Source organism: Genypterus blacodes, unplaced genomic scaffold (assembly GCF_046128005.1).
Source record: "Genypterus blacodes isolate CSIRO-AG114 ecotype Tasmania unplaced genomic scaffold, CSIRO-AGI_Gbla_v1 ptg000156l_1, whole genome shotgun sequence".
NCBI classification, from domain to species: Eukaryota; Metazoa; Chordata; class Actinopteri; order Ophidiiformes; family Ophidiidae; genus Genypterus; species Genypterus blacodes.
This window is the reverse complement of record NW_027466957.1, coordinates 2,435,001-2,535,929: the sequence shown is the minus strand read 5'-3', so window position 1 is coordinate 2,535,929 and position 100,929 is coordinate 2,435,001. Positions and strand designations below refer to the sequence as shown.

The window sequence follows — 100,929 nt, the reverse complement described above, 5'->3', positions numbered from 1 at the left end:
TAGATAGATAGATAGATAGATAGCTCATAGAAGACAAAAACACACAATAGATAAACACATGGGTGTGAGAGCGCGTGAGAGCAGATGCTGATGCTTGAGGAAGAGGCACACTACAACGTGTCCAGGAGCAGATCAAAACTTGTCACTGAATAGTCAACTGTGTGAACTGATTTGCCAAATAGCGTTTAAAACATCACTGCATTACCAGATCCGTTGGTACACGTGTATTTGTGTTATGTGTTATGTTAGCGTCTACCTAGAACAGAGATCTCAAGCAAACGGACCACCAACGCGGTCTTCATAGGGCACCATGAAGTATGTACTGCATGAGCCAGTTGAAAAGGTCCAGCCAACAATCTGGATGACATTACAGACAAAGCTACTAAAGTCAGCCGTATCCATTTCACCTTAACACTTAAACTGACTTCAAAGGAACATGTTTAAGTCAGACCGAAAGTGAAGACGTGAGATGTCATGAAATGTGCAGTGTTCTTAATAATGTGTTCACCTTTATAATATCTGCTGGGTGTAGTGAGGAGTCCTATGTCTTCATGACAATAGACACACACAACAGGCTATTTTCAGTGTGTTCTGTCCTTGACTGGAAATAGTCTTTTACCACTGGGGAGGGGCAGTGACAGGAGTTATGGTGATACATCTCTGTTCTAATGCTTATACTATGCAGGTCAGAGAGCACCTGCCCATGTGTAGCAGCTGTAATGGAGCTCAGAGGTCACATTTTTGGCTAGGATGATGGTAAAATTCATCTTTAGGAGTTCTTTAAACCTCAGGGCTGCTAATTTTAAATCAAATTAAGACAATTAGAAATGATTAGTTAATGCCTCCAAATCACACAGAGAAGGCTGTACATGGTACTTATCTGGAGGAAATCTGCATGCTTGTGATGTCATGATATGCTCTTTCTCATTGCAACTTATTTGAACCGCTAGTGATTACTTTTGTCACAGGGTCAAACCTATTCACGTCACATATTTCATTAAATGAATTATTAGGGGTCCAAGCACAAGTGCTGCGCCCCCAAGACACTGGACAACCATGAGGGGGTGCTATAATGAAGCTATCGAGACCCAAACGTGTGGGGTCTTTTTAGAAAAAATTGCACCTGACAGATGAGTCTGAAATGACACTTACATTAAATTAAACTCTATTGTGATTTAGTGTCCCATAAATGAAGCCAGGCACAAAAAATGGGATATGTTATGATATGAGCAAGTGCCGTGAGATAACCTTTGTTGTGATTTGGCGCTATATAAAAACAGTTCAATTGAATAGAAGTAAATTAAGGTTCTTGGATTAATCTGTAGTTCTGGTGACGATTCAATGTCATAAAGCCTTAAATATTGCCAAACAACTACTTGAAATCGGGTGATTTGGTATTGAGGAGTTTGTTATCTCGTGTTGGATACCTGTGTTATGATTTTAAAAATATTTTCATAGAGCCATAATGGTCAAATTGGCCAATTTTATTTAAAGAAACAAATTAAATTCCAAATTAATTGCAAACAAACACAAAGGGGCAAATGGTCCATCAGTGGAATCAGTGTGTGCGCAAGGTGATGCGTGAGTGTAAATGTGTGTAGAGAATGTGTGTGAAATGAAGAAAGCTGGACCAAAGTATACCCGGTCAGTAAAGAAACAAAAGAAAGGAACAGGGGAAAAGAGGTCTGGGCTGTAAAGGCTTCCTGGGATTTAAACACCCACACACAGAAAACTGCTGTAGGCCCAGCTTCTGGTGAAACCTAGAAAAACTACTTCTGGATTAAACTCAGCCACTCAAACACCAAATATAAACAAACTGCCTACATGGGAAAACATGATTCTACTGAAGTGATGTCAAGTAAGTTTTTAAGTATATCATTTCTAATTTGCTTCACAGCGTGGAAATTCAAGAACGAATTCACCTGTGAGTTTTGTGCGGGACAGGGACTTCATCTCTACAGGACAGGCTTCCACAGGAACCTGTGAGACGAGAGCACTGAAAACTCTGGGGAAGAAGTGTATTTGGTGAAATGCATTAGTATTAATGGATATTGTAGGAGAAATAAAGCAATACTTGCTGTGTTTGCACTTGGGGTACCACCTACCTTCATCAGCAGCAGCCAAGGCTGTTCTATGAAATGAATAAAAGGCTGAAGATGACATTTCAGACGAACACAACCTATAAATACAGGAGACAATCTGGGATCCAAACCAAACTAACAAAAAAATCGGCATTGGTCACTTCTTTCACCTATTAGAAAATGTTGCATTAAATGATTACTTAAGACATCTTGATGCTGTCATTAAGGTATATGAAGCTCCCTTTAAAAGCATTAAGGCATTAGCCCAGATCAATAGTCTACTAGGAAAGTCTAAACATAAAAGAAGAAGCCATTAGGCCCATCATGTTTTACATTTACAATATCAAACAACACATTATGTTTGTTTCCTTAGATGGCCAGACTCATGGCAGAAAATCATTTAAAGTCTTTCAATCATTCAACGTGCACATGCAACAAAACCTAATGGACAAATGTTGAAGGCCTAACTCATTTGGCTTTGCTTCTTTCTGCAAATAAAAAACAATTACATAATCTAAAATTTGTTTCAAAGTGACATTCAGGCCCATGTTTGCATTGAATAATGGCAACCATAATGCTATTTTAGAGCATTAATTAATAATAATTACTATCAAGTAAGCAAATAAAGACCATATATGACAGTATGCCTATGGGACATTGCCCTATGCATATAAAATGGATAATGCCACCAAGAGAATTTGAAGTGTAAGTTAAAGCATGAAGAGGCCAGAGGGGGGCGCAGAGTCCTGACGGCGTAACCCTGATTCAGTTCATTGCATGTGAACAAATGGTATGGACCAAAGTGACTTTTAGTTAATCATGTTAATGTTAGTATAACAAGATGGTGGTGTTGTGCTGGTAAGTAGTATAGTCAGACTGAAGAGTATTATTTATTATCTTACTAATTGCTGTTGAAACAAAAGGAGAGTGATTTGCCTTTGGTGTCATCAACATCATAACTTCCCTAACTGTGCTGTCTCTCTTGTGATGTATAGCTGCAGGTCGGAGCTGAGGCCTTTAGCTGAATGCGATGCCCCCTCTTGCCGGTACTGAATCTTTTAGCAGTATGGCGTACTGGCCCGTACAGGTCTTCTTTGTGTACATTCATTGAAAAACATGGTCAACATGGGCTGGAATAATGTTTTTATTGGACTACAACCAGGTTTGCATTCTAAACAATGGAACTATGGCAAGTGTGGGGTCATGTATCATAGGTTACAGATTTGGGTTGAGTTAAAAACTTCAGACCTGAGCTCTTGCTTGGAGTGAATCTTCTCCACATACAAAACTCCATAAAACAGAAAGCAGTGATTAAAAAATGCTCTTTCCTGTACTTAATTGAAAACAAATAGTACAAAATAATGCTTTGACTGCTCAACTTCATAGTTAAAAAAAAAAATTCGTTCCAAATTTGATGCCTGGAAATGTTCCAAAAATGTTGGGACAGGGGCATGTTTACGACTGTGTTACATTACAACACAACACTCAGGAACAAGCACACCCAATGAGCACCGTGTCCATTATTTCTAAAAACAATGTGAAAGGTTGACTGGTCAGACCTCAGTTCACATTTCCACTCTGCATCAGGCCATTTCAGATGCGCTCATGCCCAGAGAAGTCTGCAGTGTTTTGAGGGTGATGTTTATACAGTATATTCAGATTAAATTAAGGGTGCCCAGTCTTTGATTTCCATAGTTTATTATTGTGTACAATGACATCTCGGGTGAATTCCCTTTTGTGACACAACAGAGATATGCCCACATGCAGCTGTGGACTATATGCAAGTCAGCATGACATACATATTTACATATCATTTCAATTTTTATTTTTGAAAACCTTTTTCCTGTTTAACAAAAAATGTGGACTGATGTATCCCAGACCACACAATCTTACATTTCTTCAAATTTCTTCATGAATGACTCATCAATGTGTTCTGATCTTAATTTAAGTGTCAAACATAATATGCTCCAAGTAATAACAAAGCAAAAGCCCTCCATATTACACTGAAAAAAACAGTTAACATTCACAGTGTGCGTTGAAACAGAGTGAATTTCAAATTGAATGATGGTAAAACGGGAAGTCAGATGTGATTGAAACTTGACGTGTGCAGTACACATGTAAAGTCTGCTGGCTGACATCAATTACTCCTCTCAACAAACTTCTGTTCTTGTGAAAGATGACGTTGCAGAAAATCTGCAATGTAAGGTTTGGAGGGAAAAATGTAATTGTACACCAACACCAAACCGGTGAATCATGAGGAAGAATCAAGCTGATGTTTACGAGGCTGTTTTAAAGTACAGACATATGAAAAAAGATAGATGACATCCTGTGTTGAAAAAATAGTTGATTATTAAAATGTGGGAACAAAATAATTAAGTCGTGGTCGTGAATTACTTTAAGACGTGGCCACGCAATATTGTGTATATGTAGGTTACAAAAAGTGACTCCTGAACCAGCGCTGGTGCCTGGCTCCAAAAACACCTGTAATGAAAGGAGCCATGTCTGGGGTCAGTGCTGCTTTAAGAACCACATTCAATAATCTAACCATGCTTCCATGTTATTGACTTTATAGGTGGTACAATGTCAATACCCGTCCAAAATACATTGAAATGACTGCACGAATGCAGATGATGTCCTGAAGGTCTTACAAGTTGTGCCTCCAGTACATGCACACCTCACCTATTCTGTAGCATATGAAACGTGTTGAAAATTGGTTCACTACTCAAAGCTTCAGTGCATCGATGATACATATCGTCTGATGAAAATAATGTCTATGAAATCATCCTTTGTCTTTCTGTCCAAAATATTGTTGAAGATTACAAATACAGTTTGTCAACTTCTCAGGTACTACAGATTAATATGACTCTGTGATCATTTTGGCGTGACATAAATAAAAGGCTGACTTCTGAACCAGCACCTTTACCCCGACTCCACAACCTCCTGAACTGACAGGGTTGAGTTCACTGGGAAAAAAGACAGGGTTGAGTTCACTCGAGTAGTAGCACTGTCAGTAGAAGCTGTCATTTCTGGCACAAAACAGAAAGACGCAATCTTACATGTCTCAGCTCCATCAAAATAAGCGGTCAAGCTGTTTGTAAAGTTGCATTTGATTTTGAGCATATCATTTGGTTATAAACTACACCTTAACCATAAGCACATCAATGGCTGGTGGAAAAAGTAAGGACCAACTAGGATCTAGAACTCTGGAACCTCAGATCATAAGTCACTTAACGTGCTGAACTATCAAGGCTTTAATGATAACCTGATTCTAATGCTCTTGAATTAGGTCAAATATATATGTACTGGAGTCAGTGGAGTTGGGTCACAGCCTAAGAATGTGTAAATTCAGAACTCACTTATTCATTCAGACAACTTGGGTGTTACAAACGAAAATCTTCTTCTGGCTTCTTCTTGCTGCAGGCAAATAAACTTCTTTGCTTCTCTGCTTTGATGTGTGAGACATTTCTTCATTAAGGCACATGTATGGGGGGAGCATTTGGCCTATGCTTATGCTTAGGCCTATGCTTTGTAAGATAAGTCATAGTAATTCACTGATTATCAACACATTTTCTGTCATTTAAAAGATGGATAGCTATTGCTTTCACTAAACACTGGCATAATGTTGTAACCTGTGCCTCAGGCGTGTACAGTAAAAATATTCAGCTGAGAGCAGGGCTACAAAGGGCTTCTGGGAAAAAGAGAAATGTCTTAAAGCCTGGTGATCACATTCAGTCAGCATCGGGTAAAAATCCTGAGCACCATGGTGATGATAATATCCATCGTAAGAGGAGGAAGAGTACAGTTGGCCTGGTTTGGATAGCCGATCCCTCCTTTGGCGTTTTAAATCATCAGCAGGTAAAATTGAAGTTATTGATGTTTTCTTCACAGTTCAGTTTTCCCCGGACTCCACATCATGTAGTAACCAAAGCTGCAAATACGAAGGCAGGTCAAAAAGGTCAACATAAAGCAACAATAAAAAGGCATCTAAACAACAATCATCCACACTACAGTCCAACTGACAAGTACAGTTTCTAAAAGAAAATGTGGGGCTGATTGCTTTGTGTTGAAAAGTTATGGAACAATAAATCAACAAAGTGTGTTTGTGGCTTGTTGGTACACTGGTCAGCATGTTTGCAAATAGGTCTTCTATGGTCGTTTAGACATAGCTAGGGTGGTTGCTATGGTGTTCTGGGCACAACACTGTATCAAATGATGCATCACTATTGAAAGAACATACATATACCATGTTAAAGATGTTTTTGTGTGTCTGGCTAGATCTAAGGAACAATTGTACTCACAATGAAGTAATTTTAGTGGCATTTGAGAATCTATCAGTCAGATATACCATTTTTCAAAACAGTTCACTTAACAACAAAAGTTCAGACCTATATAGCTAGTCGTCAAGGTGTTAACTGTTTTATTTTTGGTATGCATCATGGCGCGCAGCAATGTGGAAAAGAAAATATGAGTTTGTGATTGGTGATTTTCATGGTATAACCGTGAAAATGTGGAAGGAAAATAATGTCAAATTACGTTGTTGCATCCTTCATAATCACATTTGCCTTTTTTCAAAAATGAAGACTTAGTTGAACAGTCAATTTCAGTATGAAATTTGTGTAAAATGTATTTGTTTCATGTGCTTTAAATGATATGTCACTTCTAATTTGCATGGAAAGTTTTCATCTGATCACTCACACATTCTAGTAGAGCTGAATTGCCTGCACACATCAGTGTCTGATCACAGAACACAGATCACCTAGAGAGCCCTAAAGCAGAGAATATGTTTCCTCTGATTTTACTGCCGTATTCATACACCACAGAAAGAAGTAAAGGCAGTAGAGATAAGTTAAATATGCAGTAGCTCACTGACATGTCCGTTTTCAACAACTTTCACCTTGCACGCCCATTACAACAATGTTTTGTTAACTTAAGATAAGTGCTGCAATTACACTAGAGAGGCTTTAAGAATGAGCTTCAATGATCATGGCACATACTGTATGTATGTATGTTAATCCACATTTAGGTTAAGTATTACTTTACACTATGCGTAAGCCCATGTTAATACATTTAAGCTGACATATTTTACCTTTACCCATACAATATCTCCTGGCCTGCACTAATGTTATAAAATATATAAAATAAAAGTTATAATTACTACAATTTTAATGAAAGATAAAAAGCAAGACAAGCTTACCTGGAATGAAAATTGGTCCCTTCTTCGCCGATAAGGGTATTAAACAGGAAAGGGGTGTGGTAAACTGGGTGTGTCATGCAGCACACGTGACTTGGTCCATCCGTACTTCCAACTGGAAGGCATCGGGTCGGTTCTGGGGATTCACTGCTAGCATGTCCTGCAGGAGTTTCTTCACTCCCTCAGACATTGAGCTCCTGGCTTTCTGAGGGATATGAAGAACCATCTTGGGGTTTTCCAATAGCGCCTCCCCAACAGGTACAATCTCTGTACCTTGCCGAATATAAGTGCCCAGAAGTTCACGCTTGGACTCTGCATCAATAAAAGTGATCCGCTCAACCATTGCCCAGATGATGATGCCCAGGGCAAAGATATCAGCCTTGGCTGTGTAGTGGCCCTCCCAAACCTCAGGTGCCATGTAGAAGTCAGAGCCACAAGCTGATGACAACCAGAATTTGTTTATGTTGACCATATTAGTCTTGTTGCTGCCACCTGTACTTCCTACAGGGTTTTCTTCCCCATTTTTCCCAGCAGAACTGAGACAGGCACAGACCTTACTAAGACCAAAGTCTGCCACTTTGAGAACAGGTGAACCAGATTTCTGTGAAATTAGTATGTTGTCTGGCTTGAGATCACGATGAACAATATTGTTCTTGTGCAGGAAAGCCACAGCGCTGGTCAGCTGGCGCATGAAAGTCCTGTTAGTGTGGGGATCAGGCCGGCGGGACAGGATGTACTGGTTGAGGTCTCCGCCTTCACAAAACTCCATAACAAACCAGAGGTAGCATGGTTCTTCTGGGTAACCCAAGATGCGCTCCCCTAAAGGATGCAGAGTGAAAAGGCAGAGACATCTCGTCATTTGAGTTTATAGCAAAAAACCCTCACACAATTTAAGGCCACAACAACAATTCAATCACACAAAGGAATTTCAGACAAGTATACAGAAGCACACACCTGCTTTCGCAAAAACTCATAATAACTATTAACATTTTTGTCTTTTGACAGTGCTGACATGACCAATAAAATGATGGGGTGATCCTTTAAAAAAAAATCGATTTATCACTTTATTTAGAAGCTTCATTATGAAACAGTATGAAGAACATTGAGAACAAAATAGTAAACACATGATGTTTGAGCTTCGGACTATTTATGAAGGGAATAAAAATAAAACATGACTTTGGTTTTCCAACTTGACTTAGATGAACTCTCGAAGATTAAAGTATTTTGAAGTATTGCTACCAAACTGATGACTTACAATCACTGTGGGTTGTTGTATTACTGAGATTCTTAGGATTTAGAAACCATATTTAATTGTCGAAAACACTGCTTTGCCCAAACCTCATACTTTGTAACAATAATGGGGGAAACAGATCAGTCACATAACGTAACGTTACTAGACAAGCTGATTGAATGGTGAGTGACATAACAGGCGTCTAAAAGAAGGCAAGGAAAAACAGCACATTCATTTCATTTTAATCCTGGATTTATTCTTGGAAGTTAGCATTGGACCTGGAATCACTTACACTATGAAATACAGAGGCAAAAGAGGTGAAATTGGTTAAATAAACATAATGACACAAACAAAATTGAATAAAACAATTAAGAATCTGTCATTTTAGTACATTATATCTCAAACGGGATCATTGCAGTGGTTCTTTAGCATGTGACATTCTATCCATAAGGGCTGTGGGTTAAACTGCTGCCAACTAGTACACTGTGTTCTCTAGCACATAGACACACGGTGTACTCTCCCTGATGGGGGCAGCATATAGGACATATACACTGAAGAAGAAGCACTGTTACATGGAACAACTTCATCCACTCACTTAAGCCTTTCCTACTTGAATAAAGCTATTATGTATGTACATATAACACACATGTTTAAAATGACCATAAACATATCATGCATACGTTTATTTCAAACGCGTGAAACACCCTTAAAGACCGAAATCAAAAGGAGAACTAACAACTAAGATGGACTAGAACGTCATTTGGATTGGTTACTCATCAAAATGAGAAAATAAAATAATAATCGCCTGATATTAAACCTACACAATAATCAACAATTGCATTGCCTTCATGGGAGCTGTTTTAATCTTTAGATGTATTATAAGTTATCATACGTGGTATATTGGTGGTATTAGTTGAGAGTGTGCGGAGTGTGTTAATGAAGTTGATAAATGTTGTGTTCATTGACTGACAGAAGCCGTCAGTTGTTGTCCTTTACCTTTGAGTGACGTCTCCACCAGCCGCAGGTACTGTCTGGAGCGCTTATTCCCGTGGCTCATCCTCTGGGCCAGGCCCTTCCTCTGCAGGACGCACTCCTCCAGCTGGACCACATTCTGGTGTCGATTCTCCAGACTATTCAAGGCCCAGAATTCGGCCAGGGCGAGCTCTACGTTTTCCGGAGCCTCACACTGCAGCCTCTTCACGGCCACCCTGGTCCCTGACATCCGGGCTCTGGCTTCGTACACCACACCGTAGCTTCCCCGTCCGACCTCCCGTACGAGGCTGTACCGGGGAGGCACAACCACAGACGACTCCAGGCGATCGTTTCGGAGGAAGCCGATGGAGAAGCATTCGTCGTCGTCGTCCTCCTCCTTCGTGGGCTCCATGCGGCTGTTGTCCTCCACCGTGAGCGAGCGAAGAACTTTGACCGCCTCCCGCTTCATCTTTCTGGCTATGTTACGCTTGCAGCCCCGCATAGCCCCGCTTACCTTTCTCCTCTTCTTCGCTTCGCAAACATCCATAATCTCCTTTTTGTTGAACGTGAGCATGGAGGCTTACGGTGTTTATCTTTCATAACTTCAATTCAAAAGAATTAAGTCCGACGCCTTTACGCCTCTGCAGTTGCTGTCTTGAAGCGTTAAACGTAATTCTGGATCGAATTGGTAGACTTCCCCATTAGTTGTGCGAAATTGCATGCAATTGAACAATCTGTCCAGCTGTAAGAACTAACTTGGCTTCGTAAACAAAATGTTCCAGCGTCCAGGTACAAAGAGAGAACAGGGGGCGTGGTTTGTTCCTCCACAGCACCAAAACACGCGGGTAGGCGGGGCCAACAACTCGGGCCAGGAGGAGAACTCCCGTCTGTTATTGTACAAATTACAACAAAGAAGAAGAACGGCGGTCACTTTGCGCAGTTACGCTGTGGATAATTCTTCTGTATGACAAAAACTATTTACTGGATTCAGAGTTAATTCATTGTTTCCACCTTCAGTGTCACAAGTTCCATTCTAACATGGAATAACACCAGCAAAGTGGGGGCTCGTGTACAGAGGCGTGGACAGGCTCAGAGGCACTGAGGCACAGAAGCTGTCACCCCAGGATCTCACCACGTTTGTGTTTTTTTTGTAATGTGTTGATTAATCGACCAATCGCAACCAATCGCAAAAAAAAATGTCTGTAGATTGATTGTTAAAAGAATAAAATAATAATCGCTAGGTGCAGCCCTACAAATCACTTGCTGCTCCTGTTTCCAGTTTCACTCTCCTTGGAGTGGACATGCAACAGATTGCATATTTTATGAAAGACAACATTTTTACAAGCTTTGTGCCCAATGGTCAAACAGCTGAAACATACCCCATTGTATTTCAAGGACATCTTTTCATCGTGCGTCTAACTTTCAAATAGATGTCTCCAGCTCCACTAAACAAGCAAGCCTTTATCACAGGTGAGCTCTCTTTTCTCACTTTTCCAGCTGCAATTTCTTGTCCACAGTCGCAAAGCTACTTCATAATTACTTGCCATAGAATAAGGATGGGATTTAACATGTTACACATCCTTTTCTTGCTGCTGCTGGAGAATCATGTAGGTCTCCAAACAGTGGGTCACTTGCAATTTATACCTGCCTTTTGATAAACTCAACAATGTCACCAACGTTAGCAAGTTGGGATGAAACCTCTCCTGCAAGCTATATGCCTACAGGGCTTTCATGTCCTCCAATTTTACCACCAACCACGTGAAAGCTTTTTTCCATGTTGGTAGAAGCATTGAAGAATGGATTGCTGAAATGTTCTTTCATAATGTTCAAATGTTCTCTAATAATAATAATATTAAAAACACAAGCAAAAACAATAGGGCTCCAAGAATAATAATACCTAATAATAACAATAAACTGTACAAAAGGGAGACTTGGGATTTTACAGGCACAGCTGATACACACACTACTAAGAGGACGCGTTGGAGAACAGTATGAGAACAATAGTAAAGGTAATGAAATATCAGGGAGGGGATGTTATGGGAGGCTTGGCAAGAAAAGTTGCAAACATCCAAAGTGCACTTCTAAGGGGCAGGAAGAAGGAGCAGGGGAGGCTGGGGTTAGGGGTAATGGGTAGGGTTGGGGTGAAGGGCGTGAAATATCTTGGGGAGCATGCTGTGGGAGGGTTGGGTAATTTTTCTCTAGAAATAGAAAGTCTGAAAGTCTCTCGGATAGAGAGAGGAGGAAAGCTCAGAGCATCATCTGAAGTCTAAGCTTATAGCAGCATAACTAGGGACTGGTCCAAGGTGTGGTCCAAATTTCAATACAGGCAGGCCTGGCCAGCCCTAACTATAAGATTTATCAAAAAGGAAAGATTTATGCCTACTCTTGAAGGTAGAGAGAGTGTCTGCCCCCCAGACCGAATCTGGGAGATGGTTTCACAAGAGGGGTGCCTGATAACTGAAGGTTCTAACTCCCGTTCTACTTTTGGAGATACTAGGAACCACAAGCCTGCATTCTAAAAGTGCAGCGTTCTAGGGGGGTAATAGGGTACTGTGAGCTCTTTAAGGTATGATAGAGCCTGACCATAAAGAGCTTTCTCTATTCTGTAATTTTACTGAAAGCCAGTGCAGTGAAGCTACAATGGAAGAAATATGATCCCTTTTCCCTAGTTTTGATCAAGACATGTGCAGCTGCATTCTGGACCAACTGGAGAGTCTTTAAAGACTTATTAGTGAATAACAATAATCCAGCCTAGAAGTAACAAATGCCTGGAAGTTTTTTCTGCATCATTCTGTGACAGAATGTGCCTGAATTTTGACTCCTAGATGGTGCTGGAGGCCAAGGCAACGTCATCCATGATGGCTATCTCATTAGATAATGTGCTGTATGTCGAAGGTGTTTAGGGACAAGCACAATGACCTCAGTTTTGTCAGAGTTAAGCAGGAGAAAATTACAGGACATTCAGGTCTGTATGTACGTACGTATGTATGTATGTATGTATGTATGTATGTATGTATGTATGTATGTATGTATGTATGTATGCTTTGAGTGTTTCTGAATAATTTTACCTAAAGGCTCAGATATACAGTGAATAGTATTGGTTCAAGCACTGAACCTTGGGGAATGCCGTGTCTAATCTTCATTTGTAATGTACAAACTGAAATTGATCTGACAAATGTGACTTAAACCAAATTCATATAGTTCCTCTAATGCCAACTAGATATTCTAGTCTCTGTAATAAAATGTTGTGGTCACTGGGGTCAAATGCAGCACTAAGATCTACAATCACATCACCACTCACACACGCAAAAACAGCTGCCAGGGAGACACTCAAAGGAAATGTATTCAATCCCCTGAGTTATACAATTACATCTTTCACTGTGGGATATTTACCAAGGTTCGGACCTGGGTGACTTTAAAGTTGGCCACAGCCCTGCCTGCATGTCTTTGGACTGCTGGAGGAAACCCTGGTTAATATGTGGAGGACATGCAAATTCCTAATGAAAAACCTTCAACTAACCAGGTCAAGCTGAAGCCCAGGACGACGACCTTCTTGCTGAGAGACAATGGTGTTATCCACTGCCTTTGAACAACTCCACCATTAGTGAAACCTATAATGATCTGGGTTTTTTTCCCATTTCTTTGATTGATTCAACCCACCTAGCTTTTTGTCAGTTTTTTAGTTGAATTTTTTGTTAGTTTGTTAGTTACTCTGTTTGTTGTAAGCAGCTAAACAAAATGTTGAGGAAATGGTGGGGCGAGGCTCAGGGCACATATTAACCCTTTTAATCTTCGATCCAGGCATTCTTAAAGTGATAATTCAGAATGTTACACATATTGTGGTATTTATATTTGCTCCTCCAAGTATGAGCCATCAACTCCTTCCCTGTCACAGGAATGCGCACCACTGTAAGTGGAACACTGTGTGAGAGTCAAATGGGGGCTTTTCACAGTTGTGTTATATGGGATACTGAAAAACTGTTCTAAAGGTAAATGAGGTGAAACAAATAATAGAAACGCCTATATACAGAAGCTGTAAAGAAGATCTAGCTTGAAAACCACACACTGCTGACCTCTTGTGGCTGAGTGAGAATAACATGCTATAAAAGAAGGGCGCATTTTACACATGGCTTCACAGATGGTAGGTATAGTGGGATTCTAAAAGAATATACATAGTGCTATAGTCAAGTGGTCTATTCAATAAATTGATAAACAAATGCTACAACTTAAACACTGGCCCTCTACTATGATGAGTTGAGACCAGTGACTCACTTGTTATTTGGTCACATTTGATTATTTGTTTACATTATAATACTGGCATTTGGCATACCTCATATCAGACATGTCAACACATATTGCATATCAAACACAAAACAACAGTTATTCAAGGTTTAAGTTGATAATTATGATGATCTTTTCAATCTCCTTCGTCTTCTACTGTGTGTGTGTGTGTGTGTGTGTGTGTGTGTGTGTGTGTGTCTGTGTGTGTCACACTCCTGTAAAGCTCATGTGTTGACGTGGTTTTGACCTTGTCACCCTCTCGCTCTGCTGTTTGCCCGCAGTATCTGTATTATAATTTGCCTGCTCTGCTTCTGGATAAATATCTTTCACAAGTTTCAAGGACACTCATTTTAGATTCTGACTCAGCTGCCACACAACCTCCTTTCCCTCTCTACATCTCCATGCCTGGCGTTACCACAGCAACCTGAAGGCCAATGCCACTGAAGAATACAGCATGGACAGAGAAACTGATATGCTCATCTACATGTCTATATAAACCTATACTAATTTACACAAGATAACATTCATCATACCTTCTGTTTTCATCCACACACATTTTTTTGAATAGGGGGATTTTTTTTTTAAAGACGCCATGATGCAGGGTATTCATTTAAGCTGTATTGTTCCAAGCCAGCTTAAGGTTATCTAACTTAACCCAGCCTACGATCAATAAATGTCGAAAACACATATCATGCGACCAGGGAAAAATAAATGACAATTTCGGCAAAATTGAAGTCGGTCTCGATCCAGAGGTGGAAGGAGTAGAAGCACAACAGCACTTTCTATTGAAGTTCACTTATTTCCTCTCTTGAATGGATCTGAACAATTTTTAGATTTTAGACTTTCTTAACATCATTGTAGGTTTTCTAAAAATGAACACAGAGTTATGAATTCAGTTGACTGATATTAACAGAATGTTCATATCAGTAGTCAGAGCAGGTATGATCCAATTAGAGAGAGAATGGGCTGGGGACTTCCTAACTCCTTTTACATTGTTACATAGCTTTCTTTGTCTTTCAAACACTGCATTACTGTTGTTGCCCAGCTTTCTCGTTTCTTTGACAAACGTCAAGTTTGAATCATTCGAGTAAGACTGCGGCTGCGTTATCACAATCAGATATGTATTGGGTTCCAAAACCACATGGAAGTAGTCCAAATCTGATATCAAAAGATCAGATTCCATGTTTTTTGCTGTTCACACAAAATAAATCATATATGATCAAATAATAAGATTTGGGCCACTTTATCACTGCAGTCTAACTAAAGATATACAGAGTCTAATAAAATTAAGTAATAATAATATCTTTCTTTCCATCCTTCAATTCTCAATTCTCATGGTTCATATTCTTTCACTGGAAGTTAAACCTTTGGTTAAACCTCCAGTGACAGACTCATGCTGCTAAGAATGACTCCAGCTCTGCAGCATATCTGTGATGACAGAGGATGTATTTGCAGATATTTTAGTTTCTTTGCCGTTCTCAAAAAATAGCAACAATACCAAAAATGTAATGTGTCAAGGAACATCTTACAATATGAAGAACGTATATACATATAATATCTGAAATGCAGGGCCATGGGAACTTGCGCTTTAATAATATGGATCCTTATTGTCCTGAGCCCTGCCAATCCTGTGACATCCTATTATGACAGTTTAAAACCAAACAGAAAATGGGACAGAAATGCTTAAAATTTTGTTGTATTTCTGTATTACACACAAACAAAAGGAGACAGAAAATGTTTCAGAATATACATTACATAAACCAGACAAATCATCCCTTCACATGGTGTTAGTTCAATAAAAGCATTTGTAAGTGTTTAAATGATGCTTGAGGGGGTGGGCTGATTCAACTAGGAGGCCCCTTCCTACAATGTCTGTGGCATGAATAAGATATTTGTGCATGATTTGTGAATGTAATGAATAGGCCTAAAATGCACTCAGAAAAGTCAAACCCAGGATCTGTTGCTGCAATATTGTTCTGCCAAACAACAAACACCTCAATTCCATTTTAAGAATGTATTTGATGAGACCATTGTCAAATGTGGTCAAACATTTAGATAGTCAGCAAGTGTACAGCAGCAGACGAGTCCTGCTGTTCGGCAACCAACAAGGATGTCTGTTTGATCTTCTGGCAATTCAGGCCACACAAAAAGAGTCCATGTTGCTGGAGAGGAAATGGCAAAATGCTTTTAGGTGCCTTGCAGGAAGTCTGAACAACATGCTGTGATAGAACCACACAAAGGAAACGTGGGAAGTCAAGCAGGTGAGCGCATGATGCATCATTTATTTGTGAGTGTCTCTGCAATGGAAAGCACTCTTATCTTCCTCAAACATTCAGCAGGACAAGTCAAGGGAGGTGAATGCCACGTAGGGGTTTCAACCAAGTGTCGTTTGGTTAGAAGAGATTAGATTATGAATTTTGTCTCCCCTCAGATGTAGGTTGACCATTTCACAAAGTTCTGCAGCCAAATTATAGTCATTCAATTTGTATCAGTATCATTAAATGTTTCAAAATTGCTTGTTCTTTCACCAAAACGACTATCCCAAAATGGGATAATGTTATATCAGAAATTATTTGGCTCTCCAAGTACCACCACTATGGCCGATGTTAAAATACAGTAGCGTAGGCCTACCCTATTCAGCTGCTATGCAAAATAAGATTAGATTAGATTCAACTGTATTGTTATTGATCAAAGTACAGGTACAAGCCAATGAAATGCAGTTAGCATCCAAAGAAAAATGTACTATAATATATACAGAATAAACTATAATGCAAGCAGGAAGCAAATTTATTCCTCATAAGAATATTATTTATTTTGACCTTTGTCAGTCACAGCCACATTGTACAAATTGGTACTAGAACTCTCTCATATCAACAACTCTCCTATATGGTGCAGTCCCTCTCACACCCACAGCATGTTCAAACACACACACAGACACACAGACACACACACACAGACACACACACAGAGCCGGCACCGACAAATGCACTGGCTATACTTATTTTAAGTCGCATTTAAGATATTTTTATTTGATTCGACGCACAGTTTGAGAACCACTGCACAGTTTGAGAACCACTGCACAGTTTGAGAACCACTGCTGAAGAGTGCTGTGGACTAACACTAAGGTTGGTTTCATATTTGGAGTGCTGACATTAGTGACATGATTGGGTCTGGAACAATGCAACTTGACAAACCTAAAAGTCGCTGGAAAGTTATTGGAAAATACTATTTCCTCCCTTGTCACAATGTCACATGACAACCAATATGGTAACAGATCTCTGTGATGATTCAAAAGTTGCTCCAGCCTTTATTGTTACCTTATTTTATTCTTCATGACTCTGCTTCTGGCATGGTAAATTATTTGTATTCAATCATGCTGACTTCTTGAGTTGCTGTGAGATGTCATTACAGTCCAAATTGGAGATATTATAGGTTTTGGCCAGTAGCGTGTTTTACAGGCGGGTTTTACAGGGTGAATCACACCATCAATTCACTGCACTTAACTACTTATCAAATCATCAGATTACTCTAGTCACGCTTGTTATTGTGACTAGAGTAATCTGATAAGAAGATTTCAGTTTGTCTCACATACTACTTATCAAACCCACCACAAATCACTGCCAGAGCCATACAATTCGGCATTTCTGCATTGTTCAATTTTGTGGGGTATTTACTGATGTATATGAATAGTACAATTAATTTGAACGTTGAAAGGGTCGCTAATGAGGATTAGGTGCTACATGCTTTCCAGGCCAGACTGGGAATGGGAGGAGAACAGCAGAGAGCCTGCAGGAGATGCTTGGTTGAGGACATATTGGGGGGTGGGGTCCCATTATGACTTCTACACATACAATACACAGAACTCATTATTTTTCCACTGTCTGGTGTTGCTATAGTGATAGCAATGACCAACTTTGCTTGTGGTTTACATTCAGCACTACTGCTGTCATGGTATTTTCTTTTTGTTCTGTTTTCAGACAATATAAGGAATAGCAGGAATAAGACTTTCAAAAATGTTTAAAAAGTGCTTGGTTTCAATTCTTGTGTATTGCTTATAAAATCAATTTTTTTTTAATTATCACTAAGATCGAGGGAAGACTTTGTCGCTCCTACCACAACCCACATCAAGGTCTTCTTTTGGACAACTGTTGGTCAGTGAGGACATTCCATCCCAGCACATTTCATTCAAGGTTGTCTAGAATAAAAGCACAATAGCTTTGATATATTTCCATTGATTCATAAGTATAGAAAGCCACTTTTCACCACAGTGCTGCAGTGCTTTGCTTAACTTGAATCTGTTTTGTCTTACAAAATCATATCCATCAACTTTCTAACTGTGGAACCTTTTATTTATTTTTCATTTTATTATTTAGTTTGAAAGGGACAGTGCACATTGATAACATTCCCTGTATATGTGTCAGAGACAACCTATAGTCCTTGGGCAGGCAACTGACAAAAGATAAATACATATATATATTCAGTTTATAGCCACTTACCCTCATAGGCTGGCAGGGGTGCTGGAGCCTATCCCAGCGGTCACTGGTCCAGAGGCAGGGTACACCACAGGGTCAGACAGGGCCCAGCCTATCGGACACGGACAGACAACACAGTCACACCTAGTTTCCGATTCACATAAGCTGCATGCCTTTAGAGGAAGCTGGAGAACCTGGAGGAAACCCACAAAAACACAGGGAGAAGATGCAAACTCCACAGGGAAAGGACCGGGAATCTAACCTAGGACCTTCATGCTGTGAGGCCAGAGGGCTAGCTGAGCCACCATGCCACCCCACATGTATACATACAAACATTAAAGAATAAAAGCATTGAAGCTACAGTCTATACTAAATATACAGAGAATATACATCATGTATCATCACTTAGCACAATGTAGCAGACAAAGACCCGGCAAAAAAACAGTAACAGAAACATGCAGCGACACAACCCTAGCTAAGGTTTCACATCAAATATACATGCAGAGAGACACACAGTTCTAGTAGCAACATATAGCAGGAAAGCCCGTAGCCACCTATGAGGTCACCAAGGTTCGGGCCTCTAAAATTATTTCAAAATTAAAAAATTATAAATATATCTATATAACTGTAATCAGGGATCCTTCAAGTGTCTGGCAGCTGTGTGTGTGTGTGTGTCTTTATGTGTGCGAGATGATTGAGCACACAAGCATGCGGCGCGCAGTCCATGCAACGCATTGCCTTCACCCTTGAAAAGCAAAGCAGGGAGAACCACTGCGAAGAGTGCAGTGCCCTGGAGGCAAACTGGCAACTCACCAGTCTCCAGTCCACTTACTTGGTCCATACGGGACTCGAACTGGCGACCCTTCGGTTCCCAATAGGTTAGAATTGATAACAGCTGTGTGTGTAGTGTATAGTTAATGGGTTATTGAGTTTATAGTTTGTACTGTACAGTTCTACTCTCTACATTTATGTTGTAAAAATTAAACAAAACAATTGGTCACAAAAAAGCAATGGGTTGTGTTTGTATGAATAATTGTGTTGTAATTTGTGCTGGTTTTCAGTGTCCTTCTAATGGCTTTATATTTACTGTTGTTCAATGGTTAAAATGATTTCTTTAGCCATATATGGCTCAGGTGAATGATAATGTAATTAGAGTTACACACACCTTAGTTAAAACAGATAGACAATCCCTGTGAATGTCAACGAAGTGAAAATGTAGAAAGCAGTCCTCCTCCCATCAAGACGGTTTATTTATGGTGGTGATGGCAGCCTTTCTTAACGGCTGCTATGGTTACCTTCACACCAGCATTCAGGTTGGCGGCGTCATTGTCACATATGCACTCACTTCAGGTTTGCCTCATAACAGATCTGTTTCATTGGTTGTGGTGTGAAACATCACTAAGGACTCAATGGGGTGAGTGTGTGTGTGTGTGTGTGTGTGTGTGTGTGTGTGTGTGTGTGTGTGTGTGTGTGTGTGTGTGTGTGTGTGTGTGTGTGTGTGAACAATGATGGTGACGCATGGAAAACCCTGCGGAGCTGATACTGTTTACAAATGAACCCTTTCATCAATGTGATTCTGTACACAATTAAGCACATTTGCTCTAGTACAACATTCAGGTATAACATCTTAAAGTTGTTTTACTTGAGTATTACCGTTTTGTACACATTATACTTTTTTTCCACCACCTTTAGGATTCAAGTATGTTACCTTTTTTTTGGACTGTATTTATCTGAATGGTTGAGCTATTTCTTATATTCATGATGAGATCTGTCTTTTGTGTTTCTTATTTGCTTCTTTCTTTCTCTTTTTCTACACAGCCTCTTTTCTCTTGTCATTCTTTGTCTTTTTCCCCTATTCTCCCTTCTTTTATTTGTTTTGTCTTCATTTTTGAATACAAAGTTGATGGAAGTTGATGATTGATGCTAAAATGCTATTAAGTATGACCGAGTATAACATGCATTATTATGTAGTGTGTGTGTATACATGGAGGGGGGCAGGAGGCTGCTGTTCTGTGGATGGAGTGTCTCTAGGTTATGGAATGTAAATGCAAGCAAGGCTGCACAAACAGAGAAAGAGGGGGTGTTTCTGAATCCTGGGGCTGCACACATCATTGAGTGTTGAGTGAGTGTTTGTGTGGGTGTGTTATGTTAGCTCAATATATTGTGCCGATATGGGGGCAATGTCTGTATAATAAGAAGCTGTTGACCACCTCATCAATCTAATAGGATTGTTGAAATAAATATGATGCTATTTATTTATGCATTATGGGTGGAACTGAGTATTGAATTCAATTCAATTCAACTTTAAATTCAACGCCAAATCACAACAGTTTATCTCGAAGCACTTTACATACAGAGCATTTGAAGAAGCCCAACATTCCTTTATTAGCAAGCACTTGGCAACAGCGGCAAGGACAAACTTTCATGGGAAGTAAACTCAGGCAGAACCAGGCTCTAGGTGGGCAGCCAGCTGACCAGTTGGGTTTAGAGAGAGAGAGAGAGAGATAGAGAGATAGAGAGATAGAGAGATAGACAGTCAAGTTCCCAAAGTGGGAACCACTGTCGTCTGTTTTATATATGAAACTATCTTCCCTCATTCAAAAAAAATTCTTTACAGTCTTCTTTTGTGCTTCTCTTGAAAGAGGTGTTACTATAGCATTTCTTCATTCACATGTGGGGGAAGCTATATCTAAATCAATACTATACAAACAATAAGCAGCAATGGAGACATGGGGACTGACTGGATAAATATTGAAGATGTTCAATATCTACAATGTGACAGTGTGACTTCAACATGGTTTGAATCAGTTTCAAAGACATAAGATCTCACTTCAAGATATAAAACATAAAAGACATAGGACAACAACTTTGCAAAGTATTACATATTAGTATTAGATATACTAATATACATAATACATATTATTACATTAGTACATATTCCATTCTGTAACATAAGCATGTTTTTTCCTGTATACATTTTCAGTGTCAAGCTCATACTAATAAATTCACATCATATTAATCTCGTAAAAAAACCAAAACAATGTTATTAGTTATTTTACTATTATACCAAAAACTATACCTTTCATATTTCACATTTTCTGTCTGTCCACATATCACTGTCACAATGTCCCTTCACATTCCCTGTAATTCAGGAAATTCCCTCTAGTTCCCATATCATCTGTACTTCACATGCATTCAGTCTGTTGTGATGTAAATGAGATGCCAGAGAGTGTGGTACTGTTTTCATGAGGAATTAAAATAGTGTTGGAATGTTCTTGCAGTGAAGCACGTCATCTGTCATACAGTTTTGGAATGTTTTCTTCAGAGTGTTTTCCTGTTTGGAAGAACACACACTGGATTGAGAGCCTGGGTGGAGCTTCTTTTTTCGTCCAACTGGAATGTTGGATGCACAGTTCTCATGTCTGTGAAGGTTTTTTGTGGACCCTGCTCGACATGACAGCCTAATTCTGCAAATTCGGCATTCTGCCTTTATTTTGTCACAATTGTTAAAATGCACCCAAATGCTGCTTTTTTCCCCCCAGCTGTCACTCATCTTTTCACGCCCTGCTCTGTACCTGCAGTAGACCGAGACCATCCTAGCACTCTGTTTTGTATTAAGTTGCAGAAAAACATGAAAACGGCTCTCGGACAGGAGCCGGCTCCCATCGTTCACCAAAGAGCTAAAAGAGAACTCGAGGGAATTCTTCAAGCCAGTGCGCTCACAAATGCCACAGGACGCCCGCCCATTAAAATACAACTTGTAGTCTCAGACACGACCAGACAGCTCCTCTCTTCATGGCACGTGGCGCGAACTGAGAGCCGCACAGCCGTGACGTCATTAACATGAGACTACATAAAATGACAGTACAGGTATTGACACACAAAATAAAATATATTCAAATAAAAACAAAAAATCCAAAACATGAACAATAACGAGGCATAGATCAAAGATTTGGTGAAATTTCAACCAAACATATTTACAATTTTAACCGGGTTACACATGCAGCTCCGGAGCCACAGGTTGCCGACCCCTGCTCTACCGGCATGTCTGTATGGTGCTAAGATAAACGCTAATTGGTGTGCTTGGGAAGGTTGCTAACTAGCTTTTTGTGGTGAAATAAGTTGTCCTTTTTATAAAGAATTTAATGGAAGTTGTTTGGAAGTTGGTGTGTTTCTTGCTGTAATGTGTGGACAAAGAGGTAAAGAAGGTAGAGACTCTAATTTAATTCAAGAGAACCCCAACAGGTACAAAAGTCAAAATGTTTTTTCATGGTCCTACACTAGTAATTTTACAGGAGCATGAGAAACACAAAACTGGAGACACGAATGAGGGAAACACTGAAGTACACAGAACACAAACTAACGTAAACAAAAGGACAAAAGGCTGACTTACAAAACAGAAGGAGAAACACAAAGACACATGGACAGGAAACAGGGAACACAGCCAGGGAAGAATCGGGAACAAGTGAGGACAATCACACAGGTGGAAAAACAGGCCTGTGAAGTAGATAAAATGGCATCCTTGCAACACTTAACAAAAGAAGGCCACAAGGTAGCATTAGTAAACTGCAGTTGGTCCAGGAGAAAGTCACCTTCCTGGAATATGAAAATTCCTGTACTGGTGAAACCCTGAGCTCAAAGAGAGTGGAAGCCATCCTAAAATTTCCAAACCTTGCACTAAAAGACAATTGATTGTCATTCTTAGGGATGTCAATTGTCTACCAGCTACTGTAGAACTGATCAATGTTCCCTTCATTCTATCTGGCCTCTCTTATACCTTTGTGTTGTGGATGACACTCATTTGCATAGTGTGACCATAGAGGGATGATGGTGAGGAGGTGCATGTAGGCGTTGTTGGGGAGGCTCCAGGCTTATTTGCGCAGTGAGTCTCACTCCCATTGGTCCGCTGAGAGAAGCAGCTGTGATGTGTTGTGTACGCTGCCTTAAAAAGAAAGACGACGAGCGGAGAGACTTGAGTATTGGAGGGCGGACAGCGACTTCCCACTTGATGGTAGATGCGCAACTGGAAACTCACACCGCTGAAAGTATCTGTCCCACTGCTGAGGTACAGACTGAACACACTGTAGAATTTAAAAAAGAATGTGTTTTACTGCTTTTATGTCGGACTTCAACTTAGAGTACATGCGATACACTCTGCTAAGAAATGAACCACTAAAGTTGTGAAAGACGACTGTGTGTGTTTCCTGTGAGCCATTACGCACAGCGCGCAGAGATTTGGAAAGGAAGCTTGAATACATCGAGAGTAACTCGTCGCTTTTTACGCAATTTAAAAAATGGAAACCATTCAAATGTGACCTGAAATGTAAAGGGCTAGACCACACGAGATAGTTAACGAATGTATCGTAATTCTATGTATGAGTTAATCCTGAGATGTGTGTGTTTGATTGTAACAGGGAGCTGAAGAATGGAGTGGTATGTCCTGGTGCTGATGCTGATCCTGCCGCCCTCCATCAACACGCAGTGCTCTTCACGGTGTCAGACATGCGCGCAGCAGCAGCTCCTGAGCGCGGACGCCGCCTTCAGCAGCCCGGTAAGACACCCAACAACCCCCGGACCCGCGGAGTTGCTGAGAGGAGTTAGCGTCTGGGATGTGTTGGTTTGTGGGGTGTGTTGGTTTGTGGGATGTGATCATACAAATCCTTGTCTTCAGGATGAACTAACATCTTAAATATGAATATGGATAATTAAAACCCAAAATGAAGCGAAAACAATGTCACTTGTGAAAAGTAGGCCCATTTGTTATTTAATTTATACCTCTTCAGCTGCGTGGTCTTCATCACTTTATTCTTAAATTCTAGCAAAGATCCCGGGTAGGCTACCAAATCTTAAAATTAGTATTGAAGATAATATTGATTAAGTAATAAACGGGCATCTGGAACGGCAATCATTTAGCCATAAACATGTCATCTTGGATTTGGGTTGACTTTAGATCTATAATCCATTCTAACAGCCTTGGTGCCGCCGCAGGGGCGCAGTGTGTCCGCGGTGCCGGAGGAGGAGGTGGGGGTGAAGGAGCAGCAGCAGCTCCCCGTGAGCTAGAGACTAGAGTTCTCTAGAGTGTGTTGTTCCGTTAAAGTTGTGTGAGGCTTCCATGGGACTGGCTGAGTGTCTGTGTGTGTGTCCTGCAGTGGTGCCAGGCAGAGTGTGAGGAGCAGCTGCCCGGCTGCGTCCAGACCCTGCGGCTCCCGGGCTTCAGCCTGGACGAGGCAGCAGCTGAGGAGGAGAACCAGCATGCAGACCTGGTCAAACGCTACGGCGGCTTCATCAAGAGGATCGATAAAAACAAAAACAAAATATTCACAACTCCGTGGCGTGACAATTACGTGTTGAAGTCCGGGGTGCTGTGGAGGAACTATGAGGACTTGCTGAAGAAGCTGGATGAGAGAGACGCTGCAGAGGACCCCCATATGCCGCACGATGCAGAGGACCCCCGCATGCCGCACGATGCAGAGGACCCCTACATGCCGCACGATGCTGTGAAACGCTACGGCGGCTTCTTGCGCAAATTCGGTCCGAAGACAAAGCGGGGCAGCAGTTTGACACCTGAGCGCCAGCAGCCAGAGGAGCTCCAGAAGCGCTACGGAGGCTTCATGAGGAGGATCCGACCGAAGCTCAACAACCTGAAGTGGGACAAGCGCTACGGAGGCTTCCTGCGCCGCCACTTCAGGGTGTCCCTGCGCTCCGAGGAGGAACCCTACAGCGCAACAGAGGACTCTGTCTTATAGAGGACAACTGATCAAAACCGAAGGATGAACTGGAATTCTCCATATTTATCCAGATGTATCATATGCCTGTCACCACTCTGTGTTACTGCCACCAGCCAGTCATACAATAAATACTGCTTGTTTAATAAAACCACAGTCATCACAATCATCTTCCTTGTTTCTTCAAGAAGTTCTGGTCTCTAATGACAACATGACGTCAGGTCTTCATATAAAAGCGCAACTCTAAAGCAATAATAATGAAGTGAACATAGGCACTTGTAAATTGTAATACACAATGGAGACTCGCTGTGTTACACGGCTGCAGGGGAATGCAGCTTCAGTGTAAAGCATTAAGCAGAGGCCTTGAGAAATTCATTGAAGACTTAAATCAGATTATAGATGTTTTCCAAGTTAATTGTTAATTAATAGATTTATATAATATAAGAAAACATCCCCTGAATTTTGTTCTTTGTTCGAAGCCAACGTTTACATTTAAGAGTTATCATGACTTAACATCCCAGTATGATAACGGAGCAAATAATATAATATGGAAAAGAAATTCAACACTTTAAGGGAGACCTGGAGAAGAAAATTACAAAAACATTAAATCTGCAAGATTCATTATTTTAAAGAAAAAGTCGAACTTGATCAGCTGAAGAACCAGTTAAAGTTAGTTTTGTACTGCCATCTTGTGACTAATTATGAGAACTCCAAGTCCTCCTCATAAGCCTCCTGGCGACATGGACAAATGTTCACAAATCAATTCAGCATGTACTGATGCTTCCAGTATCATGGCTGAGAGCAGGAGGATTGTGCAGTCAGAGGCTGGCTGAGGACACAGTGACACAGCTGTGTTTGTTCAGTCTTAATGATTCACTGACTCAGTGTAGAAGGAGAAATGTTGTCAATCTAAGTTATTTTATATATAAACATTGAAAGGAGATTGAAAAGGGGAAGTGTGCAGGGAGTGCAGCAGTGCAAAGAGCAGCTTTCAAGGAAAAGAACATCATGGCCACTGTGACTCATGGAGGCTCAGTGAAGTGCTGCATTTTGCTCCCACAGGTGGCTCATCTGTATCCATCGCCTCCTGTCCTGTGTCTTCCTCTGTTGCGCTAACCACCTGCATGTCCTCCCTCACCACATTTTCTTCCCCTCACATGTCCAAACCAACTCAATCACCATCCTTGGCTGTCCCCCAAAGATACTCATTCCTAATCTTCTTCATCCTTGTCTCTCCCAATGAAAATTCAAGATGCCACCGCCTCCAAAACCACCACCTACAACATAGTCATCAAATAGAAGTAGAGTTGACCAAACTACCAATGGACAAGGGGAACATCAGTTGGTCTAAGCAAAGGCTATGCTGTGAAATACTAGACTAAGGGACAGATTTATAAAGGGTTTTGTGGGGCCTTGATAGACGGTAACAGGACAAGGAGTTTCATATTTACTCATGTGAAGCAATGAGGGTTTGCAGTGGTAAAATTAAAGAATAGCTGCAAATGTAAAAATTGCGTGTTTGGGTTAATGTATTGAGAGACTTCTGACATGAAGTTGCAAAACATGGGAGGAGAGGATGGAAATGTCTGCATATGGCTCGCTACAGTCCATTTATCATGGCTGGACATCAAGCTTTTTGCGTCCATGATTTACCGTGAAAAGCAGGTGTCAGCTTCTTTGCAGGCCTAAATTGTGGGCATAGCAGCTGTTGTGTATTCTTAGGAGTGTTTCTGAATTGAACATAGATCGATCTGCCTCTGCTTCTTCTTCCTTTTCTCGTCTTGCAATATCAGCATTTCTATTCATTTTAGTTTTACATCTTATATTAAGCCTTTTGAACAGTCTTGGGAAGGTTGATCAGAAAAAAAGTCATCCCTTGACTTGGAAATGTCTTTGGTATCAGTCAACATGGCAGTGAAACAGAAGAGACACCAGGCTAGCAGACGCAAGAAGAGTCTGAAATAGTGGAAGTGCATTCCAATGAACCTTTTGCAGCTGTGCTCATTTACACATCAGTTTAGAAGAAACTAACTGAAAACATGGGTTCTGGGTGGTCATGTTTGGTAAATGCCCCTCAAGGTTCCAATACCTTAATTTATTAAAGTAAGTAACTTACACCATAACAATACAGGTGCCTCTCCAATAAATTAGAATATTGTCGTCTTCCCCATGTTGTGTAGCCTACTGAACCAGACTGAGAGACAATTTAGAGGATCAGGAAACCCCAGCAGGTGATTTGAGTTAATTAGCTGATTGAGTGGGACAATGTGAGTCTACAATACTGCACTTTTTTGCAATATTAACATTTTTTGAGATACTTGGGGTTTCATTGACCTGTAATGTCCTGTAAGCCACAATCCTCCAAATTAAAACAAAGGCTTAAAGTATTTCACTTTGAGTGTAATGGAACTATAAAATTTGACTTTCACTTTTTGAATTGAATTACTCAAATACATTTACTTTTCCACAATATTTTAATTCATTGAGCTGCACCTGTATATTACTCATATTAATCATAAAATACCTCTACACTCAGTTCCTCTATCATGCTAGATAAAACCTGAAACCTCCCTTGTGCCTTTACTGAAGCTCACAGACAACTCCTTTCAGAAAACCCTCTGTGGTTCATGCCTCTAAAGAATATGTTTAAGTCATAAATAAAAGGTATTCTGTTGATTTTGTGATGTCAGAAACTGAATCCTTCTGTAATTGCAACATAGTTCAGAGAAAAAATAGTTTTTTATGGGAGAGATACAAAAGCTTTGAGCCATGTCTGTGTATTTAAGTCTAAGCTTGGTGATATGAGAAAAAAAACCCACAGTAAATACAAACATGGTCTGGTAGGCAAATCTGCATGAAGCCGTCCAGATGATGTTCATCACACCAGACGCAATACCAAAGAAACTTCCCATCAAATTATTTATATTTAATTCAGACAAACATGTCCACTCCAAACAGGTCATAAAAATATTGACAAATGTTAATATATTGGCCATGAATACATCCAGTATGAAGCATATGGGTCAGAAGGTCATTTTAATGGAACAAACATGCATAAGAAAATGCATTCAGAAGTGACTTTTCTCAAAAGCTCAGCATTAATGACCAACATTGAGAAGTCTACAGAAGCAATCTTTTAATGATGGAATCAAATAACAGACAACGATAAGATTAACTGAAGAGACATTCAGGCTGCATTCAGTTCGGAAAAAGTAAAATGATGCATTTTAGATACAAATCTCACTCAAATTAGACATTACTGAAATAAATACTGGAATTCGGACATTTGGTGATGGTCCGCTGTTTTCAGTTTGAAACATTTCCACCGACAATAACCAGGTTTTACACGAGAAGCTTACCTGTTAACTAATTTTCATTTTGATTTTATGTCCCCATGTTTTGGCTCCAGATTAGTGTATGGAAAATGTAAATTATTGTATTATTATTCTTCAGTTTCACCCATTGAATATTAGAAGTTAATCTTGATAAATTGCTAACAAAAATTCACAAAAAACTAAATATTCAGCCAATTATGTTGTGACACACGAAACACAAAACTATAAAGTAACAATAAAAAATACACTATGAAATTCCTAAATGTCCTCAGTCATCAATCACATAGTGTCTTTCATTTAAGACACTAGTATCATCACACATTACAGCAGTTCAGCTGACTGCTCCCCGTCTTCCACTGCAGTCAGACCCTCAATGTCACCATCTTCCTGGCTCCCGTCTTGTGATTCAGCTTCAGCGTTTGCAGGGGTAGCCAGCACACGGATAGTGTTGACCGTCTGTGGAACCATTGAGCTTTGCATTGTAGCCAAGCCATGGAGCGCGGCAGGCAGCGTCACCAGCTGGTACTGTGGGCTGACCACCTTCATGAAAGCTGTGGAAGTAGCAGCTCCAGCCACACCCTCCTGACCTATTGCCGAGAGCACAGTCAGGTTAGAGGAATCGGCTGTTAGCTCTGACCCGGCCACCGGAGAGGTGAGGAGGGTAAACCCGCCCAGGCTGGTGCTGCCTGGGGCTCCCGCTACAGACAGCACCTTGCCAAGTGGCAGGCCAGAGAGCTGAGTGATTGGCAGCGTGATCTGGGCAGGTGCTGCATTCACTGAAGCTGGGCTGGAGACGGCACGGGTTACGCGAGGGCGCTTTGGCATAGGTGGGGCAGGAAGCGGGGCGAGGGTCATCAGGACGTTGTTGAGGTGCTGAGATTTGCTCTTCAGCTCCTTAGCTCTTTTCCTGTGCTCATCACACTGCTGCTCCAGAGCTGCAACACAAAACAAATGATCAATATAAGCACACAGCAGCAACAAGCAGGAATATTAGTTATTCATCCATTAATATTATGATCACTTTTAAATTTAGATTTTAAACACTGCTTCTCCAATGAGGAGATGTCGTTCACTGACGAGCTCTGAGCAAATTGAAACAGTCAAATTTTGAGAAACATCATGTTCAAAATGGAAAGCACTGAAGTTTTAACACCACAATTAACATTTCAACATTGTTGATACCCTGTTTTGTGCAAAGCTGGAAGGAAACGATGACCGGTGTGCGTCTCTGAGAATACACAACTGACTGAGAATAAGATCAGCTGACTGAACGAGACTAAAAAATGCCCTAATGTACCATAACATTTCAGCCCTCAAACAAACGGTGACTGCATGTAATGTACTGACCGGCAAGGCTACGGGTGTACTGCTCTCTATAACTGTCCATCTGGCTCTTATGACTTGCTAGAACCTTCTTCACCAGGTCCAACATCCCAAAGTTCTGTACAATGTTATTCAGCAAAACAGCATCTGAAACAAGAAAACATTGTGTGATAAATGTGGTTCCGTACGTTCAGCCTTTTGAAAGCTTCATTAAGTGTAGCTATATCCTCACTCAAGCAGTGACTTATAATAGATAACATTTCAGAAGTTCGCGGAGATGGTTGTATTGTAGGTATGTACAAAAAGGATTTATTCTACTGGCTACTATTCATGAAATCATTGATTGTAACAGTCAAATCAGGGCTGGTAGATGTAGAACTTGTCACGGGTGAAGACTCAAAGTTCAACAAAAACTGGGGCAAAGGAGGAGGAGTCTTTATTGGGGGGGACAGAAAAACAGGTGTATCACAAGTTCATTACTACTTATCAACAAATATTATTATTATATTAACCCAGAAAGGCAATAAATACATGTAGAAGTCTGCAACATGAATGATGTAGACTTAGAGTCAAACAGGAAATAAATTGTTATTGTTATTGTTTTCTATCGTCCCTCCCTCTTTAAATTCTGATGCATTGAAGACTGAATCTTCACTCTGAGCAGCATTGTACAGAGATAAAGAGACCATATCATTCTGACCTTTGACTTGTAGAGGAGTTTCAGACACTCTTTCTTGCAATCCCTTCAGCACCTCTTCCAGTTCCCTTTGGAAGTCCTCCAACACCTCCTCGAGCAGCCCCGTCTCCTTCACCAAATGCCAGAATGCTACCGAGTCCTCTGGAGACACACACACACACACACACACACACACAAAAGCATTTGAAAAAACACCAATCAAGCGTATCTATTTCATTTAACGTATTCAAATTTCTAACTACCTCCAATGGCTGTCACCCACTCTGAAGTGTCATCTGTCACCTCAGGGAATGAGACTGCGGCACCGTTCACTACAAGACAAACACATTTATTATTTTATCATCGAAGAAACAATGCCATACTGCGTAAAGGCAGTGGGAGTCACTAAGTAAGTGGAGCACAGAGGCTGATGCTGTCACTATTGTTGACATTTTTACAGTTTTATGATTCACCCCCATTGTCAATAACATTTGATTTTCATATCTCATCATTTTCCAAAAACGTTTCCAGACAGATTTTCGATGACTTTACAACTCAAATGACTACAGAAAACAGGGGAGTAATTATTCAAGACGAAAGAAAAGTTTCAATGCCGAACTACTTACAGACTCCACTGTAACGGTAAATAAGAACAAAACCCAACCAACATTAAATGGCTCCTCCTCTAACGGAACTTGATTGAAGTGTCGTATTGTATGTGTAACTTACAATCAGCTGTTGACGGGGTGATGGAAAGGAGTTCGGCTGACTGATCGCTGCTGTTGGACATTTTGGTTCCCACCAGGTCTATCTTAGTGCTGCGGCAGGTGTTGGAGCAGAGCTTGGCGTGCTGGAAGAAGTCCAGCTCACCAGAGTCCATGATTTTTCTGTGAAATTAAAAAGGGGATAGGAGAGTGTTTAAGTCACAACAGCTGTATTACAAAACCACGAGGCGTAAAAATGATATCCTGTGGCGTATCTGGAATGCGCACACTGTTCATTAAGGACAGATGTTGGATTGCATTTGTTTACGGAAGTCTAGACTTATTGAATTTCAGAATAAATCGTCAACGCCACTTTCAATTTCTCTGAATATCAGCAGCTTTGCTCTTCTGGTGACTTCCTGTGCCGTGGCCCTGCTGCAGGTATTACTTCAGAGCTCATAGTAGCCTATTACCAACGCTTGGCTCAGTTAGCAGGCTCCTCTGTTGTGGAACCATCATACATACTGTATATCATTCTGTTGGGTAGATTATGTTTAGGTTATATGCATCTCTTTATTTTCAAATATGGCGATGCAGTTACATTTCCCAGCTGATTTTCTCAAAGCCTTCTTTTCTGTCTCCATTTCTTCTTTTCTCACTCCATTGCCTTCCTCTCTTGCTTTGTGCCACATTTTCCAGCCTAAGGAATATTTTGGCAGGAAACTTGATTCATATCTATCCTCCACTACTGTAACTGAAAACTAAACTTGTCATGCCAGTGTTAACCATAAACTGAGGAATCTTGAAAACATGCTATAGAAAATATACAAATTATTGTTATTGAGCAGTGTAGTAATAATCTACAAATGATTGATAAATGCATCGCTGTGTTTGCAACTGATATGGTCCCACCTGAGCATGGTGCCATTGAGGCGGATGGCTCTCTTCCAGTCCTTAAGAGTGGATTTCCCCGCTATGCAGACAAATTCCTTTGGGCTGATCAGCTGTTCATTCAACTGAACAAAAGACAGAAAGAACATCATTTACATTTGGATATCGACCATATAGTCAGATCGTCTTTACGTGTGCTTTTTCTGAAGCTGCATACCTGGACACATTTCACATTGATGCCAGGACAGACAAACTTCTTCCAGACCAGTGTTGCTTTGGTGTCTCCACAGGTGATTGGGTAGAAGACATCAGCTTCAACATCCACCTCCTCTGTTAACTTCACTGCTCAGACAGACATACACAGAAGGCATTTTGTTTTTGTGTCGTATTACATTCTTATTTTTTTAAACATGTGTTATTCTCATGTAATACCAAGACAGAAGAACAAAACTGAATTTAAAATGCTGTCTATAGTGTTTGTCATATCATTTGAATATTGGATCATGAAGCCTGTAGGATAGATCATATTTTGCCATGTCATGTATGTGTGTGTGTGTATGGGTTGGAAAAAATAATACACGCAATCTTTGAATCGACGGCTCTCTACAAAAAAAAATTTCAGCTTCACAATAGTCAACATTTATAGCGAGGCTGTTCTATTGGATTGAACAGGCGTATCTAATCAAGTGTGCACCAAGCAGTTGTCAAGGGAACTGCATATTGCACAAAATGACATTTTATGGTGTTGATCATGAAGACGTGTAAGGTCATCATGTGTCAGATACAAGTTTCTAACAAGAATGTGAATCGCCCGTTCTCTGTATCCTCCGATTCTGTTCAACACATAAAAAAAAATCTGATCTGACTACAAAATTGGAGTTAAGCATCAAGGCCTGGAATGTGAATGTAGCTCTAGATACCTGGCACTCACATCCTGCAGTGCTATAAGAAGTGTAGTAGTTTCCATCACATACCAATGATTGCTTCTTCCTTTGACAGAGAACACGTTATGTCGGCCTCGGGTTCCGTTTCCCCCGGTGCCTCTGTGTGGACTTCTTCCCTGGAAAACCACATGGACACACAACTGTGGAGATTTAGAAAACCCGAAAGCGGCATTTACACCCAAGAGATGACTGAATTTCTGTCTTCAGTTTGTTTGTTGTGGCCTGTTGTGTAGTTGCGGGTACTGGCTGCCTGTGAATCTCCCCGCAGCCTGACCGTGGCATTTCCATTGAGCCAAGTACTGGAGGGCGATGTGCAATCTATCGGAAGGAGTGCTATGACTGAGGAATTACACGGTTATCTCCAAGCAATATCGTCGATAAGGGAAAACATAGCAAGGATATTTCCAAACTATACCGGCATTGATTAAGTCAGGGATTGACGATGCTTTGGCCTCGTTCCATTCTGAACTACAGGCCACCATGCTACCATTCAAGCTGCTAATGAAGCCAGCCTAGCCACATTCAAAGAAACTGTGGAGTCGCCGCGCCCTTGCCCCATCATTGCCGAGTTCATTCACTACAACGAGTCTGTCAAGAGAGCTTTGTCACTTCGAAATTGGTGTGGTATGAGGATCTCTGTGTGTGCCAAACATACGGCGAAAGTTGCCCGGGCTTGGGCTACTTTAGGTACCACCAGGAACCAGCTGCCCAAGTGTCAACACCGTGTCCAATGGGTGATGTTATTGCACAACAAGCACCTGAAATACAATATTCTCTTATCATTTGTTTTAGTTCAATCCCATCTATATTAGGACACATTAAGGTCCTACTACCACTTGCACCCTTCTTAAATATTATTCACTCCACTCACTCTGAGATTGTAATTTCCCTGGATGCTGGCAAAGCCTTAAAGACAGGGTAGAATGGGAATATTAATTTGCAGTATTGACACAATTTGGCTTCGGAAACAAATTCATTAGCTGTGTGAGATTATTATACTTATCACAACAGGCCAATGGAATACACAAGTAACCACAATTGACATAGCCCTGTGCGTTATTTGTGCAATCCTCCCTTAAATGCATAAGCACGAAGGAAAGAAGTGCACCTTGCGAAGACTCACTGAGTTGCCATGCAAACTGCACTTCCGGGCCCGTGTGCTTGTTTTGGACATAACATGCATGTTATTTCGAGTAAAATGCGTCAAATCTGTGCAAAATTCATAGGCCCTGGGTCTTGAAGTGGTTGTCAAAATTACTTGAAGATAGCATTTGATTGTTATTGTGACTGAGATGAGGATCTACAACATCGTAATTGTAACCCAATATGTACTAACCCTAAATATGACTATGAATAAATCCAATTAATTATCTTAATCAATATCCAGCCTCAACAGCACAATGTCCATTTTGTATACTCCTGATTGGCACTCGGCTTTGTGCATGGTGTGTGTTCTTTACCACGAACCCTGGCTGTGGGGTCAGATCTGACGTCACCAGCTCCGCTTTGTCCTCCACCACAGAGCCCAGGTCCTCCGTCTCTGGGATGGTCACAATCACCACCTCATCCATTTCTTGCAAACTGACCTCTGACGTCGCCATGGAGGCTAGATTAAGGTTTACAGTACACGTTAAGTTATATACAACAGTACGAGTAGGTATATTCATTGTGGTAGAAGAAATTATAGTGCTGTTCGACGGCGATTTCAGAGCCACGCGCCATGTGGAAACATCATACAAACAAAGTTATTATTGGATTCCTTTTCAGGATGAATCGAGCCGAAGCACCATTAACAGGCAACCTGAGCACAGAGACAGAAGACTACGCGTTTCCATGCAAGATGAACCAAACACAACATAAGATCATCTTCGATTAGATGTGTAAATGTAATTGGTACGCCTTTGTTTCAGTTTCAGAACATTCTGAACATAGTGTAGCGGGCATGATTAGGCAACAAACTAGACACAAGAAAACAGCTGTAAATGAAGTGGAATGAAACTTACCTTATCTTTCCGAGAGCCAGGTACGGAATACGTATCCCACAGCAAGTCTTCGGCTGCGATGTTGCGAGTTCTGTACACTCGTAGAGCGCAATCACGCGTACGAAACTGATATTTCGCATCCGCAGAAAATCGGCTGAGAATAACGGAACATTATATCAAGTCAGGTTAGCTGGTTGATTAGGGTTCTGATGAGAAATTGGTTGAATATATTGCGAGTTAGTCAAAAGGCAATGGCTGTTAGCGAGCCTGCTAGCTAGCGCGAAGCTCTGAAAATGTAATGCAGCTGGCAGCAACCTGTCCAGAGGTAGTTAAGGTCAGGTTAAGGTCAGGTTAAGGTCGGGGTCAGGCAGCGTAGGACTTCTGCCCTGAATACCAACTACATCTTGCATTAACTAGCGTAGTGCAATGTGAAGACAACTTCGCGTTCTTGTTCGTGCTCGTTTGTCTAAGGCGGTTGACATCCAACTGTAATGTGTATTACCGCCACCTACTGGACTGGAGTGTGGGTAGAGTGACCAGTATTCTGTTCTGCTAAACTTTTCACATCTCCGTGTAGTATCTATTAAGTATAGGAATGTATTATAGGAATGTTGTTTCCCCTATTTCAACTTAATTGTGGATGTTAAACAGATGTGTCTCTTTGTTTTCCCTCCCTTTTCTGATTCAGTGCACCTTTCGCAATTGGCAGCTTGTCAGTTGCTTAGTAGTAAAAAGACACTAATAATCGTTTTCTACACGTAAATAAAAACCTCACATCAGAATCGGAATAGCTTAATTCGCCAATTTGGTTTACACTTTGCTCTGGTCCTTTTCTGATTCTGATTCTGAAATAACCACATACATCTGCCTTCTATTATTGTTATTACTAGCTAAAATGGGAGTAATAAGATCTCTTTTCCTAGTTCTGAGTCTTTAAGGACTTACTAGGGCAGCCTGATAATAATAAATTGCAATAATCCAGCCTGGAGGTAACAAATGCCGGAAGTTTCTCTTTCTGATTTTTCAGAAATTATCAAACATGACTCGGTGACGATGGCGCCACAGTTGCCAAAGTGACACTGCCGAGCTGCCCTTGAGCAAGGCACCGAGCCCCAAACTGCTCCACTGGCGCTGGCTGCCGGCTACCTGCAGTGCGGTGTATGTGTCCGTAACAGGGGGGCACAATTTCAGATGTGTGTGAGGATTGTAATTTTGTTTGTGTGCATGTAATGTAATAAATGCATGTCTGAAATCACCTTTTTCATGTGTCTGGAAAAATGTGATTTCTCAATCCTGAGCTCAATAAAGGGGCGTTCTTCTTCTTCTTTTTCTTTTATATGTATATAATTTAGCAGTACTGTAATTGCCTGTTCCACCCTTTCAGTCCAGTTGGTGGCGGTAATGCAGTTTGTTGCTGGTTTGCCAACCGCTAGTAAATTAAGAAGAAGCAGAGGAAGAAGCAGGAGAAGACTAGAGCGGTGACCAATGGCTAGTAAAGCTGCGGCAATGGCTGCTGTCTGGTCAGAGAATATCCTGCAGCTCCTAAAACGAATGAATAATTTTTATTCAACAGGTAGAGTTGAAGCATGCTAAGATAACGATGTGGCATCCACCTGGCCGTTCGCTCATTATATTCTATTCCAGCAGGTTCCAGCAGTGCTAAATATTTAAGGTTTGAGATTGCTGGAGAACAAGTTGGTTGGATCCCCACCAAAGTTGCCTCCATGTTGTCAAGTTATCCAGAGTGGTTTAGTCCACCGCACCAAGGCGCTGTGTCGCTAAACCCCAGCCTGGACTCGTATGAGAGGAGGACCGAAGCTGTGGACGCTTTCCTTCAGACTCTGAGGAGAGAGTCCTCTCTGAGCTGTCTCAGAGGATGGAGAGATGAGGTCAGCGTCCTCTCACACACTCGCATTAAGCCTTTATACTCAGCTATCATGTTATACTGACGTCATTCTGACATTCAGCAGGAAGCACACACTATCAGTGACACTGAGTAAAGCAAAAATGAATTATTTTTTCAGAAATACAGTGTAATGCCAAAGTTCTCGGACGCTCCTTTGATGTGCATGGAGAGAGCAGCTACAAGTAAGTCAGTCAGTCAGCTGGAGTAACTGACCTGAGCTCTGACATCATACTTCACCTGTTCCCAGGAGCATTCATACTATTGTTACATTGTATCTTCTTATTAATTACTTAGTTGTGGTTGTGTGGTTTTTGTGTTCTATAACTACAGATATTTTTTCAAAACGATACCACACTTCTTTTGATTGGCCCTCCATGTCTTTGGTCTGATGTAAAAATGTAATCTTAACATGAATGATGGTGAACAGGTCTTTTTGGAGTAAAGCGCTATGGAGTCCATATCAATGGCTACACTGTAAATGAGAGTGGGGAGGTCAGCATGTGGCTGGCACGGCGCTCGCCAACAAAGCAGACCTACCCTGGACTACTGGACAACCTGGTGAGTAGACTCAAGCCCAAATTGTACTTTGATAAGTAACCGATGAACAGAGACAACTAGACCCACCGACCTGAAGCTATGTCTAACCTGTAATATGTATTTGATCCAGATTACTGATTCGATGGTTGATGACATTCCAGAGTTAGAGAATGGAGGCAGGAAGAGCTAACGTGAGTCTGCTGTTTTTGATGTCTTCAAGGCAGCCGGCGGTCTGGCGGCAGGTGTTGGAATCAAAGAGACGGTGGTCAAAGAATGCCAGGAGGAAGCATGTATCCCAGCAGCCCTTGCTGAAATGGCTCGCCCTGTAGGCACAGTAAGGTGAGTTTAACGCCACCGGTCTCCTGATTGTTGCCTGGCATTGCAGCACACACTGACCCAATAATGATTTAGTTTGTTGATTATGATAAAACCGAAGCTGTAGTAAGAATGTTTTCTCTGGTTGCCTACTGGTCACGTTCGGCTCTGTCCGACAGAATTCTCTCTCTGGGGCCAGGTCAGACACGGACATAGGATAGGCAGTAAACATTGGACTTAGGTTGATATATTTTAAATTCATCACAGCACTTCATCAAGAATAATTGTTGCAATACATTTCTAGCTACACCTATGAGGATGAAGAGGGGGTGTTCCCAGAAATTCAGTTCGTCTTTGATTTGAAACTTCCTCCCCAATTCAAGCCCAGTGTAGGAGATGGAGAGGTGCAAGAATTCTACTTTTTGCCACTAGATAAGGTGAGTATTTCTGTTGTATTTTGGGTCAGTATTGTAAAGACAAATTGAAGAATAATGTTCAAGTGGTCAACTGTTTTGTCTTGACCATCTTAGGTAAAAGAATTGGTGGCTACCGATGACTTCAAACCTAATTGTGCAATGGTGGTCTTGGACTTCCTCATCAGACACTCATTTATTGACCCAGACAATGGTTTGTGACAACATATTCCAATGTTATGTACAATTCTGAAGTCTCTTGATTGCGTTTAAGTTTTTCTTGTGTCTTTCATTTCAGAACCGTTATATCAGGAATTTGTGGCAGGACTCCATCAAACGGTATAGAATGAGCAAGGGGACCCACATCTGATGCCATGATACCACAGAACAGCAATTAACCGGCCATTCGGAATCATTCCCTACGTCTACATACAAGAAATCAATCAATGGCATCGATGCCTTCTTCATCCAGGAACTGCCTACACACTCTGTCCACATGAAGCATTGTTCTGCACCAGGAGGAACCCAGGGCCCACTGCACCAGTGTAAGGTCCGACAATCACTCAGAGGATCGGTCCCTAAGAGCATTCAGGCCACCGTTGGCTATGGCGTGGAGGTCTGTGTGACACTTCAAAGATATTCCTCCCTAGACCATAACTGAGCCAACATCAAACCCACTGAGCTACTGCCTTCCCAAGCATAAAATTGTACTGCTGTTCTTACTTTTGCTGGCTTCGCAAATGGACAAGGCACAAGCCAGGCAAAACGGCTCACACACACGAGACCACAAGCACATAGTGAAAATGTAATTCCCTATTCTTTGAAATACTGTATGTGTTGCTGTTTATTCAGTACTCTGCATTCTTAATGTAACATTTACGAAACTAAATCACAGGTGGTGATAGGTGTGATTGAAGTACTTATTCATGGGATTGAAACTTCCTCTCATAGCGGTATTGCAAGATGACAGGCAGGTGAGGGGACAGAAGACATTGAAAATGCTCTTATCAGTCTTGTTCTATTCCAACATTTATCTTAATTTAATCCAGTTGCTAACCAGCCAAAGGGCCACATATGGTAACATAAAGTATATTATCTGACAGAACATGTTATTTAGATTTAAGTGGGCCATATATAAAATCAGTGTCTTGGAGATATTTCTGTCCTTTGTGTTATTCACTTAGAGTGCCTCTTGTTTCTATGACATTTTGTGATTTCAGTGAAGGGACTATTTCCCAAGTTAAACTGCTCGAATAAGTTCAGTCTTGATACTGAACATAATTGTTAATCATGGCTGTGTTATCTCCTTAACACAGCAATAACGATGAAATAAGACATTTGACAGAGTGAACAATTACGCCTGCCATTTAACAGAACATTGATTTGAGTCACTTATGTAGCAAAAACTCCCAACTTGAGTCTCAGTAACTCAAGCCAATTGCAAAGAATCGACTTTGTCACGCCACTGTTTCATCACAAACACACACCCGATAGTTCACATCAGAAATCATTTGATGATATTATTGGATTTGTTTTTGCATTCATAGCCATGCTGGTTGACATTAGGCTGCTGACCTGCTAGCAGCAAAGTCACCTCAGCATCATCTCTCATGAAATAATTGCATTCACACATTTGAGTAGGTTGTATTTGTTTCTCATACCAAGTTCTACAGTAAATATAGCTGGTAAAGCCTTTGCATTGAATCAAGTTCATCAAATGCCACTTCCATTTTGGAATATTTACCATGCTATATGAATGAACACCTACAGTATAGTTGTTAGGGTGTATTGTAAGACATTTATTAGAACAAATGGAAGAATGAAGAGAAAGACTACACAGATTAAAAGCAAACAAGAAAATGTGACAAGTTTCCATTATATGATGTATATTAACAATTTGGTGGTTAATTATCCATACAAAGCAAAAGTATGAATTGGGTTGCAACAACAATAATGGGACCGACAGCAGTAAAATGTGCAGCAGCACACATTATAAAGTCATGTAGAGGGACTGCAGCAGGATCATCAGAGGCGGAAGCGGTCCGAGAAGTTGGGAGACTGCGGGACTGTGAGAGGAACTTCACTCCTCTTTACGGCCACTGCTTTGTAGCGTCTGACTGGTTGAGCTTTATGGACCTACATGGAGAGGAAAAAAAGAAACGGGTATGAAACATTGAAATATAACAGATTTGCCAAGAAGTGACATGTCCGACGAGCATTAAGCATAGAGTCAAGAAGGGCTCGGGCCATAAATCTGGAGGATTGTGTGTGTGTGTTTGCCCTAGAAACAGTATTAAACTATCAGAAAGTGTTTTGTAGTTCGGCGTTTCTGTCTGCACCTGCCAGTTGGCAATTAAAATAAGCTTTAAAAAAAAAAAAAAAAAAAGGTATACTGTATAAAATATAGGTTGTAGTTTCCAAAAATATGCAGCAACAGTGAAATAAAGCTGTATTGAACATAATTGCAGGCCAGTGTGGTGTTTTTAAACTTGAGTAGGCTTGTTTCCAGTAAATGTTTAGTTCAGTACTATTAATGTACAGTACTCCTTCACATTAAGTTTTATATTTGTCTTTTTAAAGGAAAAAGGACAACTAGTCCATTTGAAAATCAATGAATCGACAACACAAACAGATACAAAACACTTAAAAACAGGATTGTTGTGGAACTCAAAACTAAAAGTGGGTGGAAAACCAGCAGCTAGGGGCGTTTCTTCTTCAATCATTCCAGCTTTATGCTTCATTAAACTAAGATCAAGTAATCTCACTTCAATTTATGACAACTTGAAATTAATTCTTAATTTAATGCTTTGTATAACTGAAAGGAGAAAGGAAAGGAGACAAGACAGGAGAGTTGACAGAGAGGAGATATTTTGAGTGACCTGTTCCTGGCGCAGTTTGGCGACCTTCTCCTTGTCACGGAGCTCCTCCTGCCGGCGTTGCTCCTCCTCCATACAGGCTCTGATTGCCTCCTTCTCATTGGCCTGTCGTTCGTACTCCTGCCGCTCTCGGGCCCGTCGCTCAGTCGACAGCTCGAAGGTCTCTGCAACTGTGGAGGAATTAATGCCTTCTGGCAAGTGCCATGAGGTACGAAGGCAGAGGACAAACCAGTGAGAGGACACAAATGGCTGGAGGATGTTTCGGTCTGTGCGATTAGGCAGAAGCATCCTTCAGTAAGGTTGACTACTGCCTACCTACTGTGTCTCAGTCAAATTGGGTTAAATGTGGAGAACATTAATCACCATTGAAAATAGAATGGCAATGATTGTAGACGAACATGACTCCATTTATTTGGGGGTGTTAAGCTCCTAGTTCGTGCGAGACCAGAGGCTCATGGCATTTAACAACCCAACACCAGATCTACCTGTGGAGCAGGGACCCAGATGATTGATATGTCAATAGTGATCAACCCGCTTTGATTACTTTTTAAAAACGTTTGTAAAATTTCACATTTCCTGGAAGAAAACACATTTTAAAATTCCATGACATATCCAGGAGTTACCGAATGTGGTATACAATGAAGAAGTTGTCAACGCATGAGGAAGAGCCCATCACGTGGACACAGAAATGTGAAAGGAATGTGCAGAGCTGCGATGATGTCTTACCCAGGGCAATACGGTTCTCCTTCTTAGGCTGGAAAGGTTCTTTGTGGGTAACAGTGTTAGGCCGGGCTTTAAATATGGCTGCTTCCACCTGTTGCTTCTGCTCTTCTTTGACCTAAAACAAAGTGTGAGCTCATTAGTAAAGGGTGGTAGTGCAGATAAGAATAAAGAGTCATCTATCCCATCATACCATTTGCTCCCAGCGGGAGTTCTTAACAGCTCCTCGTTCATCAAGAAGAAGTTTGAAAGGTTCCGGCTTTGTGGGCTCCAGTTTCTGCTTCTCGGGAAGAACCACCACATCAAAGTCAGGCAGTGGCTGGGCCTTGAAACTTGGTGCCTAGAAAGGGCCAAAGGGTCAAAGGATCAACACCAACATTGTTTACAGGATGATAATTGATATGAAGGCCTCATTTAAAAACGGGGTATGGAAGAGTGGTTCCACCTCTTCATTTCGCATCTCCTCCAGTCTCTTCTCTTTCAATGCCTTCCTCTCACGTTCCCTCTCTTCAAACGAGAAAGGACACACATCTACGTGGTGGTTCTCTGGCAGCCGAGGGTTGAAGGGAAGACCAAAGTGTGGCACTGGGGCGGCCTTGATTGGTGATGGCGGTTTAACCTTTAAGCATGCAGTCATAGAAAAGGCTTCATCATTGAGAAATCAAAATGAATTAAAAAATCTGCCCTGTGGCTGATGGGAGAGAGGTGGCAAAGTGAGGGGCAAACATTTCTTACTTCCTCAACCTTAGTGTCCAGTCGAACTCTGTTTTTGAGGACAAATGCTGGGGACTCTGGCACAGTTGGATGCTGAACCTTTTTTTCTGGCAAACCCTACAAAACGAGAGGAAATCGACTTGAAGCTGCAGCTATGGAAACCTACCCACCGTACAAATGTCTCGTGGTCTGGGAATCCAAGGGAAAAAGAAATCTGATTCTATGACTTACAATTCAAAAGTTGTAATGTTCAAAATGTTAATCATCACAGGCGTTATGACAGCGCCGCCATCAGGCTAAGCATTGCTTGCAGTGGGATTCAAACTTACCACTACTCCCTCTAGGATCTTAGTGGGCAGTGGCTGGGACTTGAAGGTGTACAGATTCTCTTCAGCCTCCTGAGGTTTACTTGAGGCCTGCCTCTCCTGCAGCCTCTTCTCAATCTGCAGATCAAAGCCTTCAGGTATGGTGGGCTCCTTCACCGCTGGCTTCTTCAGGCTCTCTGTTCTATCCAGGATCTTCCTGTTCAGCTCCAAGGCCTTGAATTTAAACCTGTTCCACAAAGCACATTGCTACAGCTGATCGCAACAGAAAGTTTCAAAAAGCTATTCATGTACTGACACTAAGACCAGACATGTTTGGTATATTCATACACATATATTCATACACACACACACATCTCAACCTGTTAACCCTCCTTCCTTGGTTTCCTTGCTGCACTGGAGCTGAAATTGTGAGACATTTCATTGCACCCTTACTTGTGGAGCTGGTCCACTTCTTCAGCTTCCAGCTCAGCACTGCTCTTGAGAGTGGAGGGTCTGCACCGCTGACGAGTCATCAGACAGGGGGTGTGAGGCTGGGTGAGTTTCAGATGGTTACCCTTCCCTGGTGACGGGCCTGAAAAAAATTGTAGGGTAGGTAGGGGGTGACAGCTTTCAATATTTGTCATATAGATCAACAGTGAATATAATTTGCAGTTTTGGAGCAAAGCCCTTCACTTCAATGAGCCTCATAATTTTTTAGCTCACCACCAGGCGTGAGACACTAGGACAGGGGTGGCGAACACACAGCTCGGGGGTCTTTGTCGGCTGACGTGCGGAAGCGCAAACTGACCTGCGCCCCCCCCCCACCACATCAGACCGACTGAACGCGGAGCAAACTGATTCTGAAACACCAGCAGCTAAGCTAGCATAGCAAGCCGGGTAAATGTCCTGAATTACAGAAGTACATCGTAAAAACAAAGAGTTGATGGAAAAATGCCAAAGCGTCAAGGAGGGGAGAATGCTGAAACCATTTGATGCCCCCATGTTCAAACTTACATACCTCTCTCTTGACTCCTGCGACTGCGCAGGTGGTAGCGATCAGGGGTTCTTCTCTGGAACTGCACTATCTGCTCAGCCATGGGCACATACACAGATGGCTCCATAATCTTCCTTTTGTTCCCTCTAGACAGGTTGAAAGGCTTTGGCACCGTGGTTCCACTGACAGCCTTTGCCTTTAAAACAAAACGTGAACATCGTGAACATCAGCTCTGTACCAGATCCATTCAATGACATGCAGGCTCATTTTGTCACAGCCACTAGCACCACTGAGGTGCATTTCCCGACTTTGTTGGCGGGCCACCTTGATCCACTTTGAAAGGTCAGTGGGAGGAGGGAAATAGTCGATTTTGGTTCAACTCAGTGGTTCCCAAAGTGGGGGGGCCGCAGAGCAACTGCAGTCTGGGTCTGCGTCGCGGGATCAGAAAAGGAGCGATATGAATAAGTCCCACCTCAGGTAAATGAATGAGGTGATACTTCTTCGTCTTGCTGCAGGAGAATGAGCGCTCATTTCTTTAGAATAGAGCAAGAGCTAAAGCCCTTTTCTGTCTCAAGACCATCACTGCTCCCATGGCTGCATCTTGTCGAGTACTTACTGGGGATGATGATGGTTTGCGGAGCTGGTTAATAAAGTCCACTTCCTTGTGGTCAGTGTTTGATGCAGTGGCTGTATTGACCCGAGTGTCTGTTCTGAAGTTGAATTCTTTAGGCACGGTTGTTGACAGGGCCATTTTCTTTGGTGGTGGATCTGAGGGGAAAAAACACCACAAAATGTCAGCAAGTTCAGGCTCAACATACAGAAAATCATAGAACTCCACTAACGGTTACAGCCATTCTGAATGACATCAGTTAAAAAAAATTGAAAAAAAGTCCGTCTCTCTGACTTCCCCATAAAGTCTAATAAAATTAATTGAATTTGCAAGGAAACTTTGTTGGCCCTTTGTTAGCACATCCACCTGTCCCAGGCGTGGGCAGATTTTTGTCTCACACTGGCCACAATGATTTTTAAATTTGATGGAGCGGGCTAGTGTGAACTTAAATAAAGTTTTTTTAGATTACCAGAATCAATGTGTACCGCAAAGAGAACACCCGCTGCAAGGGCAGTACAATGTGCATACACAGCATGACAACCTGAAATACAGCATGTCAGTTTACACCCACTAATGATTGCAACCCTTCTTAATATAGGCACTTACTGCCAGCCAAAGCAGCTTTGTAGCTGGCCTCGTTCTTTTTTCGGTGCAACGCCACTTCCTTCTGCAGATTCCTGATGCGTTCTAGCTCCATTTCCTCAGAGCTGTTTGGTCTGTGAAGACAACATTCAAAATACATATCACGTTTTGACAAAATCTCTGAGTAGCTTCAAGAGGAAACCGGGAGATTTGTCAAGTCATAGAATTTCAAGGACTACATTCTTTCACTGACACAACATTGCAAAAAATCTGGCACATTCTGTCACAGAATGATGAATAGAAATTTAAAATCCTCCTGCCCACTTTTAAAGCCCTGAATGGTCAGGCTCCAGCTTAGTATCTCCAAAAGTAGAACGAAAGGAAGAGCCTTCAGTCTCCTCTCTTGTGGAACCATCTCCCAGACACTCTCTCTACTTTTCCGTGTGTGCTTAAAACTTTACTTTGATAAAGCTTATAGTTCGGGCCTTCCAGGCTTGCCTTGGACCAGCCTGAACTGAACTAAACTCGAACTGCTCTACGACATATATATATATACACAGTATATACTGTAGCTCCTGTGCGACTTCAGGAACACTCTGTCTGAACGAGCGATCCAGCCTCAGTTTAAAATAAGAGTGTCTTCAATGCCAAATGAATGATCAACTAACTAATCCTTGGTTCCCCATACTTAAACAGATAATCAAAACTATTGACTCAACTAAATCAGGATCAAATAATTAGATCTAATCTTAATTATAATCCTTTAATTCAGGAGATATAAAACAATACGGGACGGCTGATCGGTCTGACGGGGATGATATAAAACAGTACGGTAATAATCTGTAGATCGTTAGGTGCAGCCCTACTCTTGACCCTTTATTTCACACAGTCCTGAGCCATATTTTCTGTTGAGACAGGGCTGGAAGAGGCGAAAGACCATTTAAAACTCTTGCTCTGAAAGGATTTAACAAATTCTGCTTGCACCGATGCCAAACTCACTGTGTACTTGTATTAGCTGTGGCTTCTCGGGTTTTCAGTCCAACCTTTGAATTCAGCTTCACAGCCCTGCAAGGGTTGCTACTGGATTTCCGGGCAGGTAGATGTGCAGAGGTACTGAAAGAAAAAGAGATGAGTCAAGCCTTTTCTGTATCATTACCTACCAAAACATTAGTATCACCACATTACAGGTCAGCGTCTGGGGTCTATGGAACATGCCACACATTTCACCACATTCTTGCATCCATCGCTGTAATGATGTGATTACACACCGTTCTAGTGAACCTGTTTGAGTGAGTATAGTGATTCAGAAATGGCAATTTACAATGATCCTAAACAAGTACTGTCCATTTATACGAAATGATGCACAAGTAAAAGGAAAGGAAAGGTTGCATATTGTTAAAAACTAAAATCTGGAGAGGAAGTGGAACGCCCTCTCTGGTGTAAACACTGAACACCCTGGTGTCTGCCACTGCTATACTAGTTTGATAAATGAAATGAAACTTCTAGTATTGTATCATTGCCATTAAGGTAAGGGCAACTACTTGAAGGTCATAACTGGTCTGATCGCCAAGAGCCTAACTAAAGCATCAGAGGTACTCATCATACTCTATGAGCCTCAACCATAACTGTGGAAAATGACAAAAGAGCCATGATATTTACCTTCTGCTTTTCTTGACTGGTGGTGCAACTGGAACACCAGTTTGCTCCTTACGCTTGGAAACCCTAAAAACAATAATGAAGACGGATTAAGAAGAACCAACACCAAGGTCTGCCATCAGGTCTGCTCCCTTTGCCATCACAGCCAGTACCTGCGTGGCTGTGCAGGGCGTTTGCCAGAAGTCATCTTCCCTGGACGGGCATCGGTCTGATTGGGAGCTGCAGTACCCCAGGATGTGACGATGTTTGGTGGCAGTGATGAGGATGTACTGGGAGCTAAAATATCAATATAGTATACAAGAGTTGTAATGTTTACCAACTAAAACCATGAAAACCATTATGTGACTTACAACCTTATGATAAGCGTTCAGCTGTCAGTAGCAAGAAAGATAAAGACTGCATGGGGTAATGCATACATGTTTATATAAACCAATTATAATGTTTACATGTTAGCAAAGGAGACTGTAGACTACGCTGCAGCCTCTAGTGAAATTAAAACCCTGTGCACCTCAGCTTTGCCAAAAACATGACAACGTGACGTGCTGGGTCCTTCAGAGAACAGAGCTGAACGCATTATCACAAGTCAATGCACATCTTCAGTGAACTAACCGGAGTCCTCCTCTGTGTCCATATGAGGCCTGGCAGCCTGGCTCAGAGGGGTGACCAGGTGAGCCTGTTGTTCTGGGCACACAAAACAGCAACTATCAAGATTCACACAGATTTTGACCCAGGAATTTCCATTATTTAACTGTTAACTTCCATAAGGCAAAGTTTTCCAGGACTGGAGAAAAAAAGAGGTCTTGGGATCTCGGACTATTAGGAGATTGTATGACCATGACTGTATGAACCCTGTATCAATATATTGTTATCTGACAAGAGGTGGCAATACTGACCAAAGCATGTACAGTTAACGTGGGTGAAAATGGAACAAACCCGACAATCTCACCGACAACTATTTAAGGGATGTAAGGCAAACTCACCGAACCAGCCGTCTTCAATATCAGCATGTTCTAAATCTCTCAGGTCGGTTACGTAGGACGGAGCGTCGTATTCGTATCGGTCAGACGTCTCCCCCACATCAGTGTGATCCATGCTAGCGGGCTGATGAGCCACAAGTCGCCTAAACAACAAACTAGGACAAACGCATCTAGAAATATAAGTGTGCAAGCTTATAACGTCAAATTAAGGTGAGGTGCTGTACTCAAGTATGGATTTAAGCATTACATCTATACGTTTGACAAAAGGCTGACTGAGGAACAGGCGAAAACAAAAATGTGCCGTAGTGTACAGCCGTGTTCACTACGTACGTGTAAGACATGTACAGCCGTGTAAGACGTGTACAGCCTTGTTAGCATAGACTACTTCGCTTGGATAACAAACAAACAAACAAATACTACGTGCCGCCATTAGCATGCGTTAGCTCCAGCAGACAAACGAGTCTAATTAGCCCTTAGAAACACGGAATGAATGTTGCCCCGTGTCCGAGATTATCTGGGTCCAAAGCACATCATCTTCAGAGCTAATTAAATCACAATTTGTGCCATAAATATAACAACAGACTTACCAACACAATAGTTTGCATCAACGATAAAGATGAACCAACAGTTTCCGCGCAGACACCCTACTTTCTAACCTCCCTTAAAATTCCCTCCTTTTTGAACCAGCCAATGGCTGCGTGCCGTCCTTCAGGAAGTCATCATTGATTGGCTCACAATATTCACAACAACAACAACTTCCTGTCACGTACCTAGGAGGCAGGAGACGTTTCCTGTTTTCAAATATATTTTTATTGAAGAAAGTATTTCACATGACAATGAGCATATAGTTATGGGACATTTTGGAGATCGTTTAAGAGAGATAGAAAGATAGATACAGTAGTTTGTCAGTAGGTAACTTACTGACCTGTTTGGTGTAACCATGTTGTAAAGCACGTTATAATTCAGAAAATCATGCACAGATATAACCCAACTTTGATCTTTCGACAACACAAATGTGTCTATTTGGTCCCGCTATAATCCTATATTCTTCTCAAATGTATGTGAAATCTACCATGTGCTCTCCAGTGCACTGATGAACTATTTTCTATTATTTGTATAAACAGATAAATGAGTTTGTACAATGAATTGTTTATAGAAATTGAGTGAATGAGATCCAATAGTCAATTATTGGAATTCTATAAACATTGAGAATAGTCCAGTTAGCAGATGTAGGTTAACGGAGATCCTATCATTAATTTAGACATTAGTAGGTCAAGTAATTGTTTATATAATGCTGCTGCGATTCGAAATGTATGCTGCCTTTCAACTATTGTCAAAATTACAAATTTATCATGGCCAGGAGTTGGAAATTAGAAGTAATCGTTGGATTTTCAAATTCCCGGCGATAAATTAATTTATCGTGAGTGTCTAACGCTTCCGCTTTAAAAGCTTGAAATAGCGATATTTCATCTTATTTTAAAACTTCTGCAGTCTGCTGCACATCGGGGAAGCCTTGAAAGACTCTGCTGCGACAGTCATGTCACAATAATACAGCAAATCTTCAATGCGGATGGACATTCATAAAAGCATTCGGGGTCTGGCATTTTATTCAAACAGAATGTAATAAATAACAGACATTGGAGTTTGAAGTGTATGAGGAAACGTGAATTCAAAAACAATTGTTTTGTAATACTGACAAATCGGCATCTTCTCACTTTGTTTTAAAAATAAAGTTCCATATTATAAAACATTAAAAGATGTAAACGTTAGCTAAAGGCACAACAGCTTCAATGAATATGAATCCAGACCAAAACTACACTCAAGACATCAGATGAGTTGAAATGAAAGGAACATTTTGCAATAGCAGCTGTTAAAACTTGCAAAGCAGGTACACAGCAGTTCCTGGATTTTTAGTGATCCTGCGTCAGTGATATGGCTGCGATTATCAGGTATATAGGCTTTGGCAGAAGAAGAATGTGGCAGTGCTAACAAACTTTATAACCTCATGGACCCATGCTGCATCTAAATACATCAAATTTGTACTTTTAAACAAATCCTCCTTGTTCAGACAGAGTAGATGATTACAACAATAAATTAGGAGCAAAAGGAAAAAAGTCATGATATTTTGAGATAGGTTATAATTCTGATATTATTCCCAAACTTTGAAATTGGGACTTCTGTACCCACACCTGGAACATTGGCCGTGATGGCCCACACTAATAAATCTTTATAAATGAATGAAAATCATCCACAGAGCAAGGAGGAAGCAAGAACCACCGAAGAAATCGCCTACTGAGAACCAATCACAATGCAGCAGCTTCATCAAAATGAGAACAAGTTGATGCTTGTAAGTCTGCAAGTTGAAAGATGTCATTATCATAATTTACACAGATAGAGATTACATTTTCATGCCATGTGTAAAAGGTTCCTTACAGAAACATGGTATTCCATTATGCAACTGTGCTTTCTATGTTTGTTGTGTTTGTATACATTACAAGCAAAGAAACTAATTCTGCTAACAGAGCCTAAAGACAATGTTGAAGACAGGAAAAATAACAGAACAGTAAAAATGCTGAAAAGAGATATGTAAGGAGCTGTTGTGATGTTTTTGTGGGTTTTGGTCCATTTCAGTCGTATGTGACACAGCATTGTGGCTCCTCAGGGGTCTACAAATGACACTGAAATGTATCTGACACCAGAAGTGGTGGGGAGGCCTTCGTGGTAATGGGTGAGGCGGCCAGGATGCATGAGGGCCCAGCCTTTACGAGGAGCTTCAATGGAACAGTCATAACGGATAAACCTGCATCCACCACCCTGCGGTCACAACACATACACATTATCAGCCCACAAAGCCACGACATGCTGTTCACACATCCATTACCAAAATGCAAGTATAGGCATTAATGTATGAGAAGTCACAATATAAGAAAATCGGAGTGTATTCCCATTTATCCCCATGGGGAAAGTTGTCATGTGCATTTGACTGATTCTAACTTATAGATATACAAGTACAGGCTCTAAAACCCTCTCTACTTCACCTAATACATTTAGTTAGATACAAATATATTCACTGTGACATTTGACCCTGCAACATTGGAATTATTCATGGTTTGCTATTCCATCGTAACTTCCGGGGGCATTCTCACATCCATTGGCTTTTGTGATGTTGTGGCATAAATAACGCCTTTCTTTGTGCTGTCAAATGGATAGCACAGAGATCCAAAATGGCCAATTCAAAGGCCTACAAAATTGGTATGTGAATGCCAAATATTTCTATTGCTCCATCAACCGTGATATGTCTGAGCATGAACTGTTCAAGATGAAATATATGGGTAAGAGCTCAGGATCTGGTGTCCTCTGGAAAATTATACAAACTCCCAAACACACTCACCTGATAATCAAGACCCAATTGATTGAGTGCGATGTTTATAGTGAATGTGGAGGCATCATGGTGTGGCCTTAAAGATGGCTGCTCATCTGGCGTATACTTCACTACAAAGGCCAAGTCGAAGAGAGCCTGTAAACACACACAGAATGAAGTCATGCAAGCGTTTCATAAATAAACTGTGTGCCATGTACACTGTTGAAGCTCCTGCTCAGGAAAGAAAAGCTTTCCAGTCCAGCATTCACTCCCCAGAGAGGGTTAACCGAAGGTCATAAAATGGTTACTGAAGAATGAAACTACTCAAATTATAATTGATTTTAGCACCTGTGATCTTGTGATCGTGCAGTTTCTTACACCTATACTTGTCCTGGATCATTATTTTATGAGGCAAATTGGATTCATGTTTAACTCATGTGAGCAATAATAAACAGAACTTTACATGCAAGTGTTGGACCCCTTTCTGTGAGAAATGGTCAGCATATTTCCTCAATGTATGAAACAATGTTGGTTGTGCTGAACTCATCTCAAACATCAGAAGAATAAAAGTGTAACTTTAGTGAAAATTAAATCAGCCAGTCAGACAGACTGAGCAACAGACTCTTCTGTGGCAGAAAGAAGTGGAAAGAAGAAATACAGACAGTATAGCAGATTTACAAGTGAATTGAGATGTACGTTTTGTTTAATATCTTTTTCAATTTTGCTGTGATTATTGTTGCATTCATGCTTTATGCTCCAGTGTTTTCTGCTCTGGGAAAGACCTCTTTTTCTTCACATCCATGTTTGTTAAAAGTACCAAAGTTCCATTGCGCATATGTTTGCGTTTGTGCTCTCGGCTACTAAACATGACCTCTGACCTCTTACCTTTGTAAAGTAGCCAGGATACATTTTCTCAGTGACTGTTGCGATATAGTCCAGTAAGAATTTATGCCACTCTTTCTCAAAGCCGATTTGATTCATGTGGATATCGACGGTGGGTACGTTCTCATAACCTCCTTGGATTCTTTTGTCCTGAGGAAAATGGTTTCAAATAGATCATCAGAATAGAAAGTGACCAGTTAGTAACTTGTGTTTGGAAAGATGCCACATTAATAAGAACAGCTGACCTGACTGTTAACCATTCCACAAGACATCAGGAACATTAAACAATAACATTTTCCCTGGCTGAATGAGGTTTCGCTTTGGATCAGCATCCTTTGCATGATTCAGTCACATGCAATTTCTTATTTTCTTGATAAGTAAATGTTAAATAAGGTTTCAATGAAATGACTACATACCACATTACGACCACCCGACCACTTTCCAAACTTTTCCATTTCTTGAACTATGTGGTCACATGCGACGTCAGAGAAAATCGGGAACCAGTACACATCAGGACATGGCTGGAGACAAAGACAACACAGCATATTCCATCACGCTACATAAAGCATCTACATTCACAGTTTGGGTCAAATAATTAGTAATAGTTTTTGTTTGTAGTCTGTTATATTTTGTCTATGTTAATTTATTCATTCTTTTTATTATTAATTATATATGTTTCTGCTCCATTTTGTGTGCTGGTGACGAACAGACACACACTCATTTATTTTATTTGACTGATTTGCCATATGAAACATAGACAAGTAAATGGTGCATTGTCACATTTAGCGAAATGAGATGTTCAGATCTACCTGATGACACATTACATTTAAATCTTTTCATCTAGTAGTCAGTTCAGTCCACACATTTCTACACAGATGTGGAAATGTATGTAGATCCAAAATCATTTCTAGATTTTGACAAGTTGTTTTATACATAATGTATTGTTATGATTGTTTATTGTTGAAATTGGACTTGTTTTACTTAAGACAATTCAGGTTGTTCACAGTGTGTTTTGTAAAAAAGATAGTTGAATAAAATTAAACATCTGCAATACGAACTTGTACCTCTTTGCACTAAAACAAAGGGAAGACTTGGAGTTGTCCACTTACATCCATTTATAGGACTTTTTTGTGACAACAATAACCCATGAGGAATTTAAAAGGAATACTTTACACGCACTGAATAAAACTTGCACATACCTCTCGGAGCTGATAGGATAAATGTGCGCATATATTTTACACCAGTGTTCCATCTTCAACGCCAGTATGATGTATTAACAATTGAGAAACACCCACACTCATACATACACACAAACACATTACCACTCACTGTTTCTATGAGCTTGTCTTTCATCAAGTGAGTGTAGTTCTCATGGATGTAGCGCTCTTCCCAGTCCTGACAAACACACAACATACATATTCAGTGTAACTAGAGAGTATGAGTAAAAATATTATGCAGCTGTGAGATTTCCAACTCTGTCCTGGGAATATTTACCGGAATGTTTTTGGAAAGTGTTGCAGGCATCAAATTTAAAAAGAATGTATATTTACAAAAAAAAAGTTGTCAATCATTAAACACTCTCTACTGTCTTTTTTGGAAATGGGGTTTGTACCACAGGGTTCTGGAAGATCTGCCACAGGTCATTATGAAGATGGGTGGTCTGGTAGTTTTCGGTTGACAGGATACGACCAAAACTGTGTGTATTCATAGCGTACATGAAGACACCCTGAAACGACAGATCAAATACTATAGTTTTCCTTTTACAAGTACAAAAACACTTACATTTACACTTAGTTACCTGTGCTGTGTGAGTGGTACTCACCTTGCTGCGTACGTTGTGGCAGAAAGCCATGTCAGTGTCTAAGATGTGTGAGTTGAACAGCTCGTAATCTGTCAATTCAGACCGAAGAACACTCGCTTTCACCAAATACACACTGGAGATGTAGGGGATATTCCACAAACCCCTAAAAAACAAAAAAAAGACCTGTAACATCCACTTAATCTAGTGATAATTAAATATCTATTAAGTGAGACAATATCTTACGGGGACTCAATTCAACAGATGCTGATAAACACATTTGAAAAAAGAAATACTCATAAAATGAATGCGACAGTCACCTTTTCTTTTTTTTCTTTTTTTTTTCCCAAAACCCAATGTCTTTGTAAGTCTTTTAAAGACAACTTACAATCTACGTCCTTGAACTATGTCCACGTAGTCCTCAGACCTGGCGTAGTAGCCATCAGCACTGAGGGCTCCCCAGAAGTTGCTCCATAGTCGGCCGATCCGGGTTATCATTGGTGCCACAATAGGACTGAGGGAGAAAAATGTAAAGCGTATAACGTACCTGCATGTGTTCAGAAAGAAAAGATTGGTCGTAACATTATACTTACAGATTTTGCTCAATGAGTATTTTTAGAGTGTCCTCATTCTTCAGAACCACTTCAATGTCCAAGCTGAAGAAATATTCACAATCGTGGTCTTTCCGACACATGTCCCTGGAAAGAAGACAGTAAAGAGAATTACTGACAAATACAGCATAGACATCATATCACTTAGGGATTGTAACTGGAAAAAACACATTATTGCTTTTGTATGTACAAAATATGTATAGTTAATGGAGAACTAGTAGAACAAGAAGTCACATAAACAATGCAATCGCGGCATATCAACGATTTAATTGTGATTCTACTGTACATTTATCTTTAAATTGTTTAAAGAAAATAGGTTGATGTTACACAAAGGTTCAGCGCCCCCCACCCCCCTTTTTTTGAACCTTTAATTGCTCTTCTTCTCTTTCTTCTCAACACAAAGACCCCATGGCCTGTGGCTCATATAAACCAAAGAAAAAAAGCAGTGCACTTACAGGCACAGGTTACGTGAACCAGCCGCATCCATTTTCTCCTCAGGCCCAATGTGCTTCACATCCTGATAAAGACTTCCGTGATCCTGCAGGAAAGAGCTGATATGACGCTCGTGATGAGTTTCCTGTATTGACAAGAAAAATAAACACAGTAACAAAGCTGGTTTAAACAAAAGGAACTAAACAATGCACAGAACATGTCTGGTTTTGGGGTTAGTGGTAAAAGTTGGTTGAGAAGCACAGATTTACAGTGTATATGTGCTTCAGAGGATGCTTGTATGCAGGTTATACTAGCTTATACTTTAATAATGTGATTTAAACACCTCCATAAGATTGAAATCAGAGCAGACCAAGATTATGACATTTTTAATCAAGTTACTTAGACATGTTATTGTTATTGTATTGGCAGCTTTAACTCAGTCCATAGGTGCCCTTGAGCAATGCACCAAACCCCCAAAACTGCTCCAGGGGCACCGTATCATGGCTAAACCACCTCAGCATAATTTTCCTCACGCAAGTAAAGGCGGTTTACTCTTAAGATTTGAATAAGTTTTCCGTTGCATAACCAAGTCAAGTCAATTTTTATGACAACAACCTCTGTAAAAGGTTCAATCCCGGGGATTCCCCACCAATCTGTCAGTGTGTGGTTATGTCTAAATGTACAAGGTTATACACCAAATGCAGTAATGAAGGACTAAAATGAGTGTCTACTAGGTTGTCATTATAAGAAATGTACTTGTAATGTAATAGGAAAGCAACACATTGCTGTATCATTACTTCTTTTCTTATTTCAATATCTTTAATTGTAGTGTAAAATACATTTGCTGTATCAATACACATACTCAGGAATGAGCTTCTGCAGGACTGCATCCTAATCTGTTTAATGAGGCAACAGTATCTTTAATCTTGTTGGTTTTTTTCAGAATGACTGCATTATAATAGCTCCCGATTTGAGCAAAGTCTTCGACTCATTTGCTAGAGCAGAAACATCTGACAGTTGTGTCTCAAAGCCTTGGTCTCTCTGCGAGTGCTTGAAGCAACTTTTCAACAGCTATTCCAGCTCACGTTTGGCTTCTATAATAAAGGGTTAGTTGAAGTAATGTGCTCTTACATGGTTGTAAATGAAGAGTTTGAGTCTGTTCTTGGGGTACTGGAGTCTCAGCAGGCGATCAAAGAAGACTGTGACAAATGGGGTGGGTTGCTGGATGAAAATTCCAATCACCACAGATGGATATTCACTTTCCTATTGGGAAAAGACAATGTGAGTCTAGTAGAAATGTTTTACTGCTGCTTGAGCACCATTCTCAGGTTTGCTTGTGCTATGAACTGGTGGAAGAGATACATGCAAAAGTTATTGGTCAGTGCTGTATGTTACAGTTAGGATTACATTAATATAGTTTGCAATTAAATCTTTATAACAGCTTAATTACAAAAAAGTAAAAAAGGCAGTGTGACTTTTAACAGACCTTGAGGGTTTTGAGTGGCTGCAGAGCTTCACTACACACTGTGCAGCCAGTTTCAAATGTCCATACGTTGGGGATGTAATTCCCTAGATAGTTGATCTGGAGCTGGAAAACATTAAGAAGCAAATTTACAAAGAATTTGTGGAGGTTTTAAGGCATAAATGAGTCACATGGCATTCCCCATGGCATTGTCTAAATTGACAAACAGAAAAACGACAGAAAAACACCACAACTCGTCTAGCTGAATTAAGCAAACTCTTATGGCATACATGGAAACAACTTGCATACCTTGGTTGGTCCATTACCATGGATGATAACAGGCAGGGTGTCATACAGAACGTTTCTGGCTCGTACCCGTCCATCCTCAAACTTGAGCACCACTTCATCTGGAAAGACATATGCACTTTATTAAGATATGCAAAACCTGATTTTACTTCTGGAATTTGCTCACCAGGGCTGATATCGGCCAGGAGAAGCCACATACACACAGGGTATATCATTTATATACTAAAGACATGTGTTTTCTTTCCTATCCTCTTAATAATCGCCCTCATTCTCTCACACATGCACACGACAAATGGGCTATCGGGACTATTTGAGGGAAACCCAGTAAAGGAAGAAAAGATATGTGGCGACCACTTCCACTCCTATCTCTATGCAACACTTAGAAGTAAGGACCGCCTCGCAGCTCACACAAAAATTCCTTCCTCAATTCAGTTCGTGTCTGAACTAGCAGTTCCACCAAAGAAACACTGCGGCTCCTGTGAATCAAATGAGGGCCATTTTAGAGTTGTATTTGGCTTTCAAAACGTCAAAACTGGAAAATACAGAATCACTATATGTTTCACATAAGAATAGAATTGGATCATTTTGACTACTAATGCATTAAAATGTCATCATTGTTGTCATATATCTATTGTTTTATTTTGTTAACAAGCAATTACATAATACATACATATTCGCTTGCTGAGCTTCTGAAGCTAAATTCCAAACACTTACCCAGGGCTCCATGAAGGTTCTGGAACAATCTGCACTTGCTGTCCAGTGTGATATTTATGGATGTCTAATGGGGGAAAGATATTGTTAGTGTATAGCCTACAGTCTGTTTAACCAATTCTAAAATACTACTACATAAAAATGTTTTTATAATTTAAATAATTAGGATGTCTCGTTAAATTCTACACTTTTTCCTTTAGTAAGGCAACTGCAATGACATTACATTACATTACATTACGGTCATTTAGCAGACGCTTTTATCCAAAGCGACTTCCAATAAGTGCGTTCAACATAGGTAGATAAAAGAACTTCAGGTCACAAGAAATCGTAAGTGCATTTCCTTCCAAAACCAACAGCTAAGAGCATAACTAGTGCTAGAGTAGAAGTGCAATAAGTTAGGTACCAAGATGAATGAGAAACAAGGACAAATTAGAAAACAAATAAGTGCATCAGAAGAGCTAGGACAGAATAGGTGATGTCAACATATCCTAGCAACACTCACTGCCTGGTTTCAGAGTTGAGAAGAGCTGATTTACAGGAAATAATTTTTTTCTAGTTTGTCTTGTCAAGATCATGATCATTATTAAAAATGTCCAGGACTTTTTCAAAACTTTGGGACAATTTCAAAATTATAATTATTAATATATATATATATATACTCCAGGGTTTTCATGATCATAGATACACTACCAACTGTTCTGTATCTAAATGGTATTATCTCTAACCTGGGTCACCATTCTGGCTCATTGGGACCCAGCAATAAATCAAGAAATAAACAAAGACAGAGACTATGTGTAAATGTATATATATATATTTAGAGCGAGAGACAGCTAGAGAGAGAGACAGTGAACGACAGAGAGAGAGAGAGATATATATAGAGAGAGAGAGAGAGAGAGAGAGAGAGAGAGAAAGAAAGAAAGAGAGAGAGAGATAGTGAGAGAGAGAGAAAGAAAGAAAATAGGAATAAAAGCCTCCTACTCTTTTATCTTGATCAATGTAAATCCTGGTGAAGAACAACTGATCGCTCTCGTTATCCTCTCCCTTCCAGTCAGCAACCATCTTCTTGATGTTGGGAAGGTAGCCCATGAAACCTGAGAAAAGAAAAAGAACTCAGAAAAGACCAGAAAGACTCAATATGAGGATAAGTCCCATGTTGCCCACAAAGTTTTCAGGCGGAGGAGAATTGCCCTGTTTTACAGCTCCCGGTGACGTTCTCACATATCACTGTCTTCCAATATGCAGGAAAAGTCTCTCTGTGTAAAAGAACTGAAGTATATTTTAATAGAATTTGAATTAAGTTTAACTGAACGGCTACCGAGTTCAAATGGTTGAGGACTTGCGCAATTACTTACTGTTTGCTGTAACAAAACATGAGTGTCAGGAAATGTTAAGATCAATGGCTTTCATTAACCATGTGTACAAACAAATTTGTGTAGACAGGATGACCACATACCCCCGGAGCCCAGGAACCTGTTGCCTTCCCTCACGTGGGGGTGTTTGTCCTCCAGGTGGCGGTCAGGCCAGATTAAGCTCTCAGACGAGAACAGCACCTTGTGTTTGGCCTGCTGGAACTTTTTTAGCAGCTCTTTGGGACCCGAGGCGAAAACCACATCGTAACTATGAAGAACAGGGAGACAAAATAAGACAACTGTTGTGAGGCAATTTTGTCGTTTAAATGGAATGAGAGTTGCCTTAATGAGACACCAGCATTCTTTGTGTGATGGGTTCATTTCCATGTGGTTGTGTTGTTTACATAGAATCTTCATTGACAAAACCATGGCATGCTTTCATACACCTCCATCTCTATACAGTCAGTGAGTCTAATTTCATGGAACACATCCTTGGAAGGTCTTGTTTTAAAACCACTTACGTCACAGTCACTTGAATAGAATGTTACAGTTGTCATGAGGAATCCTTGGAATGCAGCTGAGAAATACCTTCCTTTATTTACCGTTTTGCCAGAAGCTCTTATGATCAAATTCAACTCTTCCTGCATTAAAAAGGCAATTTGAAAAGTAAATGGAGCTTTTCTCTGTCCCGAGCGGATGAATCTGAAGACGCAGGGTCATCGGAGCAGGCGTCACCCTCAAGACAGCCACAGGATTCTCACACACACACAAACAGAGGCGGATGAGCATGTCGGATTGTTGTTCCTTTTTCTTTGTTTTGATCCATGTTCGGCATTAAATTAAGCCTAATGTAACATACCAGCTCAAAATCTGTGTTGCGGATTGTGACCAGTGCCTGTCTGTACCCAATGTCGCCTGCACACAGGCAGCGGGAAAGGGGTGGGTGATAATTGTCATTGTGTGATTTTCACACCTAAACATAATAATGTTACAACACTTTTGGATGTGTCGTTTCCTGAGAGGACACATTTGAATACAGTCTGCTCTTTGAGCCAGATCATGGAAGGTTCCCAGCATGTACATGGTGAAGGACGTCTACCTGTCAATAAAGAGGATAACTTTGTCGTCACCCTTCATCTCCTCCACAGCTGCTTTAAGGAGTCGTACTTTCTGGCCTCCTCCTGGAGCTGACATGTAGTCACCTCCTTTCCATCTCTGCCCCCGGCCCAGCACCTTAACATCAACACACACACACATTCACAAACAAACAATGAGCTCTAAGCTGTGATTCTCGCGTTATCCTGCTAATGACATTTGATCCACAACTGAAGGAGAGATAAATATTATGTTGCCTGGTGTTTCTGAACAGAACAGAATATTTAACTATTTTGTAAGTTCCCACTCTCATTCACTCACGTTTAATTAGTGTTATAACAGAAATAAAAGAGTGTTAATCCAATAAATAGGACTTACAATGTCCCACATACTTGTTGAAATACTTGGTTGTAGTGGTTGGTTGTAGAAAATACAGCATTTTACAAAATAATTTCCCACCCCGGCTAAACAAAGTAAATCTAGTTGAATCTAACTCTATGTGTAAATATGTGCTCTCTCCATGACATGTAGCTTCTACCTTGACAGTATAGTTGAAGTGCTTGGCTGACCTCAGGAAACGCCTGAAGCCGTCCGTCTCTTTGGTTGCAACGGTCACAACTAGGAGTTTTTCTGCAAAAAAAAGGAATTGATGGTGTTATATCGGTCATATTCAGTCTTATTCAGCCATCGCGCAAACTGCAAAGCTTCTTCCCTGAAATTGCCACCAACCCCTACTGACTGTTCAGCAGCTACAACTTCAGGTACAGCATCAACGACGAGACACCCGACAAAGTTCACCAGACCCTGGATTTTGCTTACGGGACCACTCACCGGGCCATCGACGAGGCGGTGGTCGTTTTTCCTCTTACGAAAGATACAGAGATCCCTCCTATGAGAGAGACCACTACTTCAGACGAGACAGCCCTACCTACAGATCTCCCTGACATAGTGTGAATATCATGACGAACAACAGAAGTTCTCCACACGCCACGGCTCATCTGAACGTCATCTGTGTGGTTACAGCCCTTCAGCTAGAGATTACCCTCAGCGTGGTAGCTCTCCTGAACATAAGGGGGAAAGACAGCGTTCTCCAACTCCTGGACGTGTACGTTTCCATTCTCCAGCGCACTCCAAGGATAACCAGGTAAACTTACCAGTGGACAATGGTACACAAAGAGGGGAGGAAACACACAAATGCTGATGCATTCCCCATTCAAGGCCTGATACGGCGATTACAGAGGACAACAGTCCTGCTTCATCAGATTTCCGTTTTGTTCCTGCCAGGAAGGATTAAATTGTGCGATGAGTTACTTTGCCAGGAAACTCATATTGCTCCAGGAAAATCTGTGTATCAGGTGCTTATTCCATCATCACTGATCACTGATTTTATGGACATTTTCCACAGTAACCCCTGTTCTAGTCACTACAGTGCTGATCGCACATTTAAGAAAGCTTTGAACTTGTGTTATTGGCCAGGTATGAGATCTGATATTGAAAGCTAGCGACTTGTGTCACACATGTGAAGCTTACAGGAAACCTGTCCCTCAACGCAGAGCCCCACTGCAGTCAATACAAGCAAAACAGACCCTTCCAGTTTGTTCCCACAGATATTATGGAACTGCCATCACTAGGACACAGATATGTTTTGGTGATTCAAGATCATTTTACGAAGTATGTTAATGCATTCCCTATGCCTGATCAGAAAGCTTCTACAGTTGCGCCGATTCTGTGTGAAAGGTATATTCCTGAACATGGCATACCTAAGGAATTGTTGTCAGATCAAGGGAGACAGTATGAGTCTGAAATCATCCAAACCATCTGTCAGAGACTGCATATTAAAAAGAAACGGACCTTGCCGTATCATCCCCGTGGTAATGGCATGGTTGAGAGATTTAACAGAACTTTCAAAGAGCAGTTGGCTAGAGTGATACATGCCTCAGGTGGTGAATGGGACCAGTACTTACCAACAGTAGCACTTTCTTTTAACGCAACACCCCATTCCAGCACAGGCTATTCACCATATTTCCTTGCCCATGGTAGAGAGCCTCGCTTACCTGCATCTCTCCACACCAGCAGTGTCCTACACACCACAAAACTATGGGTCAGAACTGGTGGAAAGACTTGACACTGCTTTTCGCATGGTTTGCTCCCATCGTGATGAGCAGCAGTTTAAGCGTGAGCATTACTACAACGCACATACAAGATTTAAACCCTATCAGTGTGGGGATCTTGTGTGGGTGGAGGACCCCACAACACAAAGACGAAAACGGGAACCCAACTGGAGTGGACCTTTTGAAGTTGTCTCTTCAGATGACAGTGGACTGCTTTACAGGATATTGGATTTGAGGAAGCCACAATCTGATTTTAAGACTATTCATTATGATCGTTTGAAGCCCTATCGGTCTTCTGGTGATACACGCTTGATATGCCTACCCCCTTCTTCAGGTGGACAATCCTCCACTCTTCACTACGGTGGATGGCCAAGGGATAATCTTCCCAGATATTCAGCATTATCAGGTTCTCTCCCCTTGTATCACATACTTCCTGACACAAGGCCAGACTCTGCCCGTTTGCCCTTCATTGCCCCTGCTGTAGACCCTCAGGTCGGGTCCCTAGAGTACACCCAACAGCAGTCACTCCTTTACAGGCTGATCGGATGCAGTACTCTGAGACACATTCTACTCTTTCTGGCCGGGTGGTTCGGCAGCCACAGCGATTAATGCTGTAAAAATGATTCCCAGCTTAACAAATATATTCTGCAACTATTAATGGTTTAGATGTATTTATGTTATGAGCGGTGTGTAATGTTTGAGAAAAGAGGAAAACGAATGAGAAAAAAAAAAAAAAGAAGTAGTTTGTCAACAATGTGATTTAGCCATAAACATGCATGGATTCAATTCAGATTCTGCCATTCTCTCGTGTACATTGCATTGTTTTAACTGAGTTTTTCCTTGAGGAAAGATTATGGCATACTTTGGGGCGGCAATGGCTCAATCTGCAGGGGGGCTTGGCCGCGAACCGAAGGGTCTGCTCCGTCTGAGCCTCAAAGTTGTTTCTGGAGGCGCTCTATGTGATTAGCAGCCATACTTGCATGACCCTCAAATGGTTTGAAAGCTCCGTGATATTCCAGTGCGGTGTAGAATGTCCTCACACTTAACCGAGAGACAAACTATGCCAGGTGATGAACGAGCGTCTGTGTGCAGAGAGAAAAGACCGGAGCTGGTCCGAGCTAACAGCGGGAGTACAGTCCACGTCAGCGGCACGAAGAAGGACAGAACACAAGATGTGCTCAACTCCATTCATCAATAAGTCGGTTACAGCATTACCTTAACATTACCAAGTGTCAATGAACTTAACCTGTCTATTACCGTAACACTACCTTAACTCGTCGAAGACCACTTCCAAGAAATGGGAAAACATTCGTGCATCGCTAAGCAGCACATTTCACTCACATTCTGACTCTTAACAGCTTAGATCAGCACTGGACACGTGTGTACAATGTGTTATCATAAACATACTGGCCGGGTAACAATACATCGGATTAACTACCGACACACCTTGAAAAGCTCTACTCAAGGCCACACTACAGTTTAAACCAAACTGGGATAAAGTCACCTCCTTATGAAACGCCATTAAGCTAAAAAACGATACTCACCCTCAGATATCCGCTCCTTCTCACTGACTGTAAGAAGGAAGAGCGGACAAAGGAAAAGCAAAGAAAATAACGAGGCCGAATGTCGCATTTTTGGAGTTGGAACTTGCAGCCCTTCTTCACAAACTGTTGATTCAACTCTCAGCTCTCTCTCTCTCTCTCTCTCTCTCTCGCTCTCTCTCTCTCCCCCTCTCTCGCTCTCTCTCTCTCCCTCTCTCTGTCTCTCTCTCTCTCTCTCTCTCTCTCTCTCTCTCAATACACATTAAACTCCATTGTGGTCCGCAGTAAAGTGAATAACCATGATACTTTAATAGTAATGGTTGGATAGCAACTACTGTAATCTGATATAAGTGGAATTATTTTCCGGGTGAAATATTACAAATGTGTTGTAAGTACGTCAGTTAGCCAGCAGCTGTGTGGACGTGAGCACATGCACGTACACACTGTGATGCTGTGATTTTTTTTTAAAGCACCTAGCAACAAATTTAGCTTCTTTCAAAATTTATTTGGAAACTTGTTGTTTATAAAAGAAAAGAGTAAATAATAATAATAATAATAAATACGTAACCTGTAAATGGAAACGCGCGTGGTGGGATGAAGCAATTGGACTTTGCTTTGACACTGTAACTATTTAAATCCCCAATAACCCTGATTATACAAGCCATTGGCCAGGGTTTCCATCCTTCCATCCCCTTATACATTTTATCAACGTGTGTATCTCACTCCATCGTCCCCAATCATATACCTCTTTCCTATCTCTGTCTCTTTCCCCCCCTCTTTCTGTATCAAAAAAATGATCTCCAAAATGTCCCATAACTATATGCTCACTGTCATGTCAAATGCTTTCTTCAATAAAAGATATATACAACAAAAACAAAAGCGGAAATGTTACCGATAATGATAATCTGCCCAATGCCTCAAGTGACTCCTAATATTCAATATATGATCACCAAGAACTGTAAACAAAGTGTTGACCAACTCAGCATTTGTATTCAAGAATTTGGATTTCCAAAGTAGCGGTAGTTTTAACTTTAGAATAAATAATAAAATGTAATTCAGTGAAAGTATTGGTGCCCGTAGTTGATCCTTGTCATGGCAAAAATCACATTTCTCCTCTGATAGAAGGCATCTGACTTGTTACTGAGTTGTAACTGTTTTGTGACCATTTGATAGCTGTATCTAGTTTGGGGGTCAAACTCATCAAGCATCTCAAATTAAAACAAATGGGGATTCAAGATCTCTAAGAATATGTATGTGGTGTTTGGATTCAACAGAATGAAATGTCTTCAGTTTTATGAAGGGACGTGCAAAAAGCATCATGAATTCAGCCTAATCATGTTCCAACTGGGTCATTATGTTTGGTTTTCCTGTAGAACACACAGCAAAGTAAGGCAACCGTTGTAGATAGAATGGTCAGACTTGAGGGTTTCTTCCTTTTGTTTTATTGTTTTCTTTTGGAAAGAACATTCCCCCGGCTCGTTCCTTAGGAGATGAAATTACAAGGGTTAACAGTCGGAGGCAGTGTGACCGCGTGAGGCGTGCAGCCTGTCGAGAATTCACTAGAAGAAGAAGATTAAAGTAGTTCGCACTTCTTGCGTCATTTCCGGAATGTCGCCATTGCTTTACGACGGTTGTGACAAACCAGAAGTGTCACCGAGAAGTGAAGTCAAAATATCCTAAACGCTACACCTGTAGACCGTCACATATCTCTGCGTGTAATGGAAGACATGACAGCTGCGACGATGCGGAAAACAAGACAACTCCGAGCTCCGCCGATAGCCACATAGCCAAGCTAGCTGAGCTTACCACCAAGCTAGGCCAGGTTGTTACATTTTTTCTGCGGAACATTTTGTTCTAATGTCAGCCTGTCAAACACCTATTTGACGCGCTCCTGTGCAGTCTTTTCATGCTGACTCATTGCTGGACCTCAACAATATAAATACACAATGTGGCTACAGCAGCGACTAAAGGGGCTACCAGGCTTGTTGTCGAGCAGTTGGGCGAGGAGACTCCTCATAGGTCTCCTGCTCGTCCTTATCTTCTACTGGTACCTGGGAGCGGAGCACAGATGGAGGCTGTTCAGCGGGTCGGCCATGCCAGCCGGTGCGACGGGACAGTGTCTGCAAGCGGAGATCCACATGTGGAAGTCTGTGGTAGACCGAGGAGAGGGACTCTACAGCACTCCGCAGGAACCATTAGGCACTCCTTTCGTATCGGGTAACGGCCACATCCTGGTTGACATAGATTCAAACAAACTGTGGGTTGCAGCATCATCGCAGCCCGGCTCAGCTCCAGTCCACCAAACAGAGTACTCGCCGAGGGTCGGCGTCCATGTCGAGGGGAATCTCGCCGAGGCTCAGGCGACTCTGCTGTGGTTCCGTAAGGGGGCCGTGCTGTCGGTCCGTTGTGTCTCACCCGCGGCCCTGCAGTCAGCCCGGGACTGTATCACCATTAGGGAGGAGTTCATAGCGCACCGCAGCCGACCGAACGTGTACCTTCAGCGGATCCACATTAACAATCCGTCGGAGAGGAGCGCCGGCCTGGACGTGTTGTCTAACAATCCCTCCTTCAGTCGAAAGTTTTCCATGAGCGTGGAGAAAGTGGAGGACAGGGAGTTGGTGCTCTATTCTGGCAGGGTGCTCGTGGAGAATAACCGCATCGTGCTGGTAGTGGTGGCCACCAAGAAACTGAACAGCAGGATCCAGGTCCTGGCAAAGTCAGAATACACCGACAACATCCTCTCAGTGGTGTGGACGTCAGAGCCCATCGAGCCCTCCAAGCTGGAGGAGACCTTCAGTGCTCTACAAGATGGAGCCAAGAAGGAGCTGGGGGAGCTGCTGAGGACAAGTGTGGATCAGCTGGTTAAAGATCACCAGCAGTCCTGGATGGACCTCTTCATTTCTGGTGAGCTGTGATTCTCACTCACTTAATTACTTTATAGCAACAGCGAATGTAACAAACGGAGTGCACCTGCAGGCATTTATATGATTCTGATTTGAAAAATAGAAAAAAGCAGTAATTCTGACTTTGTTCTCAAGAGTTCTGACTTTAAAATCTGTTTTTAGAGAGTCCCCTAAAGGACAGAACCAGGACTCCAAATACTGACCCCAGGATTATACATTGTTGTGAATTCTACAGGTTTTATGGGACCACATTTTTCTATAATGTTTTAAAACTCAATCAAAATACTGTAGAAGCAGCCTTGCTGTAGTTAAAGGCATTACTGCTTTAAACTGTGTTACTGGGTCACCAAGTCCAGAGGTGGTGACTGGTGGCAGCTTACACAAACTGTGTGATGGTTTCATAATAGGCTAGGCCTTTAAAAATGGTCTTTTCTTGATTATAGGTGTTGAAATGAGGAAGATTACTGACTCCCATACACCCTTGAGTCATACAGTGAACAGCACCCTTTACTACATCCTGTCCTCCTCAACGGCGCCCCTGCTGGACCGGAGGCTGAGTAGCGATGAGCGTGCTCGTCTAGAGTCCAGCCTCAATTATGCTGATCATTGCTTCAGCGGCCATGCCACCATGCATGCAGAAAACCTGTGGCCTGAGCGCCTCAGCAGCACAGCTCAGATACTCCAGCTTGTCACGCTTTGGACTTTGACTCTCCAAAAAAGGGGCTGCAAGGTGTTGGTGGCAGCCGGAGCTCATGGTGCCATGCAGGGCATGGTGCTCAGCTTCGGGGGTCTTCAGTTCACGGAGAATCACCTTCAGTTCCAGGCAGATCCTGACGTGTTGCATAACAGCTATTCACTGAGAGGAATCCACTACCACCAGGATGTCATTAACCTTGCGGTCCTGCTGGACATGGAGGGAAAGCCCTTTCTTCATGTTTCTGTGAAACCACAGGAGAAGCCAGTGAAGCTGTATGCCTGTGAGGCTGGTTGCCTGAATGAACCAGTAGAGCTGACATCAGAGGTCAAAGGGCACATCTTCCCAGTGATGGTGACACAGCCCATCACACCGCTGCTTTACATCTCCACAGACCTGCGGCACCTCCAGGACCTCCGCCACACCCTGCACCTCAAGACTATCTTAGCCCATGAGGAGCACATGGCAAACAGGTACCCAGGCCTGCCTTTCCTGTTCTGGTTCAGCGTGGCCTCACTCATTACTCTGTTCCACCTGTTCCTCTTCAAGCTCATATACAACGAGTATTGTGGCCCTGGAGCCAAGCCCCTCTTCAGGAGCAAGGTATAAACTGCACTCTCAACTGGAAACAAAAAAACTGCTGAATGATTTTCTCTGCTCTGGTTTTGACTTGTGTGTGTGGTAAGAAAAGCTCTCACCCCCCCTGCTCTCTGGATGTTCAGATTGGGTTGGTTTGTTTGCCATGCACACCTCATCTTTCCTATCAAACAATATGATTTAACAGTTTTTCTCTGTGTGAGGAGTTGGTATGAACCTTTTTCTATACTGTTTCACACTCTACACTCTACACTCTCACAGTAGCTCTGCAGCTCCGGTGTGTATGGGATCATCAATGTTTGGCATTTCTGATCATAATGAAAAAATACAGCACAAGATTTGCTAATTTCTGCTCAAAGAACTGAACTAGTCTGGTCAGTTTACTTAGAAGTTAAAGCCATTCAAAATAAAAATAACTTTTTTTTAAATGATGGCCTTTCATTCTTAAAGGACCATAACAGTGTTTTTGCCTAATTTGACCTCATTTACAGTAAATCCTGTGCTGTAAAATACAGGCTTGATTTTCAAAACTGCACTGTGTTTTTCCTGACATCAGGCAGCAGCATTGGTTCTCTTCATTATAGTGTCAAAAACATTTCAGAGAATACCTTTATAAAAATGTTTGCAGTTCAATCAGAAATGCCCTGAAGCTGTGCACACAGGTGGATTTTATAGGATTGAGTCATCGTCAACATACGTACGGTATGTCTTATTCTTTGCTTTACATGCCATACAATTTGTTGCTTTAATTGGAGTTTAACACCCGAGTATGAAGTTTAAACATGCATGTTGATTGTAATGAAGGGCAGAATGTGTCTGAAACATTTGCTCCTTGGATAACATGATCGGCTTACCTGACTCAAGCGGGTCTTCACTTTATTTTCAGGCTTTAGGAAATGAATGGAAATCAGCGGCTGTAGGAAAATTGGCAATTCAAACGGTAAACCTTGTCTAAAGTCAGATGAGCTTGCAAAACATTGGCATGGTCCTTTAACTCACAGCAAAATGATCCTTTAGTCATACCAGGCTAAACTTGACAGGAGGTGGTGCTAAACGTCCAGGAGATGCTTTCTGTTGTCATTCCAGACAGGCTCTGAGTTCAGCATGTGTCCACTGTGCCAGGAATTGTCCTGCTCTACCCTTTTTTTCCCTGCAGTTTTGATGATGTTTTATATTGAATCACATAATTAAATGAACAAGAATTCTATACACATTCACTGTCATCCTGTCACCTCTTGCTCTGCCTCAGTCACATAGGGATCTTTCTTTCCTCCTTGGTTTCTTTCTGGCTCTGGATGGTGTGGGTAGTCACAGTCAGTGTCACAGTCATTCTAATCCTCCCCTCTGACTTCACCAGGTGGCCACCAAAAGTGAAGATGTCTTGCGTGATCCCAGGGATGCTGCATGAACACTACGTCACTGCTGTATCCATCACACGCTCACGGTTTTGCTTGTGCTTTAGCAGAATGGAGGGATTTAATATATGTGTGCAGGCATCTGAGTGAAAACATGTTGCATTGGAAATGTATGTATGGGAATAAACACAATCTGTTGATTATTCTATGTAAGGAAAAAAGTTTGGTTAATCAAAAAACTGTGGCACCAAGTCTTGACCAGGTGATCCAAGGTGATGTAGCTGGTCAGGTGTGGGCAGAGCAGGGGGAGACGGGACATATGCACCAACAATCAAAACTTAAATGGAAAATCCTTTTCTCCCATTACTCATTTGCAAACAACCCCATTATAATCACGGTCAGGATTTCTTGTGTACAACATATATAGCAATGTAACATACATGTAAACATACTGAAACAGTATGTATTTTTTCCGTGACAGAATCAGATGAATTCCATGTGTGTTTGTGGTTTACTCCATGTTTGCCTTAATGGCAGTATGTTGCAATTGGTTGGAGTCACTTTTTAATCTTTTGAGCCATATGACCTGGATTTAACCTTTTTCTATTTCACCAGCAAAGCTTTGAGAATTGTGCATAGAAACTGCGATCGCTTGTATAAATGTAAAAGTACGTCATGAAAGGTTTGCACAGGAGTAACTGGTTTAGCACAAAGCACAAAGAGTGAGGCCGGAGCTTTGACCCTGTGCCTCTGTGGGGTCAGTCCGTCTATCTGACAGGCACAGGAAAGCATACATCGTGTACACTCAGCAATTCCTATCTATGTTTTCTTCCCAGTGTTCAGAGTTTTGATTGATCTGGACTTTGAGTTAACATTGTCAAGAACAGAAAGCCACTGGGACCACCTCTTGTTTGTAGTCCAGCCCTGACATTGTTTCCTCTGTATATTCTCTTGAGCACACTCGCTGCCATTTCTCTCAGACCCTTTTTTTCAGAAAATCATCTCTTTAAATAGTCAACTTGTAGAAATAACCAAAGTGTATGTTCTTCACAGCCTTGGCTCTGCTCTCCATAAATGAATGTCTTTTCATCTGCTACTTGTTGAACATTGATTTCAAGAGAACAACATTTTAAACTAGAACTAAAACTCCTTAGAGTGCAAACCCTCCACCAAGACAGAACTAACCAAGACAGAATTGGTTTTGTTCTAATAATATTTGATCGTATCTGAATCAACTTGCGCCTATTGACGGTCTATGAGTATGTTTTTGGGGATTAGTGTGTCCCTAGAAATTAACACAAATACAGGGGGGAAAACAAGCTCCATCTTTCAACTTTAATAAATACTTGAAGCCAAAATTCGGGAACTGCCTTTATATTCTGATAAGCATTGGAAGTGAATGATTTCATTGATCCTGCCAACAAATTAAATCCCGCGTCAATATCTCACCCATGTGGGATCAATTCGTGTGAAAAGCTCCGATGTAAATTGCAAAAAGGAGGAGTGAAAGTTTCAAACATCTGCCCTTTTAACAATTTGACCGCATATGAACCATCTGCTCTGTCTTAATGTGAGCTCATCTCAGTTATCAGTTTATGAGGAACGGCAGCTGTTTTCCTGTCTTGGATAGTTATGACTTCATTGACTGGCATAACAGGGATTCTATTGAGCTGTTCCGCTTTTCTTTCAGATAAAACATAAACAATGTTCTGTACGCTCATCTTGCTGCTGTACAGACGATTTATATCAATAACTGTCAGTCATTCTACAGTTGTGATCACCACGTGCTTTCTGATTCACATTTACAGACTTGTGGGTTTTGTCATAATCTGTTTGAGGCTTTTACGTTGACTTCTGTGTGTGCCTTAAGAAGTTAATTTATTGAACTCATAGCCACTCTGATTGGATTGTACTTGAATTGTTTATGATTACGTTAACGTGAAGCAGACAATAATTTTCAACCCAAAACCGGGGGGAATAAATCACTGAATTCTTGTGTAAAGGTTTGGTGTCTGTGTGTGCTTGTATGAAATATATATAGGTGTTCATATATCGTATAACTCTACTCCCACTAGGTTATCACTTTCTGATGTTGCCCCCATTAGGTTTCCTCTGTCCTGTACACTAAGCCTCTTCAAGACCCTCTCACTGACCAGTTTTACCAATCAGTTGCCTCCTCCAAGCCCACATCCTGCTTACTGGATCCTCTCCCTGCTAAAATCATAAAGGATCTATGCCCGGTGCTTGGGGCTTCTTTTCTTGAAATCATAAGATATGTCGCTCTCTAAGGGGGGGGGTGTGCCCGCTGCTTTTGAAACGGTTGTCATTAAACCCCTTCTAAAAAAGTCCACCTTAAACCCAGACACCCTAAATAACTACAGATCCATCTCAAATCTCCCTTTCCTCTCTAAAATTCTCGAGTGTCTTGTAGCAGATCGGTTTACTGACTACCTTGACTCAAATAACTTATTCAAGCCGCGCCAATCCGGCTTTAGGCCCCTACATAGCACAGAAACCGCTTTCTGTGCCACTTAACCAGCCTACGTCTCACTGTTGATTATGGTGCTATATTCTCCTGGATGTAAGTGCAGCCCTCGACACTGTAGATCATAGTATCGTACTCAATTTGTCTTGGCCTTTTATCCCCCAAATAGTTATAGTACATTCAATCAAAGAAGCAATCTGACATGCCAGGAAATGTGCTTGTGCACAGTCATGTGCTTCATGCAGACGTCCACACTTCCATTGTTCTTTAAATACTACTGAGGAGCGTGAAACAGCTTTTTTCCATTGAAAATAAGACATGGCAGATTTACACATAAACAAGCTCCCAGACAATCTTCAGATTTTGTACAGATCATAGAGGACTGCAGGTAATATTATACCCATTTGAATAAGGTATTCAGACTGTTTCAGTTGTATCTGTGTCAGAAATGCTCTGTCAAAAATAGCATTATTTGATTAATCATGGTCAGAAAATTCCATATTACATACGCATACACATAATAAGTTGACCACAGTCAAGAGCTGAAGAAGAAACAATAATATAATAAAAATAATTAAATATTGAGCCCTGAATGAAATCAATCATCATGACAGGCATGTTATTGTATGTAGATCCTCAAAGGTTGAAGGAGGCCTGATTGTTGATTGCCATCCTTCTACGAGATGTTGAAACTTTGTTCTTCCTTCTGGGTGACTGCTGGGTTTTCTTTCTATAAGATTCCCTCTTTGAACTATTTGGTGCCCCCAGGTACTCAGACACTCTCCTCTGATATACAGTTTGGAACTGCTGCACCTGCAACACAGAGAAATTGGTAAAAGTAGGACATTTATATCTAGGATAATCTGGGTGTTGCGCGACCAAAAGAAATTTGACTTTTACAATGTACTTGCACAGAATAAAAATACAACAAACAACAAGAGCAACAAAGCTGGACCTGGGGTCTGCACTACACAACAAGATTAAGGGGTTAGCTTTAGCTATGTTGAAGGCCAGGTCTGATTTTCTGATTGCACTCTGTGGCCACAGTAACTCATGCTCCACAGCAGAAACTCATGCTCAGGTCCGGAGCAGAATTTGTTGGAGCTTTGTTGGGCTGAAAAAAAAGCACTCTTCACCAATCATCTTGTTTTGGAAGCTCATATATTGTTTAAACTAGCTCCATGCCAACATGCCAGGGGGCACTGACCCCTTTCAAACTCTCTTGTAGTTCTAGCGTTGTTGTTGCACAATGCTGGCAAGATTAAAGGGCATAATTTACTCTTCATTTTTATGACATCCGTTCAGGACAACAGAGGTGTTCTCACCATATTTCGTGTTGCTGTGGTTGGGTAAGCTGTTGTGTGCTGTTGACCATGGTTCTTTGGTTTGGCACAGTACATCTCTAGATGTTGCAGGTCACAACCAGTTCCATGGCAACAGTGTTCCACTATCCCCTTGCCTCTGGGCCGACTTCCATAACCAGACCAGTTCCCTTTTCCTGAAAACCACACAACAAATTATTACCATTCTTTTAGAGCTGCAAAAACAGCAGAAAAACTGAAACATTAGCTAATAGATATGCAGTGGTGACATACTCCCAGATTATCACATAATAACAATACTGTTAACTTGTTTGAATGTCATCTTACTAATGTGGATCTAATATTCTCTGCTTTTTCAACTATGGGTCTGAGTCGTCAGTTCAGTCGGTTTTGCCATACCATCGGAATTTTCCTCACAAGCAAGCCGACGATATAAAACAATAAGAGGCGGCTGATCGGTCTGACGGGGGTCTGGACCCTCATTCTTCTGCAGCGAGACGAAGAATTATCGCCCTATTCTGTCCGATCCCGCGCCGCGCCCCCCTGCAGTAGCTCTGCAGCCCCACTTTGGGGACCACTGCATTAATATGTAACCAAATCCAGCACCGGCGCCGGCAAGCGCGATAGTGTGAGTGATGGAAGGTCAAGTGGCCGTTGGGGGGGCCACTGATTTTCCTGGCCTCCCCCTGGTGGCGCCACTGGTTCACAGACAACATGACAGTGGTTGTACTCATCAGTACCAACAATGAGTCAGCATACAGTTAAGCAGCTGGTGGTCTGCTGTCGTGAAAACAACCTGTCTCTTGGTGGGGATAAAATATTTTAACTTCAGTTGATGACAGAACAACACTATTATTTCTGTTTGAATCTGGAATAAGTGTTGAAGAATGACTGGATGAAACAATGGTGTAAATCATTGCAATGAGGTAATAGGATAAAAAAAATGTCATGCACCTATAGAACAAGGGTTTTCTACCAACATGGTTATCATTAAAATCATTAAAATATCACTCATCAATTGAGGTTATCATTAAAATCATTAAAATATCACTCATCAATTGAGATCGCATTGTTTGAATCTGTTTGCAGTGCTTTATCTGTTCTAATGAAAATCATGTTTTTGGTTATATCCCAATGTTGTAGAGTGTACAGTCTGTATTCTTTCTTACATGTTCCATTCAACATAACTTGATTTTTTAATATGTGACCTAAGACAATGTAGCATATACAAAGCATATAGTACACGGGTGGTACACAGCATTCGCTAGTATAAACTCATACATAATGTATAGAATACAATATAACATTATAAAAGAATAGAATAGAATAGAATAGAACAGTACAACGAAATTAAAAAGTGCTACATCTGATGCAGTGAAATAGTGCAAATCTAAAGAAAACAGGCACATAGCCATGGGAGCCAATGCAAAACATACAAATGCATGCAAAACATACAAATGCAAATACTAATTGGTTATATTCAAGATGGCAGCGAGCACGGACACAGCAGCTTTTGGCTCTCTGATATGGTTATGCGCATAGTGTACAAATGTACAATTTGTTTTAATGAATTTGTTTAAGAGGCTTAGAATGTGAAAACTCAGACACTCAGATAAGAAGTGTTCTAGCAGATACACAGAGACACAGTGTTCTGATGGGCACTAGAAATGCCAACACATTGATAACAGATCGAGACAGTGACCTTGATCATAACAGAAAATGCAGGTGAAAGGGCTTGGGGGTAATTTGTAGAAATAGTAGTAGAAATATTCCTGTAAATCATTGTCAAAAGCTGTCACAAGATAGATGTTATCAGTTTACAAAAGCCTTCCTATGCCTCTGTCCAGAATATCTGTGCAGAACGTATTGTCAAACTTCATTACTAGCTGCCAGACATGCATTCACTAGCCTGGCTAAGGTCTATAGACTGCCTAGGACTAAGATGAACTGTGTTGCTAGATGGTGCATTTATAATAGCATTTACACGTAGGTGTCTCAAGCATATCCATTGAACTCGACTCACCTCTTTCTCATGTAGCAGCACCTGAAATAATCAGATCCCTATGACTGTATTCTTTACCGGGTTCTGAATATCTAAATATTTCATGTGGACACAAACACAATGTTTATGCTGGGCATTGTCACCCAACATAATGGTATCGGAAAATGATAGACCACGTAAATGTACCTATTGCATATTTGTCTTGTTTCTCATGTTTACTTTTTGGTGGCCTTATCACAGGGGTGGGGAACCTCTGGTTTGATCCGGCCCGCGAGCTGTCCCGCAAGACAGACCGGCAGATCTCTCTCTCTCCAGATCCAACTCTCATCACTAACACATTGAACGCAATGACATATCTATGTTTTCATTTATCAGGCCTTGCTATCCAAACACATGATAATTAATGCCATTTGCTTTCTACAATATGCCTGTGCTTGATAGGTCATGATGACATGACATTGATATTTATTTGGATTCGGAAATGAGTAATGAGGGCATTATTGCTGCTGTTAGTTTATGACGGATCATTGCCAATGAGAGACTTACAGAAATTACAGAAGTTTTTAAATTAAATTAAAAAGATTTCTGAGGTTGAACAAATGATTCTCACATTTATATGGTAACATTGAATCAGTGACTGACTTTATAATTTTTGGTACTGCTTCATAGTTACAGATTGGTTTATACAAATTGAGGGAATGTTTTATTAATACCGTATGCACCAATTTTAACAAAACAAGGGAACTAATTGGTGTAAATGTTTTAAAGGCATACTCTTTTTCAAAATGTAGTGATTTTCTGAGAAATTATATAAAAATTTCATCATTGACATTGTTTTTTGTAAGTTTGCACATTTTTGGCAGTATTTGGCTTACCTAGTCCCGTAGTGTGTAGAATAGACCCCAAGAGAACCAAGGAAGCATGGAACCAAGGAACTACAACCATGGAATCAGTGGAAAAACCTCTTAAACCTCTCCATGTGAACTTAAATTGGAATTAAATATGTTCAGCTTCTCTTTTGCATCGCTGAAGAAAGAGAACAAAGTCTATTAAAAGGCTATGAGACCAGATGTCACCAAAAATGTTCTTAAGTCTTTAACTTGGTATGAATTTGAATAACTTAAAATTCTTCTCGGTTCTACTGCCTTACTGCACTGTTATGGCTCCATTTAAATAAATCAGTAGCGGTGTTATATTGTTGTTGTCAGGCTCAGAGTTCTCCGTCTTGACATGTTTTTTGACCTTGCTACCTTCATTGGGTAAGCCCTGAACTGACACTAGTACTCCAAATCCACAGGTGCCTTCAGTCCTAAGTTTTCAGGCTACTGCCGTCCTGTGACCACTGGCAGTTTTAACTTAACATCATCATCATTATATTTTGTAGTTCTAATAATTAAGTGGGCCATCTCAGATTCACTTTATTTCTATTATCTATTCATTGTTTGGTCTCTTTATCTCCACCAAAGTTTTATTTTCACCCATATTTTCTCTTTTGGAAAGGATATTGTTAAACTCTGACTTGGTGGTGTTGTGAGCTCTATAATGAGTGTCCTTCAAGTAGTCTATTACATATTTTAATAGGTAGACCAGTAAAAGATAAAGTGAGACTCACCCAGATAGATTCCACGGTCACCACACACAAATATGAGATCACTGAGGAGGTCGGTTCCACAGCGGAGCCTGGCTGCTTCTGAGGAGAGTGGCCAGCCAGCCAGGCATATACACACCTGGAAACACAACACCTGCCCACCATACAACACTGTCAATAACAAAACACACCCACATAACTGGTATGTGTCCAGTTTTTCATGTGTAGTACTACTGTGTTACTTTGTACTTTTGCTGAATATATATTTCAAAGAGAGTTTTCATTGTATTACTTTGATATAAACGCTGTAGTTACTTCAGATTCATGTTTTACATTCAACTTAGGGTAAGTTCATAAAATAACACTTGTATCATATTTATTACTTCTGTTCCCTCCGTCCTTCATCCTTGCTCCTGTCACTCATTCATTCGACATCTTAGTAGAAAGATAAACCTGCTATATTCTACAGAGATATTCATCTCTGTCAATCACAAACTGGCCGGCAGAAATTTAGCTTCAATTGAATTTGTTCATTGGGCAATTACTTTCCTCAGGTTGTCTTTGTCTAGAGGTTGTCTATTTAACTTGAAATCAAGCACGGCCCATATACGTATTCAGAGCACTGTAAATTGATGTTTAAAGGCGAATATATACTGTATAATAACTTTATGGCCAAGGGTATGTGGACAACCCTCTTATTTATCAGAATCAGAATCAGAATAGTTTATATTGCCAATTAAGTTTATACTTAAAAAGATTTTCTTCTGGTTATTGGTGCGATCAATATATAAAACATATAAAACATATAAAACATCACCTATGCAAAGAAATTAAGATAAATTAAAAAACACTAAATTAAATAAATTAACTGAATTGAATAAGATTAAACGTGCAAGTTGCTAGGAATTATGTGGTCACTGGCAGACCCGGGCCTTGTTGATGAGGCCCAATGCATAGGGGAAGAAACTGGATTTGTGGCGTGAGGTTTTGGTCCTGATGGACCTCAGCCTCCTGCCAGAGGGGAGGGTTGCAAACAGTTTGTGTCCAGGGTGGGAGGGGTCGGCCACAACCTTGCCTGCCCGCCTCAGGATTGTGGCCGTAACAGGTGTGTCAGGGAATAGGTTCATAAAATGAAGCACATGGCCCTGCAACCTCTACAGGCACACATTGGCAGTATCACAGGATGCCACTTCTGCCACTGATCAGTTTGTGAAATTTGGCATAAGGTGTTGCATATGGTGAAAGAGACATAAGACAGGCTGGAGAGACAGAAGAGTGGAGGCTGCTCTAGTTATCCAGTGTTATATGGCACATATTGTACTTTACTATAGAATTTTACTTCTTTAGGGTTGCTGTATGTAATAATGCAATTTAGGAAAATCTCTGTAACTGTATTTGGAAACGTCACTAAAGCTGCAACTTTTCTTTTATGAGTAATTGTTTAAGTACCAGACATGACATAGCTTGTATTGTTATTCTGTTTGTATTTGTACTTTATGTTCATGATTTTCTTTTTTAACTTCTATCTTTCATATGGCTCCAATCTTTGCTTGTCAACTTAGTACTTACTCACTGTACCTCTTATATTGTAATACCTGTAGTGTTATCTTATCTAAGCTTATTTTTTACATAGATGGAATTAAAATTATTCTGCTTCAATATACTTATGAGTGGAGGCATGCCAGATGAGGAAGCATAGGATATTTACTCTGATTGTAAACTAATAGAGCATTCTCATGCTCTAGTCTAGTAAATGCATTTACATTGAAATAAACCAGGTGTGTTGGCATTTGTACATTTATAGTTTCAATCTAGTTACTTTTACATGACATGGGATTTCTGCCTCCATCAGATAATACTTTTTCATTTACTTATTCATAATAACTATTTAACTATTTAATATTATTCATAAAATTGACTGATTGATGGGTTGACTAAAAACATTTTCTTCAATGTGATCAAATCTAAAATGAAAGCATTTTGGCAGTCAATGTACTAAAAACGTTCCTTGATTGATCTGCTCTGAAGAGTAACGTCTAAATGTTGAAAATAATGAAAATACCTAAGACTGTTTTTTTAATCCACACAATAACTATATTGGCAAAGTAGGATAGAAATGAAATCAGACATTATGGATTGGTATTCACAAATATGTTCCTTATTGACTGCTCCTTTCCAAATATTTCTAGCTCAATTACTCCTTTTAGGTCGCAATATTCTCTTGAGCAGCTCCACTGTCAGCTTTAAAATTCTTTACATGTGCATGGGTGGAACAATTGCCAATTTAAAGTCTCTAAATCTAGTAATTTTACTGGAATCATCAGTTAATGATTATTTATTTGTTATTTGTTCAATTAGCAAAGATGTGCTGGTTGCAGCTCTATCCTAAATATATGGCTCTGCTGACTTTTAAATAGTGTAAATGATGAAATAGTCAATAGCTGCAGCCCAAATTATTTTTTCAATTTATATTAAAAAAAGAAAGTCTTGCAAATGTTCAGTTACTCTTACATATCAATCCCCAACCCCTAGGATGAGAGTTAATCTAGATAATCCACTTAATTTGTGTTACTTTATCCCAGACAATTGGTCAATTTTTGTAAAATTGATATCACAATAGTCATGAGTTAATCTGGTGGTGATTGATTCATCAATAGCCATATCCTTTCAGCACTATGGTGAGGTACGTTTACTCACGGTTCTGATAAGATTTTTATGCCCTGCTTGCAGGTGCAGCTTGCCATGTCATTCTGGATAGTTATCCAAATACAGAAAGATCAGAATTTTGTCCCAGAGCAGCAAAGCAAACATTATAAAATACCGAAATTTAACTGATCCAGCACGCTTACCTTCGGAGTGTGTGGCTGAGACCAGCAGAGAGAGATCATCCTGTTTGTGTGTGAATGATTGCACAAGCTGTCTCTCTTATACTCAGGCAGAGGAGAGAGGAGGATGTGGCCAGCACATCTCCTCCCTCTGCTTCTCAGACAGGCAAAAACCATTGTATTAGTTATAATACTGGCTGTATCTATGACTGTAGTTTTTGTAAACATGGTTGACATTTGTGTTTGACAGCATAGTTTTAAAACAGGAAGCATAAAAATGTTATGTCACCTAATTCAGTGCTTCATTGTATCACTTCTGAGCAAAGTCACTCGCTTAGTTCTAGCAAAGTTCTAATATGAGTTGACAGTTTGCATTAAATAATGCTATGTGAAGTAAGTTTGCTTTTCTCATCCCATGAAATTAAGATAAATCATAAAGCAGATTTACAGCATCTAATAGTTCTCTGGGAGTTAATCTTTATATCCTCACATGTGTTTAACACCAAATGTTTGGCCAACAAGGAGAGAAATGGCCACATTTTTGACAGAAACAGAAGACTTAAGCAACACATACAGTTATGTTTTTTCAGGTATTTTATTTTCATTATTATTTTCATATTCATTGGTATAGTGATTTTGATTAAAAGAACAGAAGCCATAAGAGTTTAATGTGTTGAATGAAAGATTCCAAACTAACTATACAGCTCAAAAGATTAAGGAAACACTAAATCATCACAGTACAACACCAAGTCAGTTAAACTTCAGGGATATCAATCTGCCCTGGACTGTGATGACTGTGTATATTTAGTCAAATCAAAATCAAATCAAATATTTCTTATTTTGTTTTTGTACTTGAGGTATCCTGTTTTTTTTTACGAGCTGTCTTGTAATGTTGTATTGTGTTGGTGTCAAACAAGGTTCCCATTGTGGAAGTTGTCTATCAAACCCCTGGTGGAGAGTTCTGGTAGTGGCCCTAGAGCGCAACTCGGTGGCCAAACTGGGTAATGCCGGAAATACCGGAACTACCTGGAATTTACACACACAAACACTCCACCTTTGCATACTCTCTAGGTATAATTAGGTTATTATTTTTAGGTTATTATATTTAGCCCAACTTCATGTAGTGAAATAATTGACTTGAAAACAGTGTTTGAATTGTGGAAGCAGGTCCTTATTGTTCGTTTTACATAAGATTTATCATCTATGTAATTCCAAACAAGGCAAATATTTCGGTTAATATTTTTCTACTGTTCCTCTGTCACTGTACGTGTACGTGAGTGTGGGCGTAACACTGAGTCATACACAGAGCGCAAGCGAGAGATCACGTGAGTCAGGATCACGTGAGTCACATGACATTTGCAGCCTTCACTGTGTAAGGCGCCGCCGTGCTGTCAGGTAAGACGCCAACTGTTGAAGTTGTTACCATTTAAAATGTTGGTTGTAAAATTCTTTTAGCGTCTAAGTCGCTGAGTGAGAGCGTTGCTGATGACTCACAGCTGGATGATAAACTTAGATGTGGTCTTAATGTTTGGATGCATGCAGTGTAAAGGACTCCATTGCAACACATCGACCACTAGAATCACATTTTTGGGAGGTTGATAATAGCTCAGCTTGTTTTTTGGTCACAATCTGTTCTGTTTTATGTAAGTATGAGAGGTTAAAATGTCTGAAAACCACTAATGTAAGCATGTCATTCACCATTATTGAATTGTTATTATGTTGTGTTACTCTGTTAAAATCTCCTAAACCAAAGATGATAAGATAAAGTTGTACCAAGGAGGTTTTCATGGTTATTGTATTTGGTACAATTGCTTATCACTACTTACACAACCCTGCCTCAAAATCTAAGTCTTCCCATCAAAGCAATATCTTAGGGGTTTGTATTCATTTTCAACTAATAGCATGAGCAAAAGTCACATGTATATATTTCCTCAATGCCTTCTTGTATCACAAAGACATGACGTCCGTGGCAAAGTTGGAGGAGTATCGAGAGCGTATTCGCACTGAGTTGGATGGTGTGGTGGACTTCTGGCTGAGACACTCTAATGACACATCACATGGGTACAATGCTTACAATTTTATGCATGCTTTTAAGTGGAAATATTAATTTTTTTGTTCTAGCCAATGTGGACTATCAAACCACGTGTCTAATAATTAGCCACAATTTAACTTACTGTGTGTGCGTATGTGTGTACATGTATATGTGTCAAAATGAATCTCTGCTTCCTCCTTCAGAGGCTTTTTCAATTGCATTGGGAGAGATGGCAGCATTTATGATGAACTGAAGTATGTCTGGTTACAGGGCAGACAGGTAAGAACCTGCAGTCACCGTCAGTGTGGGGTCATACATCTCTAAAGCAAGTTGTTCACAGCCTGCAGGTGTTCATTTTATGCTTTGGTTGTTTTTTTCCAGGTGTGGATGTACTGTCGATTGTACCGAACCATGGATCGCTTCCACAGACCTGAAGTTCTAGAGGCAGCAAAAGCAGGTGAGTGTGATGTTTTATTTTGCCTGCTTAAAGTACGCCTGCTGTGACATCAAACATGCAGTTTTCACATCGCAAAATTCCACCATTCTCCCAATATTACTGCAGGACATTCATGCTTTTACATTCACTCATGTCTGAGGAAAGCTGTTGATTAGCACATGCTCTAGGTCAGCGGTCCCCAACCTTTTTTGTGCCACAGACCCTGCACCCCCCCTGTAATGCATGTGTTTGTGTGTGTAATATGTAAGAGGGGGTGCAAGAAAATTTCAATTGCATGCGATTTGTGCGTGAATTGCATGCAACATGACAAATAAAGTATCTTATCTACGTATCTAGTTTAATATCAGACAATATTTTCACGGACCGGCCTACAACAAAATAAAATGATACGACCGGCATACAAACTAGGGTATTTTATAAATATAATAATAAACGTGAATCCAATGTGTACTTGCAACTTTATTAGCAGCGTTCTCGTAACATTGGCCAACAACACAACATGAGTAACATCCTCTCTGCCCCCCAACGCTCTCTGGTCGCTATGGTAATGTTTAAACATGCCTTCAAAATAAGATACACCACAAAAATAAATAATATGCATGAAAAATAAAACTCACCATAATGCTGAATCAGTGGGAGCCCTGAGCCTGTTTCTCTGTAATGAGACGGTCCCATTTAGGGCTAATGGGAAACAATGACACTCGAAGTGTGTTGCTTATGTCAATTATTATATTGTCAAATATTAATTTTGTTTTGGTTGCTGTTGCTGTCACCTTCTCAATGAAACTTTTCCATTTTTTTTTTTACCCATTTTACTAGGTTTATTTTTAGCGGTAACGTATCATGTGACCAAGGCAAGCGTCTTGACATGGGTCAAGAGTGAGTCATAGACAGATGTAGCGGAGAGAATCCGATCAATTTTCAAAATAAACTCCCTACAGAGTTTTTTTCGTACCTTGTTGCCTCTTTCACTGCTCTCCAGTTTGCAGGCCTGATTATTATTACCTCCTGTTTTTTGTCATTTTTGGGCATGGACAGGGTTTCAGACAGTTGGTCCTATGTCAACACACGTTTATGGATATTGATCTCCATTAGTATCTGCTAAACTAATAAAGATAGAGATATTATTCAGATTACTATGGGTAGACAGGCCAAGTCTGTTTATGGACTGTATTTTATATTCTTATTTATATTTTATCATTTTCTATCTTTACACCATTTGTGTTTTAGGAGCAGCATTCCTGAAAAAATATGCTCGCAGCAGCAGCAGCAGCAGCAGCGGCAGCAGCCAATGGAAATGTGCCTTCTGCTTAACAAGGGATGGCAAAGCAGTCAAAATCCAGAGAACCATTTTCAGTGAATGTTTCTATATCATGGCCATGGACGAACTGAGCAGGGTCACTGGCGACAAGGACATGCAGGTACAAATATAAAAGAAAATCTGTGAGTTTTTTTACTGTATATAGGGAGGAAGGGATGAAAAATCTTGATGCAGTTCAGATGAAAGTTAAGTTGCTCCTTTTTCTCACTTTGAGTGATTCAACATCTGCTTGTAATGTAATGCAATGCAATGCACACTGTATTTAATCACCTACTATAGCAACCACACAGAAAACAATCATGTACCATATATTGTATAGTAACCATATATCATGACCCTGGAACATCAGAACAACTGTTAGGAATACGCCAGGAACTCTCCCAGAATTCCACCTACCAACCAACGACCTACAAATACTCCAGTAACCATCCTAGGGATGAAGCAGCAACCACAAGGCCCAATGTATTTTAAATGCACTTGTCTCATTATAGATTCAAAATCACTATTAAAGGGTCATACATCAGCGACGGCATGGAATGAATTATGAGTGTCAGGCTGTTGATGAATCTTTTCCATGGTAGCTATACATTGGTTATGTCTTCCTTCTAGGCAGAGTCTGAACTGATGATGGAGCAGTTGATCCATTGGGTTCGGGTGGACTCATCAGGCTTGGGGCGACCTCAGCTTCCTGGTGACATTCCCACCAACAGCTTGGCCGTTCCAATGATGATGTTGTGTCTAGTACAGCAGCTAACTGAGGGTCGGAACCAGGAAGTGGTGCAGAAGTACAGAGAGTTGGGAGCTTGGTGTGTCCAACAGATTCTACAACATGTCCAGGTATTGGAGCATGACTGATACTGAGTTATACATTGAAAACATTTTATATACAGTTGTGTTCAAAAGTTTATATACACTCGTAAAGAACATGTACATCATGGCAGTCTTGAGTTTCCAATAATTTCTACAACTCTTATTTTTCTGTGATAGAGTGATTGGAGCCCATACTTCATTGTCAAAAGAAAACATTCATGAACTTCGGTTCTTTTATGAATTTATTATGGGTCTTCTGAAAATGTGACAGAATCTGCCGCGTCAAAAGTATACATACAGCAATGCTAATATTTGGTTACATGTCCCATGGCCAGTTTCACCTCAATTAGGCGCTTTTGGTAGCCTTCCACAAGCTTCTGGCAAGCTTCTGGTTCAATCTTTGACCCCTCCTCTTGATAGAATTGGTGTAGTTTAGCTGCTTTTGCTGCTTTCACATGGACAAAGAAAGGCCTTCTAGGGGAAAATTCTGTGGTCAGATGAAACAAAAAATGAGCTGTTTGGGCCACAATGACCAGAAATGTGTTTGCAGGAGAGAAAGGTGATGCCTTTAACCCCAAGAACACCATGCCTACCATCAAGCATGGGAGTGGTAGTATTATGCTCTTGGCCTGTTTTGCTGCCAATGGAACCGGTGCTTTACACAAAGTAAATGGAATAATGAAGAAGGAGGATTACCTCTGAATTCTTCAGGAGAACCTAAAATCATCTGCCAGAAGGTTGGGTCTTGGGACTCAGCTCCAATCTCAGAAACACAAGAGTTGTAGAAACTATTGAGTCTCAAGACTGTCATGGCATACATGTTCTTTACGAGTATATGTAAACTTCTGACCACAACTTTATCTTGGTATACAGTGATACATCACGAAATGTGCTGTAGGCAAAGAACACCTCGGTCAGAGTTTCTACAGTTCGAAGCAGCTCTGATTAACTTTGTAATAGGGAAAAAGCACATGGACAAAGAAAATGTCTAAATTCAAACGGGCAGGATCTGTGCCTTCTTCTGCCAGCAAACAGAACTATCCAACAACAAAGTACTATCACAGCAGTTATACGTATGTATAAGCACTCCAAATGACCAATTACTTTTGTGGTTTAACACACTTCCACTTCTTCTACAAGTTTAGTTGACAATACCATCATAGTTGTCAAGGTTACACTTGAAGCAATCACTTTATTCATCTTTTAAAGTCAATTTTAATGTTTCATCAACTTTAATCAGTGTCTTTAACGTGTATGTGTTGAGTAATTAGCCAAATGTTGACTGTAGATACTGCGGGTGTATATATTATTAATAAGTAGCATTATGTAATATATCATGATTTTTCTCTTTCATTTCTTAGAGAGGTGGCACCGCTATTTTAGAAAATGTTTCATTGGATGGATCAGAACTGCTGGGATGCCTGGGCCGATTGCAGAATCCAGGTGACTCCACAAATACTACTTTGTGAACACAGCTGATATGTGAACACAGCTGGATTGTGTTTAAGCTCTCTGTTCTGAAGTTCTACGATAACATTCTTTTTAAGTCACCAGCCATACAAAACAACAAGTTTTTCCTCTTGTATTCTATGTGTCCTGTGACATGCTTTCTCAGGCCATGTCCTGGAAGCAGGCTGGTTCCTGCTTCAGTATGCTGCCAAGCAGGGTGATGAGGCCCTCCAGTGTACAGCCATCAACACGTTTATGGAGCTGCCTTATCAGTCTGGCTGGGATAAAGAGCATGGTGGGCTCTTTTACTTCATGGATGTGGATGGTCATTGCCCCACACAGGTACTAAAACAATTATCAAACACATTATGGCATAGTTACTGTTGATGACTGGATACACAGTGTATTCTTGTTTTCTGGAAGTTAATTTCCACCTACACCTTGAGTTAGAGAGAGCCCACCCAGAAACCCCACCCGACCCCACAGTCACTGACTTTTCTTGTGATGTATAATTTGAACAGTTGGAGTGGAGTATGAAGCTGTGGTGGCCTCACTGTGAGGCTCTCGTTGCATTCCTGATGGCCTACAGTCAAACTAAGAAGCCTGAGTTGCTGCAGAGATTCTCAGAAGTTTATGAATACACTTTCTCCCATGTGAGTCTACACTACAGTGTCACACCATGATGTTTCTACATTTCTCTTTATTTACTCCTAAGCAAGATGTCAATAGCATACAGTACTTGAACGCAAGCCTTGCAAGATGTCTTTTTGTATACTGGGTTCTTAAGTTTTAGACAGCCTTTCGATTTGCAGTGTGAATAGCTCACAGAAGGTTGATTCTCTTTCTGAAAATTTGACCGTTTGTGCAGTTTCCTGATGGTGAAAATGGCGAGTGGTTTGGCTATTTGACACAAGAAGGGAAAGTAGCCCTGGACTTGAAAGGAGGCCCTTTCAAAGGTAGGAACTGTCGACACTCTTGTCATGGCATGTCGGCATAGAACTTGATAGAACACCTGCTGATCAGGCTTTATTTCCCTGGTTCTAGCTTTCTTGTCATACCAGGTTTTCTGAATGTCCTGCCTGCTGTGGATTTTCATGTGCCAGCAGTGTAATGCCCTTTAGTCTCTCTAATTTTCACCAAATACAACACAACATTGTCGCTTAAAACCAAAACATCTGTCGGGGATGATATGGTGTTGTTTTATGCCCTACAATTCCCCGGAGACATGCTTGAGGAGGCTTGACATGAAGTCTTAGCCTGGTGAATTTCCTACTCTGGAAAACAAACAAAACAAACAATTTGCCATGTGTCTGGCTTTAATACTTCTCAGTGCAAAAACTTCTATATATTATGTTGCATTATCCACAAGAACATGAATGAAGCATATACCTCTCTCTAGTCACTAAAGAGAAGTGGCTTACAATGAACTTTCCTATCCTGTAAAAAAGAATCTCCACAATAGGCAGTTGCCTAATTCTAGCCTAATGTTTTTTCTCTATACATGCCAAGCCAAACAAAACCTTAACCAATCCCTACCGAATTTTCTTAAAACCAAGATAATCTGCCCTGGGCCTGACTGACCTAAGGCAGTGGTTCCCAAAGTGCGGGGCGTGCCCCCTTTTGCAGGGGGGCATCGTTAAAGGAGCGCTATGAATAAGTGCCGCCTCAGGTAAATGAATGAGGCGATACTTCTTTGTCTCGCTGCAGGAGAATGAGTGTTCAGATAACATGTATTTGTTTACTCTGTTATCAGGTTTGTCTATCTGTTTTTACCGCAACTCGTATTGCCTGTATTGTTTTATATCATAATTATCCTATTATATCGTATTGTTTACAATATTTGTGTATCTAAATCTTAAGTATATCTTTCTTAAGTCTTTTGGAGCCTGGAGTATCTTGAAGGTAATAAAGGATCATGTTTCTGTGATTCTGTCTTTGTAGGGTTTTTCCATGTGCCTCGCTGCCTGCATATGTGTGAGCTTATGCTGGATAATCTGCTGGCAAACAAGGACCAAATGTCTAACAAGCAGTAATTATGTGATTTCACTGGATATGTGGGTCTGATCAAGTCAAACCATCAAGTTCTAAATCAGGAATTGCACAAGTTTTCAATTTTGTATCCATGATATGTTGCTGGTTTTGTAAAAATGTGCCTTATACAGTACGTTATCCTGACCTGTCCAGCAAAACCAAAACAATGACAGTCAGCTTTTCATTTCAGTGTATCAATTGCTTTTTGTTGTACCAAAGTAGATTTTTGACAATAACTTTTTGACTTTACATCATAAAATGGTGGAATAATTTGGATGAAAGCACCTGCCAAATGAGTAAATGTAAATGTACTCACATTTGAAATATAGGCACGTAAGTTGGATTCACATGTTGATGGTATGCTGTAGACAGAAAAGTGATGTTCCATTGTTTTCAATAAAAGGGTAGCAGAAAAGTCTCCCAGCCTGGCAGTGAGAGTGTCACACTGTTTGGCCAGGTGGAACTTACTGTGAAAAGTTCAAATGTTCCAACTTTTTCCACTTACTGCGGCTGCAATGATGTAGATGTTATTCTTGGGTCAAAAATGGACTGCGAGAAACATATCCTTTTGATGCAAACGCACCTGCTGTACAAAGATGTAGCAATGACTTTTGTGTCAATAGACAACATCTAGTAGCAATTGTACTATCCAGATATACTGTATTTACGTTGTGAATATAATTCAACGTTCTTGCTATATTTACAATCAATAAATAAATACTTCTGCTTCTTTTCTGCCATCTCGTACCATGGCAATGGCTCAACTCTTATAGTATATTGGTGTATATTGTTTATACACGTGTTTTGATCCAAGGTTAAAAGAAGAAAAGAAAATTATTGGCACATACATTTACAACTGCTGAGATGATCATTGCCTCTATCAATTTTTCAATAAAATATGTTCTTGAAGTTACAAATGTTTTTAGTTTGTTTTGATGCAATATCATATCCTTCCTTTTTATTACATAATGTAATGGTTCAGTGAAAGCCTGGTATTGCCAATGTAGCTGGGAAATGTGACTGTGAACCAGTACATGAAAAGTACACATCAAAGTGTATTTTTTCACAAATGTGGGGATGGTGTTGGTCCAAAACTATTTGAAAATGCATACTTTTCAGCGATTAATCCCATGTTTTTGGATGGGGGCCCCGAGCGGCTTGCTACTTTGTGCTGTCCTGTCCCCCTCACTACAGAATGACAGGACAATTTCAGGGTGTCCTGTTTGCTTCAGCAGAGCTGGTTATCTGCCCACTGCGAGTCTTCAAAGGGTATGCACTTGATCGCAACCCTTTAAATGAGTGAGCTCAGAAACAACATTTCAGGTGTTATGTACAAAAGTAGATGGATTCAGATACAGAGTAAGATAGAGACAGTTTTTCATTTATCTGGTTCAAAGGCAATGTAAGTGGCTTATAGCTACCCGATTTTTACCCGGAAATTTTTGAAAGAAAGGATTTACAATTTTTTACAAGTCACTGGTAATGATGAATTGAGAAATGATAAAAAAAAAGAGCCCTCAACACACTGGAACGTCTGTTATGGTAAAAATACAAATAGTTGGAATAAAAATGATTTCTGTATTATGTACAGGAAGTATCGATTATTATTATTATTATTGCAGTGCCAGTAGAGTCAATATGGTAACCCTCGAGTATACAAAATGTTTTGAAATATCCAGAGCAATAACTCTTGACATGTCCACTTCAAAATACAGATGTCCACTCAGAATATGAATTTTGATTACTCGGAATAATATTTTACAGCTGGATTTATTCGTATAAAATTATCATCTATGTGCGCAGACATAACTATTATTTTCATGATTACATGTCTGCTTTTAGTTATTATCGGAGACATAACTTAATTAAGTTTATTGAAATCCTGAACTTCAAAAACAACGTATATGACATGTTAAGATAATGGCGTATAACGAAAGGCGAGTTTGTACATTTCTGGTAAATCAGATGCTGCCGTATATTGAAACGTTGAAAAACCGGACGTAAAACCCATTTTGCGCAGGCGTGATTCAAATCGGGTTTCCGGATCAAAATTGGGTCGCGACAGCTGCCAAATGTCGCCCTGAATCTGTTTACCCCGGAAGTGATCCTTATTGTGAACCGGAATAACTTTCATTTTAGCTAAAGGATAATGTTCATATTTCATCCATGGTGCGTGTTCGATGGCTAAAGCTACCAGTCGAACTGTTTAACGGGAGTGTCTAACAAGTGGCTTCGCGTCAGAAACGCTGCAATTGAAACCTTGAATGTTCTAGGTCACAGTGGAGCAGAGGCTTTGATCGCAGCATATTGTGGCCTGTTTGCTGGGCGTGCTGCACAGCCCCCTCCCTTCGAGCCTGCAAACGAAGCAGAACTTCTATGCCTACCAATCTGTGGCAGCATAAGATTTGCGAAAATCAAAGAGTAAACAGGTAATTTATTTTCAGCACCACTTGACGTGTATTTCTTCTGGAAAGTGTAAATGCAACAAGCCATGAACCGCGACGTAGAAGATACGGGCTTATTACCGCTTTGTATAGCACTTGTTATACCAGTGTAGCATCGGAGTGGAGTGGATTTCAGGTCAGTGTGTTGACCTGGATATTTTGTAATTTTAATCGTTGTTTCTTCGATGTTTTCTTTTAGCTTCCTGTTAACTTCAGTTAGCTAGCTAAGCTAATCTGAACGTGATAAACATATTGAGTAATCGGTTGTTCTAAGATAACGTTTTAACGAAATAATGTGTTTTATTAAGATTTGAATGAAAATGTGACTGGTGGTGATACACTTCTGAAAAAGTCTGTGGCAGAGAGATATGCAAACATGTTTATATGATGAATTGCATACATTTCAATGAAAAGGGGTTTGTGCTAGAAATGAACTACTGTGACTTCTAACCATATCAGAAATTACTCATTACTACCCACTTGCCTCCACTGAGCAGCCCCACAGAGATGACACTTAACCAAATAGGTTTGCTAAAATGACAACTTATCAATTTTAAACAAGAAAATATGCATTCTGTTTTTTGATTACCGGTTTTAATACCTTATCTATGTCAGGGTGCTTCAATCAGTAGCACAGCAAACATACAACCCATGGGGCTGTGTTACCGTGGAGAAGGCTCAATGCTTGTTCACATGGTGCACACTGCTCTCAAGTCTTTATCAGCAGATTGCAGGAATAATTGATGAGCTTACGATTCAAGTGAACTTCTGTGAAATATCGAAAGCTTGCAGTTTTATTTACACACAGGCTGAAAGACTGACTCCTATTTCTTTATTCAAAGTTAATTGTCACTTCTCAAGAAAACCTAGATAAAATATAAATCCACACCCTGCAAAACGCCGCCTGAAAGCACTGTGGAGCCCCTGGTCCAGTGGCGACTTTGCCTAGGTAAAGGATGGCCTCCTTTGTACAAGACCATAGGCCCCTGGAGTTGACACAACACTCAAACAACGCCCAACCTCACATTCAGAATCCCATTATTTATCACCCTCTTCCATGATGCACACACATCACAATTTTAGTCAACTGTACCCTCCACAGTGACACTTTACTCACACCAGTGTCAATTTCACATGAAAAGAAGAAGGCACACCATCACAACACAAGCGTTTATTTCAAACTAAAAACTAATGCTGTTTCCCATATTTACATTTTCTAGCTTGAATGGTAACATGTGCTTTGATCAGCTCTCTGTATAATGCCTGGGTCTGATCTAGAGGAAAGTGAAACAAATCAAAGTTATTAGAATGTTACATAAATATTGCATAACTTTGTTTTTACACCTGGATGAGTTTTTGTTACATATGTAATTAGTTCGGCTGGTCTGGAGTCTACTGATTTTAGTTTTATGTGTTATGTGTGATCCCTCCCCTCCAATTCCCTAATCCTTCTCTTCACCCATCCATAGTTGATCAGCTGGTGCTGAGGGAGGCCTGTGAAGTTGCAGGGATTCCTTCATCTGACCCTGAGATGACATCACAGCAGCCTCAGCTCCCCAGTGCTATTGTTCCTCCTCAGCTTGCCCAGAACTCTTCAGCTCAGCAGGCCCAGCCTCACATTCATGCTAACCAGTTGGACTCCAGTCAGAGCGGAGCAGCAGCTGGGCCTCTCGACCACAGAGCTCTGACAGACAGGCCGGGGTGCTCTAGTGTGGCGCTGTCCACTGGAGAGGTGGCCAATAGGAATGCCTCTGCCTGTCACCCTGACTCCTGCTTGTCCAGAAGAGATAGTGGCGCGGAGCCCTGGCCAGAGGAGGCAGAGGACAACTCTCATGGGCTCTATTCACTCCACCACATGTTTGACATAGTTGGAGCCCAACTGACACATCGGGATGTCCGGGTCCTGTCTTTCCTGTTTGTTGATGTAATAGATGAGTATGAGCGTGGCGGCATCAGGAGTGGCAGGGACTTCCTGCTGGCCCTAGAACGCCAAGGTCGTTGTGATGAGACAAACTTCCGACATGTCCTGCAGCTTCTGAGGATCATAACCCGCCATGACCTGCTGCCTTATGTCACACTTAAGAAAAGACAGACTGGTGAGTACCGCACAACCCGGGAAAGGTTGACTTATTGTTGTATTTTACTAATATGTCTGATGTTCTGATAGTGGACATAAACAAATTTGAAAATGCTGTTAAGACATGTCACAGATGTGTCTCTCCCCCCTCACTCTGTTTCTTGGTTTTTCTCTCTCTTTCCCTGAACATGTGAAGTACACTGAAATGATGACCGCAAATGTGGTTCATATGCACAACTCTTAAGTTATAATCATGATCACATGATAATCCAACTTTTTTTCTGTATGAAGTGAAGAAGTCAGCACAGAACAGCTCCAAACATACTAGTTGTATTACATTAGGCTGAGTGCTCATTTGGAGGCAGACTTTGGATCTTACGCGTGAGGTAGCAGCAGCAGCGAGAACCTGGACAGTTTCATCCAGAGTCTGATTTTTTTAACAGTGAAGTAGGTGTGTCTTATGGCATTTTTCCACTGCAAACTAACCCTAACCCTGAGCAGTGTAGAGCTGTACTGAAAAAGTCATTATAAGTGCTCTTTGCACATCTGAGGTGTTGTTTCCATTGGAAGGGAACTTCCTGTAAGAGGGCATGCTGGGTTCAAGGTTGTGACATATAAAGGGAAGTGGTCATGCTGATGCAGATAAAGCAAAATCAAATAATCACCTTAAACATTCCTAATGCATATTAATTTAAGGGGTAAAATTCACATCATATGACAGTGCCCATAGCTGTACTTAGTCAGGATGTTTCATATTATTACACATGTTGAGATGTTACATCTGAGTATGTGTTCAGCGCTGGCTGTGCTCTTTTTCAACAGATACGACATGTAAAATTCCATTTAAATACAGCCTGTTTGATAGTGTATGTTAAGTATGTCAAATGAAAGAATGGCTCATTTTAATTAAGAAAACTGAGAAAATCGGCAGGTGTGCACCCGTAGAACTTGGTCTTTCAACGAAATGGGGGCGAGTGCGTCAACATCTTCTGCAATTTAGTTCTAAGACTCCATTGTTGTTAACAGTTAGCAGGGTTTTCCCTATCGTTGTATGTCTTGGGCGCAGCGTCTATGCACATTTCCATGAGGCTCAAACCCAAACAGGGAAAATGAAACCAATAAAGAGCGCAGCCAGAAAAATATAGTTTGAGCGCTCCATTTAGAGTTGTCGGTGCCCACTGCAATAGCACACAGGCTGCAAGGATGAAGAATTGATGCAACAACTACAAGCATCCACCAAGGGAGAAGTCTTTGGCTTCAGATGGTTGTCTTTTATACTGTATACGATCGCACTACCAAGTTATGACCACATTCTCGTTTCTGCTCAAGTGGTAGATTTCTTTTTATGCGCTTGACCATAGTTTTGATGTCCCAATTTTAATGCCCTGAATTATTTTCTCTGGGCTCATAACAGTTATGATATTCATATCTAAGCCAGACACTGAAGAAGTCTTGGTAAGAATATCAACTGCGAAATACACGCCCCTTTTCAGAAGGTTGTCTATTGAATATCAAACAATTCTTTAGGTAGATTGGTCTGTTTGTGCCTGTGTTGTCATAGTTGGCTGATTGATGATCCAAGTCTCTCTCAATATTTGATGATTGATAGCATGGCCTGCAGGTGTAATGAATCAATATTGTGAATCCTACACATACACTTCTATAAAGGACTGCACAAGTATATAGTATGCGAGTATGTGTGATCATTAAGATTGTAAAATGTGCTGATTAATTTTGAAATGTCTGGATGCACTGTGCATCTAGACATTTTACAAGTTATTCTACTCCATATAAAATATGTAGACTTTAAAATTCTAAATATTCATATATTTAAATTAAAACTAAAATTGGGAAGTGCAATGCAAATTTCTGTTAAATGTTTTATTTTCAAATTACACAGTAAAATTATTTATTACCTGTGTTAAAAACATAACAGCTCAGAATTGTCCACGAGCCATATGCCGTCATTGAAAGAACCATAATTGGCTTGCGAGCCATAGGTTCCCGACCCCTGCCCTAGGCATTGCTTGGCCCTCAAATCCCATGCTTCCTCCTCAGCCATAACCAGAAGCTGCCTTTTTCTGACTCCTTTGCAAGCTTTCTCGTGGCTCTGTGTAGTTCTGCTCTTTTGACTCCCTTCTTGCGCAGCAGGTGCATGGTTGAGGAGTCAACAAAGCTCAGGCATCCCACCTCCACAGGGCATGTGACTGCCTTGTTGCCAGCTTTCCTGCATTCATTAAAGTTTTTTTGAAATTTACAGTCATTTAGCAGACGCTTTTATCCAAAGCGACTTCCAAAACACACAATAGAAATTTATCTTGCACCCCCTCATATCACACACACACAAACACATGTTACAGAGGGGGTGCAGGGCAGCCATTTACGGCACCCATGGAGCAGTTGGTGGTTTGGTGCCTTGCTCAGGGGCACCTCAGCAGTGCCCCGGAGGCAAACTGACAACTCACCAGCTACCAGTCCAGTTACTTGGTCCATATGGAACTCGAACCTCCGGTTCCCAAGCTGAATCAATGTGGACTGAGCTACTGCCGCCCGCCTTGCGCATTCAGTTACTAATTCTGAGTACTTGGCCTACTTGTTTTGCCTACTTTCCCTTCCTGCCAGAACCTCTTCAAGGCCAATCGAAAGTCTTTCTCTGTGGCCTCCCAGAACTCTTCCCACGCTTGGGTTTTTGAACTGCTATATGGTGCAAAAGCAAACACAACAGTCAGAGCTTTCCCCCCAGCGACACTTAATGGTAAGGAGGTGACCCTCATGTTCCCCGGGGTAAACTCCCAACACAGTGGCGCTCAGCAGGGGTCTTGTGAGTATACCCACACCTGCCCGCCGCCTCTAATCCTTGGCAACTCCGGAAAAGTTTGGTTCCGGAGCCCTTGTCATGCGTAGAGGTGAGCCTTACTATATCTAGCTGGTATCACTCCACCTCCCGCACTAGCTCTGGTTCCTTAACTGCTAGAGAGGTGATGCTGCACATCCCTACAGTTTGTCTGCGTCGCCAGGGGTCAGCATGCCTAGGTCCCTGCCTTTGCCTGCTGCCCAGCTGGCATCGCACCCAACCTCAATATCCATCCCTGCGAGTGGTGAGCCCACGGGTCGGCGACAGCCTGTTGTTTTTCAGGGCTGAGCCCAGCCGGGCCCCATGGTTTTAAGGCCTGCCTTAGGCAAAGACAAACTTTGTTTTCAATGCTTTATTCGCTGGTATGTACACCATCACTTCCTCTGGTGAACATGCTATATTTGCATTCAGTTTGCTTAGAATGTCTCTCCCTAATAAAGAAATTGGCAATGTAGGGCTTAAAATGAATGAGTGCTGAAGCTTCACATTTTGTACATCAAGTTGCAATCGTCGAGATAACGGTTTGCAGGACGCCTGTCATACCTACAGATTGAACAGTTTCTGTGCTCAAAGGACATTTTAACTTCTTTTGCTTAATATTAGGGCTGGGCAAGTTTACGCGTTATCGTAATTCATTAACGCCGACAATGTATCGCACATTAACACTACAAACCGCAGGCCGATTAGTATTGTGGAAGATGACGGTCCGAGCAACGTTCTTAGGATCGCAAAGAATGACAGCACGTATGAGCCTTCCTCAAGACGCACCATCACAAGAAGAACAGAGTTGTATGAAAAGGAGAGGACTACAAAAGCCAGAGCGTTAAAACGTGCACCAATTGTTGCTCTCACTGGAGTCTACTGGACATTGCTTTGTAACCATGATATGATGCAAGAAATATGATCGTTGCTGCGGCTAGACCTGTTTCCTTTTGAACACTTCCCCTGTGTTGTGCACAGTCTCCAACAGAACTTCTGTCACAGTATCTGCTGAACAGTGCGTTTGACAATGTCCTGGCCAAATGCAGAAATGTTGTGGGCCACTTTAAACCACACACACACACACTTGATTTGATAACATTAATGTTTATGTTAAGAATTATATTTTAATTATTTTAACTGCTACTGTGTGAAAGGAATACTGCTGTCAAAACAACTTATTTATTTACTTATTAGAAGTGTTTGCAACCAAATGTTATTGCACTTTTATTCATATTGCAGTACTTTTAAAATAGAAGTGTGCAATACACTACTTTTGAATTAATTACTGATTTATTTATTTTTATTATACAGTGCGAATATTTTAGGTCGCAATCACACATGATTTGCTGCAATTAATCGTTGCCCAGCCCTACTTAATACATATTAATAATAAACAGTTGCTCCTCTATCTACCAAAAATGTAATTATACTACCTGCTATGCGTAAAGTTATTTGTGGAATTTCTGATGGCTTATAGGAAACTTGAAATTGTGGGGCCAGTATGATCACTTTATCATACAGGTGCATCTTCGCTGTGATTGTGTAGCCTACTGAACCAGACTGAGAGTCAATTTAAAGGCTCAGGAAACCTTTCTAGGTGATTTTAGTGAATTTGCTGATTAGAGCAGTGTTTTTCAACCTGTGTGCCGTGAGAGATCAATTTCGCCGCGGGAAATTATCCAACTTCACTTAATTACTCCAAAAAAATATTATTTACCTCTGGCCCGCAAGCCGATCGTCCTCCCCCCCCCCCATCCCCTCCCTCAACAAAAGTTTTGTGTTCAATCAGTTTCTTTTACCAGCGTCAGCCAAAGTCATGTCAATTTTATTTGGCTAACTGAGGACCAGGACGAATTCTCTTCTAGTCCCTAACCACGACGAACGTGAGGAGAGTACAAAAGAGTAAACCCATGGAATTCTCCAGGGCCAGATGGCATTCCAGGCCGTGTCCTCAGAGCCTGCGCCGTTCAGCTAGGGGGGGTATTCACCTCTATCTTCAACCCCTCCCTGAACCTGTCTGTAGTTCCCACCAGCTTCAAACAGACCAACATTGTCCCTGTACCCAAAGAACCCGCCATTACCTGCCTGAATGACTACTGCCCTGTAGCACTGACATCCACCATCATAAAGTGCTTCGAACGGCTAATCAGAACCCACATCTGTTCAACCCTTCCTGACACCCTGGACCCCTTTCAATTCGCCTACCGGTGAAACAGATCCACCGACGACGCCATCGCCCAGACTGTGCACACTGCCCTCTCCCACCTGGATAAGGTGGACACATACGTGAGGATGCTGTTTGTAGACTACAGCTTAGCATTTAACACAATTGTGCCCGCCAAGCTAGTCCCCAAGCTCAGGATCCTGGGTCTTAACAACTCCCTTTGCAACTGGATCCCGGACTTTCTGACTGGCAGGCCCCAAGAATTGGTAACCTCACCTCCTCCGAACTGAAGCTCCAGTCATCATAAAATTTGCTGATGACACCACCATCCTGGGTCTCATCTCCAACAACAATGAGACAGCCTACAGAGAGGAGGTCATTGCCTTGGCAACCTGGTGCCAGGAAAACAACCTCTCTCTCAGTGACGGCAAGACAAAGTAGATGATTGTGGACTACAGGAAACGGAAGGCCCCCATTCACATCAATAGGGCTGAGGTGTAGAGAGTTTCCCATTTTAAGTTGCTCAGTGTACACATCAGCGACGATATCACCCACTTCCGGTTCTGGCGCTGTTCAAGCGGCAGCCTGCAGCCTGCAACAGTCAGAGTATTTTCCCTCAGGATAATAAACTTTCATCTTATCTTATCTTACCTGGTCTAGACATTCTGTCATGGCAGTGAAAACTGCCCAGAAACGCCTGTACTTCCTGATGAGGCTCAAGAAGTTTGGCATGTGTGCATGTCAGTGTACCGTCGAGAGCATCCTCTCCTTCTGCATTACTGCTTGTTATGGCAGCTGCTCTGCTGAGGACCGCAAGGCCCTCCAGAGGGTGGTAAAGGGTGGTAAAGACAGCGGAGCGCATCATTGGCTCCCCCCCTGCAAGGCATTTATCACATACAATACCTTAGCAAAGCACGGAAATCACCAAAGACCACAGCCACCCATCACATGGACTGTTTACCCTTCTGCCATCTGGTAGACGCCTACAGGGCAGTGAAAGGAACAGCTCCTCTGTAACTCCAGGCTATGGTCAAGCCCCGCCTGACCACTTCCCTCTGCTGTCTCCAGGCGGCTGGCTGCCCCATCGCTCAGCTGCCCCTGCGTCGATCAACACGGTCACAGCTTTTCACTGCTCTGGCACCTCAGTGGTGGAATGATCTCCCGTCTGATGTCAGGACAGCCGAGTTGCTGCCCATCTTTCGCCGCAGGCTGAAAACCCATCTCTTCAAGAGACACTACCCAGATCCGCACTTAGGACATCACCTATCTTGTCCTAGCTCGTGCTTTTCTGATGCACTCATTTGTCTTCTAAATCTGTCTAGGTACCTAACTTATTGCACTTCTACTCTAGCACTAGTTATGCTGTTAGCTGTTGGTGTTTGGAAGGAAATGCACTTATGACTTCTTGTGACCTGAAGTTCTTTTGCCTACCTATGTTGAATGCACTTATTGGAAGTCGCTTTGGATAAAAGCGTCTGCTAAAGGATCTGATCTACCCCCCCCCCCCTTCTCTCTCATTACATCATAACATGTTTTAGTCCTATGTCACAAATCCTGCCACCTGTTCTCTCAAGATTTGACCTATACAAGCAGCCAAGCTGACTTCTTCTTATTTTGACTACCTGTGTCATTTCTTTCTAAACAGTGGCACACACAGTTTGGACTGACATGATAGCAGTGCCTGCTCTTATCGTGTGTGCTTTCAGCTTCCTGTATGAGAACAGGTTTTAGTGTTTAGGAGTGAACGCTGTTGAGATAGTACAATGTCAGGTCATAGCTGATGAACTTAAAGATTGTATGAGATATTGGTGACCCGTTAAGATGGTTGTAACATGGTGTGTAAGATACAGTCAAGAGCAGAGTGACACTTTAAGATGAACATAAACTGAGTCATTGTCAGACTCATGAGGGTGCAAGGTTGCATTACAATGTTGTTCAGTTACATCATAAGACCCTCTCTGTGTAGAAAAAAACCCTAGAAAATCTAGCTACCCAAACCAAAACCACACATGTGCTGCTTCAGTGTAGTAGAATTGAGTTGTTTATAGACAACATTAGTAATGATGACAATAACTTATAACTAGCTATTTTGTGGTCCCAAGGTGGTGGAATCAGTTACCAACTCCATTCAATCCGCAGAGTCCCTCTCCCTCTGTTTAAAAAAAAAAAAAAAAGAAGAAGAAAAAAACGTTCAACTGTCTTCTGTTCTTCCTCTTGTTGATTTTCAGTGTGGCTCAAGCAATGATGTATTACCCAACACTAAAGGGCAATATTAGTATTGTTATTGTATAATATTTCCATTTGTTTTAATTGAATGGTACATCTTTTGGCCATATCTGTATTAATGGTATATTTGTGTGTTATATACACCCCCCTCCCCCTCAGTGTGCCCAGATCCTGTGGACAAGTACCTGGAAGAGACATCAGTACGCTACATATCCCCAAGAGGATCAGTACAGAGCAGGGACATGCCATCTCACAGAAGGACAGGTGTGTATGAATTCTCTGAAACTTCTCACATGCAAGCAAAGGTAACCCCTGTAAAGCAATGTGTGCTGTTTAGAAAAAAGAGCCCAATGACCATAAAAACAAATATCTCTCTTCAGGCCCTCAGCCAGTTATTTGCTGCTCCTCATCAGGATCCCACGTTGGTCCTGCACGAAAGTCAACTCCTCCCGCTCCAAACAGAAAACGGAAACGAAGTCATTCTTCAGCAGAATGTAGAGAAAAACAAACATGCGGTAAGGAGAATGAGAGCATAGGGGGGTTCTGTTCTCAAATTTACTTTAATAGCCTGCATAATGGTCGTAAAAGATGAAAAACGTTCCAGCTTTGGAATCCACTGATGATACTAGGCCTCTCTTGCTCTTGTTATTCTCTATGTTTACACACACACTGCTCTGATACAGGATTCTTTTGTTTTTGGAGATAGTTCAATTCCTGTTTAGTCCATTAATTACCTGTTGTTTGGTGTGATCTTATGCCAAGATGAAAAAATGAAATTTACATTCTGCCCAAGTGTAATTAACAAACAAATGTACTTTTAGCAGTCTTTTTTTTCTTCTCTTTTTGGAGTAGCCATAAGTAACTATTATCACTGAATTCCAATTAATGCTTGTGTCTTCCTCTTCATTTTTTTCCAGTGATTCATTATTAAAATAAAGAAAATGAGAGGCAGAAAATAAAAATAAAAAATTCATTTGGGTAGGTTTTTCATGTCCCCGTTTGACATCTGAAGAGCGGTAGTTCATGGTACCAAACATTATTTATAATAAATAGTAGCGTGTGTGTGGAGCTTAATAACTCAAATTGTGTTTTTCATCACATAATTGCAACAATCATAGCCTTTTTTGTTTTTTTAGACTTATTGATCATTTGTCCTTGTCAAACAACCATCAAGAGCTTCCTGAAATTATCAATAGAACTGACATTGTGTCAATCATTCACCAAATTTCATTTCTTGTGGAACCTTACATAAGTAATTTATATACAATATGGATAGATAGTATAGTTTTACCTTTGTACTGACTTGCAGGACACCGCATTTAGCATACTAGCTTGTGCTACAGCAAACAAACCTAAGGCTAACATTTAACTTAACACAAATGAATATGGCTCAGGGGCACAGTTCAGCCAAAAGATTGACGACAAACATTATTTGACATTGAGTTGTTGTGCATCCTGACACAAGTTTTCTTGTTTTGACTCATGATCAAAACAAATTGTGTTGTCTGGGGTAATGTATTCATTCAGCAGAAGAGCACTCCTTGTGGTATGTGTTCTTGTCATAGAGAAGGAGTGGATGTGTCAAATTTGAAGAATTGATTACACTGTACAAATATAGCACATGCATGTATATAAGTCAAATTCAAACTATCACTTTAAGTTCATTAAGCAATATCTAAATTAAACAACTTATGGAAAAGGCCTTATATAAAACGACGTGTTAAACTATGAAAGCAAGAGACCAAGCAAGAGAATAAATCTCTCAATCTCACACAATCACTACCACAGCAGGTCAGGACATGGAACAGTACAATGGACACTTCCCCTTTTATTTTCAATAGCCTCATCTTGCTCTTTACTTGTAAGCATACTTTGTGCTGATTGTAATCCCATTTAGATATATACCTGATGTTTGGGGGAAAAATGACTTATTGCCTTTTATACCAAGTCTGTCTTTGATCTGTTCCCCATTCTGCTCCCATTTGGCTATTAACAGAATATCAGCAAAGGGAAAACAACGGGAGGCTTCCTTACAAAGAGCACTAACTACCCTGTTGGGCCCCTCTGTTATTTGTTGTTCAGGCCAACATTGTACCATCAAGTGTTATTCAAAGTATGACCCTTTCAACTTGCGCTCTTTTCCTCCAGACATACGTCTCAGAGTGCGTGCCGAATACTGTCAGCATGAGTCTGCACTTCAGGGCAACGTTTTCTCCAACAAGCAAGAGGCAGTGGAGCG

At 41.0% G+C, this 100,929-nt stretch overlaps 10 protein-coding genes across 17 annotated transcripts in view; 5 read left to right on the top strand and 5 right to left on the bottom strand.

Annotated features, from left to right (window-relative positions):
• Nucleotides 1-3,828: 3,828 nt before the first annotated feature.
• stk35 (serine/threonine kinase 35) lies at nt 3,829-10,253 on the bottom strand. The gene is made up of 3 exons (XM_076166719.1): nt 9,500-10,253; nt 7,276-8,091; nt 3,829-6,009 (listed from the first exon to the last, which is right to left on the bottom strand). Exons 1-2 carry the CDS (start codon nt 10,047-10,049, stop codon nt 7,349-7,351), a joined length of 1,293 nt encoding a protein of 430 aa, XP_076022834.1. The 5' UTR covers nt 10,050-10,253; the 3' UTR covers nt 3,829-6,009; nt 7,276-7,348.
• Nucleotides 10,254-23,653: 13,400 nt separating this feature from the next.
• Nucleotides 23,654-24,974, top strand: pdyn (prodynorphin). Its single transcript, XM_076166211.1, has 2 exons — nt 23,654-23,862; nt 24,326-24,974. Exons 1-2 carry the CDS (start codon nt 23,654-23,656, stop codon nt 24,972-24,974), a joined length of 858 nt encoding a protein of 285 aa, XP_076022326.1.
• A 2,890-nt stretch (nt 24,975-27,864) lies between these two features.
• Nucleotides 27,865-35,283, bottom strand: gmeb2 (glucocorticoid modulatory element binding protein 2). Of its 4 annotated transcripts, XM_076167018.1 has the most exons (11): nt 35,124-35,283; nt 34,830-34,962; nt 34,294-34,432; nt 32,857-32,966; nt 32,100-32,224; nt 31,904-32,007; nt 31,017-31,174; nt 30,551-30,619; nt 30,312-30,449; nt 29,636-29,758; nt 27,865-29,223 (listed from the first exon to the last, which is right to left on the bottom strand). In XM_076167018.1, the coding sequence occupies exons 3-11, from the start codon at nt 34,425-34,427 to the stop codon at nt 28,610-28,612; spliced, it is 1,575 nt and encodes a 524-aa protein (XP_076023133.1). In that variant the 5' UTR covers nt 34,428-34,432; nt 34,830-34,962; nt 35,124-35,283; the 3' UTR covers nt 27,865-28,609. The 4 variants fall into 4 exon arrangements, with proteins under 4 accessions (XP_076023133.1, XP_076023132.1, XP_076023134.1 ...); XM_076167017.1 differs by having other exon boundaries at nt 34,830-35,283; XM_076167019.1 differs by having other exon boundaries at nt 32,857-32,942; nt 34,830-35,283.
• Nucleotides 35,284-36,231: 948 nt separating this feature from the next.
• On the top strand, nt 36,232-39,132 carry tpk2 (thiamin pyrophosphokinase 2). The gene is made up of 8 exons (XM_076166967.1): nt 36,232-36,381; nt 36,456-36,697; nt 36,833-36,896; nt 37,142-37,272; nt 37,472-37,590; nt 37,871-38,003; nt 38,097-38,193; nt 38,278-39,132. Exons 1-8 carry the CDS (start codon nt 36,294-36,296, stop codon nt 38,322-38,324), a joined length of 921 nt encoding a protein of 306 aa, XP_076023082.1. The 5' UTR covers nt 36,232-36,293; the 3' UTR covers nt 38,325-39,132.
• Nucleotides 39,133-39,610: 478 nt separating this feature from the next.
• On the bottom strand, nt 39,611-48,081 carry tpx2 (TPX2 microtubule nucleation factor). Of its 3 annotated transcripts, none has more exons than XM_076166965.1 (17): nt 48,001-48,081; nt 47,417-47,568; nt 47,046-47,117; nt 46,589-46,712; nt 46,440-46,502; nt 45,780-45,893; nt 44,805-44,914; nt 44,205-44,356; nt 43,613-43,784; nt 43,048-43,186; nt 42,619-42,841; nt 42,311-42,406; nt 42,021-42,194; nt 41,769-41,915; nt 41,582-41,693; nt 40,859-41,043; nt 39,611-40,115 (listed from the first exon to the last, which is right to left on the bottom strand). In XM_076166965.1, exons 2-17 carry the CDS (start codon nt 47,526-47,528, stop codon nt 40,005-40,007), a joined length of 2,106 nt encoding a protein of 701 aa, XP_076023080.1. In that variant the 5' UTR covers nt 47,529-47,568; nt 48,001-48,081; the 3' UTR covers nt 39,611-40,004. The 3 variants fall into 3 exon arrangements, with proteins under 3 accessions (XP_076023080.1, XP_076023081.1, XP_076023079.1); XM_076166966.1 differs by having other exon boundaries at nt 40,859-41,025; XM_076166964.1 differs by having other exon boundaries at nt 39,612-40,115; nt 40,859-41,046.
• Nucleotides 48,082-48,895: 814 nt separating this feature from the next.
• On the bottom strand, nt 48,896-63,419 carry plod1a (procollagen-lysine, 2-oxoglutarate 5-dioxygenase 1a). The gene is made up of 19 exons (XM_076166972.1): nt 63,076-63,419; nt 59,959-60,050; nt 59,425-59,558; nt 58,430-58,593; nt 57,955-58,067; nt 56,980-57,043; nt 56,269-56,366; nt 55,984-56,085; nt 55,629-55,760; nt 54,521-54,642; nt 54,048-54,152; nt 53,843-53,968; nt 53,479-53,620; nt 53,269-53,382; nt 52,986-53,051; nt 52,073-52,177; nt 51,660-51,806; nt 50,805-50,930; nt 48,896-50,227 (listed from the first exon to the last, which is right to left on the bottom strand). The coding sequence occupies exons 1-19, from the start codon at nt 63,161-63,163 to the stop codon at nt 50,072-50,074; spliced, it is 2,196 nt and encodes a 731-aa protein (XP_076023087.1). The 5' UTR covers nt 63,164-63,419; the 3' UTR covers nt 48,896-50,071.
• Nucleotides 63,420-64,673: 1,254 nt separating this feature from the next.
• Nucleotides 64,674-69,925, top strand: kiaa2013 (KIAA2013 ortholog). Of its 2 annotated transcripts, XR_012965102.1 has the most exons (4): nt 64,674-65,976; nt 66,419-67,272; nt 68,624-69,378; nt 69,431-69,925. XR_012965102.1 is itself a non-coding variant. In XM_076166424.1 (3 exons), exons 1-3 carry the CDS (start codon nt 65,019-65,021, stop codon nt 68,672-68,674), a joined length of 1,863 nt encoding a protein of 620 aa, XP_076022539.1. In that variant the 5' UTR covers nt 64,674-65,018; the 3' UTR covers nt 68,675-69,925. The 2 variants fall into 2 exon arrangements, 1 of the variants encoding a protein (XP_076022539.1); XM_076166424.1 differs by having other exon boundaries at nt 68,624-69,925.
• Nucleotides 69,926-71,742: 1,817 nt separating this feature from the next.
• Nucleotides 71,743-76,423, bottom strand: igf3 (insulin-like growth factor 3). The gene is given in 4 exon segments (XM_076166209.1): nt 71,743-71,919; nt 72,402-72,604; nt 76,043-76,189; nt 76,402-76,423. Coding segments are annotated over 4 exon segments (549 nt in total).
• Nucleotides 76,424-80,204: 3,781 nt separating this feature from the next.
• On the top strand, nt 80,205-87,288 carry renbp (renin binding protein). 2 transcript variants are annotated; one of them, XM_076166937.1, is made up of 11 exons: nt 80,205-80,238; nt 80,799-80,904; nt 81,079-81,154; nt 81,257-81,332; nt 82,563-82,753; nt 83,263-83,490; nt 84,825-84,906; nt 85,079-85,254; nt 85,434-85,565; nt 85,781-85,868; nt 86,854-87,288. In XM_076166937.1, the coding sequence occupies exons 2-11, from the start codon at nt 80,801-80,803 to the stop codon at nt 86,943-86,945; spliced, it is 1,245 nt and encodes a 414-aa protein (XP_076023052.1). In that variant the 5' UTR covers nt 80,205-80,238; nt 80,799-80,800; the 3' UTR covers nt 86,946-87,288. The 2 variants fall into 2 exon arrangements, with proteins under 2 accessions (XP_076023052.1, XP_076023053.1); XM_076166938.1 differs by lacking the exon at nt 80,205-80,238 and adding an exon at nt 80,246-80,486.
• Nucleotides 87,289-89,023: 1,735 nt separating this feature from the next.
• dedd (death effector domain containing) overlaps nt 89,024-100,929 on the top strand; it is a 14,931-nt gene continuing 3,025 nt past the window's right edge. Inside the window, exons 1-5 of the mRNA XM_076166809.1 lie at nt 89,024-89,372; nt 90,857-91,483; nt 98,850-98,954; nt 99,071-99,205; nt 100,839-100,929. The exon at nt 100,839-100,929 is cut by the window's right edge and continues 3,025 nt beyond it. Coding sequence (XP_076022924.1) covers nt 90,919-91,483; nt 98,850-98,954; nt 99,071-99,205; nt 100,839-100,929 — 896 coding nt within the window. The 5' untranslated portion in view covers nt 89,024-89,372; nt 90,857-90,918. The remainder of the gene's footprint in view (nt 89,373-90,856; nt 91,484-98,849; nt 98,955-99,070; nt 99,206-100,838) is intronic.

What these genes read in the sequence shown, in the direction of transcription:
- stk35 (XM_076166719.1), bottom strand. Translation starts at nt 10,049, where the DNA reads ATGCTCACGTTCAACAAAAAGGAGATTATGGATGTTTGCGAAGCGAAG. An exon ending in GGTGGAGACGTCACTCAAAG is followed by an intron (nt 8,092 to 9,499) that starts GTAAAGGACAAC and finishes TGCATCCTTTAG; the next exon opens with GGGAGCGCATCTTGGGTTAC.
- pdyn (XM_076166211.1), top strand. Translation starts at nt 23,654, where the DNA reads ATGGAGTGGTATGTCCTGGTGCTGATGCTGATCCTGCCGCCCTCCATC. An exon ending in TTGGTTTGTGGGGTGTGTTG is followed by an intron (nt 23,863 to 24,325) that starts GTTTGTGGGATG and finishes GTTCCGTTAAAG; the next exon opens with TTGTGTGAGGCTTCCATGGG.
- gmeb2 (XM_076167017.1), bottom strand. Translation starts at nt 34,427, where the DNA reads ATGGCGACGTCAGAGGTCAGTTTGCAAGAAATGGATGAGGTGGTGATT. An exon ending in AAAGGAAGAAGCAATCATTG is followed by an intron (nt 32,225 to 32,856) that starts GTATGTGATGGA and finishes CTGTCTGAGCAG; the next exon opens with TGAAGTTAACAGAGGAGGTG. An exon ending in CACCCCGTCAACAGCTGATT is followed by an intron (nt 30,620 to 31,016) that starts GTAAGTTACACA and finishes TTTGTCTTGTAG; the next exon opens with TGAACGGTGCCGCAGTCTCA.
- tpk2 (XM_076166967.1), top strand. Translation starts at nt 36,294, where the DNA reads ATGGCTAGTAAAGCTGCGGCAATGGCTGCTGTCTGGTCAGAGAATATC. An exon ending in CATGGAGAGAGCAGCTACAA is followed by an intron (nt 36,897 to 37,141) that starts GTAAGTCAGTCA and finishes GATGGTGAACAG; the next exon opens with GTCTTTTTGGAGTAAAGCGC. An exon ending in ACTTTTTGCCACTAGATAAG is followed by an intron (nt 38,004 to 38,096) that starts GTGAGTATTTCT and finishes TGACCATCTTAG; the next exon opens with GTAAAAGAATTGGTGGCTAC.
- tpx2 (XM_076166964.1), bottom strand. Translation starts at nt 47,528, where the DNA reads ATGGATCACACTGATGTGGGGGAGACGTCTGACCGATACGAATACGAC. An exon ending in AGATCCTAGAGGGAGTAGTG is followed by an intron (nt 42,407 to 42,618) that starts GTAAGTTTGAAT and finishes CTCGTTTTGTAG; the next exon opens with GGTTTGCCAGAAAAAAAGGT. An exon ending in GGAGAACCGTATTGCCCTGG is followed by an intron (nt 41,047 to 41,581) that starts GTAAGACATCAT and finishes GGCACTTGCCAG; the next exon opens with AAGGCATTAATTCCTCCACA.
- plod1a (XM_076166972.1), bottom strand. Translation starts at nt 63,163, where the DNA reads ATGCGACATTCGGCCTCGTTATTTTCTTTGCTTTTCCTTTGTCCGCTC. An exon ending in GAAGGAGCGGATATCTGAGG is followed by an intron (nt 60,051 to 63,075) that starts GTGAGTATCGTT and finishes TTTTTTTTGCAG; the next exon opens with AAAAACTCCTAGTTGTGACC. An exon ending in ATAGTTCAAGGACGTAGATT is followed by an intron (nt 53,621 to 53,842) that starts GTAAGTTGTCTT and finishes TTTGTTTTTTAG; the next exon opens with GGGTTTGTGGAATATCCCCT.
- kiaa2013 (XM_076166424.1), top strand. Translation starts at nt 65,019, where the DNA reads ATGTGGCTACAGCAGCGACTAAAGGGGCTACCAGGCTTGTTGTCGAGC. An exon ending in GATGGACCTCTTCATTTCTG is followed by an intron (nt 65,977 to 66,418) that starts GTGAGCTGTGAT and finishes TCTTGATTATAG; the next exon opens with GTGTTGAAATGAGGAAGATT. An exon ending in AGCCCCTCTTCAGGAGCAAG is followed by an intron (nt 67,273 to 68,623) that starts GTATAAACTGCA and finishes TGACTTCACCAG; the next exon opens with GTGGCCACCAAAAGTGAAGA.
- renbp (XM_076166937.1), top strand. Translation starts at nt 80,801, where the DNA reads ATGACGTCCGTGGCAAAGTTGGAGGAGTATCGAGAGCGTATTCGCACT. An exon ending in GGGCCGATTGCAGAATCCAG is followed by an intron (nt 84,907 to 85,078) that starts GTGACTCCACAA and finishes ATGCTTTCTCAG; the next exon opens with GCCATGTCCTGGAAGCAGGC. An exon ending in ATGGTCATTGCCCCACACAG is followed by an intron (nt 85,255 to 85,433) that starts GTACTAAAACAA and finishes TAATTTGAACAG; the next exon opens with TTGGAGTGGAGTATGAAGCT.